This window comes from Globicephala melas, chromosome 4 (genome assembly GCF_963455315.2).
Source record: "Globicephala melas chromosome 4, mGloMel1.2, whole genome shotgun sequence".
Classification (NCBI taxonomy): domain Eukaryota; kingdom Metazoa; phylum Chordata; class Mammalia; order Artiodactyla; family Delphinidae; genus Globicephala; species Globicephala melas.
The window spans coordinates 123,860,042-123,966,068 of record NC_083317.1 but is presented as its reverse complement, the minus strand read 5'-3'; the positions used below and the strand labels follow the sequence as shown (position 1 = coordinate 123,966,068).

At 44.3% G+C, this 106,027-nt stretch overlaps 1 protein-coding gene and 2 non-coding genes across 17 annotated transcripts; all 3 read left to right on the top strand.

Moving 5' to 3' along the window:
- The first annotated feature begins 27,590 nt into the window (after positions 1 to 27,590).
- On the top strand, positions 27,591 to 103,497 carry ZBTB38 (zinc finger and BTB domain containing 38). Of its 15 annotated transcripts, none has more exons than XM_060298542.2 (6): positions 27,591 to 27,734; positions 28,939 to 29,010; positions 46,947 to 47,012; positions 54,173 to 54,290; positions 61,635 to 61,739; positions 96,933 to 103,497. In XM_060298542.2, exon 6 carries the CDS (start codon positions 96,933 to 96,935, stop codon positions 100,524 to 100,526), a length of 3,594 nt encoding a protein of 1,197 aa, XP_060154525.1. In that variant the 5' UTR covers positions 27,591 to 27,734; positions 28,939 to 29,010; positions 46,947 to 47,012; positions 54,173 to 54,290; positions 61,635 to 61,739; the 3' UTR covers positions 100,527 to 103,497. The 15 variants fall into 15 exon arrangements, with proteins under 15 accessions (XP_060154525.1, XP_030729197.1, XP_030729198.1 ...); XM_030873337.3 differs by lacking the exon at positions 54,173 to 54,290 and adding an exon at positions 47,631 to 47,961; XM_030873338.3 differs by lacking the exon at positions 54,173 to 54,290 and adding an exon at positions 47,601 to 47,961.
- Positions 71,047 to 71,118, top strand: TRNAK-UUU (transfer RNA lysine (anticodon UUU)). The gene has a single exon. It is a non-coding gene; the product is annotated as a tRNA-Lys (tRNA).
- Positions 93,430 to 93,502, top strand: TRNAD-GUC (transfer RNA aspartic acid (anticodon GUC)). Its single transcript has one exon. It is a non-coding gene; the product is annotated as a tRNA-Asp (tRNA).
- Positions 103,498 to 106,027: the final 2,530 nt, after the last annotated feature.

Sequence of the window (106,027 nt, the reverse complement as noted above, 5' to 3'; positions counted from 1 at the left end):
GGAGTGGAGAGTAAAAAAGATGGTGAAAGACTTTGCCTAAAAGACCTAAGAGGAATTCAATTGAATTCAATAAGGATTTATTAAATACCTACTGTGCTAGAGACTATGGGTGTAAAGATGATTAAGAAGCATCCAAAGACAGCCCACAGAATAGGGGAAAATATTTGCAAATTATATTTCTGAGAAGGGACTTGTATCTAGAATATGTAAGACAAATAACCCAATTGAAAAACTGGCAAATCACAGCATCTAAGACCCCAGTAGTGGGGTGAGACTCCAGTGTAATCTTGTGACCTACCTCAGAATTCCAGGGGGTCCCATCCAAGGAGCAGGGCAGCAGCATCATTGGGGAGCTTGGGGCTTGGTGTTAAGTCATAAAAGTCAGTGTGGCGGGAGCCTCAGGGAGCGGTCACAGGGCCCTTGGAGATTAGATGATGACATGAGGCCAAAACATAAGCTGACCAGGCCGCAAGGCTGGACAGCTCCCAGGAGTAGGGGAGGGAAGATGGTGGAGAAGGACTCTGAAAAGAGGGCCGAGCAGGTGGATGGCCTCTTCCTTGGTGGCCACATATGCTGGAAGATAGCACCTAAGACCACAGCATGCTTAGGCTTCTAGGCCACGCAGGATCTTCTGGTCCGTACCAGCAGAGGGTGGTATCCTAGGCCCCCTGCTGGTTGACGATTCCAGGGCAGAGCAGGTTGAAGATTCTGGGGCCACTGCAGAGAAAGAAATGGACTGACATCTTGAGCAAGCACAGTGGAGCCAGGGCCAGGCAGACTTCAAAGTATGATTCTCCTTCTGGGAAAAGCATATTCACAAACGGGCTGCCTCCAACGTGGTGTGACCTTGAGAAGGTTGCGTGGCTCAAATTCATGGCCGTTGTCTCCTTTGTCTGTATGCCCCGTGGCGTGCTCCACTGTGTGAATTCCATGAATGAGGCCAATGGATTCTCTTGTCAGTGATTCTCAAACATTTCCATCCAAGAACCTCTAACAGTAGAGGAGAGAAAACCTGGATCCTGGAAACTCTGGCAGATGTGGCTCTAAATAGTACGTCCAGAGCATAAAATCTGCTTCATGTGTTCCATTTACCTTAGGAACCTGGGTGTACCTTGTATTCTAGTAATAGCAGGACAGGAGACCTTAAACTGTGGTCATCTTTTGGCTACATTTCAGTCAGTTCTGTAATAGTTCTCCACGGTTGCTATAAAAATCACCACATACTTGGTGGCTTAAAATACATACTTATTGATAGAGGAGACAAGATGGCAGAGTAGAAGGACGTGAGCTCACCTCTTCTTACGGAAACACCCAAATCACAGCTAACTGCTGAACAATCATTGATAAAATACGTACTTATTATCTGACAGTTCTGCATGTCAGAAGTTTGACAGGGTCCCACTGGGCTAAAGTCAAGGTGTCAGCAGGGCTGTGTTTCTTTCTGGGGGCTCCAGGGAAGAACCCTTTTCCCCACCCTCCCCAGCTCTAGAAGCTGGCCCCCTTCCTTGGCTTGTGGCTCTCGTCCTCCATCTTCAAAACCAGGGATAGTGTGTCCGCATGGCCCTTCTTCCACAGTCACGCCCCCCTCTCACTGGCTCTCTGCTCTGAAGGACTCCTGTGATTACACTGTGCTCACCCAGATAATCTAGCATAATCTCCCCCTCTCAGGGTCCATGACCTTAATCACTTGTGCAAAGCCCCTTTTGCCATGTAAAGTGACATGTTCACAGGTTCTAGGGATTAGGACGTAGACATCTTCGGGGCGGGGAGCCACTGTTCTGCCTACCAGAGTTGGTAAGGCCAGAAGCCCTTCTGTCAATCCTAGGGCAGAAATAAAGTGATTTCCCATCTTCCCAAGAAGGTAGCTAGGCCTGGTATATATCTAGACACTTCTTGTCATCAAGGGTCTAGACTTCACTGAGTATTGCCAAGAGTTAGCAACTGCCTCCCCCTGCCCCAGATGGGCTTCTGACAACTTTTGCAAAAGAAAGTAGCTGGGTAAAACCGTATTTGGGTGCGTTGAAAGGACGAGGCAGCCACTCTGGATAGATGTCTGGTCTGGGAAGAAGCTCTGGTGGTTTCTGTGGGAAAGGGAGATGCAGTGCTCCTAGGAAGGCAGAACATTAAAAATATATATATATAGAGAGAGAGAGAGAGAAGGCTTTGAGAAGGCTGGTCAGAGTCAGTCCTGCGGACACAGGTGTGGTGTGACCACAGAGGTGCCCCCTGGGGATGGAAGGTCTGGGCCTGGACAGCTGGTATTGGACCACCTGTGCTGGGAAGAGGTAAACACTGGAGGTTGCAGGGATGTGAGCATTGAGGAAGGTGGAGTTCTGCTCCGGCTGCCGCTCTTCCGTCCCACAAGATCTAAAGCCAAGCAGACCTCACGGTGCGAGGATAGAGTTCTCTTTTCCCAGTCCCGTCTGCCTGCATGTGCGATCCACGGTGCTTCTGTTCATTCAACTTTGAGCTTCTTTCGTGTGAACTAATTCTCCTGCCTCATTGTGCAAGGAGAGTATTCTCCCATCTCCCCCTCGGGTTCCATCTCTGAGCTGGCATGCGTTGGCATATTACTTCTCCCTGAAGTCAGAAAATCTGTAGAAGGGTGTGGAGTGTGGGTGAGCATGCGTGCGTGCGTGCGTGCGTGCGTGTTGGGGGCCGGAGGCGTGGGATGCTGGGATCCCGCACCTCTCGCAAGTGCCCGTCCCCGTGCCCGACACGCAGTAGCTTTCCAACATTAGTTCCTTCCCCATCCCTCCCTTACTCACTCCAACCGCCTAGCTTCCTCCCCAAGCCCCAATCTTGGTGGCAACTGAAAACACCCCCGTGGAGTTCCCAAAGGCCTCTCAGGGGACGAGATCAGCCGCATGGAGAACTTGTGCTCAGAGCCCATGAGCAGAGGGCAGTGCCTGTCCTCCACAGGGGCTGGGGTGGCAGTTTCTGGCTTACTGAGGCCACTGTGTGGGAAGATATTTCCTGAAACAACCCCCGACCGGCAGCCAGTTCCCTAAATAGTGACTTGATTATTTTACCAGTGAGAGCAATCACCTCCCAAACTCCTGCCGTTCAGCCTTTGACCACGTTCTGCCCAAGGCAGGGGCTCACCTCGGAGGTTCTCAATCCTGTCTGCACGGCAGAATCACAGGGACCTTAAAGATACCGACACCTGGCTTCTCACCCCAGAGACTCTCACTTAACTGGCTTGGCTAAGGCTTCCTGTAAGGCTTCCTGGGATCAGCCGGCAGGGCTAACCAGTTACCAGGAGACTTTCTTTGTGAATAACCTTGAGGCTGGGGTGCCGGCGAGGGTAGCAGCATTGAAATAAACGTTTCCCATTAGCTGGGAAGTTTCTTTGTTAGCTCCTCCCCTTTCATTTATTCTACGCTTTCTCCTTTTCTCCCTTCGACCCATTTTTATTATAATTACTTAGAATTCATTGTACAGTTGCCTTTTGTTCATCCAAGCTGTTGTTCCTTTGCAACAAAGGGGGAGGATGAAAAAAGGCAGCACAGTCTACAGCTTCTTAGCGTTTTTATTTCCTCTTGGCTTGAAAGTCTTGCTGAAGGAGCAGAGGGGAGTTGGGGTGAGACACTCAGACTCAGGGTAAATAGGAAATGAGTCAATGTCCAGTCTGGCCCAGCCTGGTCTGTTCCATGTAGCCAACCATCGACTTTCTAGAAAGCACAGGCCAAGGGCATGTCTCAAACTCTCGGGGTTTCCTTTATGGCGTAGTGCTCAGGTCTGAAGGAGACTAAGGCTCCAGGCTCCTACACATACCCGGTAGATTTCACAGTCTCTGAACGAAGGCACTGTCTACTGTGAATGTTTTATTTTGCTGTCTGCCAGGAGGAAATTAGTGTGGGAAAACATCCAGCTCAGCACTTCCACTACTAGCTTTTATAAAGGAAGAATCAAAGAATTATCCTTCATTTTTGTTGCAAAGCCTGGGTTTCAGAATATTATTCTTTCATAGTCTCATGACATTTACCGAAGAAGCTTTTTTAAAAAAATTTATTTATTTATTTATTTATTTTTGGCTGTGTTGGGTCTTTGTTGCTGAGCGTGGGATTTTTCTAGTTGCAGCGAGCAGGGGCCCCTCTTCGTTGGGGTGCACGGGCTTCACAGTGCAGTGGCTTCTCTTGTTGCGGAGCATGGGCTGTAGGCACATGGGCTTCAGTAGTTGTGGCACGCAGGCTCAGTAGTTGTGGCTCACGGGTTCTAGAGTGCAGGCTCAGTAGTTGTGCACAGGCTTAGTTGCTCTGTGGCATGTGGGATCTTCCCGGACCAGGGATCGAGCCCGTGTCCCCTGCATTGACAGATGGATTCTTAACCATTGCGCCACCAGGGAAGCCCCAAGAATCTTAAACTTGGTGGTGCTGGTTTAGAAGTCATACGGTGTGTGCATTCTGTGTGGGTGGGCATTTATGCCATCATGGAAATTGTAGTTGTGCATCTTAGATTATATGCTCCTAGAATTAGGATTAGAGATAAAACGAGAGGAAAGAAATTGTTTCCATGTCCAAAGGCTGGTTGATATGTTTTCTGATTTAAAAAATAAAAGTGTCAATTAATTGGCAATAGTTATTATATTAGCAATAGTTTATGGCCCATTTGAACCTGATCTTAACCCATTAAGATAACTCTGGCTCGACTGGCCAAGACTATGGCTCCAATTTAATCTGAGTGCAAACAGAGCTGCAGAGATATACACATATATATTCATATTATACACAGACACATATATTTAACCTAAAGAATGTCCATACTATGTATAATGCTATGTACATGTTGCTCGCGTCATGGGCCCATTGGTTTCAGATCCATTCCTTACCTTCCCTTGCTCTGCTCTGTGTCTCAGGGGGACTGGACACTGCGGCTTTTCCAGGCTGCCAGGTCACCTGTGTTCCAGCTGGGCTCAGCCAATGAGAAACACTGGGCCGGGGGAAGGGAAAGTCCAGGGTGTTTCTCTCCCAGGAAGCCTCTGGCCCTTCTATGACATTTCTGACAGTAGCTGTAGCAAGGCTCCAGCTCCGGCCAGGAGGGCTAGCTGTGCTTCCAGCCGACATCAGTGACCCCAGTCGCTGGGCTCTGGTAACAACACCTCCTCTGATTTTCCCTCTGGCCCAAGCTTGGCAGTGACTTCCACGGTCACTAATCTAAACTTCTCAGATTGTCCATCAACTGTGTAACCAATTACCTGCATTAAATTCCCTCTGTTATAAATATGTGTGGTAATTTCTGTTGTTCTGGGTAGACCCTGACTGATAACATATGTCATGGTTAAAAGGTATTTTTAACACAACATTGTAAATCAACTATACTTCAATTAAAAAAAAGTATTTTTCTTTAACGTAAGTTAGCCACTAGCAAATTCTTTAATTAGGGTTGTGGTTACCAATGTATTATTATCTGTAATTATTTGTTTGAAGAGCAGTTCAGAATCTATTGAAGTTATTATTGCCAGTAATAAGCATTTGCCAGTAATAAGCATTTTAAAATGCTTAAGTAAATAAATGGTTGTGAATTCTACCATCTTGAGCTTCAAAGCAGTGGCCTAATTTTACTCAGTACATTCATAGGATAAATGTAATGGAAATAGTGCATCACGAGCCCACGAATGATTGTTTTTCAAAATAGAACTACCACTATTTTGTATTTTGCAAAAATAGCTCACATTCATTCTTGAGCTAATGTACATACTGACTTCCAGCAATAATATCACAGAGGAATGATCTGGTAGTAGTCACAGTAAAAGAAATACTCATAATAACTACATTGAAACTGGGAAGTAATTTATATCTCCCTCCCTAAGTGATTTACGTTTATCACTACTTGCAATATCTTTCCTGAACCTTTGCCTAAAACCCTCTCTGCTGCTGACTGCAAATTCAGATCGACTGTATCATTCCAGGAGGGGAACGCATTAGTAGACTACCTTCTAAGAGCCTTCAACTATAGCAAGTCACTTTGGCTACCACTTCCTGTCTTCCCTCCCTTCTGCCTCCTGCCCAAGTTTTTTTTGTTTGGTTGGTTTTTATAAATTTATTTATTTATTTATATTCTATTTCTGGCTGTGTTGGGTCTTCATTGCTGTGCACAGGCTTTCTCTAGTTGCAGCAAGCAGGGGCTACTCTCCGTTGCAGTGCACGGGGCTTCTCGTTGCAGTGGCTTCTCTTGTTGCGGAGCACGGGCTCTAGGCGTGCGGGCTTCAGCAGTTATGGCATGCAGGCTCAGTAGCTGTGGCTCGCAGGCTCTAGAATGCAGGCCCAGTAGTTGTGGCGCACGGGCTTAGTTGCTCGGCGGCATGTGGGACCTTCCCGGACCAGAGCTTGAGACCTTGTCCCCTGCATTGGCAGATGGATTCTTAACCACTGCGCCACCAGGGAAGTCCCTTGCCCAAGTTTAAAGGACCCTACAAGTGAAAGAAACGCATGTAAAAGAGCCAGGATTTCAAACACAGAAACTGGCACTGTATCTATCAAGAGCGAGTATGGATGTCTGATTAAAGATGGCAGATGAAGCATGCTTGATTTTATCCTCACCAAAACCCCCACTAAAATGATAATAATGACATTTAAAATAGTGATAAGTACTCAGTAATGGCAAAGGGACTCTCAGCAGATAAGAGATTTCAAAGAATTTCTGGAGGGTAGATAGTTTATAGAGGAGTGATGGCAGAAGAAAGAGAATAGGGGAAGCTAAACTTATATTATGTGAGTGGGAATTTGAAGGCAGATAGAACAGAGAAGGAAATCTTTTGCAAGACAGAACCTGGGATACTAGGCAATTCTTAAACAGCAGCTGTAAGAGTGATGGGGCTGAAACTATGGTGACTGATAAAATGGCACAAAGGAGCAGTTGGCCTCTCACCCCACTTGGCAGCCAGATAGGCTGCCCCTGACATATCCCCCCTTCCAATAAAAAACAACAACCTTGTTCTTCTCTCTACAAAATGTAATGGCCCCAGAGATAAGACCCTGACATGCTGGGATTTAGGAGTTCCCTAGCTGGGTCTTTGCCAGGTAATTATAGTAAAAGTAATAGAAGCAGTAAATAATTATATAACAGTGTGATGAATACATTACATATTAATTCATTTAATGTTCACAACAGCTCTAGGATAAACTGAAGAACAGAGTGGTTAGATAACTTGCCTAAGGTCGCACAGCAAGTAACTGGCAGAGCTAGATCACCACAATGCAAACGCGCAACTAATAAGCCCCATCCATGTGCAAAAAAAAAGTACCAATGAGCATCTTATTGCCTCATTCTGAAGTAAAGACAACTGAGGATGTTGTGAAGAGAGGTCACAACATGAAAGCTAGATGGAAATAAACACAGGAGTGATCCAGAGGAAAGAGTAAAGACACAAAACACAAAGGAAGAAAAAAACCTCTAATTAGTGTCCTCAGAGAAATCTGAAAAGATATTTCATCGTAAAAGAACAGAACACCATGAATGAAAAAGAAATAATCAGAGAAGTGTAAATAGCCCCTTCAAATTAAAAACCACATTTATATTAAAAAATTCAACAGAAGCATTAGAATATAAATTCAAAGAAATCTCCCAGAGAAAGGACAAAGGGATCGAAATCGTAAGAGAAAAAAGTCTTAGAGGCTAATCCAGGATGTCCTACATCTGACCTACAGAAATTACAGAAAGAAAAATTAGATGATGTGAAATATAAGATGTTTCCCAGAGGTGAAGGGCATGAGACTTCTAGACATATAATCATAAATTTTACACATCGAGGTTGTAGAAGAGGTCCTCTATGATGTTTATAATCTGTTCTGAGACCAAAACTAAGTCTTTCATGCTCTCTCAATAGTCTAGAAGTTGAAAATGAGTAACAGGGTCTACATTACTGTGACCGTGAAAATATTGTGTGCCATTGGGCTAGTAATCTCTCTGATTATATGTCTTTTCCTGTATAGCTTTTTGGTGTTTTCCCTCCCTGGAGTTTGTATTTGCCTTTGTGAGAATCTTTGCCATTATTTAATTCTCAAGTCTACCTAATCTCCTTACCTGATCAGGCATTCTTTCAAATCCCCTTCTTTGCTCCTGAGACACTCCTATTTGGACAGTTTGCTCTCCAGTCTCCTACACCAGAATCACTTGGTATCTTCCCTGGATTCAATTGCTTCCTGGACCCCACATCTTGTTCTTTATGGTCTTACTCCCTTGGTTTACTGAAGCAGGTCCTCAGGTAACTTCTTTAGAAAGGATGTGTAGGCAATCAATTTTCTTCCACCTTGTATTCAATTTTCACATTTAATTGATACCTTGGCTAGGAGGAGATTTTTACGTTGGAATATTTTTTCTGGGAATGTTGAAAAATTGCTCCAATGTCTTTTAGCATCCAGTGTTGCTAATGACAGGTCAGATATAATTCAAATTTTTGTTCTGTTGGTAAGCTCACTTCTCTCCTCTACTCTCACCCTCTTAAAATGGGTACATCATGCAATAGCAACACAAGCATATTGTTAAAAGATATGGAGATGTCTACCAGAAGAAATGTCTTGGAAGGTAAGAAGTGGTTGCCTCTGCAGAGTGGGACTGGGAAAGACAGAAAACCATGGCTTTTATTTTTTTCTTAACAATGTGCATGATTATTTGGACAAAGCTTTAAAAATTATAAGACATGGGTTGCAAAACTATAAAGAAAAGCAGGTGAAAGATGATCACACAAGTCAGAATTGTGTTACCTTTGGGTCAGGGAGAGAGCTGTGCCCAGGACTCAGGAAGGGGACGCTGGGGGTTCCTGCAGAGCTGACCTCACTGCCGTTTGACTTGGGGGGGGACGATTAACCAGTTGCTTGCCTTACACTTATCCTTTATAAGTATAAAGTCTTTGCTTTATATTTACACTTACATGTTTCATGAATTCTTCTGACAAATGAGTCACACTTTTTTAAAAAAAGGCATATGACATACTTTCATTCCAAAGGCCAATTTAAATACATAGTCCAAGTCCAATATACAAAACAAAACAATTAGAAAAAATTATAAATAACATCCAGCTCCCCTTTTTGTTTCTCTCAGATTCAATATCATAAACTGAAAATATTAAGTATTAAGTGTAATCTTCATCTAACCATGTATTATCTTTATCTGAGTTAAGCTGATACTTTTTGAGGGTTTTCAAAATCTCCATGGAAAAGAAAGAGAAGATGCAGTTTGAGCCTCAGGTTGCTCAAGATTTCAACACAAAGTGAAAGCCTCGTTTTATGAGGTCATATTTCAAGAAGTAGACTTCTAATTCTTTAATTCAGTTCCACATTGACTGTGTACCTGAAACTACCAGGAATTCGTATACTCCTAGGCCTGAGGTACAGACGGGGTCCTTGCCCTCACAGAGCTTACATTCTAGGGGAGCAGGGAAGACAGATATTCAGCAATTTAATAAACCAATGTATAATATATCAGGTGATAAAGCGAAATAAAGCAGGAGAATGAGCTGGGGAGTGGGCAGGAGGGCTGCTTTTCGCCCATAAGACTGGAATGCAGTGAGGGAGGAGCCATGTGGTCGTCTTGGGGAAGGAGAATCATCCCAGCACCTTGCCTGCTTCTGGGGACACACAAACGTCTATATTTCTGTCCTCGAGGTGTGTATAGGCTATGAAAGAACCAGGTGATCTTTTGACCTCTCAGAATCCAAATTTCATGGAATCCTAGGATTCAAAGTATGTTGCAGAGTGAAGATATATAGATGAGGAGAAGGTCAGTGGAAGGGCTTCGAGTTGAAAGAAAGATGAGGAAGGAAACAGAAGTGGAAGAAACATTCATCAAGGGATGGCTGGCTAGACTGAGCAGAGGGAAGGGATAAAAAAAAATGGCAGAAACAACAGTATTGGTGTGTGAGGGGCCTGGGGAAGAACTTCAAGCCATGCTGTCGTCATAAAGGTCATATCTGTAATCATTACAGGCCCACAGGCCAATGGGCTCAGACATCAAACGTGCACAGAGAACGCTGAGGAAACTTGACCACATAATTGAAGCAGGAATACCCCCAAATAAGACTAAGCTGCCTTCAGTCTTAGTACTGATTTGCAGCCCCCCAAAAACCCCCCAAACAATGGAAAAACCTTCCTCCCCACCCAAGAGCCTTGAAAAGTAGCCCAGTGCAGGCCACGGTGGGAGCACAACACAGCATAACACAGCAAAGCTTCCTCCAGAGAGACAGCAGTCCCTTCCCCCACCCTTCTGCTCACTCACCAGGACTACTCAGACGCTCTCTCTCTTCCTCTCCCCACCAAGCTCTCTGTCTCCATCACCCTCACTGTTTCTCTTCCTCCCTTCTTCCTCTCCCTCTTTTACCCAGCCCTAATCCTCTCTTCTTTCAGGGAGATCTGACCCTATTTCCCCAAGGGTGATTCCCCCTCTTCTCCAGCCTGTTCCATTTTGCATCCCTTACCTCAGCTCAGACAAACCAAAGACCCTTCCTCCAACCCACACCCCTTAGAAGGAACAGAGAAGGAAGGAATTCTAGAAACTTCTTATTGAATGTCTTCACTTATGTTACTAGACAGAAAGCAAGAGTTGACATTGGAACTCATGGAAGAAAACTGGGAACCAATCACCTACCAATACAAGAGCGATTTCAGTTTTCCAGTGGGTGGGGATGGTGAGGAAGGGAGAGGGGGAAGAAGGAAAGAGAGAACAGTGGCTCTGAGCTACCATCATTCCTGTGCATGTCTGTCTCATTCTTGGAGTCTGCACCTTCCATAGCGCCTTAGTGCATATGAATACCTGAATGAAGGAGTGCATTTGAGTGAATGAGTGAATGAGCAAGGTCACATGCAAAATCAGACAGTGCAGTGAGGTTGCTCCCAAGTGCCACTTACTCACCTTTAGCTGGCGTGGTTTCTCGGAAGCTGTGCTGGACTCCAGCAATTGTCTCCAGGGACACTCTCTTTATTCCTCCTTCAAGTGTGGTCTTGCAGAACAACATGGTCATCAGCCAACTTCCGCAGTTTCTCATGACCACATTATGAAGTTAACACTGGGGCACTTGGTCTTAGGCTAGTCCTCAGGTTTCTCCAACCCAGACCCTCCTGATTGGACTTGTTGATTTCCTAAATCAACAATCCCTTTACTCTCCTTTACTAATAGTACGGATTAAGTCACATCAAGGAATAAACCTCTTTAGAAGTTCTATGCACAACACACACAATGCTTGCGTCTCAAAGTCAACTTTTTTTTTTTTTTGAATACCAGGGGCATCATTACAAAAAAATCGCTACTAACCCAGAGAACCTCTAACACTTGGCATCTGTCATGAGAGCTGCCTGCTAATCCACCTTAAACTCTGCTTTCATCATATAATTCTCGTGCTGGAAACTTAACCACCTCATGTCTGAACTCTGCTGCCCAGCATTGAAAGCCAACCACGATCTGGTCCCACCCTCCAGATCGAACTCCCGTGTTCCCCTGTTACTCCCAACATCACCGTCTATCTCACAACCAAGCAGTGAGCATTCTCACCTCTGTCCCTTTTTCAAGTCCCTGGAAACTTCTCCTTCCCTTTCACCTCTCTCTTCCAGCCAACTGAAATCAGGAAACTGGATGGGACAAGGGTTTCCTCCCAGGACGCCTCCTCCAGGGAGACTTCCCTGACTCATCCAGTCTTTGTGGCTTCCCTGGGCTCCCTGTGTTTTACCTATCACCTCGGCCCCATTCTGCATTTCATGGCCCATAGTCTTATATCTCCAATGAGCTGGTGCTTTCTTCCTGGAAGGACCATATCTTTAACTTCTCTGTATCCGCAGAGTGCGTACCACATTGCCTTTTTGTGCAGTGAGTGTTAATTTAAAACTCTGACTCAAAGGAACTAAATCCCTTTGTGTAGGGACTAGCAGTTCATCCAGTTGTCCCCAGCTGTACCTCCTGGGCAGTGGGAGAGTTACTAGTGTCATCAAGATCTAGGTCTAGGCTGGTGTCCCCAATTCCAGACCCCATTTTCATGATTCTTCTCACTCTCTTTTTATTTTTTTTGACCACGCCGCGCAGCATGCGGGATTTTAGTTCCCGACCAGGGATAGAACCCAGGCCCCCTGCATTGGGAGCGTGGAGTCTTACCCAATGGACCACCAGGGAAGTCCCCTGCATGTTGTTTAGACAAGAGAGAATTTCTAAGAGGTGAAGATTATGATCAGAGGAAGGAGTTAAAGAAGCTCTGGTCAAAATGTAGGAGCCCCTCTCATTCCAAGGGGAAATTCCACAGATTACATTTTAGAGAGAAATGCAGGTGACAGGTAAGAATTGCTCCACCATATCCAGGTGCAAAGGATGCTACATTTTTCTATTTCTCTAAAATCAAATTCAACTTGGCTTCAAATTTCTTACTCACCAAGGTTGGGGAAGAGTCCAATATCATGGTTATTGGGTCTCCCTGTCCCTGGCTCCCAGACTCTCACAGGCCCGGGAAAGAGGGGATATCCTGATTCATAGGCCATGGAGGGCGCCATGGTTACCACTGCTTCTTCTGCAACCCCATGTGCTGGCCTTTTCTGGCTTGGAGGACCATGGAGAGGCTTCTTGTTGCTATGTTCCTCTTGCCACTGGCTACAGGTATCCATGGAAACCCCCATCCAGGTTCTCAAAGCAGGAGTGTGTGGTGTCCAGCCCCCGCTGGCTTTCAGGTAGCCTCTCACCTGAGTTCCTACAGGGATGGTGGGACACAGACCCTCCTGCCACCCTGGAAACCTGCACCCACTACCTCTACACATGCACATGCGCGCGCGCGCACACACACACACACACACACTTCTCCATCTCAGGGAAGCCACCAATAAGCCTGGGCCAAATATTCCTCCTTTCAAAACAGCAACTGTTTCCGCCATCCTGAAAAATTCTTCTTAATATGACTGGTTTCCAACCGAAGATCTGAGTGAAGGACCTTCACCTGGGACCTAGAAATATCTCTATTTAAGACTCCGAAGCACAAAGGACTATTTCTTTTCCCCTGAGGAAGACAAGCCCAGAACTTAAAACCGAAGGCTGAGATGAAAATTACCTTATCATTCTTTTTCACTGATAAGGGCACAACAGTAAAAAGGATAAGACACCGATTGACTTCTCCGTCACTCTCTGTTTCATGGGTGAACACTGAGCCTGTGGGGGGGGGCGGTGTTTGTGTGTGTGCTGGGGGGAGCGGTGAAGTGGCTAAAAGCATTAACGCAGGACATTGGGACTCCTGATGAAATCTCAAAGGGCAGCTTAGCAGGAGCAGCCAGGAAAGAAACCCAAGCCAGTGTCTGCAGCATTAACTGTAGCAGGTGCCACTGTGTCCTGTGACCATTCGAAATGAGGAAACGGCAATTTGCAAAGATTTCCTGTGCAGCCGTTGGTCTAGGGCTGGTGTGAGGAAAAGGGCTGCTAGCATAGTGGCCCGGGGATCAGGAGGGCCTGAAGACCCCCTGTGCTCCACTCACAGAGCCCTGCAGCCTGGCAGGGGGCTGTGCCTGAGGGGACACCCTTTTCTAGCTCATCAAATGTGTTACAGGACTGATAGGGCCCTATTTAGGAAGGACAGTGGGATAAAGGAATATATCAGGCTCAGGAAAAGTCGGCGTACTGGGTGGACCGTAAAGATTATAAACCTCTTTACTGAGACCCAACCTTATATTAAAGCAGGGAAACCAACAGCAGGGAAATGAAAAGCATCCATACAACTGACCCTTGGTCAAGGGAAGCCAGGCAGAAGGAAATTGGGACACAGTAGCTACCCCATCCTCTCTTCCCTCTCTTCCCCGGTCCCTCCCCCACCCTTGCCCCTCCCCACAGAGTCAGTCAGTTGGTTATGCACCATATTAAGAAGAAGCCAGGTAATATGGCTAATATCAGTTCAGGCAAACAAAGGAGAATTTTAAAATTAAATTCTCACTTAAAGAAATAGAGTAGGGCTTTTCAAAACGATTAATCCTGCCAGGGTTCCTTATTCAGTATTGTAAGCAACCTGAAAATTATCTTTAAAAGTGTACTTAGGGGCTTCCCTGGTGGCGCAGCAGTTAAGAATCCGCCTGCCGATGCAGGAGACACGGGTTCGAGCCCTGGTCCAGGAAGATCCCACATGCCGCGGAGCAGCTAAACCCATGAGCCACAACTACTGAGCCTGCGCTCTAGAGCCTTCGAGCCACAGCTGCTGAAGCCCATGCTCCTAGAGCCCGTGCTCTGCAACAAGAGAAGCCACCGCAATGAGAAGCCCGTGCACCACAATGAAGAGTAGCCCCCCCTCGCCACAACTAGAGAAAGCCCGCACACAGCAACAGAGACCAAATGCAGAAAGAAAGAAAGAAAGGGAGAAAGGAAAAAGCGTACTCAGTATAAGCCTCTTAGAATGGGGAAATTGGGATAGGAAGGATTTGAGATTTCCTTCATTAACCATCAAGAATGGTTTTTTAAAAGTTGATTTGGGAATTATGAATGTAATACCTGTTCGTGGCGGAAAATAATTAGATCCTACGAAATTGCTCTTTAAAAATTATACATATTAGGGGCTTCCCTGGTGGCGCAGTGGTTGAGAGTCCGCCTGCCGATGCAGGGGACACGGGTTCGTGCCCCGGTCCGGGAAGATCCCACATGCCGTGGAGCGGCTGGGCCCGTGAGCCACGGCCGCTGAGCCTGCACATCCGGAGCCTGTGCTCCGCAACGGGAGAGGCCACAACAGTGAGAGGCCCGCGTACCACACACACACACACACACAAAATATACATATTAAAATATATATGCAACACTACTATATGTTTGATCTTTTCCCCATATGCTTGACAGTTATGGATAGTCTCAGTCTTTTCCATGGTGGTCCATCTGACAAGCAAAAGACCTTCATTGCATTGTGTCCATTTCCCTGATGCTAACGATGTTGAGCATCTTTCACACACTGTCATTTCTGTTTTTTCTATGAATCACTTGTTCATATTCTTTGCCCTTTTTAATGTGTTGTTTTTTAGTTAGTACTGATATTCATCTTTTAATTATTATAACTCTTGAAAATATCTTCTCAGAGTCTGTCATTTGTCCTTTAACTTTGTTTATGGTATATTTTGCCATCCTGAAGGCTTAGGTTTTTATGGAGAGAAATCCTTTCACTGACTTTTTTTTCCCCCATATTTATTTATTATTTATTTATTTTATTTATTTTGACTGCGTCGGGTCTTAGATGCGGCATGCAGGATCTTCGTGGAGGCATGCCGGATCTTTCGTTGCGGCATGTGAGCTTCTCTCTAATTGTGGCCCGCAGGCTCCAGGGCACGTGGGCTCTGTAGTTGTGGCATGCGGGTTCCAGAGTGCGTGGGCTCTGTAGTTTGTGGCACGCCGGCTCTAGTTGAGGCACGCGAGCTCAGTAGTTGTGGCACACGGGCTTAGCTGCCCTGCAGCATGTGGGATCTTACTTCCCTGACCAGGGATCGAGCCCTTGTCCCCCACATTGTAAGGTGGATTCTTTACCGCTGGACCACCAGGGAAGCCCCCATCACTGACTTTCTTCATGGCACCTGGGATTTTGTGATTTATTTAGGAAGGTCTCCTCCACCATAGGATTATAAAAAATATTCTCTTTTATTTTTTTAAAGGCTTTTATAGTCTTTAAAAATGTGTGTATAATCAACCTAGCTTTTACTTATGTGGCATATAACACAGGGGTTCATTAACCACCAGACCATTCATTAACACAGACCATTCATTAAAAGCACCTAAGCCCATTTTTCCATGCATCCTGGAGAAAAAGGGAAACGAAGCTCTTTCATCCACCTGAGAGACAGTGGTGAACACTCTGCAAGGGAGGAAAGGATACATAGCACTAGTCTATGTCTGACAGAGATGGTCCGCTCTCGTGGGAAGACTATTAAGGCAACCGCGTAACTTAAACTCTCTGAAATGGTCTTGATTTGCAATATTCTTTCTTCCTGACACATTGTTACCACCCAAATTTTGATTTGGAAACTGTGGAGCTAATACAGTCAATGAGGTTGTGTGTCCATAAGCCTGTAAAAGGGACAGATAAACATGAAGTATGTTGAATTCTGTGAATTCAGAGGAGCAAGGGACAATTCTGCCTGGGAAGATGAGGGAGAACATTTGAACTGGACCTTGAAGGCAAGTTAAATTTTGAGAGACCAAGGTGGTGGGAGAGGTTCTAGGCCTCTAGGCCAAGAGAACATAGCAGCAAAGGCAGAGAAGCAGAAAAGCATGGGTTGTATTTCTGGAACCACTCATGATCTGTTTGATTGTCTGCCTTATAGGGAAGTAGTGAAGGATTAAGTTAGATGGTAGTTTGAGGCTGGAGGATGGTAAGCCTTGAATACCAAGGTAATGAATTCATGCTTTATTCTCTAGGTAATGGATGACCACTGAAGGTTTTATTTTTTTAAATAGCTTTACTGAGATATAATTCATATACCATACACTTTACCCACTTAAAGTATACAGTTCAATGTTTTTTAGTGTATTCACAAATATGTACAACCATCATCATAGTCAATTTTAGAACATTTTCATCACCTCAGAAAGAAATCTTATACCCTTTGTCTGTCGCCCTCTAACCCTCCATTCCCATCCTAGACCTAAGAAACTACTAATCTATTTTCTGTCCCTATAGATTTCCCTGTTCTGGACATTTCATATGAAAGGAGTCATATAATATGGGGTCTTCTGTAACTAGCTTCTTTTGCTTGGTATAATATTACCAGTGATGGTGTAAGCAACAGAATTCTCCAATCAAAGTGGCTCTAGAGAGAATGTTCTAGATGCAGGATGGTAGAAGGGGGCTGGAAGGCCAAGGAGAGCCATTATGAGACCATAAAAGTAAGTAGCTGTTATGGGGTCATGTGAGTGCTCCGTAAGGAAGCTTTGGGCTGCAAGTAAGAAGACACTGAACTATAAATGGCTTAAGTAACAGGGACATATTATCTTACTCACAGGAAATCTGGAGATGGGAGTTTCTAGATTTGATCCATGGCTTACCAGTGTTGCCAAGGACCCACATTCTTCCATCTTTCTATCATCTTAGTGTAGTGGCTTTTGCGCTCTGACTTTTCTCCTCATTGTTGCAAGATGCCTTGTTGCTCTTTAAGGTGTCACCTCTTCATATAGTTGCTTATAAAATATGCATCTTTGTTTTATAAGAGAGCAAACTTTTTCCCTGTAGCCCACCCAAAAGACTTTCCCTCATGGACCACTGGTCAAGACCACAGCATATACCTGTGCCTTAGCTTAGGTAGGCCGAAGATGTGCCTATGTGACATTATCATCTTCTGTGATGGGTGGTGGTCTCTGCCAGCAAGAAGGAAGGGAGATGGAGGTGCTCTTGGGTAGGCAAACAATGATGTTTGCTATAAGGGCCAAAGAAGAGTCAGGATAGACCAGCATCTTTAGTCCAACAAAGGACAGTGGAGATGGGAGTGACCAGTAGGGTCAAATGCCACAGTGAGGGCAAGAAGGATCAAACCAAGAAAAAGGTGATGGAATTGGTTAGTAGTTGGTTACTGGTAACCTTTAATTACTATCTTCCAGTAACAGGAAAGAGGAAGATAGTAAATTAGAGTTTTGAGAAGACAGGAGATAAATGGCAAAAAAGAATGGGACCTTTTAAAGAGAAAGCAGGAGAGAAATCGGGCAACACGATCAAATGAAAAGTGTTTTTAAAGATGGGAAGATTCCTGTGGATAACAAGATAACTTATTGAGACGCTAATTTGTGGTTTTTGTTCTCACTACCATAGGTCATGATCATGGAGATTTAAATAGTGGAGTAAAATAAATAATTAAAAATATATTTCCAAATTAGGAGTACATTTGTTTAACATTAAAAACAAAAGGGATCTTAGGCAAGAAATGAAACACAGAAGCCATAAAGGAAAGTGTTTGACTACATACAGATTTAAATGTGTTGTATATGTAAATATATACAACACACAAAGTCAAAAGACCAATGATAGGGCTCCCCTGGTGGCACAGTGGTTGAGAGTCCGCCTGCCGATGCAGGGGACACGGGTTCGTGCCCCGGTCCGGGAAGATCCCACATGCCGTGGAGCGGCTGGGCCCGTGAGCCACGGCCGCTGAGCCTGCGCGTCCGGAGCCTGTGCTCCGCAACGGGGAGGCCACAATAGTGAGAGGCCTGCGTACTGCAAAAAAAAAAAAAAAAAAAAGGACCAATGATAGAGAAAAGTGCATATTTGCAACACACAGCTAATATGTGCCTAAAGATACCTATATTAGGTATCAAAGAGCACCTACAAATTGATAAGAAAATGACAAACAAATCAACAGAAAAATAGGCAAAGCATATGGAAAGGCAATTCACAAAAGAGACATAAAAATGGTCAATAAACTTACTATAAGTTATTCAAACTCACCCATAATACTAACCCCTATACAGTGCTCATTATAAGCCAGACACTTTTCAGAGAGCTTTACATATATTTACTCACGTAATCCTCATAGCAACCCTGTAAGGGGGTACTTCGATTATCTCCATTTGACAGATGTGAAAAGTATCTTAAGACTCTTGATTAAGGGAATACAGCCATTAAGTGTCAATATTTGGGCTTCAGACTCTGCTTTTAACCACTATACTTAGAGTCAGGGAAATGCAAATTAAAACAAAAGCAAGATGCCAATTTTTACCCATCAGATTGGTAAAACTTAAAAAGAGTGATAATACACAGTGATGGCAAAGATGTGAGAGAATGTTCAGTCTCATATACTGCTGGTAGGAGTATGACTTGCTTCAGCTTTTTTGAAAACCATCTGGAAATATCTATAAAATTAAAAATACACACGAAAAAATTGAGTCAACAATCTCACTTTGGACAATCTATTCCGTAGGAATAAAATATGAAAGTATAAGTGCAAGGATATTTATTGCAGCGTTACTCTAATGGCAAAACAAACAAATGAACAAAAATATCTGGAAGAAAAACCTCTTTGTCTATCAGAATGAGTGAGCAACATATGATTGGCCATACCAAGAGTTAGATCACTGTTTCCCAAACTTGAAAGGAGTTATATTATCATATATATATATATATAGAGAGAGAGAGAGAGAGAGAGAGGCAGAGAGAGAGGCAGAGAGACACACAGAGAGAGAGAATTTATTATAAGGAATTGGTCACAGAATTATGGGGGCTGAGAAGTCCCATGTTCCACCATCTGCAAGGTGCAGCCCCAGGAAAGCCAGTGGTATAGTCCTGAGAACCAGGAAAGCCCACAGTATAGGTCTCAGTCCAAGGGCAGGAGAATATCGATGACCCAGCTCAAGCAGAAAGTCAGAGAGAGGCCAGATTCTCCCTGCCTCTGCCTTCGTGTACTATTCAGGCCCTCAACAGATTGTCTGATACTCACCCACACTGGGGAAGGCCATCTGCTTTACTCAGTCTACCAATTCAAATGCTAATGCTAATTTCATCCAGAAATGTTCTCACAGACACACCCAGAAATAATGTTTAGCCAGATATCTGGGCACCCTTCACCCTGTGATCCGGTGAAGCTGGCACATAAAATTGACCAGTACGTGGGAATTTGTTATGAAATGAAGTTTTTATAGCACCAGAGTCAATAGAAAACCAATATTACTTGCTGTAACTAGGAAGTATCTATAATAATTAATACAACAACAACAAAAGGATGTTATTCATTTCTAGTTAGATAGCATGGCCTACAGAAGATCTTAATGCTGAGCCCAGCTCTCTACAGAACAGTGAACTCTCAAGTGTCAGAGAGATAGTAAAGACACACACCACGTGACGCAGTGTCATTAAATGCCCTTTTATAGGCCATCTAATCTCCTTGGAGCCCACAGTAGCGAGCATCCCCACTTCTGGAAACATAGAGGAGATCCTTATCTGAAGGCTCTGAAGAGAGATTCACAATTTACTAAATTAAAAAAAAAAAAGCAAGTTGTTGTCAATTCCAGCTTTTGTACAACAAGCAAAGTTAAAAGAACCCTCCGTATATGGATTGAAGTTTGTCGTGGTAAGCACATGGAGAAGTGGATGAATATCATTTTTTTAAATATGATTTTTTAAAAGAGCTTTTATTTATTTATTTATTTTGGCCTCTCAGCATGCGGGATCTTAGTTCCCTGACCAGGGATCGAACCTGTGCCCCCTGCAGTGCCCCCTGTGCCCCTGGAGGCATGGAGTCTTAACCACCGGACCGCCAGGGAAGTCCCATGAATATCTTAAGTATTACCACAGGACCTTGCCATTTTTGTAAGTCAAAAATGATCTAAAGCTGGCATTTTAATATAGTCCCACCTAATAAACCACTAAGGATGTTAACATTGATTATGTGCAGTGATGGAAAATCTTTTATTACATTTACTTTTAATGATAAGCGTGTATTGCTTTTGAATTTTTCTCAATTCTAGTAAAAACGCTTTAAAAGGAATGAATGAGAGCACTTAGCCTGAGCTGTCAAAAGCTGTGAATAAGCTGCAAGTCTTTGTTTATGTGTCAATTATATCTCAATACAGCTGGGGCGGGGCGGTGGGTGGGGGGAGGAAAAAATGCAAGTTCTTGGGAGGGTCACACCATTTCTCTAATCCACCTCAGCACTATTGACATTTGGGGCTGGATAATTCTTTATTGGGGGTATGGGGGAGCTGTCCTGCATATTGTAGGCGTTTAGCAGCATCCCTGGCTTCTACGTATCCCTGACAGTAACATCCCCCCAGCCCCAACCAAAAAACAGCCAAAAATGTCTACAGACGTTGCCAAATGTCCCTTGGGGGCAGAATGACCCTGGATGAGAATCACTGCTCTAGTCCTCAATTTCTCATCAGTGACGGGAGATCTTGAACCAAGTGCTCTCCACGCTCCCTTGAAGCACCAGCATTCCCTGATGGCATCAACATGGATGGAATCTAGAAATGTGCTTTCCAGAAGCTGTTTTCCTCCAGAGCCACTAGGGGGAGCACTCTGCAATACAAAGGCCAAAACAGAGCCTGGGGGAACTTGTTTGCCCCTCCTCCTTGGACTTTGCTGTCGGTTCCCAACGCCCCAGCCTTTAATAAATAGCCTTTGATGTTGAGAGTGATAACCCTTAACCACGAGGCATGAAGAGCTATTTGTCTTGTGATTTGAGCCATAAAAGTCGTTGTTTTAGATATGGTGGAAGAGTGCAAAATGTTCTTTACTTTTTCAACATTCTTTGTAAGGCAGTTAGATGAATCATACCACAAAAAAGAAGCTGTGCCTCTCCATGAGGAGAGTCTGTGGAACAACGAGGCTAAAAGGTGAAAGATCTAGTTCTCTTCCTGGTCCTGCCACTTCCAGGCTGTGTGATGTTGGCCAAGTCTCTTAACCTTTCTGGTTATATATAAGAGAGCTGAGGAGATAGGCTGAGAAGTTACTTACTTAAGGTTAAATACTGAGTTAAATGGTCAAGCATGGATTTGGATCTGACCTGTCGACTTCATGGAATAGTGGTGAGAATCAAATGAGATGGAGTAGGTGAAAGAGTTCTGAAAAATAGAAACCACCATGCACGTTCAGGGTGTGGATTTGCAGATACTGTGGGAGTGAGAAGAGGTGATAGCTAAGAGATAGCCTGGTGGGGGTGGAGGATGGGGGGAGGGAACTGGGTGAAGGTAGGTCCAAACAGGTTACAGAAGATATTCCTCCATCAAAGTGTTATAAATGACAGGAAAAGGCCTCAATGTCCCCAAATCTTTTACTACTGACAGGACATAAGGTTTCAATCCCCATCAAAATGAACAGGCCACTTGGAGGGGTGTTACTTTACGCTCTTATGAGATATTTAAACACCTTAATGAAAGTGAAAAATCTATTCCAGGGGACTTCCCTGGTGGCGCAGTGGTTAAGAATCCGCCTGCCAATTCAGGGGACACGGGTTCGAGCCCTGGTCCGGGTAGATCCCACATGCCACGGAGCAACTAAGCCCACGTGCCACAACTACTGAAGCCCGCGCACCTAGAGCCCGTGCTCCACAGCAAGAGAAGCCACCACCATGAGAAGCCCACGCACCACAACAAAGAGTAGCCCCTGCTCCCTGCAACTAGGGAAAGCCCGCGCATAGCAACGAAGACCCAATGCAGCCAAAAATTACTTAATTAATTAATTAAAAAAGAAATCTACTCCAACACTGATTTTTAAACTTTGTAAAAACCCTGAACCACAGTAAGAAATAGGTTTCGCAGAGAGACCCAGCTCACACACGTTATAAAACTGAAACAGAAGTCTTACGTGTAATGCACTTGGAAATTTTCTATTCTGTTTTCTTTTATTCTGTCACTGGAAACCAATGCTCGTTTTGACACAATAGACAGTGGGTCTTGACTTCCAGTTTTAAAAGCATTGTACCAGAAGTTTTCATGGGAGAAGAGGAGGAAACATAGGGTCCTGGTGCTGGGTAAGGGAAGAAATAGAGATATGGCCCCCAAACATGACTCAGGGAGCCTCAAAGATGAACTTTTTACATTTTTCTAGGGCCTGATTCTTTGAGGAGTAAGAAAAAAGAGCAAAAATCCCAAATTCACCTAAATGAGTGAGGATGGGCCACTGAGCAGTAGCCTCCAGGCTTGATTCTCAGAGGTCCTGATCTAAACCCCATACCATTAACCTTTATTGAGCCCTTCTTATACATCAGACATTGCACTAAACACTTTATATAAGTGATGGGACAAAAATTAAGCTTGAGTTCTCCCTGATTTTCCTTTCTTCCTGCTCACTAAGAAGAGTTCTGGCTTTGCCTGTTCAGTTTGTTTTCCTGCCCCATCAGAAGAAGAACTGGACAGAAGTAGAGGGACTGGAAGAACACTGGTTAGGGCTGGAGAAAAAGCTTTGTAGGGAGCTTGGGAGAAAGAAGGGGAGGCTAATGCTGTGGGGTATAAAGGGCTTGGATATGAGGGGGAAAAGGCTGTTAAGAAGAATTGCAAGGGCCTCTGTATGATATTTGAGAAATGCAAGTATTGAATATAAGTTAACTTGAAGTTACTTTTTGGTGACTGGGCTGGATTTCTCAGACTATAACATCATCCTGACACTGGCCCAGGTGGGTCATGGACTTAATAGGGTTACATAAGCACTATCTTATTTAATCTGCATTACAAACCCATGAGGTGGTGGTGTTTTTTGGTTTTGGGTTTTTTCTTTTTTTCAGACTAGAAAAGGAGGCTGGTATAGGCTAAGTAACATTAAACTCATATAGCTAATAAATTTGGGAATATACTCCCCAAGTTGATCTATAGGTAGAACACGATCTCCATCAAAATCCTAGCTGGATTTTTTTGCAGAAATTGAAAAGATAATCCTGAAAATCATATGGAAATGCAAGGGATCCAGAATAGCCAAAATAACTGTGAAAAAGAATAAAGTTGGTAGACTCATACTTCTGAATTTCCAAACTTTTTATGAAGCTACAGTAATCAAAACAGTGTGGTGCTGGTGTAAGAACAGACATCTAGATCAGTGGAACAGAATTAAGTGTCCAGAAATAAACTAATATTTGTGGTCAGTTGAGATTTGACAAAGGGGTCAAGACAATTCGTTGGGGGAAAGAATAGACTATATTTAAATAACTTTTAAAATTCTAGATCTGTTTTAGATATACAGAATTCTTGTGAGAATAGTCTTTTCAACAAATGGTTCTGGAACAACTGGATATCCATGGGCAAAGAATGAATTTGGATCCCTACCTTACATAAAAATTAACTTCAAGTGAATCATAGACCTAAATGTAAGAACTAAAACTATAAAACTCTTAGAAAACTCAGGTGTAAATCTTTATGACCTTGGGTTAGACAACAGTTTCTCAGATGTGACACCAAAAGCACAAATGATAAAAGAGAGGATAGATAAGTTGGACTTCATCAAAGTTAAAATTTTTTTCTCCGTCAAAGACTACTATAAAGAAAATGAAATACCTAGAGACAGGGAGATGTATTTGTAAAACATATAACTGACAAAGGCTTTGTATCCAGAATATATAAAGAACCCCTACAAGTAAAAAATAAAAAGACAAATAATTTAATTAAAAAATTAATAAAGGATTTGAATTGTCTAATTCTCCAAGGAAGATATACAAATGGCCAATACGTTCATGGAAAGATACTCAACATCATTAGTCATTAGGGTAATGCAAATCGAAACCTAAATGAGATACTACATCACACCTAGTAGGATGGCTAGAATCTAAAACACAGACAATAAGATTGTTGGTGAGGATGTGAAGAAATCAGAGCTCTCACACATCACTGATGGGAATGTGAAATGGTACAGCTCTTTGGAAAACAGTTTGACAGTTTTTCAAAATGTTAAACATAGAGTTACCTTATGACCCAGCAATTCCACTCCTTGGTATCCACCCAAGAGACATGAAAGCATATGTCCACTTGTACTCAAATGGTCATGGAAACACTATTTGTAACAGCCAAAAATGAAAATAATGTGTTCATCAGCTGATGTATGGATAAACAAAATGTGGTTATAGCTACACAATGGAATATTATTTAGGCATAAAAAGGAATGAAGTACTGATATACTCTACAACATGGGCAAACCTTAAGAACATTATGCTGAATGAAAGAAGCCAGACACAAAAGGCCACATACTGCATGATTCCATTTATACGAAGTGTCCAGAAGAGGCAAATCTACAGAGACAGAGAGAAGATTAATGTTTGCCCAGGACTGCTGGGAGGTGTAGGCAAATGAGGAATGACTGCTGGTGGGCACAAGGGTTCTTTCTGGGGTGATAAAAATGTTCCAACATGAAGTTATGGATCACACGCTTCTACAAATAGACTAAAATCCATTGACTTGTACACTGTAAGTAGGTGAACTTTAGGGCATATAAATTATACCATAATAATAAATTGTTTTTTAAAAAGTGATTGAGATGAGAAAAATTGGAGGCAGCAAATACAGACAAGTCTTCTAAGTTTTTCTTGTTTTTTAACGTGCCAGTATATAACTGCATTTGTTGTACCAAAGAGGAGGGTTCTCCAGATGGCGTAGAGGTTAGGGGTGTCACTGCACTTACATCTCTGTGTCCTCGAATAGATGTTTTGCCCAGTTCTCTGATTTTATCCTCACTGTTAGAATCAACCCCAGAGCATACAGTGCAAGGAGCTGCATCTCACTTAAGCTTATTCGTCATTTCTCCTTTGCTTTATCTTTCTCCTCACATTATCCTGGTCCCACAAGGTAGACTGAAAAAGAATCAGACTCCATTGGTCTAATGAGAGAAATAAATCCCCGTGTATATGAAGCAAGCAAGGCCATGGAGCCTTTGGGGAAACAGCAGGGAGGTGCCCAGGGGCATTTTCTGCAGAGAGAAGAAAAGCATCAAAAAGCCTTTGCCAGAAATGCCTGGAACTTAAAGCGCTCTCCTCAGCCCAAGGTCAGGCTCTGTGCGGACATTGACAGTGACCCGGGTTGCTGCTGCCCTGATCCAAAGCACGTGGCTTTCTCTCTTCTGAAAGTCACCTCTGCTAATTCCTCCTGCCTGGGGAGTCAGACCCCACAGCACAAGTGTAAGTCCTCAGAGCGGCAACTGGCAGCAGTTCCAGGAACAAAGTAACGGCGTCCCCAATGATCAGAGGGATTGATTTCCTGAGCCCAGGAGAGGGATCCCGTGACCAGACACCCTGCCCCACAGCGGAAAGGAGAGCCGCGGAGTGGCATCATTGAGGAGGCCAGAACCTCTCTGCCCACTGCCACAAGGAGCTGGAAAGTCCTGGCTTTTATCTTCCTCTTGGAATCATGGAAAAGTACAAACCACAGAATCATGAACCACAGGGGGAGAAGGTACCTCCAAGGTCATTCTTATCCAGGGCCCAGATACCCCCATAAATGGATGTTCTCTTGCTGCCAGCCCTCCTCGCCTTGGCTTGAGTACAGCCACTGATGGGACTCTCACTCCGTCCCAGAAAGGCAGCTGATTCTTGGTAGGGCGGCGCTCAGGGCAGTGACTGCTGTTGTCAGGTCCAGCTCCGTTTCCTGTCACTTCCAGCCCCTCCTGGTGCTTTGAAACCACGTGGCAGTTCCAGCTCTTTCTCCAAGTCTCGGGGTCTTTGAGAACGCTCTCGTGTCTTTCTTCCCCGTTGTCTTCATGTCTGCCGCAGGCTTGTACCTTTAGCTGCACTCACCCTCCCACCCACACTCCTGAGGCCAGGGGGCAATAAAGACAAGTCTGGGCCTGGCTCCTCTGAGCTTCTCTGTCCACTGTGCTCTCAGACACTGCATCCACCACGCACCACCGGACCTCCCTAGCTTTGTCTTCTGGTTCTAGCTCCTGACCGCCGCTTGAATCCGACCAGACCTGCCCGCCCCCTGCCCCATCCCCCTGGCCACTCTGAGTTATCCAAGCTTCAGACATCGTATTGACCCATCAAAAGAGCTTGAGGCCTACTACCCTAAACAGATCATCCCTAATTGCTCCGCTATTTCCTCATAGGATTTGGTTTCAAGCCCCATCATTACCCTCATTTCCCCTCACCTGGACAGGCTACTTCTGGTCAATATTCATTCGTTTGCTCAGCCACTCAGCATCATGGTTGAGAACACAGGATTTGAGATCAGATGATGCAGACTCCGCCACTAACTAGCTATGAGACTTTAGAGAAGTGTCTTAATCTCTCTGAGCACCTCATCTGTAGAACTAGGAATAATAAAAGTACCTCCTTCATAGCTTTGTCATGATAAAAATAAACGAAATAATCTCTAAAGCACTTAGCACAGAGGCTCTAACATTCACTGCAAGTATTCGATACATGTTCTTTACTATTTTATTTTAAAATGATCATTCACTTATACATCATGTGTTTACTGTGCCCCGTGGCAGGCACTGGGATATAAATCCCCCTCTTAAAGAGAGGGCCCCCCCTTCAATCCAGGATGTACAAGCTCACACTGCTAGCCAGGGAGCAGAGCGCGGAGGCCCAGGGTCATGGTGCGAAGGCAGAGAATAGACAGTGAGCTCTGCTTGCTGCCTAGGGTGGGTGACAAGAGCACTCGCTACCTTTCCAGGTCTCTCTGAGTACCACGGCAACTCCCTGCGTAAGGTGGTACCACAGGGAAGCGGGGTGGGGGGGGATGCTGGAGGGTGAGGTGAGAAATCCCCAGAGAAATACCCTCCCCTGCTTCTTCTTTGGCAGAGAGCGGCCATGCCTCTGCCATGCAGGAGGGCGATGTCCCCTGGGGAGGCCTTGCTGAATCTGCCTGGGATGGTTCCGGAAGTAGGAAGGGCGGCCGGGGGTGGGGAGGCGGCAGGAATGTTCTGGCCTGCTGCACGTCCAGGCGAGTGTCCCGAGAGGAGGGCCTCTGGACATCAAAGATTCCTTTTGTCCCCTTCCGAGTGGCAGGGCAAACCGGCCACTGGAGATGACTCAGGCCTGGCCCTGACGTCACCCACACCCGGCCACTGGCCTCCCTCTGCAGCCAGGAAACTGGCTGGGGAGTGGCACTCGCAGGCTGCAGCAAATCTCAAAATAAGGAGGCAACTGCCTCTCTCCTCCTCCTCTCCATCGCCCCACAGCACACCTTTCTTTTCTTTTCTGCTGCTGCTTTTTTTTTTTTTTTTTTGAAGCCTCACGGAAGGTTTTACTTATAGATCAACTTTCAAAATGTAGGAAGTCAGAATGGGTGACATCATCAGAAAGATATGTGGAGCTGATCTCGACAAGAAGTGAAGAACCCAGAGCAAGAAGGCGGTTATAACTCCTGAGTCCAGGCAGTTGGCAGCGTCTGGGTTTCAGAGGAGCCAGCGCCTCCGAGTAAGTGAAGGCCACCCCCAGACCCCCTCACTCAGCACCCTTCACTGTGGGGCGCCATCTTGTTCCCTGACACCTGTGTCTGGCAGGCCCCAGCCCGGAGGGGGGGATGAGGGCTGCATCTGGGAGACCCTCCAAATACGGCACCAAAGGGATCTCTCTGATCTTTTTCTTCTCCACAGGACCAGACAAGAATGCGTTTCCTCTCAGAAGAAAAAAAAAAAAACATATATATATATATACACACACACACACACACATATATATAAATCTGTGTGTGTGTGTATCTGTGTACACACACACACACACACACACACACACTAAGGCTGAATTCTGGGGAAAATGGCCCACGTCGTGCCTCCCACCCCGTCACTGCTCTTGTTTTGTTTCCTCTTCCTCCTTCTGCCCTAGTGCTCTGTTTTGGACAGCCAGAATGTTTGTTCAGTTCTGAACTATTTGCTTCCTGGATCTTATACCAAGTAATCCGACACAAAAATAAACCCTGTTCTAGGCAAATACGTGCCCTATGCCGTCAAATGGTATTTTCGCACCTAACCTGTTAAAAGATGGCAGCTCTGGTAAGAAAACGACCACAAGCAGCTGCCTTTACCCAGCGTGTTTCTGGTTGCCTGTGGTTGTTCTGGTGTGTACACCTCCACTGTCTCACTGCCCCGTTTACAGAGAGCTTATTTTCATTTCTACGTGTGCCATCGCATCTGGGATGATATTAAGCACAAAGACAGATTATATTGTATCTTTGGTGTCTGTTTTAATTTCACCTAAAGAAATCTTAAGTTTTTGCATAGCCTATAATTTTACAAGCTCTGGAAGTTTCTACCCAGGAGAGTTAAATTCCCGAGAGAAAAGTTTTAACGTGTACATAAGAACTGCAGAGCACACAGAGATAGAAATCATGCCCAGTTCTGGCTTCCAAAGTCATCTCCTGAGTCATTATCTAGTCTTTGTACAGCTTACTTAGCAGAGGAGAATTGTTCTTTATAAATTCAGTTTTATAATGATGGGGTGGGAGGGTATTTTAAAATGTATCTTATGTTATGAATGCAATAGGGAAGCTCGTTGCTTACTGAAAAAGAGTGGCAGATTCCTTTACAAACTGAAAACACTCTTTGGAAATGAACCACGGCACACCAATATACCTGTTTTGTAGGTCTTACATTTTACTTTTTGTTTTATTTTCGTATATCAGGTTGTCTTGAAGTGAGGCTCTGCTAAACCACTCTTCTGGCTGTAAGAGCTGAATGCTGTGACCATTAATTTGGTGAGTGTCATTTGTCCCTAATGGCTGCTTAGTTTACTAAATCTATTCTTTTGCTTTGCAGTAAGGTTTAAGGAAAGGGGAGAAGGCACAGGGACTTCTGCACACAGTGATAACAGCTGTATCAAAGAGGGTAATAGGAATAGTTAAGATAGGCTAATTGCTGTAATAGACCGAAAAATGTATAATGACTCAAACATAATAGTTTATTTCTTGGCCTTGTAACAGTAGAGGTTAGTGGGGCAACTCTCTTTCATGCATTCATTCAGAGACATGGGTTGAGAGAGGCTCCACCTTCTGCAGTATGTGGTTTCCAAGGTCACCTGGGACTGTTTCCACTTCCCAGTGGAGGAAGAAAAAAAGAGTGTGAAAAGGTGCACATGGAGACTTTCATGGCCCCTGCCTAGAAGTGGTGCACAACACTTCTACTCATACTCTATTGGCTAAAATGCCAGTCACATGACCACATCAGACTGCAAAGAGGTCTGGGAAATGTAGTCCCTGGGGTGGGGAGCAGCCCCTTGCCAGTGACAGCTCAGGAGAACTTCTGGAGAAAAGAGGTAGTCCTCTCTGGCAGAGCATAATAAGGAACTTAGAGATGCTCAAGGATAGGACAGCAGAATGAAGCAGTGGGAGAAATAAACAGTGATCAGGTATTTAGAATTCTCTAACAGACACTCTTAGGTAAAGAGTGGGCAAGGAGCAGTGGGTGAGATTTTTCAAGATGCCTCGGTCCATTCTGACCCTAAGCATTTACATGAGCACCATCAGGCCACCAGTGGCCAGTGAACCACGAAGGACATTCTTCCCCCCTTTTCCCCCCCACAAGGTCCTCTTAGTCTAGGACCATTCTGGCTCAGTTTCCTGGTCCTGGGTCTAGTCATGGTTGTTTGAATTGTCCAACAGAATTCTGTTCCACCAGTGGTCACTAGGAAAGCTCATGGTTTCTTTAACTCATGGTTCTGTCTGCTCTTGGGGGTGTTGGGAAGCTACCCTCCTCCAGATCTTGGCATGCTTTTTAATATTGGGAGGTAGTGGAGGGAATTCCTGACAAGATGGGATCTTCAACTCAAGTTATTAGAGAAACATGTAAAAGCAGAAATGGCTCTGGCTGGGGAGATTAATGCTCCCCAAAGGATTTGATATATAATTCTAGCTTTTTCTTTTCAGGAAAAGTTGCAAAACATTTACTGAAATAATGAGTGGTAAGGTTATAAGCCCTGTCTGAAGAGCCCTGAACTAATTTGATATTTTATGTAGCCTTTCACCACTGTTGGTCTTAGTGCAATATCCCCCTCACTGGTAAATATCAGAAACCATATGGTGGTGCCTTTATGATGTTCCCAAGGCATCATAAAGACCTCCAATAAAAATAGACTATATGAGCTCACTTCAACAGCACACACAGTGTAAAAATGGACTCCAGTCCTTGCCTGAGCTGCCTGGTACCTACTTCTCTAGTTTTGTTGTCAATATCTGACTGGACAGTCCGGTTTCTGATTATATTTTACCCCTGGACTTGACATTTCTGGCACTCACACCCACACCCTGAAGAATATACATTGTCCATTGTGCGGGAAGACCAGCTACTGGCTGGTTTAACACAGCTCTCAGGCTCTCATGCAGCCTAACGTCTGGCCTCATCTCCTATTACTGCTGCCTCGCCTCCGCCCAGCCCCCTCACATCTGGAGCAGGCTAAGGAGGAGTGGAATAGAAAAACAAGTTACGTATTGCAAAAGTGCTTCAACCTTTGAAAGTCCATTTTCTTGGTTTGGTGGGTCCCAGAAGTGTCTACTGAGCAGAGAGAGCTGGCTGGGCTAGCGGAGTAAACTAAAGATAAGACCAGCTTGAACGGGAGAGTACAGTGCCTGTAACAAGGGAGCAGCCAGGAGGAGTAAGTTGAGAACAAGTACCAGGTTTCAAAAGCTGGAGCCAAGTGGGGACGATCTGTTGCTGCATGTACAAGCCTAAAGGAGTCTGCTAGGAAGGGCAGGGCCAAAGGCCATGGTCAAGGAGGAAAAGGAGTCGGGTCCATTCACTGGGGAGACTCTTTAGTCATCGCTTGTTAATTTCAACTGCCATGTGATAATGACTCCTCAAAGCACTAAGTATGCAGGAATTGACAAACAACCTGCTGATTTTTAATGTCTAGCTGCCTAGCATGGCAGAGAGAGGAGTGCGGCCGCCAAATCAAAATTTCACTGCCGCCAACACGAACCCTCCACAGGGAACTGGTACAGCACACTGGGTGACACCACGGACCCACCAGCAAGGCAGGGGTAACAAATACACACTTTGTAAATATTTTGATCTTTGACATTTTCAAAAAAGCGTCAAAGTAGACATTATGGGGAAAGTTAGACTTTCTTGAGCTTCCTTAACTTATAATTTTATATTTTATTTTATTAAAAAATATTTTTGTTGAAGTATAATTAATTTACAGTGTTGGGTTAGTTTCTGGTGTATAGAAAAGTGATTCAGTTTTATCTATATAAAAATTTTTTTTTTTCCGTTCTTAATTCCATAGGAGGGGTAGAATTCAAATCTGGGGTCATAGTCTTTTAGGAGCTTAGGTCATCCCTGTTGATTTGTCATACGCAGATGTGGTCTGGGCACAACTGGCTGACGTAGGCAGTGCCTGGACCAGTTGGTTATTTTTAACCCCAGAGGTTTTATACTTTTCATGGCACAGAAGTACAAGCTCCCCTCTTGCTCTGGGTCAGCATTATGAATGTCCTGTTACTCCCTTTGGAGGATTTTGCAATCAGGCCACGTCACAGACACCAAAGCGAAGAATTCACGGTAATGGGGCTTCGTAATTTCTCATGCTGAAATCCCCTGACTTCTTGTCAAGAACGCAGTTGGAAAACACCACACTGAAGACTTCAGGGTTTTGTTTTTAACTCAAGCCTCTGGTTTTCATCAGAACTTTACAGCTTCCTCCCGCTTCCGAAATGGTATTTTTAAAAAATGTAAAACTGAGATTCTGTCAGAATAAGTAAGGTAATATATGTGAAATGGTTTGGGCAACTTAGGAAAATGTGTGGCAAGTCAAGATGTTGATGAAAACAAGTACCATAGTATGGTCAGCATTGGCGTTTGGCTTTTGATATTGCTATTAATATTGTAAGTATCATCATTTTTATTTATTTCTTTTTTTGGTCTCTCTAAATTGACTTTCATCTGAAATCCTTAGCACCACTTCCTTTATATATATATATATATATATATATATATATATGTTATTTATTTATGTTTGGCTGTGTTGGGTCTTCGTTGCTGCACGCGGGCTTTCTCTAGTTGCGGTGAGCGGGGGCTACTCTTCGTTGCGGTGTGTGGGCTTCTCATTGCGGTGGCTTCTCTTGTTGCGGAGCACGGGCTCTAGGCGCGCGGGATTCAGTAGTTGTGGCACACGGGCTCAGCAACTGTGGCTCACAGGCTCTAGAGCGCAGTCTCAGTAATTGTGGCGCACGGGCTTAGTTGCTCCACGGCATGTGGGATCTTCCCAGACCAGGGACCAAACCCATGTCCCTGCACTGGCAGGCAGATTCGGATTCTTAACCACTGCACCACCAGGGAAGTCCCCACACCACTTCCTAACTAGCCAAAGCATGTGGTGTAAAAATTTCAAGGACATTTGAAAAGCTTTGACTCTAGGCCAGAGGCCTAACCGCGAAGCTTCTAATCTTATTCAGAGACATTTGACCTGGGACTCACTAAGATCCATGAGGGAGGGTAGATTTGAGCCATCTCTCTGCCAAAAAAAAGATGCTTCCTGGCATTCGATGGGGCTCCCAGTGCATTGGCCAGAGGAGATTTTGAAAGCACTCCACAGAAGCACTGGCCCTGGGTGGCATCTCCCAAGCCGGAATAGAGCCCATCATCTGTCCAGAAGCCCCTAAGCAGAGTGCAGTCTCTCTGCTTGGTGTTCTGGGTAGGGGCCAGGGGGATTACACACAGAGGCAACAAGCATGAGGTCAACCCAAGAGCAGTAAAGATGTTGTGGAAACTGAATTCCCTTCCACATTCCAGTTCCTATAGTCTGTTATCTTCAAATGCAGCAGGAAAGTAGTATCTAGTGAAAAGGACTTTCTCATTGACCCAAATTCCTTGGCATCGACTATATCAAGGTACTTTGCAAAAGAGAATGTAGCTTAAAATTCACCCCAGCACCGGACTCAGTCTATCTGTCTTCCAAGTCCTCTTGCAGCAGCGAGGCCATGGCTGGGCTGGGCTCCCAAGAGGCCTCTCTTCCCTCTCTTTTCACTCTACATGAGGTAAATTCCTTTTCTTTACTTTAAAAAATTTGTAAAAAGACCCATAACATAGTCACTATACAAAATCTAAATCTGGAAAATACAGAAAAATATCAAGAAGCAACCAACAATCTCTAGTAATCCAACAACCAAGCAACAATTCAATATTAACATGTCAATGTATTTCTTTTCAATTTTTCATATATATTCTTTTCTTCTTTTAAACATTTCTGAAATGGTATTTTATATGCTTTTTTTCACCCCACTTAACGTTATGTTGTAAACATTTTTTCAAGTCACTAAATGATTTTGAAAATTCGATTTTTTTTTTTCTCGGTACACAGGCCTCTCACTGTTGTGGCCTCTCCTGTTGCAGAGCACAGGCTCCGGACGTGCAGGCTCAGAGGCCATGGCTCATGGGCCCAGCTGCTCCGCAGCATGTGGGATCTTCCCGGACTGGGGCACGAACCCGTGTCCCCTGCTTTGGCAGGCAGACTCTCAACCACTGCGCCACCAGGGAAGCCCGAAAATTTCATTTTTAATGGCTGTGTTTCCATTGCATGGATATATCTTAATTTATCCATTCTTTTTTTATGTACATTTTTATTGCCTCTAGTGTTCTGCTATTATAAACACAAAAACATTCTTGTAGATAAATCTTGGTGGACACCTTAGGCAAAATTCCGAGAATTGAATCAGTAGGTCAAATGACCTATTTTTAAAGTTCCTAATGCATGTTGATAAATTAGCCTCTAAAAAATTACCGAAGTCTATTTCAAAACCTAAGTCCCCTTCAGTTTCTCATATTAAAATGCATGCTCCTAGGCCCCAGTGGCATCAAAAGCTCCGAGGAGGCGGCCTAGGAATATGCATTTTAATATACCCTCCCAATCCTTATGCACATTAAGGCCTGAGAATTATTGTTAATGCTGCATTCAATTCAATAAACATTCATTTTCAGCAACACTTATTAGACAGAAAATAGATAACCCTACCTAAGCTAATATATCTAAACCAGAATTTAACTTAAAGGCTCTTTTTGGCTTCTGAATTTTAATTTCTCCTTAATCGTGGTTTGGTATAGTTGAAAGATTATCAGCTAGGGAGTTAGGAAACCTTACCGTAAATATGAGGTAACTGAGCCCCAGAATGGTTAATTTACTCACTTATGGTTGTTACCCAAAGATTTAGTGGCAAAGGTAGAACTAGAACTTGAATAAACAAAGGGCCCGGATCCACCCAACCTCTGGGTAGTGTTACCAAGTCCAAGCTCAGTAGTAGTAGCAGTAGCTCGCCACACGACAGGCCAGTAAATCGAGAGACGAGGTGCTGGGGCAAAGGGATAGTGACTTTATTCAGAAAGCCAGCAGACTGAGAAGATGGTGGACTAGTGTCCCAAACAACCAGCCTACCAGAGTTAGAATTCAGGCATCTGTTATACTAAAAGGGGAGGAGATGTGGCTAGTTGTTGCAAACTTCTTGGTGCCGCAATCCTTTGGTCCTGCAGCTGTCCACGTAGGTCTGGTCACAATGTTCCCATAAACCTCCAACAAGACAAATGTTATTCTCTGTTCTGCAACTTTTTATCTCTATGTGAATGGAGAAGTGTTATACCTTTAAAGGTCAGAGCCTTGAGAATGGGCTATCACATATATTTCAGGCTATCGGCAACATTGTTTTACAAAAGGTGCAGAGCCAGCATGACTAAGCACAGGCCACAGAGCACAAAGGTTAGAGCTAAAGGAATAGATCCACTATGGAGTCAGGTTTGTTCTTCTCTGTTACAATAGTGGAGACAAGGCGCCGAGAGAAGACTGACTCCTGAAGTGAGCACCTGCTTCCACCAGGGAATTTTTATCTGCCTTCTGATAGGCAGGGCATACCTCCGGACATGTGTGGGCAGCCCAGACCCTGCAAGGGTCACCTCATGAGACCACTCTGGGCCCTGAACCCTGAGGTGGTAACACTTAGACCAAGGAGGACATAGGATAGCCACACGGATCCAGACCATGAGGGCTGAGTAGGAGGTCGGGTCCAGAATCAGAAGCCAAGAGAACAGAGCAGGGGCAGGCAAGGGCAAGACTCATACTGTGGCAAAAGTTAGGTCGCAGCAGCGTGAGTTGAAAAGACCAAGCCAGAGCTGGGGGGAGCTGCCGTGCGTTCAGCCTGGAGGATGGAGTCTCATTACCCAACTTCACAGTCAGGCAAGGTACTGCCCCAGTCTGCGCCTGCCTCATTATATCCGAAAGGTGCTGTGGGCTGGGCTGCCTTCTGACAGCATATAAGTAGGGGCACCTGGGTGAACGAGGACAATGGGCCACAGAAGAGGTACCCAAGAATGGAAACTTGGAAAATTCTCTGTTACACCAGAGAACATAGTGAACAAACAAAAACCAAATTTGAAAATTCTCACCACCTTCGGAGAGGAAGTGTGACTATCCACCCTGTCTGTATATCTCTGCTCAAAGCCATCAGACCATACCCACTGGTCACCTGATGGTATCTGGCTGCCCTTCCACTTGTTTTATCAATACTACGTCAACTTCTGGAGGGCCACTATCGTATCGTTTGACTTTTGGGTTCAGCCTCCACAGTCTGCTCAGCCCCCAACAGTCCCCAGTTCACGGGCAGGTTCTATATATCACCATTTAGGTTCTTCCATGCCCAAGTTCACGTCCACGTCCTGTGAATGCACCAGGTAAAGCACAAGAGACAAAAGCCAAAGGAGAACCTTCGTTCACTGCACCCACCCTGCACACAGAAGCATGAAGGAATTTGCCTAGGATCACAGAGCTTCCCTGCCTCTGTGCGTGATCTCCATGATCTCTTGGCTGTCCCCATGCAGGACCACTGCCCACCTGATTCTTGGCCTCCTGGTCCAAACCTGTGGAGCCTAGGTCATGACGGGTATGGATTCTGGGAAGGTCCACAGCCTCCCTTGAATCCGGGGTACAGCAGATGGAAGGTGACTTTCCAGACATGGCTGGGCCAACTCGAGTCATCACAATGACGTTGGCCCTTCACAAAGCCCATTTCCCTGGTGTCCTGAACAACTTCCCTGGCTGAGACACCTTCTGCTATGCACACAGAATTCTAATTGCTGGCAGGACCTGGATCCCTAGGCTAGGAAGATCCATGGGGTGGTGACAGCAGTGCCTGCAGATCTAACTCCCAGGAGGTGGAAGTCAGATTTCCATGACATCCTGACAAAGTGTCCACATGCTGCTGGAGAGTCTTGAGTGGTCAACAGAGTAGGAGGTCCAAGGGCAAGAAGTGTTCAGTGTGGCCTGTGACATCTGACAAGTGCCACTGGTGGTCCCATCCTTACCTGTCTGTGCTAACTCCATGTCCCCCCCGGCCAGCCGGAACAAACACACATGCTGCTAATAAGTTACCAACTTTAGGAATAAAAAGCACTTATACAGTCTCTGGCCAAAGCTGCAGGAGGACGCCAGCCCAGGCAAAGTCTGTCACTGCCCCTTGACTGTCATATCATGGCCTTATTACCCCATGGGAGCGAGTATCACTGATCTCAAGTCTGCCTGCTGGACCAAGAGGTACTGCCTCAAAGAAGCCCAGCATTCCCAGATGGCAATGTCCCACCACTGCCGTCAAGAGGAACCAGACAAACCTGAAACCTCACCCCATATCAAGAGCCCCATTTTCCATCATCGCAATGCCAGACAGTCCACATTGCTGGCATCGAAATGCCAGACAGCCCACCATCAAAAGGAGCCCCTGTGCCTCTGTCAGGATGGCTAACATAAAACATACTGATGTTACCAAATGCTGGCGAGGATGTAGAGAAACCGGATTGCACATACACTGCCGGTGGGAGTATAAATGGTTCAGCCACTCTGGAAAACAGTTTGATCGTTTTTAATAAAGTTACACATACACTTACCATACATTCCCACTCCTGGGTATTTACAGACGAGAAATGAAAGCTTAGGTTCACACAAAAACCTGTACATGAATATTCATAGCTGTTTTATCTGTTATAGCTTAAAACTGGACACCTATCAAGTGTCCTTCAGTGGATAACAAACTGTGGTACCTCCATACCATGGATTGCTATTCAGCAGTAAAAAGGCACATCCAACATGGATGGATCATAAGGGCATTCTGCTGGGTGAAAGCAAGCCAGTTCCTAAGGGTTACAGACTGCATGATTGCACTTACATAACATTCTTAAAGGGACCAAATTACAGTGTTGGAGAACAGATCAGTGCCAGGGGTTAGGGCTGGTGGAAGGTGTGACTATGGTGGGGTAGCACAGGGGTTTCTTTGTGGTGATGGAATATCTTGATTGTGTTGATGGCTTCCCTAATCTCCACATGTGATAAAATTTCATAGAGCTCTAGACACACAGACACACACACACACAGCATGCATGTAAAAACTGGTGAAATCTGAAGTAGTAGTCTGTACCTGAGTTAACTGTGTCGTACCAATATTACTTTCTTGGTTTAGAGAATGTACTACAGCAGTATAAGATAATACCATTCTGGGAAGACAGATGACATCATACAGTTACTGTACTATTTTTGCAACTTCTTGTGAATCTTCAACTCTTTCCCCAAAAATTATTCAAAGCAACTTTTTAAAAGTTTTATTTTAGGTTTAAAAAAAGGGGGAGGTTGTTCCTCACCCCAAGGAAGGGGGATTCAGCCACTCCACTGGCTTCTCTTTCATGAGCAACTCCTATTGTTTACTTTGCCGCTTTCTAATTTATGGTTAGGCGTCTACGGCGGCATCCTGGTGGCTTTGGCCTCACCCTCTGCTTCTCAGAGTTAATCAGAGTCAGCCCATCTCAGACCCAATCACAGCTCGTCTTCCAGCACTGAGTGTGAATGTTCTCCCCTCCTCCACCCTGAGACTGTAACTTCAAAGACTCAGATCTAAGAAATGGTCTCACGGTGAAAAATCTAGGACAAATCATCATTCTCACCCTTGCACGGTAATTTCTTTTCTGGAATGGCTCTTTGTCTTCCCTGCTCTTCATACCGATTATTCTCTTCACCTTCACCAAATGGCCCCTCCTCTAATGGAAGGAGATTAACCCTTCTCTGCCCCCTCTCAATCTCATTCCGCTGAGGGCTTTCTCTCTCCAGCTCTGCTCTCTCCGGGCCCCATGCCGCAGCTGAACGCTCCAATGTGAGACGGCTGCCTTCCCTTTGAAGCATTTAGGCCTCTGTCAAACACCTTTTTGCCAGACTTGGCCCTGGGAAGACAGTTTTGAAATTAAACTTATCGTGAGCCCCCTGGGTTTGCAGTATGGAATTGCACAAGGCCCTGGGCATTTAGGTCGAGGGGTACCCGCTGTGCTCGCTACCTTCAGGACCTCATCCTAGTGAAATTCTAGCATTATTTATTCCCTTGTTTTGTGGAGGGGTCCCTAGTACCACCTAAGATTGAGGCTGTGCGTATGGGGCTGATGTCTATGCGGCATCCTGTCCGGATATGACAAGACACACACACACAAGCCACTGTCTCCCAGGACTGGCCTCAGTCCCTAATTTCCTGCCGTGCCTTATTCATTAGGGGCAGCCATCTCAAGAGACCATGGTGAGAGGGACATAGGTGTATGTGTCTTAGGCCTGGTTGTGAGCTGTCATCAGGTTGCTGCGCCAGAAAGGGGACTATTCGAATTGTTGATCTTCAGTGGGCGTTGGTGAATCTCCTAGTTTTGCACCTTCTGGTTTCAAAACCATACTGAACAACAGAAAATGAAACCTGCAACTTATTTTTAGCTGCTTATGCTAACTCATGAGATTTTTCTTTGCAAACCAAATAGGATAAAAGCCTACTTCAGCCGGCTGAACTTAATCTGATTGACTTAATATAGCAATCAAGCCTATCACGTCTGATACCTCTCAAATAACACTTGGTCCCAGGTGATATGTTGCTTAATGTTTACTATTTTGCTAAAAATTATATTTTTAAAAAATTAAGTATTCTATAACATTTTCTTCTGAGAGGAACTGGGCAAGAAGTTATAAACCCTCTATACTGGAATCTATTCATTAGTTCACTTATTCTATAACCATTTGTCAGGCACCTATTTAGGTGAAAAGTGGATTTTTGTTTTTTAATTGAGCCAGTGTGTTGAATCCCAAAGAGCAGAATACTAGGAATTAAGGAATACGGCTTTTATCCTGGTTGCTGAGGTCTTCAGATATCACACTCTCTTTGAATCTGATGTTCTCCTCCCTCAGAGAAAGGGTTCAGGGGCTTCCCTGGTGGCGCAGTGGTTAAGAATCCACCTGCCAACGCAGGGGACACGGGTTCGAGCACTGGTCCGGGAAGAAGATCCCACATGCCGCGGAGCAACTAAGCCCATGCGCCACAACTACTGAGCCTGTGCTCTAGAGCGTGCAAGCCACAACTACTGAAGCCCACGCGCCTAGAGCCCGTGCTCTGCAACAAGAGAAGCCACCGCAATGAGAAGCCCGTGCACCGCAACGAAGAGTAGCCCCCGCTCACCGCAACTAGAGGAAGCCTGCGCGCAGCAATGAAGACCCAACGCGGCCAAAAATAAATAAATAAATAAATGAAATTTATTTTTAAAAAGAAAAAGAAAGAAGGGGTTCAGATGGCATCATCTGAAGCGCCTTGCCTATCCTATAATACTGTGAAATGGGCTATGCCATTGAGAGCCCGAGGAGACGTTGAGGCACATTTTGGAGGCAGTGGTGTGGTCGTCGAGCCACCCTTATTTCTGTGTCCCCTTTCCCTGTTCTAGGAGGGACAGATGTAAACAAAGCCTGTGGTCTGCTGGCCAGACAACTTGTCCCCCCACCCCACCCCCCCGACTTGGTAAACAAGTGATTAAGAACTTGAAAGACTTCCATAGGTATTTTTAGTCTCCAGATCCGTTCCTTAACTCATGGAACAAGTTCTCTAATTTTAGGAAGTGGTTTCAAAGGACAAAGCTGAAGATTCCACTGGTAGTGGTGGGAGCAGAGAAAGGACCCCTAATCTGGCATTGGTTAATCAAGATCCTACCCATATAAGCCCCTCCATTGCACCTGGCAATGCTCTAGGTGCTGTGGGAGATACAGAGATCTCACAGGATGCCAGCCAGAGACGTGAGTAAAGGCAGGTAATTCAACACGACAAAAACATATTGTGCTTTTGTCTTTAGTCCAAAGGAAGTGGAGATTCACTGAGGTTTGTTAGGCTGCTCTGGTGAGAAGAGGTTCATGGTTGTGACCTTTCCGAACTACAAATTCATTCATCCGAGAGAAGAGAAAGCAAATGAATTTGTTCCCAGGTTGTCTTGGAATATCTGCTGCCCAGGATGAAGAAAGATATGAGGAGAGGATTATGTTCTCACATGGGGTAGATTTTACCCATCTGTAAGAATTCTTCCTTCTCCACTTTCATTGACGTCACCACCTTCCCTCTTCAACCTAGTTGCCTGCTAATCTCTCTAGAAAGAAGAAACTCAGCCTTCTTGCTGAATGTCTTTTGCCAGTTCAGGATCTAGAAGACCCTGCTGTTTCATTTGCTCTCCATCTGGGGAGTGGCAAACAGTGATGGCTGCAAATGAACGTGTGACTAGAGATGCAGGAATGCTCTTGATCTCCCTGGGCACGCAAGGTCTTTATTAGTGCCATATTTCCAATGCACTGCAAAATGAAAGCAGGGGCTATTCTGCTGCTAAAGCTGAGGTAGTGACATCGAAAATGGTGGTGAGCCATGCTGAGGACGTTCCCATGGGAGAGTCTGAGCTGAATTAGCTTGGGGTGGGATGTTGTCTACCACAGTCTCCCGGGCAACCCTAAGTCACATACCACTTTTTCTCGGTTGAAAACCACATGGTTCACATTTCCCTTCTCCCTCCAACTCTTTCCTCGAGGGTAACCTCAGTTTGGTCCCCAAGGCTTGCTGCCTGGCCCTTGCCGTCAAGTGTGTACTGCTTGCCCTCATCTTACACAAGTGCTAATGGATGGAAGTGAGAAACCTCATGTCTAAGAATTGGAGCAGGCTTCCTGGAGCTCAAACTCCTCACCCATGATCATTCACCCAAGCCTTTGTTCTACTGCCTCAGGACCACCGAGAGAGATAATCCTCCTCTCATATTCTGAGCAGGGTGGAGCTGATGGAGTTGATTTGAAAGCCCCCTTTGCAAGCCATCTGGCTGGCATTTAAAATTACTGCCAATGAGCGAGACAGTCATCTGGTCACCTAGCCAGGAGGCAGGAGACTTGGAGTCCAGCTCTTGGCCTAACCAACCTAGAAAGCAAGCAAGTGGGGCTGGATTGTTTAGAATCACAAACCTTCAGAGCTGGAAGGGATCTTAAATGGGGGCAGAATGTACAGATGTTCACATAGAGAGGCAATCATTAAAATGATGCATTTGAAACACTAAGCTTGGAAAATCTCTTACTCAAAAGTTAGGCTTTTCAAAAGTCCATTTTTAAAATATGTTGGGGAAGGAACTCATCATATGGACTTAAGTTGTCTGTTCAGGACAGAAACACTATTTGTGAGTAGAAACCAGGTCAGTCTTTTTTTTTTTAATTTATTTTTTTAACATCTTTATTGGAGTATAATTGCTTTACAATGGTGTGTTAGTTTCTGCTTTATAACAAAGTGAATCAGCTATACATATACATATATCCCCATATCTCCTCCCTCATGCGTCTCCCTCCCACCCTCCCTATCCCACCCCTCTAGGTGGCCACAAAGCACCCAGCTGATCTCCCTGTGCCATGCGGCTGCTTCCCACTAGCTATCGATTTTACATTTGGTAGTGTATATATGTCCATGCCACTCTCTCACTTTGTCCCAGCTTACCCTTCCCCCTCCCCGTGTCCTCAAGTCCATTCTCTAGTAGGTCTGCGTCTTTATTCCCGTCCTGCCCCCAGTTTCTTCATGGCCATTTTTTTTTTTAGATTCCATATATATGTTAGCATACAGTACTTGAAACCAGGTCAGTCTTGATTGTTATACTGAGTTTTCTTTGATTATTTATTTATTTATTTGTTTGTTTGTTTATTTATTTTTTGGCCGCACGGCATGTAGGATCTTAGTTCCCCGACCAGGTATCAAACCTGTGCCCCCTGAAATAGTAGCTCAGAGTCTTAACCACTGGACCACCAGGGAAATCCCTCTTTGATAATTTAGATTAGAATAATCTAACAACTGGATAACAAATTTATCCACAAATGCAGGCTTGTAGAAGAGTTTTAATACAGCAAATGGGTAAACTCACTAAGTGTGTGATCTTGGGCAAATATCTAGATCTCTCATGGTCTCAAGTTTCCTCATCTGTACCATGAAAAGACTGGACTTCATTAGGTGAAGTAGTTTGCTCAGATGGATGTGTAAGCTTTTCCACTTATTTCGCCTGATAAAACATTTCCAAATTATGACAAATCTCTGACCAAAACTGTTATCCTCTTTTCTATCCTTAACTTTCCAACATGGTCTAGTTAATTCCTCTTCTCTTATTCTTTTCCACCTGCTGGTCCAAACTGTCTCCAGTTGGTACCCACAATTCCCAGGGCTTGGAGAGTTGAGGCTGGTTCATCTAAACAGGGGTAGTCTTGGCTCCAGGGAGTAGGGGTCCCCTCTACCAGGAGTCTGCACAATCAGAAGATTCCTATCGATACATCAGGACAATGTGGATGGAGGAGGTTTTATCCTTTTAGGATTGGTGGAAAGACCCAGACTTTGGAATCAATTGGACTGGGTTTGAATCCTAGCTCTGCTATGTGTGACTGGTAATCTCAGTTAGTTCCTCACCTAAAGTTGATGATAACTAATACCCACCTTGCAGGATTATTGGGTTAGAATTAAATAATATAGCTAAAATATTGAGTCCATAGTAGGTTTTCAATAAATGGTAGCTACTATAGACTTAGCTCTGATCAAAGTAGAAAGCAGAAGCCCCTGCCCTGATATCTAGGCAAAATGTAGATGTTCAAAGTAGCATTGGACTTTCCTAAAACTTTAGGCTAAAATATCATTCAGAGGCATTTTTAGTCATTGATAAATTAAGTCACCATATTGTTTCCATGAATATCCTGCAAACAAATGTAATAACCAACCTCATAAAAATGTTTAAACTTTTTAAATTCTAAGAACTTAAACAAAAATGTTACATCTGGTAAACATTTTATTTTTAAAAGTCGAGATTAGGAAAAAAAAAAATCAAGATTATAGTAGCCGAACCTGATAACAAATTTTACCCACAAATGTTGAATATCTGTATTAGGTATAAACGGAAACCAGCTGTAGTTTTTAATGCAGTGAATGGAGCAAAGAAATGTGCAAACCAATCCAAATGTTTATAAACCAAGGACTCCTCGGGGACTCAGTGCCCTGACTTTATGTTTTTTTTAAACAGAGAGTCAAGCTTTGTTCATACTTGAATTATGTACTTTGCATAAGTCATGCAATTTAACTTTAACCCACAGGACTGAAAAGAGAATGAGCTCAGACTGACTGCAGAAGGAGACTGTAAGCAAGTAAGGGCATTAATCAAAGTGAAAGAGGCAGCCCTTACTGCTAGCTCTGTCCTTCTCCAGGCTGCTCCTGCCGATTATTTTGGGTTCCTTGTGCTTGACTCATCAAAGAGGCAAAAACAGGTTAAAATTTTCATCACAGAAAAGGGATTTGTCTGTTAAATGCACGTTTGTGCCTATGCCCTGAGGAGGTTGATGAGCACACAATTTTTAAAAATCATAAGTGAGTGCATACCCTTGCCACTTGTAATCATGACAAAGCTTAAGTAATTCAGGCATGACCATGGTTTGTTTTTTTTTTTTATGTGCAAAACAGGATTTACTAGTCGAGAATGTCTGTCTAAACAAGTTCATCCATGTAAATGCTTTCAGCTACAGCTCAAATTTGTTTAATACAAGCAGGTTCGGTAAACAAGCCACATTTGCTTGTTGAATGTTTTGGAACATCACAAAATAAACCGATAACGTGGCTTTTAGGCTCGATTTGACAGACGGTAGACAGAGAACCCCACTGGGAGGTTTGGAAACCACTTGCCCTGGCATCCGGCTTACAAGCACCAGTAAGGGACCTGACCGCATTCACCATCCTGCCCCTGCAAAGCGGACATAACACTCTTCACTCATTCTGTGGGAGCCTGATCTGGATTACTGTCCTTGTCACTGTCATTTATTATCTCAGGCAGAGGAGGCAGCGACTTCATTCTATGTGGTCAGAGTAGATTCCGTATCGTGTATATTTAGCTTGCATGATAATAATTTGTGAGTATTTTAATGTGAATGTCTAACTTTCAAGTGTTACTAATGAGGACTATCTGGACAGACACCAAGGGCATCAAATGTCTGTGTTCACCTCAACCTCCTCCAGCCCCGCTTTAAGGACCCTGCTTTATAGATGACCATATATTAAATTGGTACCTTGCAACTGAGCGTTATAGGCTCACTAATTCTCAACCTCCATGGTGAAGGAGGAATTAGCCTAGGGATACTCCATCCTAATTTTCCGTCGCTGTCAATGCTAACCAGAGCTCATAGAGCAATGATGGTGGGGGCGGGGAAGATGGGTCCACCATCGGGGTTAGACCAGGAGCTACTGTTTCCGTTAAAGCCACGTTTATTTCTGGAATAGTTGTGGGAGAGAGATGTGCTCCAAAGCGAAGAGGGCTCGGAGTGGTTCAGGTATGACCGACCATCTGGACAACCCAGCTCAGAGACTCTAAAGTGTACGGGATAGAGGTGGGCTGGATACTTTCCACACATTGAGCTAAAAAATCACTTGGGTTCGGTGGAAGGAGACAGAATGAGAGCTAGAAACAAAAGATCCGGCTGTGAAACCTAGTACTTAAGTTCAGATGTTCAAATACATTTTCTCCTTTAAAAATATTCTGGGCAACTTAAATGTTTTGCTAACCTGATTATTTGCAGCCAGTTCTTATAGAAGAGAGAGACAACCCCAGAAAAGATTAATTCATTTTTGCACGTGTTAAAATTAATTAACATTAGCATATTTAGTGATGCAATAGGCAATTAAAGACTTTTGGAGAAATAAGAAGAAGAAAAACGTACGTATTATATATTCAAAATCAGTCTCATAACATTTTCTAAAAATGTTGGCTTATGTCCAGGATCTAAGGCTGGGGGTGGGTATGGTTTCTTTGTAGCTGAAGAAAGAGTAGAAAAGAATCTGTTCCATTTCCTTAAAAATAAAAGACTTCATGTTTTATACAGCATGGTAAATGAAATGCTTTTCTGATTTTTACCTGCCGGCAGGATCTGGAGGAAATTTTGCTAGCAGGCTATTCTGTTTTCCTCTCTTTGGCAACATGGTGACACTGGTTTTGTAGCAAAACAGTCTTTGCTTATTAGGCATTTCTTCAAAATCCTGAATAAGCAGCTCTTTCCACATTTTTTTGTTCCACATGTTAAACATTTCATTGCAATTTGAGCTTCGTCTGTGTGTGTGTGTGCATGTGTGTGCGTGTGTGTGTGTGTGTGTGTGTGTTGATAGGAAAGATTGAAAGGGGATGTATAAGAATTCTTGAAGGTTTTTTGTTTAAAAAATTAATTCCTACGATTATGTATTGGAGTCTCTACAGAAGGTGATTCCAATTTATTACATACAGCCAAAGTAAAGCCCATCAATCCTGAGCAGCGGCAGTAGGGAGGGGATATTGAAGAAGACATGAAATTCGGTGTTTGAGTAGATGAGATTTAATTTTCGGAAAACATTTCACTCATAAAACAGATAGCACCCCAGTGTCAGCCCTGACCTCCGTGATGTCAATGTCATCGTGGGAGCGTAGCTAAGCCTCAAAGTAAAACAAAGAAACATTGCATGTCAGCTCAACACCATTTCTTCCCTTACACTATGTACAATATATATACACAAAGCCTTTTGGTATTCCTGTTAACGGCTTGTTACTTTACGTTCTAGCTTTTGGAGGGGGAGGAAGGAGAAAAATCATTTTGCATTTCCTAGGTTCTGAGCAAGTACAGTATGCTGTTGCAAGACTTAACATTATTTAGGTCAGCGTCGTAAGGACAGCTTTTATTTTATCGTTCGTGATGGTCAGCTATACATCGAAAGGAACTCAGCATCAGTTTATTTTTCTGTAAGTGCTTTTATTCTGCTTTTAAGTTTAAGCAAATTCATTCACATTTTAATACCATTCCGACTGGGGAGGTATCTGCCGTTCTGTACAGCAGATACATTTAGCAGAATACATTTACATGGCTTGTGGTTAGAGGTTATAGCACGGATACAGACAGCTGATCATGCATTCTTCTACAAGCCTGCCGGCACCATTTAGGATTCTGAAAAATAATCTAGAAATGCTACACCCTTTATAATATTATTCTTTACTTTGCAGTAGCTTAAAAGGTTTGTGTTTGTCATTGTTGCTAGCCATTCTATGAAATTAGCAGTCTATAAAATGCATCCCGAACCAGATACATACTGTATTGAAAGCTTTCTTCAAGAAGAAGATGTGACAGTATTCGTTCCAGCTTATTTTCTTCCTTAGCAAAAGGATTGTCTGATTCTTAGAAGCAGAAGGGAACATTCATTGTGCAGCAGCTCTGCTGAACTGTATGAAATGCCTTCTACTGTCTGGTTGCAGAATTTGGAGTTTGCTAAACAGTGTTTAGTGATTGGGCTCATCTTGCATCACCAGTTGATGACATTTTTCTTTGTTCCCTCCTACCCAGTTGAACCAAGACTCTGAGGCTGATATGCAATGTCACTTACAACATTAATCAGACACTGCATTTAAGGTGAGCTGTCCTTTGCCTCCTCCTTCCCCAGTGCTCGTGTGCTGCCTGCAGTGCGTATCTTGCTTCTGCAAGCCTAAGATGGCAGGCAGGATTAGCCGTGCTTGTGCTGTGTGTGTGCATGCTGTGTATAGAATTCATTACACGTTGCCTAGTATTTCAGATGTGAGTATGTAAATGCTCGGGATGCCATATCATCTGGTAGCGAAGACTTGTTTTTGCCTCATTACAGCCTTAGCTATTTCAGCATCACCTTTCAGCTCCGATTCATTTGCTTCCGGATGTTTGCTTTTCATCACATTCAAAATAGAATTTTACCTTTTTTTTTTTTTTAACAAAGGCAAAAAAAAAAAACCCACTAAAAACAAAAACAACAACAAAACTCTGCTACCAGATGGTGTCTCCCCTTTCTTCTTGCATTTGCTGTCTTTTAAATAATGTATGTTGTATTGTTAATTAATGTGAATATCAAATTAAACACTTGAAACTTACATGTTTATTATGCGGGTAGGAGGCAAGGTGGAATCTATTTTTAACTCTTATGTACTCCATGGTGTACAAACAACTTGGTTCTCAAATTTGTATTTTCAGTACTGGTATCAGTGGTTTGATTTTCAGCAGATGTGACAGTGGCCTTTGCAGTGGTCAGCTCCAGGCTTTGAACTCTCAGAGGAGGAAGGGAAAAAAATTCAACACGCTACTTCCTTGGTTGCAGCCTCAGAGAAACCTTGGATGAGAAACTTCTTTTTTCAAACCTGTTTTCCTGTTGATAAATTCAGTTCTCGTGATCACAGTACATTCAAGCTGTTCTGCGTATGGTTTTGTGTGTGTGTGACAATTGCATCTAAAACTTGAGAGCAAGAAGACGGAGAAATCAGTTGGTCTCCATCGCTTTACATAAAAATGGCTGAATGTCTTGTGATGCTAACACTGCATTAAGTGATACATACAGGTAGGTTGAAATTTGCATGTTTTATAGATTTTTTTTTGAGCCATGTAGCAAGAACATTAAATAGATTAAAATATGACTTTTAAAACAAATTAAATAAGACAGTTGTAATTGGGAGGGGAGGGTATTCAGTTGGATGGCCTTTCCTATTCAGATACTATACAAATATATAGCTTTTATAAACTTGTAAAATGATTCTGCTATAAAAGTGAGATGATTCCTCCTAAAAAATCATATATATGATAGGTGTGGCGCCATTAGACCACAAAAGAATTTTTTGAAAAGTCTGTGGATTCAGCTCCATTTTAGCTTGAAACTAAAAATAAATGGGCTTCTGGAGATAATTTTGAACAGCGCAAATAAGCTTAATAAGAAACATTTAAAATATTTAAATTTTAAGAAGCGGTCTTTAAACGTGTTATATGAGAGATGAAAATAAAAACTTAGAGGCTTCCAAAATCAATTTTAGATAATGTACAAGAATAAATGTATTATTTGTATATCTATTATTTGGGAAGATGAGGAATCACAATTTTAAAGGGGGAACTATTAAATATAGATGGCTCTGTTAGAAGAAAAATAGCCTCACTGAATGAAAGAGTCCCTAGAATGGTTCATTGCAAACCATACAGCTGTGGTTCTGTAAGCACCAAATTCTAGCACTTTTCAAAATAAATTCATGGGTTCTTTCCTTTGAGCTCAACTTCTCAAATAGATTTTAGTTTCAAATTAACACTGGGCCAGAACCTGTTTCTTTAGTAACCACATCTTATTTTAAAATGCAGTAACAGATATGCAAAAGATAGTCTTTAAAAAAAAATGTTTCATGAAAATTTTGCAGTTCTTTTTCCTCTTGTGTAGAGTCTGAACTGGTTTTAGACATTTATAAATGCGGTCTTCAAGCCTTAAAAATTAAGCCATATTTCTATACATAGAAACCTTGCACAGTAAGAGCTTTTTCTTTTCCCCTTTGTGCTCAGCACTTTCAAAATTCAGGTTTTCTTTGTCATGTGCTCCAGAATGCTGGTCAAGGCTTGTTGTGCAAAGGTGTAGTTTCATTATCACGAGTTCAGCAGCGCCACTGAAACAATAGATATCTCAGAAATTCTGAGAATCAGAAAATGCTTATGCCATTGTTTTTGCCTGATCCCTCCATTGGTAACCTCCGAGCTCTCAGTAGAGAAGGACCCAAACCCAAGCCCACCCCAGCCCCAACTATAAGTGCACATGGAGCCTCTGTGCAACCATCTTTGTAGGTGTGTTAGGAGGGAGATGCTGCCAAACCCAAAACCTCCCTGAGGTTTGCTCCAGTATGTAGAACATTGAGCTGCAGAACCATCTGTGTAAATAGTTGCTTTATCTTAGCAGTCTGTCTAATATTCCAAAGCACTGTCTATCAAATCAAACCTCTAATGGGCTAAAGATTTGTTGTTGTTGTTGTATTGTTGTTTTGAGGCCAACTTAAATATTTTGCTTGGAGTTTTTTCTCTGGTTCAATATATTAGAACATGATTCATCTCACGGTGATTTTGTTCTCTGGGCTTGCCATGAAATATCCTTCCTGCAATACCTTTTTTTTTTTTTTTTTTTGCTGTTTGGGAGCCATTTTCCTTCTTGCCTGTGACTTAAAAAGACTAAGTACATTTTGCATATAGCATCAATCAGAGGATCGTAAACTGAAGGGAAATGTCGGAACCCTGATTCAGCATTGCCTGTTTATTTCAGTATCAGTAGCATTAACAGTTGCAGTAGGATCAAGCTAATTGTCACTCGTTCTTGAGCAAATAATGAGCCCAGCATTTGTAATTAAAACACTGTTGCTGTTCGGAAAGATTACAACTCAATGTCTTCTATTTTGATAGGCCGGTACAAATTAATCATTTTGAACCCATTTGAATCTTAATCACAAGATTAGATGGATTCAATGGAATTGTTTTACCCTACAATTGAATGCCTGAGAGATTCAACAGTGTATTTCTTCTCTGTAAAATGTCGATCCTTTTGTTTTTAACTCAAGTGTGGTTGTGTTACCTTATAGGTTTTCATACCTCATGATTTTTTGTGGCATTATTCATTTATGTTGCTCTTGGCCTCTCCTAAAAGAATTTTAAACACACGTCAAGGAGCTTGAAAGCCAAATAAGACTGTTGGGAAGTATACTGTACCACTGTCATTGTAATTCATAGACCAGTGAAAGGAAGAAGAATTATCATTTATTACGTTGTTGTGTTTCGCCTTAATGCTTTGCCTTCATATTTCACCAGGCACAAAGCTTTTCTAAACTTACCCATTTACAATTATCATTGGATTTCCTGCCGGTTGTAGAGGATGGCACTTATCCCTTCTCATTGTTGGAAAGGCAGTGCTTGACCCATTTGTACTTTTTGGCTAAGGTGTTTACACTGGGCAGGCCAGAGCAGGTGCGACAGGAAGAACGTGCAAACAACTGCCTTGTTCCCACCAAAACAAAATGGGCAAATCTGTGGTTTTCTGCCTGAATGATTGGTAGTCTAAAATTCTCAACTCTTTTTTCGGAGAATAGGGATTGTTTTTCCGAGCCTTAACACAGTGAGATTACCAAGATGGCATCTCTTGCTACTAGAGGGATGTTGATCTACCTCAGCGATTTCCATGGATCCCCCATAGAGGAGATGGGTACCCAGACCACATCTTAGGGCTGGTTGATATGGGGAGATGGATCTAGAAAGACGATCTTCTCTTTAATACGCTAAGCCTTTGAGTTCCTTGGTACCATATGGTTCATTCTAGCAGCTCCCTTCCAAGGGAAATGCTGTTCTTAATGTCTTTCTTGGTAATTAAACATTCAACAAATATATTGAGTACGTACTACATACCAGGCATATTCCAGAGGCTAGAAATATAGTAATGAGCAGGAGAGACCAGGGCCTGCCTCTCATAGACCCACCCCTAGTGTGGTGGAGTGGTAGGGGCCAGGGGCACAAAAATAAATATGTAAACAATTAATTGGAGAAGACAAGTGCAAAGGAGAAAGAGAAGATAAAATTTAAAAAAACAAGGGTGTGTTGTTGGGAGGCGAAGAGCCACTTTATTTTATTTTATTTTTTTTGCGGTACGCGGGCCTCTCACCGCTGTGGCCTCTCCCGTTGCGGAGCACAGGCTCCGGACGCGCAGGCTCAGCGGCCATGGCTCACGGGCCCAGCCGCTCCGCGGCACGTGGGATCTTCGCGGACCGGGCACGAACCCGCGTCCCTTTTATCTGCAGGCGGACTCTCAACCACTGCGCCACCAGGGAAGCCCGAAGAGCAACTTTAGAATGGTTGGCCAGGGAACTCCTTCCGGAGGAGTGGTATTTAGGTGGAGACCTGGATGGTGACATGGATGCAGACAGGGGAAGGGCTGATGGAGAGCGTTACCAGGAAGCGGGGTGCTCATGCTCAGACCACAAAACTCCTTTCTACGAGTAACTGCCGTTATATCGGAGCCAGCTCTGAGGACTTGGTGCGTTGAGCCTGACTTAGGTAAGCTGCCCCCGAAGCGAGACGGTGGGCCAGGCCCGCATGGCTGGTTTTAGTCAGATTCCCAGGACTCAGTGCCAGCAGAGTCATTGCCTTTGACCCAGACCCACCGCAACACGGCCTCAGAAGGTGCAGTGAAGTTCTGGACTTTGCAGTCCTAGGTGGTATTGAAATTTGGGCACAGATTCAGTGCTAGCTCAAGAAATCCACGGAAGAAAGGAATCCCGGAGCAAGGAAATTTCTGGGAAGCCTGTTGCTTTATTTTTCTTAAGAACTCCAGAACTTCAATTTGTGGCAAAACATTGAGAGAGCCACTTCCTTTAATTTTTGTTTTCAAAGGCAAGAGGTGGAAGGGTCTGTCCCACCTTGCCAGTAAATTGTCTTTGACCTCTGACACCTCCAACGCTTCAGTTTCTGCAGAACTCTGTTGGTGGCTTTCTAAAGACCTCACTGCTTGGAGTGTTCTTTTGCTATTTGAACAAATAATACTAAGGAAATTCTTCGGAACCAGAACTCTTTCATGCCTTTTAGGTTCGTCTGCTCATGAAGCTCCAAGAACAAAGGGATAGGTTTGCTCTACACCTTAGAAACCATAAGACCCTTCAGAGTCTTCTCAATGTTTCAGAAGCACCTTCTAACCCTGATTCACAATTTAGTGGGCTTTGCTTATCACAAGTTAGAAGTGGCCTGGCTGACTCCCTACACTTTGTTTGGTTTTGACTAGCCATAAAACATTCCACTGCATGAAGAATGTTCTAGTTCTTTGTAGTAGAATATTGCCCATCAGTGGGGAGGGGCTTCAACTGTTCAGTTCACTTCTTCAAATATTTGTTGAGCATCTGCTGTGTGACAAGCACCACTACAACCCAGGCAGAATGGAAATGTGACACGAAATTCCCTGTGAAGCTCATGTCCACTTTCACAAGGCTAGGGACAGGTACAATTGTATATCCTCTCTGTTCCAGAAAGAGATGAATGGCATGCTGCTCTCTTCGTGGCCTTTTATACTGTTTCCTGAAGGCTAGCCTTCAGTTTGGGGGCATCTCAACCAATGGAAAAGATGGTTCTTCCCTGGGACTCTGTGTCTCATCCTCAATCACCTTCCCAAAATGTCCTGGTTCTAATAAGCCACCGTATGTCTGGCTGCCCTTCTCCAAGCTGGTCTGCCTGGCCTAGCAGGTGACCTCCATAACGGTTGCCACTCTTTCGCGTTCATGAGCAGATGTTAAGTTGAGAAGGCCTTGAATGCAAAAATGTGAATTCGTGATGCAGGCAAGACGCTTCTGCTTTTTCACCTTCCCTGACAGACAGTGGGGGTCTCCCTGCTGGCTGTTCTGCTTCTGTGGGAAGCAGGTAAATCAAAGACCAATTGCCAAAGCCCTTGTCTTTGTTAGGTGATCCCAGCATGGCACTGCCATGGCCCAAACATCTCATTGACCAGAAAATGGCTCTTTTGATCTTGTCATTCATTTTGCATCTTTTCCTTTAATGACTTTCTTGCTTCTGCAGCTATTCCTGTTCAGGGCTTGAGACTAGCATTTGGCTCTGCAGTCACTATATTTGGCCTGTGGAGGAAGTTTGTTTTCTGGTTCGGTTTTGTTTTTAAAATGCCAGTATAAATATTTTTTCTGCGTTCATAGAATGCTGTGAAGACTTTCATGATTTTTTTTTTATGTGATTAAACAAACCTCTTACTTTACCCCGTGGTTATTGCCGCCAAATAGATATTTTGAAATTCTTTTTTTTTTTTTTCCTGCTCAAATCTTCTACCCTGTCTGAGGCCTTACTCTAATTAAGGCCTCACAGTCCTGCCCATCTTCCCCAGCACTGAGCATGACGTAGAGTCCCTGCCCCGAGGGCCTTACAAGTCAGTGAGACGAGAAAACAAAAGCCACCAGCTGAGAATGTGGTTAAATCCCAGAAGGGCAGTGCCCTTGTAATGTTTTCCCCTTTTCTCTTGTTTCTTGAGCTGTGGAAGGGAAGCGGGGGGACCTTTAGTAGGGAAAGAGAGGGGCATCACTGAAAGATCAGAAAATGCAGGATATTCGGGAAACACTGTGGAAGGGCCATCTAGGAGGCAAAGTGGGGAGAGGGCAGCAAGGAGGCGGGGAGGGGTGTGTGGAAAATCAGAAGGAGGGAACAAAGCGGGCAGTCAGGAGGCAGGCTGCTGTGCTGCACCCTGAAGATGGGGGCGTGGGGTACATGGGAGGAGTGGGAGGGGTTGCAACGAGTAAAAGGAGGCTGGGAGAGCCCCCGAGATGCAGGCTGCGGGCCTGCTGTGTAGGGACTGGGTGCTCTCATGTTCTGTCTGGTTCGTCGGCAATGTTGGCCTTAGGGCTTAACTGTCCCACGTTGACTGTTATGAAAAGCCCGCAGATTGGCATCCTTAAGGGTGATTTATCCCAGAAGCTTATGAAGTTTCTATCCCAAGGCTCCTATTCTACATGCTGAGGATGCCAGAGACCACCCCCCAGCCCTGCTGCCGTCACTTGACCAGAGCTGAGTTAAACTTTAAATGAGCAGATTTTTACATGGGTTGTGACCAAATGCTTTTGGTTTTCCACAAAGCTCAGCCTGGAGATAGACCCCAAATACCCATTTTTAGCAGCAGACTTTAGAAACTCTTTTGCCCAAAGTCACGTTGCCCTCACAGGTGTGCTGCTCTGCTTTTGGAGCCCCCAAAGCCTGTCTTCCTTGCTCTTCACCCACCTTTCCAGGCCCTGGTCTGAGTGCCCGGTAAACCATAACCAGTGGATATTCTGATTGTTTGAATTCCTTGGTCTCCAGGAGCACCGCCCCTGCTGGCACACCAGCGCGTAATGCCGCCATCATCCGGTACTTCTTTTTTTTTTTACATCTTTATTGGAGTATAATTGCTTTACAATGGTGTGTTAGTTTCTGCTTTATAACAAAGTGAACCAGTTATACATATACATATGTTCCCATATCGCCTCCGTCTTGCATCTCCCTCACTCCCACCCTCCCTATCCCACCCCTCTGGTGGTCACAAAGCACCAAGCTGATCTCCCCATGCCAGGCGGCTGCTTCCCACTAGCTATCTATTTTACGTTTGGTAGTGTATATATGTCCATGCCACTCTCTCACTTTGTGCCAGCTGACCCTTCCCCCTGCCCGTATCCTCAAGTCCATTCTCTACTAGGTCTGTGTCTTTATTCCCGTCTTACCCCTAGGTTCTTCATGACCTTTTTCTTTTCTTTCTTAGATTCCATATATTTGTGTTAGCATACGGTGTTTGTTTTTCTCTTTCTGACTTACTTCACTCTGTATGACAGACTCTAGGTCCATCCACCTCACTACAAATAACTCAGTTTCGTTTCTTTTTATGGCTGAGTCACATATATACAATGGAATATTACTCAGCCGGTACTTCTTGCTTAGCTCTTACGGGAACGTGAAGCACAGACTTCAGTTGCTGTGTGAAACTTAGACTCACTTTATTCTGTCATTGAGGGAACTGTGGCCTGGAGAAGTTCTGATTTCTCCAGGTCACTCAGAGAGTTAAGTGGCCACGCCTAACTTCCAGTCCAGTGCACTTTCTGCTAAACCAAGGTGCTTTTAGGTCACGTGGGAAGCCCAGTTCTAAGCCAGAGGTTGGCAGGCTTTTTCCGTAAAGGGCCAGATAGTAAATATTTTAGGCTCTGTGGATCAAGGCAAAAGTGAGGATGATATGTAGGTATTTATATAACAACAAAGAAAATAAATTTCTATGAACTCTTTATTGATGAAATTAAAAACATACTAATATATAATATGAAGTATAATAATAATTATATATATTTTATATATATACACACATAGTGCCATAGATACAGAAATGATTGGCTGTGCCTGTGTCCCAGTAAAATTTCACTTATGGACAATGAAATTTGAATTTCATTTAATTTTCATGTCATGAAATATTATTTTACTATTGGTTTATTTTTTCAGTCATTTAAAGATGTCAAAACCATCCTCATCTTGAAGGTTGTACAAAAACAGGTGACAAGCAAAATTGGCCTGTAGGACGTAGTTTGCGGACCCATTTTCTAAGACAAAAGCTGCAAACTGGGGGCCCATTGGTCAGTCCAACCCATATATGTACTTTGTTTGACTTCTAACAAGAATTTTAATTGAATCCATTGCCAACTTTCTGTTTTCTATTTTTTGAATTGTATTTTTTACTTCTAATTATAAAAGTAATATATATCTACTTTGAATTAATTCGGAATGTTAACATTTTGGCGTGCATTCCTTCAGTCCTTTATCTATGCCTGGCGATTTTTTTAATAGTTGAGATAATATAGACAATTTTGTATCTTCTTTTTATTTACTTAATATCATATCATAAGCATTTTATATCATTTTAAAGTCTCTCATTAACATAATCTTTTAAAACTTTATCGTGAAAATCTTAAACACGCGTACAATATGAAAAAGCTAGTTTAATGAACCCCTGTACAGTCCTCGCCCAGCTTCAACAGTTCTCAATGGCTGGCCAATCTTGTTTCATGTAAATCCTCTCCTGTATTATTTTAAAGCAAATCCCAGATCCTATCGCTTTATTGCTAAATATTTTAGTATGATTCTCTAAAAGACAAGGATACTAAGAGAAGACGCTTTTTTTTTTTTTTGAGGAAATAAATGCTAAAGTATTTAGGTGTGGAAGAGAATGTTTGCAACTTACAAATGATTCAAGAATAAAAATAGCTAAAAAGATATGATTGGAGTGTATATAGTTTTTTGGTACTATTCTTGCAACTCTTCTATAACTTTGAAATAGTTCTAAATAAAAAGTTTTAAAAATATGGAATCCTAAAAAAAATATTGATTAGTAAGAAAGAAAAATAACCACATGATATTGCTTTACAAATGAACTTATTTACAAAACAGAAACAGACTCACAGAGAACTTACAGTTACCAGGGAGGAAGGGTTGGGGTAGGGAGAGTTACGGAGTTTGGGATTGACATGTACACACTTGCTATATAAAAAAAAAAAAAAAAGGAAGAAAAAGAAAAAGAACCACAGCATCATTATCACACCAAAAAATAACAGTAATTCTTAAATAACTTCAAATATCATAGTCAGCATTCAGATTTGTCCAGTTAGGTCATTTAAAAAAAAAACAAACAAAAAAACTTGTTCAAAGCACAATTCCAAATGAGGTCCATACAGTCCAATTAATGTTCCCTTAAATTTCACTTAATCTATAGGTTTCCTTCCCTCTCTTTCTTTCATCCTTGCTATTGTCATAAAAATTTTGTTGAAGAAACAATTTGACTCATAGAGTTTCCCGAAATCGGAAATTTCAGATTACATTCCTTGGTGCTGTTTTTTGTTGTTTTTAAATTTAATTTTATTTGTTTATTTTTTATACAGCAGGTTCTTATTAGTTATCTATTTTATACATATTAGTGTATATATGTCAATCCCAATCTCCCATTTCATCCCACCACCCGTCCCCCAACTGCTTTACATGTTCCTCTGTCTCAGAGACTTTCTGTAAAATGGTCATTACAGCTAGAGACCTGATCAAGACACAGAATATATTTTATATAAAAATCCTGATTTGGGCTTCATTGGAAAATTCTGCAGATCTGGCATTACCACCTGGCAACAATTGGTCTGGGGCTGGGTAGTGACAACCCCATTCCCCATTTAGGTGGGACATGAATGATCCTGTAGGCCCCAGTTCCTACTGCTTCCTGCCTGGCTCCCAGGGGCGGGAAGCTGCCACCTGCATTCTACACACTGCCTCTGCAAGGCCCTTGGTAGACTTCTCAACACGACATCACAGGACGCTTTTCAGGAATGTAGTGGAGATTAGAGAAGATGATTTGGACAGGGACTTTCTTAAAATGCTTAAAGGGAAAGAGAGAAGCAGCCATATAAGAGGGAGCCAAGCGACAGAACTTGGTGAGTACCCAGGATGAGGGGAAGAGAGAAGTAAAACAATAAATTAAATTAATAGTGCGTGAAGAATGGGAGGCAGAACGAGTTACAGATTCCTAACCCATGGTGGGAAACAAAGGAAGCAAGTGGGTTTCAAAGGGACACACTTTAGATTTTTTCCTATGTAATGATAACATTGAAACCTTAAAAAAGAGAAAGAAGGGGGGCAGTAAATAAATTGGCCAAGAGTCTTAAATCAGAAAGCTGAAACAGGCAGTTGTAACATAACAGAAATCATGTGGGGATTAAGTGAAATGAGGTACAAATCAAGGACAGCTTCCTAGAAAAGGCCGCTAGAAAAGGATCAGGGGCCATGCTGTGGAGATGTTGAAGAACTAGTAGAAATTTAAGAGAGGAGAGAATCTTAAAAGTCTTAGGATATTTTTTTCTTATTTGCAAATGCATTGAAATGACAAATATTATAAGGATATAAAAATATATCACATTTAGTTGTTTTGAAAGGAATACATTTTTACAGAAAAGAATAAAATTATGACAAGTTGGGACGTTCTTGGAAATTTCCAGATAATTCCCCATACTAAGAAGAATGATTAAGAGAGAGAATCTGTGACCGGTTATGAGGAAGGGTGGAAAATTTTGAAGGACAGTCTGATTATGTAAGTTTTAGGCTGTGGTGTTTAAAACTGTTGCCGTGATATTTTAGTTATTAATAACAATTTAGGGGAAATCTACTCACTTTTGGAGAAACATTTGGCCCTAGTGAGAAAGAAATGCTACTGTTTATGAATTCCAAAGTGGATGTAAGGAGCCATTCACTTGCTAAGCCTCTTAGGAAAGCCAGAGCCGATTTCACCCTTAGCAAGCTGTTGACAGCATCTGATCAAGGTATCACCTGAAACATGTTAGCAGCACAGAAAGTGAAGTCAGACCTATATTTAAAATCCCTTTATGTCATTCCCCATGTGACCCTGGCAGCCTATCCATGGAAAATTTCCATGGTATAAAAGTTGCTTTACATATGGGAACTACGATTCTTACTGGTTGGATGGTAGGAACTTTGAATACTTGACCTCAAGCACCGACAGCCGTATGCAGATGCTTCACGCGTGTTATCCCATTTAACTGTCAAAAAGCCCTATGAGGTAAGCGTAATATGAAAATCAGCCCCATTTTACAGATGAGCAAGCCAAGGCTCAGGGAGGTTAAATAATTTGCCTAAAGTCACACAGTGAGTAGCTTTGTAATTGACAAAGCTGGGCTTTAAACCCAGGCAGGCAGAATCCAAAGGCCAAATTGCCTCACTCTTCCACCTCCCACCTTCCAACCGCTGGGCAGCACAGAGAACAGCACCTCATACTGGCACTTCCCAACTAGAAGTTCCTAATCCCTATGCCTTAGTTTTCCCAAAAGCCTCAGTGGAAACACATCAACTTGCAATCAGACCACAGATTTCCTTAGTTTGGAATCCATGATTAACAACGTGTTCGCTCAGGTTTTGTAGCTGATTGGCAATTACGTATACAAAAACATTGCAGGATTGTTGGGTTTTTTTAAGTGCGAAGATGAATCCTCAGTTAATAAATGCAGTTTAGTGGAATAGCTCTTTCTGAACGTGACCCACGGAGAAAGAATAAAGGGCACTGGATTTGAGGAGGTTGCGACCTGCTAGTGTACGTGTGTGTGCAGGTTGCCCAGTCTATCAACCTTCAAAACCCTGTCTTTATTTTTAAATTACATGATGCTTTAATTTGACTTTAAGTCAGTATATTTCTCTGTGATTATTAAAATGTTTTAACCGCTTTGTATGCAATATTGGAATCTCCTTTATTCATCAGAATGATCACAATCTTAAAACGTGATCAGGAACTAGGATGCAGAATTGTGTACGCTGTATTCCAAGCTAAAAACAGGATGTAAGGCGTGCAAAGAACCTACTTCTTATCCTTGATAAATTGTAACCTGGGAATGAATCTTTTCAAAAGAAACTTTTAAAATAAGACTCATACTACCAAAAGGCAGGGAACATGGATGGTTTTGTAGAAAACAAACAAAACCTGTACATTAGAGCACTAGGCTGTTAGCTCCTCCGCAGGGCGAGTTTGTGGCAGGCCTCAGTAAATACTTTCTCAATGAGCAGTCCCTGAATCTTGGACGAGAGATCCTAGCAGGCAGTCAGTGCGCTTTATTTCAGGCAGAGGCCCGGGTCTTTTGCGTGAACTAGCTTTTATAGCACGTTAGGAAAATCAATCTAGGCCTCTCCTGTCAGCCGTGGGAAAGCGCAGGTGACACTCGATTCCTGAGAATTTAAATTAAAACTGCAGTTGACTTCTCTGAAGCCTGACTCTTAAATGTGCAAAGGTTAGATGTTCTCTGGAATCTGGTTGCAGAACCCAGGGACCCCTCTGCGGACCCAGGCCTGGTTCTGATGGTGACTAGGCTCTGTGGCCGTAAAGCCCCTAACGCGGCTGCCCTCGCGGCAGGTTCTGAATTGTGTTCTCCCCCATGAGAGGGAGGCGGAGGCCGCTGCTCCCTTCCTGGCGTTTGGGGCCGTCGTGGGTTCCCCCCACCCCGCCCCGGCCTGAGGCCTCGCGGGGTCGTAGTACGTCCCGAGGCCGGGTCCTGGGCGCGTTGACGCTCCGACATCCGGCCCGCGGCTAAGGCCGGGGAGCCCTCTTCCCGGCCAGGCTGCGTCCCCAACCCCACGCCGGGGGCGGGCCGGGCCGGCCGAGCCGAGCCGCCGGCGTCCATTTTCTGGGCGGTGCTGCGAGACGCCGCGGCCTGACTCGCGGGTCCGGAAGCGCCATGGACCCCCGGGGAACGCGCTCGCGGGGCAGCGGCCGAGCCCTGTAAGTGCCACCGCAGGGGCCGTATGCGGGGCGGGTGGGCGAGACGCGGCCGGCCCGCCCCCTCTTCTCTCAGGAGGGAGCCTCGAAACCCGGCAGGGGAACGCTGGCGCAGGGCTGGGAGCTCCGCGGACGTCGGAGACCCGAGCTGCTACGGCGACCCGGCGCCCGCAGGTGCCGGGACGCCCGGGCCCGCGCCCTGGGGGAGGGGGTCTAGCCGCAGGGTCGGGCACGTTACGCCGCAGCGAGTGGCCCATCTGCGCGGCTGTGCTGGAAGGTGGGGGGCCGGGGACAAATGCGCACCCAAGGGCTGGGGACGTGACGGGCGCCAGTCCAGCAGGCTTGGGAACTGCGCTAACAGCCGCATCTCCCCTCTCCGGGACTGCGACTCGGACCCCGGTCCTGACCCATCGGGAACCTGAGCATTTCCTTGGTCGAACACCAGAGCCCCTGGAATTGAAGGGGACGTGCAAAGGCAGGGCCCTGCCCCCAGGGGCTTGCAATCTCAGCTTTCTACTTCGGCAGTAGTTAAGTCTCTTCTATTGGTACAACATGACCGCCCGCTGTTAGCCACTTCTTTGCAGGGTATATTATAAATCACCTGAGATTTTAGTCTGTCCGCGGTGCCACTTTATAACTCCTCTGCTATAGGTAAGTGACTAATTCCATTCTGGACTTTGGCCCAAATTGAATATCTCTTCTCAGGATCCATTATGGATGATACGTATTACGGTGCTTTATACATATTTTAAAGGTTAAAGAGTTTTCTCCTAATTATCAAGCTCAACTGTTCGGTCAGGTTCTCATGGTTAAAAAGCGTAGGATTAAGTCCGCGGTTTCAGAGAAACTTCTGGTGAGGTACTATCTCTGAGTGTAGTGTTTTTCCAACAAGAGTAGAGACCCATTAGAAGATTGCGAAATCAGTTTAGTGGGTTACTACCGGATTTTTTTGAAGATATAGAATATATAATGCAATATAAAAAATAATAGAGTAGACTAGAAAATATCAGAGTGCATTGCACATAATAAGAGTAAGCATTGTTTTTTAGGCTTTGGGGTTTCATTTTATATAATATGATTTTTAAAAATGGTGGGTCACTGTCAAAGTTTCTAAACCCTGACTAACAGGTTAATAACCCAGGGTTTGGAATCAGTTGAACCTGCATTTAAGTCCCAGGTCTAACATAAACTAGCTCTGTGACCTTGAATAGATTCCGTGACCTTTCAGAGCCTCTTTATGTAGCTGTAAAAATGGGGGAATGTCTCCTGTGAGGACTATATGAAGTCGCATGTGTCAGTCACTTTGCTCAGTGCTTTACTTACAGTAGGTGTTCAGTGCACAGGCTAATTGCAATCACTTTTGTTGCTGATATATTCAGTCCTGGCACCCAGTTATGGGACACTGCTTTTTTTCTTCTTTTTAGATCTCGATGCGGTGGAGATGGAAGACTCAGAACCAAGGATTTCCAAGTGATTTCTTCCAAAGCACGAGAAACTAACTCTGTTAAGCCTGCTCTGTTCTAACTGAGGTAACTGAATTTACATCTCTCCGTACTCTACGTGAAATAGGAAATGTTTTTTCTGAGGGACTGAACCACTCCCAAGGAGCTTATGATTTGCTGCCAGCGATCCACCAGGTTTGGGGATTACAAAGTGACAATGACATTTAGGCGAGCTGTTGTTAAGGAGACATGAAGGGGGAACTAAGGGCTTCTCATTCCAGTTCTGTCAGTGACTGTCGTGGGAGGTTCTGTAGGTCTCTTCTTCAGGCCGGAAGGACCCACAGACGTCACTGAGGCCCAGAGAGGTTAAATGACTTTTCAGAGAGACCCAGTGGGCTGGGTGGGGAAAGGCCTGGGGCTCGCATCTCGATCGCTCAGTCATACAGTCAGCTTCTGGGCCTGCTGCAGGGTGACCACCGTGCTAGGCGCTGAGGATACAAGCGTGAAGAGCCCGTCCCCAGGACACACACTGTTTGCATAGATGAGTATTGACAGCCCAGAACACTAAACTTCACCTTTGAGGCATAGACAGGGCCCCAGATAGTGATAATAACAACTATCATTTATCAAGCACTTTTGTGTGTGAGTGCAAGGCAGTGTGTTAAGGGCTTTAAGTGCTGTGTTTTTACTCACTCCTCACAATAACCCTGTGAAGTAAGGAAGAAGAGATGTGAAGGCTTGAAATGTGAAAATGCAGGCAGGTCGTAGAGGGCTTTGCGTCTCAGACCACACTTAGGATGCACATTCGGTATGTAAAGCACAATGCTAGCGCCGTGAAGTTCAAGGGAAAGTGCTTGCCCTCTAGGACCTTATAACCTTAACTCCAGAGAGGTGGAGTCAGGTGGGCAATGCCTGACATTAGCTTCTCCCCCCTTCACCTGCTTCCCCGGCAGTCAGTTGGAGCGGATCCGGAAGAGACCAGAGTAGTTGATACATCATACTTCTGGCCCTTCAATGCAAGTTTTCATTTTATTCAAATGTAACATACCTTTCCATCCACTTGTGAATACATACGCTTTTAATTTATAAACAATAGTAAGGGCTTCTCTGAATTCATTTGTTTATTTGTTCATGCAACAAATGTTTATTGAGCTCCTACAAGGCACTTACTTGGGTATTCAAGACCAAACATATGACTGTGTTTTTACAGTCATGATAACGGTCATGCGCATTCTCTTAGCAAGGAATTATCGTTCAACTATTAGAATTTTCCTGTTAACATGCTAGAATATTGGCTGCAAGGATGTTGGAGATTAACCCATAAATAGGATTCCAACTGGATAAGTAGGAAAATCTTTTTTAAAATCTTAAAATCTTCAGAAAGGAATTTCTTTTAATTTTTTGATTCTGCTGTTACTGTCACCTTTACATAGAGGCCTTTTCTTTGTCCACTTAACCTATCGGCAGAGGAAAAAGCAGTTTGGCGAGGGGGCTTTCCTTGACTTGAAATGCTCTCCTCTTTTAGCTTGTAGGCCGCACAAGACACTGAATGTTCAGAAGTAAAGCAATTTAAGAGCTACTTTAATTTACAAGGTACAAAGTTAGAGGTAGCTCCAGTGATTGCATTAAGTAACAGAAATCAGGCTGTAAGCCTTGAATGCTACTTGTAATAAACTTAAGCTTCAAGTGGAAAACGTTTGAAACTCCAAAAGGAGATGTTGAGTATGAATGTGCTTTGCAAACTTCTAGGAGTTCTATAAATGTTACAGCGAATACTTATCGAGTACCTACTATGAGATTGGAAGGAAAGGCAGAAACCAGAGACAGGGAGACCAGTTAAGACAAGGACCACAGTCCACCAAGGAAAAGGCAGGGTTGGGGGGAACTCAGGGAAGACCGGAAATGGGTGATAGCCGTGAAACAGGAAAGGAACAGACACGAAGGGAAAAATTGACACAATCTGTTATCTGATTTCCAATCTACTCAATTGGAAATCTTGAGTAGAGAAGAAATAGCTAAAGTTGACACTGAGATATCCAAAGCAGCGGCACCCATGAAGATACTTGGAGGGAGGTGAGGGGCTGCATTTTAGAGGGGCTGAGTTTGAAGTGTTGAGGTATGATGTCCCCCAGACGATCAGCGACTTTGTACCCCGGAGGAAGGCCAGGGCTAGTTTGGGAGACACTGGGTTGTGAGAAAAAGTCGAGAGGTGAGAGAGGAGATTTTTCCGGTGGGAGACTCTAGGGAAGCAAAGCTTGAGGGTGGAGCCTTATGAGAAAAGAAGGACCCAGGGAGGACCTAGAGAAAAGTCAGGCAAGAGAGTGAGGAAGAAGGGCTTCCCTGGTGGCGCAGTGGTTGAGAGTCCGCCTGCCGATGCAGGGGACACCGTTTCGTGCCCCGATCCGGGAAGGTCCCACCTGCCGCGGAGCGGCTGGGCCTGTGAGCCGTGGCCGCTGAGCCTGCGCGTCCGGAGCCTGTGCTCTGCCACGGGAGAGGCCACAGCAGTGAGAGGCCCGCATACCGCAAAAAAAAAGAGAGTGAGGAAGAACAAGAGAACAGGGCTCCAGAAGCCAGAGCAGGGTGTTTCCCAGAGGAGGGAGCCTGGAGTGTTAGACGCAGGAGGAGGAGGGTTGAGGCCCAGGAGGGCCACTGGTTTGACAAGCGCTAGATCACATGTTTGTTGGTGTTCTCCTTTCCTTTGTTGGTGTTTTCCTTGCAGAATGAATATCAAGTGGTTTCATTTGCAAAAAATTCGTAGCTTGCGCAAATGAAGAGTCACTGTTAAATTTGATCCTCGCAAGCCCCAAAACACATTTCTGATTACTAAAATTCAGGCTGTTAAATGTGGTTTTAATGGTAGTCATCCACTTTATTCTGTTGTCAACAGATTGACCAAAGACGATCCGTTGATAGAAAGCTTTTTAAAAACTACATTTCTGTTGACGCAAAGGTTTCTAACAGTAATTAAATTTGTATTTTGCCTTTTACCATATGGCTGTTGTATGACATGAGAGAGAGAGAGAGAGAGAGAGAGAGGGAGAGAGAGAGAGAGTGTGTGTGTGTGTGTGTGTGTGTGTGTGTGTGTAAGTGAGAGTGTGTGTGTGTTTTCATGGGCATATGAGCTTAGTACAATGGAATGAGAAGGCTGGGGTCAGATAAATCTAGTTTCACAACCTAGCTGGGCCATTTTCCAGGGTTGTGACTTCAGAAAAGTTACTCTCTAAGCCTAACTTTTTCCATCCATAACTCAAATAGGATTATTTTGAAGATTGAGTAATATATAATTTGCTCAGGATCTATACTATAGTAGGCAATTAATAAATGCTGATTCCCTTCCCCTTAAAACTTTTTTTAGGTATATATATTTTTGCATAATATTCATCTATACACAAAGCCTTAGTTTTGTCATGGAAAGAGCATACCTCCCACGATAGCTAACCTATCCTGTGAGAGTTCAAGTGACCAGTAGTTTAGTACGGATAAGAATCCACTTGGGGAATTTATTAAAATGTAGGTTCCCAGGTCCCTAGCACAGAGATTCGAATTCAGTAAATTTCAGGTGGGACCCCTGAGAATCTTCATTTTAAACAAGCACTGCTGTGATGAAGGTTAACAAATGCCAGTTTCTAGGAAGCAGAGGAAGGGTGTAAACCTGAGACTTGATAGGCTGATTTCAATTCCATGAAGATATGCCTGTGCTCGAAATTCTTACATTTGTGTTATTCATGTTTACGGATTATATTTGCAATGAGATAAAAACACATGGATCCCAGATGTGAAGGAACGGTGGTCTTATCGCACCTCACTATCGCCATCCACGGTATATCCACGGCAGTACTGGGTGACATACAGCCCCCAAATCATCTTCTTTTCCCTGCAGAGTAAGTGGTGACACCCTGTCGCTATGCCCAGAGTTTGCAAAACCAGCGTAACTTTAAATGTTGTTACCAATAATATATTTAATGGCAGTAACGGTGCACAATCACGCCATTAAAATATTTTGATGCATTTGTCTATCTGACTCTGTGTCTTCTGGTTGATAAACATCTGTGTCATTATATATCCTTTGTTCTCCGCATCTTGGAATCATATAATTTTTAGTTCACATTGTTCCCGACCTCATTTTATAGATGAGAGAAAAATTTATCCTTTTTTCCCCTCCTAGTCCCAGCTCTCTTCTTTGCTTATTCACAGGAAAGGATTGAGACATATAAACATGCTTGGTGTTAAGCTATGTATGGAGAATATAAAACATATTTGACTTGTGTATATTAAATTGCACTTTACGTTCCTTGTACGTAATTTACAAATCAGATGACTCAGTGGGGATATGTTTATTAAAAAACAATACTGAGTCATTTTATAACTGTTGTTGGCATTCCATTGATGGTTTGCTTCTTTTGGAACAGGATGCCAATGTCCTGGAGCCTTGCCTAGAATCAGGGTTTCTCCGTCTATACCCATAGCCCTTGAGGAGAGAAGAGAGAACAGAATTTCATGAAGTCCATTCTATACCTTACGTGCATTATCTCAGCCATCTTATTAGAATCTCCACATAACCCGGTGTGGTAGAAATTGAGGCAAAGAGGTTCAGTAATGCGGCAGATGTTGTAGAGATGAGATTTTCGCGCCCTGGGCTCTTATCTGGCTCCAAAGTCCAGCCTCCTCTCTCCACACCCCGCGTAGTTTCCCCAGCCACATAGTGAGACTATGAAATAGATCATTGTTCCTGATTGTGGCTTAGAGACCCTTGTCCCTGGTATTACAGTAACCTCAGAATTTTTGACAAGAAGCAAATGGACGAAGGTAATGTGCAAACTTGAGTTAGTTCAACAAATATAAACTATGTGCCAGGTACCAGATCAGGACTCCACCCTCGTGGGCCCTATCTTTGTCACCTATTCTTATCTACCATCCAAGTGCTGCTGCAGGCTTTTCTTTTAGAGTGAAAACACCAATGGATTTCTGCACTGATAAGATCAAGATTTGTGTCTTGCTATAGCTGTGCAGGTCCTTGTGTGGGGCTAAGTGTTCCCAGAGTCGCTCTGTCACTTCGAAAGTTTAAAACAGTTCCTTAGGGGATTGCCCGGAGGTGCACAATAAGTGTTGTTGATTACCCTCTGAGACCCTGAGGAAGTCTACAGGGGGCCAGGGAAGGAGCCTAGAGCCCTGCAGAGGGGGTCTGGGGAGAGGTCAAAAGACCACCGTGTATGAGACAGGACTGGAGGCTTGGCAGTTCTTCCCGTGACCCACTGTGCAACCTTGGGAAAGAAAGTCACGTAACTTTGCAGGCTTGATTTCCTCAGCTGTAACTGGAGAAGGTTTGGCTCAGTGATGGCAAAGGCCCCTAAACAGAGGTGCTGAAGCGAGCATATGGCAACTTCACGTCTGAGGCATGCCAGGGGTCCCGGATTGCAGAGCTTCCTCCGACTGTCCACGAAGGGATACTAGTACTGGCCAGACCTCAGGTTCTGCCTTTACCCCATACGCTTTTGAGGAAAGTGCATGAATTTAAGAGTGAGAGAGATTGTCTGCTTTGGAGGAAATAAGGATTTTTACTGGCTGGCAATCAATCAAAAGGTGACAAAATGGGAGGTAGGGAATCACGGTTTGAAATTTTATGGCTAGGAAGAACCTTAGAAACTAGCCCAACCTCTTTGCATTCCAGATAAGGGAACGGAAGTGCAGGGAAGTCATAGGATTTGCTCAGGGTCACACCGCTAGTGGCAAACTGGGAACAGAAGCCAGTGTCCCTTGCCCGTCCAGTACGCTGTCTGCAGAAACAGGTAGGTCCTGTCCTAAGGCAGATTATCAGGAGAGCAGGAGGTGGCAGTCAGTAAGCAAAGCCTAAGGAGGCACTGGCACTCCACAACTATTCTGTTGGGGAGAGCAGCCTATCATGCCTGCTGGGCTTCTCACAGACATTGCTAAAAGGACACTACGGTGCACACTTTCTGACCCATCGAAGCCCTGGGCTTCTTGTCAACTAAGATAATGAAGAACATTTCTTTTTAATCTGGGAGAGGCAGAAGGCTGTCTCCTGTTTTTTAAAGCACTTTCCCTCTCTTATGTAAATGAAAATTACTAAGGTCTACAATAATGTAGTTTCAAGAGGAATGAAACATTTTCTCAGGGAGTATGAAGAGGAAGACCCAGCTCACACACCCCACGTTGCTGGCCACGCCTACGTGCGTGTTCATCACAGGGTGCCCCGTTGTCACGAGAAATCCAGTGGCTGTACAAATGCTACAGGGACATCCTGGGGTTATTTCAGTAACCCCTGAAGGCCGGCTTTGTGCCAGGTGAGATAGATAGGAGCTGCCACTTCCTGCTTTGTGAGTTGGATGTTGTTTCTAGGTCCCGTTTTGTTTGTGTTAGTTTTCCTGTTCGTGTGTTAGAACAACTTCTGACTATTTGCAGAGTTGATTACCACTAGATAATAAGACCAGCGATTCAGTAAAAACAAAGCTGAATTTATTATCTTCCCAGACAAGAGAGACTGGCGTTCAGAGTCAGTCTCCCCAAACGTATAAGCGTTTTTCATGCAAGCATGGAGATTTCTGATTAGTTCTGATGGAATGCTGATTCGCTTCTAGACCAAAGTGAGGATTTTCTGTTTCCAAAACCTACTCGGCATTCTGGTCTGTCCCTGCGTAGGCCTATTTATTCTGGTCTTGTGGTCCTTGACCCGAACTCGGAGAGCAGGGGTGCCGGGGTCTCGGGTGGCCCTTGGTGCTCATGGGGGTAGGCAGTAGCCAGTCGTAGCAGCTGCGTCCCGGGTGCCTGCTGCCGATTCCTCCTGTTGTGTGTTCTGCCCTTTCCTTTGCACTAATGCACGTTCCACCTTTGCTTTAAAACGGGAAGGGGTGGGAGGACCACTTTGAGGAAGCAGAAGGCGCTGGGATACATGGAAAAAGGGATGACGTGGCAGTGAAATGAAGCCCCGAATGGGGTTTTTCTCAGATGTTAGAGAACTGGCCTACCCCGGGTGCTGTGCTAAATCAGGTTTTAAAAAAAAAAAAAAAAGAAAAAGCCTGACCTTTAAAGTTTTTCCTGTCAAGGTCTAGCAATTCTGGAGTTCCTTTAGCCCCTGTACCCTGCAAGTTGACTTTTTGCACAGAAAAAGAGTGAAATGTTCTCTCAGAAATTGCCTGGGAGAACGTGTTTTTCTCTAAATGAATATGCACTGCAAAGTGAGTTCTTACCTTGTTTTGTTGTCTATTTAATATTCTTAATGTTCATCTTTGTTTTTTGACGTTTTTCAGGAAACCACTCAGGAGCTTTGTACCATGTTCGAATGATCTGTGTTAAGACTTTCTTTTCTATTTAATGATAGGCATTTCCAATATGATTTGCGCGTCTCTCTATTTTAGGAAATACTTTTCGAGGCCTTTAATTGTTTCTCTTTTATGAATCTTAAACGGGAGTCTTACATCCAATCCTAGCAGCTACCTTCCATTAAACATGACCTATTTTTCCCCCCATGAGGTTTCCTGACTCAGGGAGGAAAATAAAAGTCGGGTGATTAGTCATTGTGGCGTTCAGCAAACAAATACTTTGGAGGCCATGATTTATGTTGCTGGTCGGAAAAAGAGGCTATATCTGCCTTTAGACAATGACTCTTGTGAAAGGTAAGTGCCCTGTGTTCCCAGAAGGTCCCCAGAGTGCCCCTGTTTGTTGCGTTCAGGTTTCTAAAACCCGGTGGCCATTTTCTGTGAGTTTGAATCCCTGTGTTAAACTCCTCCCCCTGTGGAGTCTATGAGCATTTGTTTTCTAAAATGAAAGCACAGGCAGAAACTCGAGCTGTTCTACAGAACAGCCTGTTCTTTAGATGTTTTTTTTTTTTTTTAGATCAGTGTATCTAAAGCATAATTTTTCTAAACAGTCTATTGTGGGTTTTTATCTACAGTGGGTTTGTGTTTGTTCGGGGAATTTTACTTTTTTTTAAATGCAGACAACATATTTATTGATGTAATTGCTCCCTGTTCCCCTCACCCCCAGATAATTTCACTCTGAAACAGGTGAGCAGGGGAACTATTTGGATATCTACTGCCAGAAACCTTCATTTAGTTTTAATCAAATTTCTTTGGGGGTAAAATTGGCAAAAGTCAACTGGAACTTAGTTCCTTTCGTACTCTTCCCTGCCCCCCCCCCGCCCCCCATCCCCGCCCAGCAGTTTTCCCCAGTCAGTTTCTTTTGTCTAAACCATCGTGCATCCATTTGTGTGTCTGGCCAGAGTCTTTGTAGCATTCCCGCAGTACAGAAAAGCTTCTTTGCCTCTGATTGTACGTCAGACTGGCCGGTGGGCTTGCCTGAGGGCCCTGCCGGTCACCTGCATCTCCTGAATCCTAGTTTGCGGTGACTTTCACAATCCCATGCTGCCTCAGAGATCTGTGCTGTCATGGCTGGCCTCTTTCCAGAGATTGTGGTATTGCCAGCAGTGGCTTCAAACTGGAAAAGTGGGAGGTGGAAGAGAAGTGATGGAAAACATGAGAGGAAGGATTGTGGAAAACAGAAGAGAAGGAAATGTGTGTGCAAGGAAAGTATGTACATGGACTCAACTAAATATCTGGGAGCCCAGGTCTATAAAAGTGGTCTCTGTGCCTTGGCATTTTGTGTCTGGATCCAGGTGGGGAACCACTGTGAATGTGGGGCTGTCTGTTGATGGTGGGGAAGAGGCATGGCAGAGCTGGGCAAGAACACCAGAGGCTCGGGACCTCCCTGGCGGTCCAGTGGTTAAGACTCCTTGCTTCCACTGCAGGGGGCGTGGGTGGGATCCCTGGTCTGGGAACTGAAATCCTGCATGCCGCGTGGCGTGGCCAAGAAGGAAATAAAATAAAAGAATAAAGTATAGCTTTAAAAAAAAAAAAGCATCAGCAGCTCTTCTCCAGGAGGTCCCCCCAGCATGACAGATGCTTAGACCGCTCCCCAGACCAAGTGGGTCGGCTCTGCACCAGCCCCCTCGATGTCCCTAGAGCGGAGTTTGCTTCCTGGGCGTGACCGCCATTGTCCCATGGAATGCTTCTCTGAGATTCCCCGAGGACACTTGTGATCTTGCTGGGTATGCTCTATTGTGTTGACCCCATTATTTGACCTCCAGGCTCCATTTCTGTGATCTAGTTTCTAGACTTCTTGTTGTCTCTGTGACGCTGTGATGGGGCATGATATCAATTCAGAATACCCTGACCCGCTAAGCCGCTATGCATTCTCAGCAGTTATTGCTTCCCTTATTACATCACCTGCGTACGATGACTATGGAACCGAACGCTCTATTAAAATGGAGAGCTGGGTGCCTCTGAGAGTGAGAGTCTGATTCTGTAGAGGGCTGATTAGGAGTTATCATCTCCTTCTCGAAGCCTGAGCAGACTGTATCATTAAAATGATTTTAGGGAATTCCCTGGTGGTCCAGTGGTTAGGACTCGGTGCTTTTACTGCCAGGGCCCAGGTTCAATCCCTGGTCAGGAACTAAGATCCTGCAAGCCGTGCGGCACAGCCAAAAAAACAAATAAATATTTTTTTAAAATTTGACTTTGAAGCAAAGTGGAGAGTTTGATACCTGCCCCTTTGTCCCCCAGGACGCAGTAGGAAATTTCCCACATGGGAATGAACAAACTGGAGGGATCCTGAAGAAATATTATGTGACCCAAATGTATTCCGTGTTAAGGCTTCTCACCACCCCTTCTTCATGAAGATGGAGTACTTTGGTAGTTTTGAAAGCTTGAATACTGATATCTCACCATTTAAATTTTAGGAGGGCTGGGAATCACTGTATGGAGGTTGATATATTACAGGCTTAAGTGATCTATCCTTATGTTATAGTTTAGGGTCTAAAATTCAGATACATCCAGGGACAGGAGGGTAATATAAATGTTCGACGTGGGCTGGGTATAGGAAGATAAGAATGGTTAGATCATGGCAAACTGGAGGGCATTAAAACATTTTAAAATACTCTGGGGTTGAATGAAACGGGTCTGCAGGCCGAGTTCAGCTTCTGGACTGCTGCTCTGCACGGCAGTTATAGAGCTACACCATCTGACTCCATCCACCGGGCTGGGTTTCCTCAATGGCAGCTTGCCCAGTCTTCCTGCAGAGCATTGGGCGTGGAGCTCTCCGAGACCCAGCCCAAGAAAAATTCATGGCTGTTGAACCTTCTCCACGTCACAGCAAATAAAGGAGCTACTCTGGATATGAAGTGTGTCCATGTCATACAGGCAAAGTGATTTGCAGCAGCAGAACACAGCTTGTATGTCGGAGGACATCTGGAGAGGCATCAGACAGAGCAGCCTTGACTAAGCTGCCCAGCGCTCAGTGTGCCCATTTCAGGACGGAACAGAAAGGACCCACCAGTGGAAGCCCCGCCTTACCCGGCCATGTCACTCCCAGGGCAGCTGAATGGAGCCAGGCCTGCAGAGGCTAACCTGGATGGCACTGGGCCATGGGGTGACAGCAGAGGACAGCGGGCATATCTTGATATACCTGGTCTCTGATATTGACCTCTTGGCCCAAGGATGCTTTCTGAAATATCAGGCAGTTAGCAACTTCCTAACTCGTCCTGGGCTGGGACAATGTGAGAATTGTCCTCTCTCTCTGTTGACACTCTGTTGACCTTCCGCACATCCTGGAATTTATAACGTCTTCCCTTTTTTTTAACAGCTTTTAATCACTCTCGTTTTCGTCAGCTCTCTTGGCGCTAAGTGAGTCATAATGCCTGCAAAGCACTTAGCACAGGGCCTGGCATGTAGAAAGTGCTCAGTAAACATTAGCTTTTATTGTCACTGGCATCATCTCCGCCATTATAACTCTTGTCATTTCCCCAGTGGATACGGAAACTTGGTTTCCTTAAACCTTAGACTTGGTTGTGTACCTCTGCCACCAGCACCCTGACATAAAGGAAGATGGACCACACATACATAACCCACTGTGTCAGAAAATGCACTTCCCATGATCCCCAGCTCACTCCTGTGCACTGATGTTTGGGGAGCACTGCTCTAGACACCGTGGTGAAGTACAGACACAGGCTTGCATAGAGATTGGTCCCTGTGGACTTGCTAACTAGGCGGTACTTTGGGACAGTCTTAGGGGTGGACGCTGGGGAGGGATGTGCCTTTGACATTATACAGTAGGGATGTATGACGGGGTGGTTTTGACCACACTAAGAATCTGATTCTGAAGGCTTCAGTCCCCTGGCTGTGACCTTAACCTCAACAAAGTACCTGATTCCTCCCCCAACCCTGTTGACCTTCTGGCCATGCAAACCCTGTTGCCAAGAAGGGAAATTCCTATATTAGAGGACAGACAACCTTTGTGCATCAGGGAGCCGACACAAATAGAAAAATGTAGAACTTTAAAGGTAGAACATATATCGGTGTAAAAATGAGGGGCAAGCCAGTCTCAGTGAAGATTTTGGGACCCTGGTAGGTGATGAGAAGGGAGGTATAGCTGAACGTTTTTTTGTTTGTTTGTTTGTTTTTTTGCGGTACGCGGGCCTCTCACTGCTGTGGCCTCTCCCGTTGCGGAGCACTGGCTCCGGATGCGCAGGCTCAGCGGCCATGGCTCACGGGCCCAGCCGCTCCGCGGCATGTGGGATCTTCCCGGACGGGGGCACGAACCTGTGTCCCCTGCATCGGCAGGTGGACTCTCAACCACTGCGCCGCCAGGGAAGCCCACTGAACGTTTTTTAATGTTGGTGACCGAGAGTATTGCCTGCTTCTAAGAAACATTTTGAAAAGTAGAAATGACCGATCCCATGCTGCCATGGTGGCATATTGTTTGGACCGGAAACTACTAAGGTGGTGAGGAGAAAATGGCCACAGTACCTTAGAGATGAAATCCTAGCTTCATATCAAATTCATTTAGTTTAGGAAGTGAATTAACTAAAAGCCTTTTCAGCCCCTCAAAGCTCTCGCCTGTATTTTGAGGGTAATGTGGTCTAGTATTTTGTTAATTTATGATTGTGGTGATTTTTTTCCTTTCTGTACTGTACTTTCAGATGGCCTGAGGCACTGGACACTTAGTGGCCTGGGCTCCTTAGGACTACATGAGACTCGGAAGTGGAACTGTATACTTAGCAGTTCCTGAAATGGCTCTCTCTTTCTTTCTTCCACCTCTTCCTGCCACTGTTGGGGAACTTAGCTTGGAGATCTGGCCCCCAGTCCCCTCTCCCATCCACCCAGATGAGTTATTGCTGTGGCGTCTGGTAGCCTCCCAGAAGCTATGTCTAAATCCCCAAAGCTACGTCTAAATACCCAAAGCTACATCTAAATCCCCAAAGCTGTGAATGTGACCTTTCTTGAAATAAAAGGTCTTTGCAGATGGAAATTTTTTAAGGCTCTTGAGATGAGTTCATCCTGGGTTATCAGGTGGGCCCTGAATCCAATGACAAGTGTCCTTATAAGAGACACACAGAAGAGGGACACATAAAGAGGAGAGGGCCATGTGAAGATGAAGGTAGAGATTGGAGTTATGCAGCCACAAGCCAAGGAACCCTGGAACCATCATAAGCTGGAAGAGTCAAGGAAGGACTCTCCTCCCTGGAGCCTTCAGAGAGAGCTCAGCCCTGCCAACACCTTGATTTTGGACCTCTGGCCTCCAGAACTGTGAGAGAATAAATTTCTCTTGTGTTAAGTCCCCAGGTTTGTGGTAGTTTGTTACGGCAGTGTTTGGAAATGGATACAGTGTCAAGCCTAGCCTTGATTCAGAAGTGCCTGGGAACTTGTGAAAAATCAGTTCCTCGGGTCTTACCCTGTGGCTGTTCCGATGCAGTCAGTCTGGGGTGGCACCAGGAAACTGAATTTTTAGTAAGATCCTCCAGGTGATCTGATAGATCCATTTACCCTCTCAGTATTGGTAGTCCTCGAGTTCCTCCTTTTGCCCTATTTCCCTTTTACCCGCTTTCCTTGGGCATTGTCCATGCTTGTGTGTGCAGCCACCTCCTGTGTGTCAGTGCACTGCACAGCTGAACCTTCAGCCCAGCTTCCTTTCATCATCAAAGTCCGTCATGGAGGCCCGTTGTTGGAGAGTGCCAGCTGCGTCTTCCACAGGCTCCTCAGAGGGAACACAGACCTCATCCTCTTTCCAAACCAGCTCTTTGGTCTGGTTCCTTACCTGTTAATGGCACGTGTAGGCAACAGAGCCGGTGTGTCAACCTTCATTCTTCCCTCTTTCTTTCTCCTCCAAGGTCCAACTAGTTGATGCTTCCATCCAAATAGCTTTCACTTCTTTCTCTCCTTGTCATCCCCACCTGTCTCCTTACCTTCTTTCTAGATCCCCTCCAGGCATCCTTCTCATCAAACTCTTCCCAGAATGACGTGTCTGCAAATGTGTCAAATGATTCTTGCTTCACATCTCGTAAATGACTCGCCGTTGTGCAGGCTGCACGTTAGAATCACCTGGAGAGTTGTTTGTTTCTCTTTTTAATCCCAATACCTAGCATCCACCCAAGACCAAACAAACCAGAATCTCGAGTTGGAGCCCAACTGTTGGTATGTTTTCAGGTTCCCATAGGTGATTCCAATGTGCAGGTAAGGGTTGAGACCTACTGGGCTAGAGGATCAGGTCCAAAGTCAATGCTTTCTTCACGACTGGGTCCCTGCCAGTCTCTCGCCCTCCATCTCCCACCCAGCCCTGCCCACACACCCCATGCCACAGACATCCCACCTCCTTGCCCTTCCCCAGATGCGTCATTCCATTTCCTGTTTCTTTGCCGTTGCTTGACCTTTCCCTAGAATAGAATGCCTTTTTCCCTCTTGGATTCCAAAAAAATGCTCCATATCTCTCAAGACTCAGTTCCACCTCACCCTCCCTGACTCGCCTTCCGCAAACCCAGCCTAAGGCTGCCTGCTCCAGAACCCTGGGTGTGCTCACTAGAGCACTGCCATCATCATGGAGGAGCTGTTGGTCTGCATGTCTTGTCTCCTCCATTGGACTGTGGGCTCCAGGAGGCTGCTGAAAAGGGAAAGAAAGAAAGGATTAAACAAGGCCGAGGAGACAAAATCATTTTTCTGTTTCTCTGAATCATTGTATCCACGCTGCCTTCTGGTTCATCAGGCACTTTTTAGAAAACAAAACTACTTGGTTTTAATGAACGTAATGAAGTTGTAGCAGTAGTGGTGGTAGTAGTAGTATGTAATACCATTAAGTGAACACTTGCTAGCCGAGGTCTCTGTAGTCATTGCCTCGTTTAACTCTCATGGTAATCATCTCAGGTATCATTCCCACTTTACAGAATGAATTAAACAAGATGCTGTGTGGTCAGGTAATGCAGAATGGCAGAGAATATGAAGGGGAAGGTGTAGATGACCACTTGGTCAGCAGTATGTCTGGTATATCGACTGATCAGGAAAAACTGGTTTTATTGGCAAAAATAGCTAATGTGTAGTTTTTTGAGTGGCAAGTACACATTCGATGCTGAATTTGGCATAGAAAAGACACAACCACTAAACGTATCAATCATAAATGAGATGGTGGTTTATGTTTACTAACATTTGGAATCGTATAAATATAGTCTTCCTTTTAAGTGTGCTGGAAGGAAGTTGTGACCCAGAGTCACAAGATCAGGGTTGAAAACCCAGCCTTGCCAGTTACAGGCCACGTGGTGTTGGGATTTTGGCTTAATTTTTCTGAGCATTAGCATCTTCATCTTTGAAATGGAAATATTATTTCACAGCCCACAGGGGTGTTATGAGAAAGGAGAGGAGATGGTGTGTATGAAAGTGATTTGTAAATGATACAGGGCTAAACAGGACTAAGGGGAGGAGTTCTTGTCTCTGTGCTGCGTTTGGGTCCAGAAAGTTGGCGTTTGGGAACAGTCAGGACAGGGAAGGCGGTGTTTTTCTGGGTGAGCGGATATGGGCACTGGAACAGCTGCGGGCTGGCTGAATTCCCTGGTGCGGCAGGGTCTGAGGATGCTGGGATGGGTAAAAACAAGTGGCCCAGGCTAGTTAGGGAGAATGTGGAAGGAGAAGGATGGTTGGAAATTAGAGTCTTGCTGTGCTTATTGATACAATGGAGCTGAGAGAATGTAATGGTCAGGGTTTTGCGTTGGGTCACCTGTAACCAAGGACCAACCCAGAGACCACAGATCAGCTCCAGGGGCTTGATGTCTTGTTCTTTTACTCGTAGGTTATTCCCAGCAATTTCAACCCCAGCAGCTCTGAGGTTTTCTGGGTCTCAGAGCAAAAGCTCACCTACCCTGAGGTCCTAGCATCTCCATTCCAAACATATTAATGTATTAAGACGCCGGAGTTTCTCTTCACAGGGTCAAGGTGACTTCGTGACTGTGTGGCTTCAACCTCCTTCCTCTTTAAAGATGAAGCCGCGGCTTTATCTCTTTTATTCTAATAGACTGAAGAATATTTTCTAAGTCGTCATCGGTATAACAGTTCTGAACTTGAATCCCATTCTGCCACTCTCCAGAGGAGAGCATAGCAAACAGCTTTTTTGTCACAGACGTCACCACCCTAAACTTATCTGAAAGTTCCTGGAGCGGGAGTCAGCATATCATTTTTCAGGAATCAGTAGGTATATTTTAAGATGGAACTGTTCTAAAATATTCCAACAGATTAGAGATAATGGACCAAGTGAACACCATTAAATTTGACCCGAATAAGTGAGTTTTTGGGTATCAGTTAAAAAAATTCAGTCCTGGAAGTTGGCAAGCCAAAGAGGAAGAACACGAGGACAGAAAGAAGAACTCCATGCCCCAAAAAATTCTGTATATTATAAATAAAATCAGTTATCGCGCACGTGCCATTTGCTGTTCACTTGCACTGACTGGGTGTTCCTATACTCGTTGAATCCCCCCAGCACCCCAGGAGGTGTGTATGATTTGCTCCATTTTATATGTGAAGAGACTGAGGCTTAGGGAGGTCAGGTGCTTTGTAAGGTCCTGCTGTCAGTGAGCGGGTCCCAGCAGCTGCCAGTTGAGGAGTATGGTGCATTTTAAGGCGTGCGGAGCCAGAAGTGTGGAAACCTGTTTTGGTCACACCAGGAGACCTTAGGCAAGTCATTCTACCTCTCCGTCCCTCCATTTTCTCACATCTAAAATAGGAGCGTTGGACTAAACAATCTAAAGTTCCTCATCTTATAAAATTCTCTTTGCTAGGGCATAGTTGAAGGAATGGGAGATGCTTAGCCCAGGAAAGGGACATGCAAACCTTCCAAGGGCTGTCGCGTGGCAGAGTTGACAGCTGAGGGCTCCCCGTGAGGACTGCTCCCCTAAGGAGGAAATTCCCACACTGGGTGGAGTGGTCCTTACCCCTGGTCTGCAGAATCTCTAGAATCCATCTGTGGCAAATTAGGAAGGAGTTGGAAGGCACGCTCCACTAAGAAGCTTGCTCCCTTTGCTTTTTGTTATCCAGAACACCCAAGGTCTGTTTATTTTGAAGGGAGGCTCCCTCATCTGACATTTTGAGAAAGGTTTGGGGGACTAGATTCCCAGTTACTCAAGACCCAAGAGCATCTCTTTGTGTGGACTCAGCACCATCTTGTGGACATGGTTCTGTGAACTGGGAATGGACTCTGGTCATCAAATGTAAAGGAACCTCAGGACACAGTCCTGAAAGAGTTGCTGCCTGGGAAAGGCTCTGTCTAGGGATCATGTTTTGAACAGGGGCTGCCTGCTTTCAGAGGTAGGATCTTCCTTGGGGAATTTACTTTTATGACTCTAACCCTATTATTATGCCCATGACACCTGGGAGAGCAGAGTGGATAGGCTCAGTGACACAGTAAGCCGGACCTTCCCAGAGTTGTGGTACAGTACAGCCAGGGTCCTGTTTCCGGGGCAGGGGATAGAGGGCATCAGTACAGAGGCCTCCTCAAGAGGGAGCCCCGAGCCGCTTCCCCTCTGGCCTCCTTCCCCTTGTATCCTGCATCCGGCCTCACGTCTCCAGGTCTAGGACTCTGCCCTGCCCCCTCTCCTTCTTGCTGGTACTGATTGCCACTCAGAGCATAACTTACCTTATAGTGCTTCCAGGCCCCCTTCCCCAAGCGGTGAGGATGGAACAGATTGAAGGTGTGAAGGGAACAGAGCACTCGGGCTGAAAAATGCTTTGCCTTCCCCCACCCTGTCTCCTAATGCTGGTGAGGCTAGCCACATCCATGTTCTTGCTATTTCTGTGTGGGAAGAAACTGAGTAATAATCTCATCCAGGGCTAAGATGACGGTCGAGGGCAGCCTTGCTCAGTGCCTTTACCAGACTGGAAAGAGCAACCTGTGGCCCTAGAGAGGCCGCTCGAGGGTAGAAGCTCTCTCTGGATGTTCAGAACCCCAGCCTCTTCTTTTCTGCTTATCCTTCACAGTGGGGTTGGTAGGGGGTTGGGGGAATATGTGTAAAGGCATGCAGGGCTCCCCCAAATAATAAGAGTCCCCGATTTTGCATTTGTTAACGCACAGTTTTTGGCTCTGTTGACACTCTGTTACATCGTGATGCACGTACCTGTTCTTTAAAAGTGAGGTATTTGTTCTTTCAATTACATTTCTGTACCCATATTAACATATTCTCCCAAGACCTTAGTACAGGAATGCTTAATGAATTACCCACAGTCCCTTATTTTGCTAAATATTTATTTTTGCACTTACCTTCCATGATTATGTTCTTCTAACTTCCCTCCTTTTGGGGTCAGCCTGGCCTGAGCCCCACAGCTCCTAACCGTCCAGCCTGCCCAGAGCTAAGTTGCCCGGGCTCCCTGGAAGCCCTGGAAGCCGGGGACTCTCCAGGCCACTCATCTCTCCACTTCATCCCCAGGGAAATCCCCACTTACAAAATGATCCCTGCTTCCAACATCCTTTCAACCAACAAGCGTTAAATTGGTTGCTATTATCATAATGAGGTGGGCCAGAGAAAAGGGTTGTAGGAATTGTTTTGTTTTCTGGAATTTTCATGGGAAATTATCAGGGCGAAAAAGAGCAATAGAATGAGATACTACATTTTATCTGGACTGTCTCTTCTAATCCTATTAAGAATTAAGTTGCACTATTATATCCATTTTATAGATTTAAAAAAAACAAGTCTTGAGATGCTAATTAACTTGTTAAAATTCATACAGCTACTAAGTGGCAGAACTGGAGTTTGAACCCAGGAGTATGTAAGCAGGGGCCCTGCTCTACCCTCTGAGGATAAAGATGTCTCTATATCTTTAGGGGGAGAAAGGATGGCCCCCGGGAACAGGAAGGGGAAAGCTCGGAACAATTGACTACCTCTGACAGTTGTCAAAAATTTTCATCAGGGACTTCAGTGGAAGCTTGAACCAGAATCCAAAATCAGCACATAAATGTGCAAAACCCCAGACTGAACCCAAATTAAAAACATTTTTTTTTTTACTGAATCAGCCACAACCTAATGAATCCATTAAACTGAGACATAAACTAAAAAGACTTTTAAATCAAAAAACTGAAACATCAGAATGTTCTCTAAAATAAATCATAACCAAACTGACCTATCATTAGGTTCCTAGTTTAAAAGAAGAGAGAGGAGGTCTCAAGACTTCATCCCCGCAAAACCTTGGTGTGAGGGCAAAGGAGCAAATGTGGTCTGCCAGGAGTCTAAAGAGACAGGAGAGGTGACGAAGCAGATCCCAGGGGAGGCTTTCTTGTGAAATAAAAGAATATCGCCATCGAAAATAGGAACGTGACCCCACAAGCAGCCAGCGCCTGGCCGTGTTTATATAGCCAGATTTGAGTGACCTTCTGACCTGAAAGGACAAGTGCACAGACTGGAAATGTATAGATGATTTAAGTATTTGTGTTAAATATTATTTTAGTTTCTTTCTATCAAGCTTTTTACTGGAATTGCTAATAAGTTGCCAATAGCCAACATGAATCATTTCTATTTAAAATTTTAATGCCTTCTTCCATAGGCTTAGAAGAAGTGCTAACAGATGATGCAACTGAAAAAAGCAAATCATTTCAATGATACTTGTAACTAAATGCCCACATATGAGCTAAGGCTCAGATGTAATAACTGCTCTCTGCATTAAAGAAGAATGATAAGTTAATGAGCCCCTCTGGGTATTAAACTCTAGGGTGGGGACTGGGGAACCCTGGGTGCACAGTGAAATAGAATACTTGTCCCTGCCATTGAGGAATTTCATGTGCCCTAGATTTGGGGCCTGGGGGCCAAGACTTGGTAGTATTTGCTCCGGCTGACATTTACCGCTAATAATAATTAATTGGTAATGGTAATACTAATAATAGCTAATGTTTATTAAGCTTGATTTCGTGTCAGACATAAAGCCAAGCACTTTATAGGTATTATCATTTAATCCTCACGTTAACCTGGTAGATTCTATTATTAGCTCCATTTTGCAGATGAAGAAGCTGAGGTGCAGAGTTTAAGAAACTTGCCCAAGGTCACAGCCAGAATGTGACGAGAGCCACTTGACACCAGAGTTCAGGCTCTTAGCCGTGGTGCCAGACTGGACATGGGCTGCCTTGTCCCAGATTATCCTTCGGGGGAGCCCTGTTTCAGGAGTGGACTAATACAGTGCTCTGGGGTCCCTCAGCTCTCTTAGTTCAGTAGCTTTAATCTCCCCCCTCTGCCCCTTCTGTGCCCACTTCTCGTGGTAGCCCCTGTGTTACACTCAATAACGGGTGGGTGGTAAGGCATTCGATAAATATTACCTTCAAATGGAAGTGGAGCAAAATGATAATATTTATGAGTGCCAGCTATTACTTTGAAGTTTACTTTTCTTGAGAAAATAAAAGTAGAAATTTATGGAAAATTCTGAATTTCCCTGAAGTGTTCACCCCAGGGCCATCTGGTGGTCCATATGGAGTCTTTGTGCATATCGGGGAAATGGCTTCTCCTGGCAGGGGGATGCAGCCCTCACCCAGGTTACATGCCTGGCCAAGCAGAGCGCGGACTGGCTCTCAGCCCCGCCCTTTACCCTCACAATGTACCACAGGACATGACCTGTCCCCCTGCACATGGCAGCCCTGCTCAAGTCCAGGCTACCGATTGCCAAAGCACTCACACACCGGTAGGTAGGCTGGGGTCGTGAGCATAGGAGCCTTTGATACCGAGAAAGAGCTGGAAAAGCTAAGTGTTTTCTTTCTTGGTGCTCCTGAATCCGCAGTGAAGAGTGTGGTTTGGGGGGCATCCTGCCCGGATTTTAATCCCAACTCTACCACTCACTGGCTAAATAACCTTGGTCGAGTTACAAGGTCTCTCTGAGTCTCCGTTTTCTCATCTGCAAAATAAGGTTGCTGTGAGGTTTCATCGGGATGGTGTATACGGAGTGTGTAGAGCAGTGCCGGGCACAGGGATGCGCTCGTCTGGTGTTGGGGGCATGGCACGTGGCTGGCGTATTTAGGTGAACTTCTTCCTTCACAGAATGAGTCGAGTTGGGGATGTTGGCTCATTTGTGGCGGGATGTTGATGTCACTTTAAAGCAGCCCTCAGGAAGGCTGCCCAGAGGGGCTCCAACACAAGCAGGGGACACAGTGACCTGATTCTTCAAAATGTAATTAGAAGTCGTGGACCAGCTCGTGTGCATAACATACCTGGGTAATTTTCAGCAGAATGCAACAAGCCTGCCTGCCCAGACCCTGTTCCCGAAACTGATTCAGTGTCAACAGTGTCACCTGGCACGTATTCTTCTTGAGGTTCCACAGGTGAGCCTGAGGTGCAGCTCCACCGAGACCCACCATATAAGCTCACATTATGATGCCTTTTCCATCTTACTGTTGGTTGCCTGATGGGGGAAGAGGGCTTGTGTATGCCTTTGGAGTGGGTCACAGACTGGTGTACCAGGAAGCACAATCATCCACAGTTTGGGGACCCAGAAGCAGGCCACAAGCCCAGCTGTGCTTCCCTTAGCCCAGAACCTTCTCCAGATCAGCTTCTCATGAGAGGAAGCTGAGTGAGGGAAACATCGGAAGGAACTGAAAAGTGGTTACAGCGAGTGGACACCTCTGGGAGTGCTTGAAGGGAGGACAGATACAGAAACAGGGTCCTTACAAACACCCAGCACCAGGGCCTTATGCTATACCCACATATTGACAACTTTAAATTTTTAGTATTTAAAAAAACAGTTAACTTTTTAAAGGTTTGTTGCTAATTCCGTCCAAGCACTCAGTAGACAAAAGGCCAAATCCCTGGAGCTTAAAGGCAAAAGAACAAAATTCAACCGAGTACATTTTAAAGATCTTACTGGCTTTATATTTAGTGATTCATGAGTCAGGCAGCAGGCAGTCTAGCAGATAGAATGGAGCTCCAAAGAGCTGTACAAGGTGAGAGATTTTACTGGAGGAAGGGAACAGAACAAGGAAATTATACTAGGCAAAAAGGTGGGTTGGTTATGGCAAGGTTCCTTTCCTTATAGGGGATGACAGGGGTTGTCAGGCAGATTACCTAACTAGTACTGATCAGTCTATTCCTGATTTAAGCTGACACCTAGTTTAGGGTTGTTTTGCCGGAAGAGCCAAAACTTTAAGTTTCCGTTTGGTGACATGGGGCTTAGCATAAGCAACTCCATTTTGGGCCTGTTGTTTTGTCTTTAACAGAACAAAGCATATCATTAGAGCTTAAAGGAGTGTTCTTTTCCTGTCTTTGAGCCAAAGTAATAATAGTAAGCAATTTCAGTGTTTCAAAGCTATGTTTCATTGTTTTAACTTGTGTGAGCAGTAAATACTTTGTGGCAGTGGATGGCCCTGGCTTGTCTTATCCAGCCCAGCTTTAGGCCAGCAGGGTTGATATGTGTGTGTGTGTGGTTTTTTTTCTTTTTTCCTTTTACAATGTCAGAACAGACTTTTCGATTTTTTTAATGTTCAACAAAGGTGTTTCTCCCTTCTAGCATAGGTGACAAATAGTAGGGAAGTTCGCGTTGACCTAATGCTGGATCCAGAAAGCTTGGTAATAGTGCCAGGTGTGGTGGGCTCTAGAGAGCTTACTGTTTGGGCGGTTTGCTGTTTTTGCATTTATTTCATAAAGGTTTATCAGCACTGTTATGTGCCAAGTGTGGTGCTAGGAGCTAGGGGGGAGACTGTGGTAAACAGCCTCACAGCCCTCACAGAATTTATACTCTTGCGGTAAAGCACACATTTGTCAAATAATACTTAATTACAATAGTAGTAAGGACTGTGAAAGAAGAGTATGCTGAGAGTCTAGGACAGATGAACCTGATTGAGGGGGAAGGGATTGTTGGATAGAGATCAGGATAGGCTGCTGCCTAGGCTGCAGAGGCATTCTAGGCTTCAGAAGCAGCATGTGCAAACGCCCTGAGGTGGGAAGATCCTCACACATTTAAGGAACAGAAGGGAGGCCGGTGTGGGTTGGAGTGGCAGGAAGTGAGGTCAAATCACAGAGGACCTTCTGTGCCTCAGTAAAGATACTGGAATTTGGGCTTAGGGTTTTAATGAGCCTCACTGGCCATGTCTCAGCTCCGTGTCGGCCAGGAGACTCTTTTCTCTGTCATGGAGAAGGCTCGCTCCCAAAGCTGGCCCCACCCTGGAGATTTTCTTCCTCTAGAACTGCCCTGATGCTTCATACCCACTGGTCTCATGCTTTATCCTGCCTGACAAGTCCCCAGCATGAGCCTTATGATCCCTGAGACCGTATCATCCCCAGGCCCATAATGAAAGGATTAAATCTAAGTACTCGCGGTGGGTGAGTACCCAAATGAAATGAAAGTGAAAGCTCATCTTCCTGATGCATTCGCTTCAGATTAGTAAATCCTGGCAGTGCACATCCTTGGCTTTTGTCTCTCGAGTGCTTGGACTGAATTGGCAACAAACTTTTAAAAATCATATTTTTTTTAATACTACAGATTTTAAGTTGGCAACGTGTGAGTATAGCGTAAAGGCCTTGGCGTTGGGTGTTTAGCACATTCTGGGCTGTGGGGCAAACACCACGGCTGACTCCGTGTTCGTCTGGCACCTTGAAAACGCCTTTTTCCCCGTCACTGTACACCCGGCCGGCCGTGATGGGCCCCAAGCCCCTGGCGCGTCATCTGCCTATGCTCAGGTTGCCCCGGGAACCTGCCGCCCATGGCCAGGAGTCTGATTGCCTGAACTCTGATCCTCAGCTGCCCTTTTTGGGGACCCCTCTGGCAGATTCTGCTTCATGTCAGGCAACATTTCCCAGTGGCTTCTCGGCACGGGACCCAGGCAGGCTGCCCCCGATGGCCTTAGCTCTTAAATCTCACCTGGGCCTGTTCCCGGCCACGGGCTTCTGCAGTGGTGATCCTGTACCACCGGCCTGCAGCCTGAACTTGGGGCAGAGCCATTGTGTGCTGGAGACAGCGAGTCAGCTGTTCTGACTTCCCTCCTGCTATGTGTGTGCGCACGCTCCTGACGCAGCAGAGTGCAGGAGGCCGGGCACGGTGCCGCCCTCAGAAATTACAACTCTGCTGTAAGCGAGGCACTCCTCCGGGTTCAGTTTCCACATCTATACCGTGGGCATGAGAGTAACAGCTTCCATATGGTGAGCCCTGACTCTGTTAATTCATTTAACCCTGTGAGTTCGTCGTAGTGTCTCCATTTTCTGCGCCTTCCTCGCAGGATTATGGAGGGGATTAAGTTAACGTGAAGTGCTTTGCAACGTGAAATGTATCAGATGAAAGTAATTTTATTCAAAATGGATTGGGGCAGTTCACACAGATGAAAATTGTAATTCGCAGTACTCACAGTGCCTGTCCGTCTATAGTGCTGATTCACAAACGTGTATCTGTTTCTAGTACAGGTCGTTCATTTAGTACATGAATATGTACTGAGGGCCTGCGATGTATCAGGCACTGTTCTAGGTGCTTAATATACGTCAGTACAGAAAATCAAAGATTGCTGCCCTCGTGATGCTTAAGTTCTAGCAGGCAGATGGATAATGAATAATGAGCACATTGTGTAGTGTATGGGGATGTTATGAGTGCTGTGCACGAGAAACAGGCAGAACAGATAAGGGGGGCCAGGAGTGCAGGTCGCTTTTCTCATCAGGGTGAGTCTCTCTGCTTTCAAATATTTCCCGAGTGCCTGCCGTGCCCTGTGGCCTGGAGACACAGCAGTGAATGGGACGAATAAGGTCCTTTCCGTCCTGGAGTTTACTTTCTGGCAGGTACAGTGGACAGTTAACAAGCAGACAAGTACATGTGATAATTGCAGGTTGAGGTGTGTGACATGAAGGAAATAAACCAGGTGATGCGAGAGCAAGTAAAGCCGGGAGCAAATAGAGAGATGGGGTGGGCCTCTGAGTTGACATTTGAGCTGGGCCTGAAGTATGAGTGAGCCAGCCCCGGGGCGGGACCGGAACCAGGGCCAGGAGAGACTCGGAAGGTGGAGTCAGCCCAGGGAGGCCTGAGTGTGAGCACAGAGAGCGGGGCAGAAGGACCGGTGAGTATGGGGAGAGTGGCTGGGACCCGTGGGCAGTGCAGGGCCTCGCAGGCCACAGCGAAGGGTCTGGATTCTACCCTAACATCTGGGGATGGCCACTGAAGGGCTCTAAGTAGGGCCTGACTTGGATCTCCTTTGTGCTGTTAAAAGGCCGCCCTGCGCACTGTGTGCCTAAGCAGTCCTCCCCGTAGTCACACGTGAGGAGGACACAGTCAGTTCTCACGCTGATTCCCGCCCACATTCATCAAACCCCTGCTGTGTGCCAAGCATTGTGTGTGGTGCTTTTCATGGGCATTTCTTGGTTCACTCCTCTCTGCCCAATTTCTGATTTGTCCAGAAAGAGTCCATGCAAACTGTGATTCATTGTCTTGCAGGAGTCCCCCAAAAGCTGGGGTGCAGGGGGACCCTGGGGTGGAGAACAAGGGTGCAATGGCAGGTGGATTTAGGTGGTTTAACACCAAAGCAGCAGTTGGTCTCTGTCCTTTTTTAGGATAACCCATCCTGTGACCCGCAGGAGGTTCATTGTTGTTCAGAAGCCAGAATGTACAACAGTTCTTCCCTCCACCCTCCCTGACAGGTAGAGGTCAACTGAGAGGAACAGGCCCATTCAGTCAGCTGGCCCTTTAAGAAAATGGTATTTGGCTTTTGAAACCAACTCTAGATGATAAGCTCACCCCTAAAATGAGAAGTTCCAGGGGATAAGACCCCTGTCCCGGTCGTTCTGGTAACTCAGTTCGCACAGCATTCCAATTTAAAATGCCTTTTCACATTAGCATCTCTAAATGTCAGTGGAATTTGGTGGAGACAAGAAATGGACGCAGCACTTCAGGGCCTCAGAGATAGACTCTCTAAGCCCATTTGCCAGCTTCCTTAAGCAAGCAGGTGTCCAGGCAAGGTTGATGGTGAGATGACCCCAAGGGCTACCCTAAACATTGCTGTGTTTCAAAAAGAAAAAAAGAAAGCACCTTTTCCCCCTTTCACCTTCCAAACTAGCAACTGGAAATATTTAACTGGGCACATTGCATCACCTGCGAATCTGATAATACTCGTTCTCACAGTCTGTGTGCACGCAACGGCAAGTCTGGAGACCAAACATTTACCTATTCAAAATAAGGTATTCAGTAAAGGTGTTTCAAGTCAATCCCCCTCTCTGTTGGATGGACTCTAGTAGCTTCCTGAAGTTAGTCTTTCCAACCACCTGAATTTCAGATGAAAAACAAACCTCCTTTGTTATACTACACCTTCTTGAATCTGATAGCTTAAATGCATGAAAGTCTGATAAATGCAGCTCTTCTCTTCTCCTTTTGGGCTGCATTTAGAAGGCAAATCAAGAGGATTTTCCTTTTCTTAGACGTAGCTGAACTCTATAAAGGGCTTCTGTTTTGTAATCTGTTTTCGAGATCTGATGCGTGTGTTTCTAACACCCCATCACGTGAGGAGGTCTGACGTAGCCACCCAACATGACTATGAGAAAATGCACTGCAAAGATGTGTGTGGGATGGTGGAGCCAGATCACTGAAGCAGTGTCCTTTGTCAGAGAACACTTTCTGCAGAGAATAGCAGATCCATGCAGTAGATTCCACTTCAGTATGGGGCCTGCGCTGGCCCAAAATGGACTGTGAGTTTGACTTTTGCAGGATTCCAGGTCAGTATCCTAATATAGCGTGTTTTTTTTTAGTTGGGTTTTATTTCTAAGTGTCTTTTTATAGAAGACTTGTAGTAGAAAGAGGAGAAAGTTGCTCTGTTGATTTAGTTTCGTTATTATGTACGTTAGGAATTGAGCGGCCAAGGTGCTGCAAGAGGGCTCTTGGCTTTTTCTCTGATCAGAAGATACAGAAAAGTGGGAATCAGTCTGGCCCTGGAGAGTGGCCTTGAATAAGTGACTTCGAATTCTCACTAAGAATGCAGACTGGACAGGGTTACTTCACTTTCCATCTGTCATGTCTTGAAGATTTGCTAATAAAAGTACACCAGATTTCATTAACAAGGTCTATAAAGTTCTATATAATAGTTACACTGGTTAAACAACTTGAGGTTTATCAATTTTTTTTTTTTTTTGGTTGACATTGTGAGAGTTAAAATTTTTATGGAAACTATCATTTTTAAGTTTTTTGACTTCTCTGTATTTCAGTAAAATTGCCTTGTCAAATTTGGGGAGAGAAGATTTAATTAAGGTGGAAATACTGGAATTTGTTGGTTGGATCATTGTCAGGAATTGTTTCCTTTGATTTCAAGTTCAAAACCAGGAAGAGTATCCAGGATATAATGGGGAGGGGCTCATTTAGTAGATGAATGGATAGAATTGTAAGGGCAAACGGAATGCTGTGACCAAGCTAACCTTTGAGATTCGGAAGGCAAGGATTCAAGCAATGATAGATTGTGCAAACAGAATCTAGGCAGCAGCCCTGCGTACCAAGGAACAATTTTCACCTGAGTGTGTAGTGGGGAAGGCCCACACTAGGCAAATTGGTCCACCTGTTTTTCAGCCCTGTTCAAACTCAAGTGATAGATAGCAATCGCTTCACGCTTGGAAAATTAAAGACAGCTGTAGAGGGTGTGTATCTGTGTGACTGTAGGTGTGTCTGTTTCTCTATCCCTTGGATTTTCCTTCTGTCTCCTGGGCGTTTCTGCTTTGTATTTCAACACACTTTCATTTATTTTGTCTTTAGTTCCTTTAGGCTTATAGATGATTCATTTTATTGAGTAAAATAATTTCTAAATAGTTTCTTTAAAAATGATTTTGAGCATTGTCTTATAGGTTAGAGAAGTGGTTCTCAAACTTTTTATTCCCAGGACCCCCTTACACTCTTATAAATCTTTAAGGACCCAAAGAGCTTTTGTTTATCTGAATTATATCTATCAATATTTATCATATTCAAAAATTTAAATGAGAATTTTAAAACTATTAACTTATGAAAATTAACTGTGATAAACCCAGTTACATGATAAAATGATGTATTTTAAAATATGTATTTTAAAATGTATTTTAAAAATAACTATTTTCTAAAGCAAAAAATATAGTGAGAGACTTCCCTGGCGGTCCAGTGGTTAAGACTTCACCTTCCAGTGCAGGGGGTGTGGGTTTGATCCCTGGTCAGGGAACTAAGATCCCACATGCCTCTTGGCCAAAAAACCAAAACATAAAAAACAGAAGCGATATTGTAACAAATTCAATAAAGACTTCAAAAATGGTCCACATGAAAAATATCTTATATATATATCTGTATATAGTGAGAAGAATGGTATTGTTTTATGTTTTTGCAAATACAGTTGACGCTTGAACAGCACAGGGGTTAGGGGCGCAGACCTTCCATGTGGTCGAAAATTCGCAGTCTCCCTTCCTTCATATCCACAGTTCTGCATCTGTGGATTCAGCCAATCGCGGATCGTGTAGTACTATAGTACGTACTTAGTGAAAACCATTAGCATATAAGTGGATCTGAGTGGTTCAAACCTGTATTGTTCAAGGGTACACTGTATCTTTAATATCTGACTTCAGAGAAAGACGGTTGGATTTTCACATCTGCTTCTGGATTCAGCTGCAACGTGTTGTTTTAGTTGAGTTATACGAAGAAAATCCAGCCTCACCCAACTAGGTAATTGGAAAAGGGAGAAGTTTTTTAATAATCTTTTCAGTTAATGGTGGATATTCTTTGATACTACACCAGAACTTACCAGTGGGAATTTCTTAAAGGTTAATTGCAACATGGAATCCATATCAATGAACTTTCTATACTTTGTTACATTTAAATCCACTGCTCTCTCTCACACCTTTTAGCCCCTGCATGATTTTTTTGGTAATATGCATTGGTCATTTGGAAAATGTCGGTTCACTGAGCCATGCATAGTATCCAGAAACCACTTTCATTACATCACCACCAACATCATCAGAAAAATCATTATGTACTGAGGAGTGTTGAGCTCATTGTGGTAGATGCAGGTTTTCCAAAATTCTGTTTCTGCTTCAGAGTCTTTTGTTACTGGCAACAAAATGGCTACTTGAAATGACAGACTCACTTAGTTCATTTTCAAGGAAGTGTTTGCCCAAATACCCGTATTTGAATAGCCATGGTTTGTCTTATCATTTTTTTCAAGTAAAAATGGTGTTCCATGAAAAAAAAAAAAAAGGGCTAGTTCAACTCAGAACTCAAAGAAACACCCAAGTACTTTTTCTCAAGGCAGTGTGTACCTCCCATTTTATCACACAACAGTAAGAAGACGTACAGTCAAGGGTCAAGATTTAATAAAATGAATAATTTTTACTCCTTAATCCAAGTGTTACTGGCTTGATGTTTGTTAAGTTGCCGGAAGTTTTCCCCATCTTTGCTTTTGCACCATTAATGCACATGTCAGCATGATAAAAAAGATGAATGACATCTTAGTGTTGTCATGAAAATAGTTTTTTTTTAATGTCTTTATTGGAGTATAATTGCTCTACAGTGGTGTGTTAGTTTCTGCTTTATAACAGAGCGAATCAGCTATACATATACACATATCTCCATATCTCCTCCCTCTTGTATCTCCCTCCCTCCCACCCTCCCTATCCCACCCCTCTAGGTGGTCACAAAGCACCAAGCTGATCTCCCTGTGCTATGCGGCTGCTTCCCACTAGCTATCGATTTTACGTTTGGTAGTGTATATATGTCCATGCCACTCTCTCACTTGGTCCCAGCTTACCCTTCCCCCTCCCCGTGTCCACAAGTCCATTCTATACATCTGCGTCTTTATTCCTGTCCTGCCCCTATGAAAACAGTTTTGACCTCAAGAGCTTGCCGATAGGGTCTTGGGAGACCCAGAGGTCCATGAAACATACTTTGAGAACCGCCAGGTTAGAAGGAAGCTGGGGGGGTGGGGGGAAGAACAGGAATTTATTTTTATTTTCCTGGTAATTTTGCTTTCTCTAGAGTAGCATTTGGGTTCACCTAGGTCTAATTTTTAAAGCTTTAAACCAGAAAGCTTTCTAAGCACAGTATGTTATTTAAGGCATTTGCTGCCCGGGGTCTGAGGAGCCACTGCGTTTCTGCTCACTGTCGACATCAACAGTGTGTTGTACCCGCCCTGCGGGCGCAGAGGATACCAAGATGAGCTCGGTTGTCCCTGCGCTCAAGGAGCAAACAGGGAAAGATAGAGATATGGACAGACGCACAGCATTACATGCGACTATGAAGGTAGGAACCCCAAATTAGGAATCCGTGAGGAAGGAGGCTGACCAGAGGAGGTGTCATCTGAGATGAGTGAATGATAGGAATTGCCCGGCAGCGGAGCTAGGGGCGAGGATAGAAGAAGAACCTCAAGAAGAAATACAGTTTTTCTTCTAAAGCTTCATACAGAGCGTAGAAATCCTCCCGAGTGATGAGGAAAGGACCCGTATAGGGAGTCCCTGTGCTGCCTGTGCTGTGGGTATACTGAGGAGGCTGGCGTGGGGAGGGGGCCTTCTGCCTTGTACCTTAATCCACCTCTCTACTGTTGGCATATTTTACCATCAGCATAGATTTATTTTACTTTTCTAAAACGTTAATTCTACAAGTAAGTGAAGAAAAGTCATTTTAGTCATCAAAAGCATCTTATTTAAGTGCCCACCTTTGCATGAGATGAATGTGTATTGTATAAGGCTGGAATATGGCAGGAGACAAAAGCAGCAGCAGATTCTAAATATGCTAATTAAGTAGAATTTCCCAGTGGCATTTATATGAAGTATAATTATAAAGTATGTTTATCATATATGTATAAAATTCTTAAAAGCATTTACATATTTATAAAGTATACTTTATGTAAATGTACATATATGTAATTATAACTTTAGAATTTTATATTTAATCTATATAGAGATACATATTTTGTTTATATATTTATGTATATGGAAACAGGATGATCATTCATCCTCACTTCTCAGGGCACAGTCCCAATGTATACCTGTTGCCCTGGCATGGTTATTAGTTGCACCCCCTTTCTCTCGCAAGTATCCGGTTTTTTATTTTTTCTTCTTTTAAATTTATTTATTTTATTTTTGGCTGCATTGGGTCTTCGTTGCTGCACACGGGCTTTCTCAAGTTGCGGCGAGCGGGGGCTCCTCTTCGTTGCGGTGCACAGGCTTCTCATTGCGGTGGCTTCTCTTGTTGTGGAGCACGGGCTCTAGGCGCACAGGCTTCAGTAGTTGTGGCACGCGGGCTCAGTAGTTGTGGCGCACAGGCTTAGTTGCTCCTCAACATGTGGGATCTTCCCAGGCCAGGGCTCGAACCTGTGTCCCCTGCGTTGGCAGGCGGATTCTTAACCACTGCGCCACCAGGGAAGTCCAAGTATCCTGTTTTTTAGATGCTGAATTAAAAGTTCATCCTGTTTGATGTGCTTATAAAATATATTTACATACAGCATATGTTCATATAGTTATATAGTCATAGATTTATTGGTATGTGCACATGGATATATATGTATGTGTATTTATGTGTTTAGAAGGTGTATGTTAAAAGCTATTACAGCTAAAATACCAACTCAGGGAAATAGTAACATAAGTCAGATGACCACAGTTACCTAATTACAAATTAGTTTATTTTTTTTAAATATTGGCTTACCAAAATGTTTGCATCTACATCATTTTTGTTAGCCTTTTTCGTGCTTATTTATTCCATCTCAGCAGTACTACTGAAAATAATAAATATACTGCACGAAACTTGCTTTTTTGAACACGTTTTAGAAAATTACGTGTAAATTGAATTTCATCTGCTTTCCAACTTCTGTTTCTTTTTCTGAAGTCTGTTGTGGGCTTTCCATTGGCAGGAACTCCTGAGACTTCTGTTTTCATTTACTCTCAATGAAGAAATATAACAGAGAAGATCACTTTAATTTTTCTTAAGTCAAAGAATACTATTTTTGGTGAGAATGACTGCCTCCCCCCACGAGCTCATTTATGTCTTAATTCTAATTTTAGGGATATCATTAAGTATGTCTGTTCAGAACTGTGGGTGCAAAGTGATTCTGCTTAATGTTCTTATCAGTTGCACAAACCAAACTGCCTGAAGGGGCCAGGCTGGGCTTTTTACTGAGAGAAGCCGCTTGGCGGTAAGTACTTGGACAGGTAGCACGTGCGTGCAGGTGACAGTGACACAGGGACACAGCCACGCGGTTGCCAGGCAGCCAACACCCCCTTCGCTGTCCAGTCTTCCTGTTTTTCAAGAAAAGATATGTTGATTTTTACGTTAAATCTTACTGGTTTTCAACGTGAGCTCAGTTTTTCAAAACCATGGTTCCAAAAACCATGGGAGTCAAACATAGCGTGTGGGGACCAGGTGTGCTTGTGGCCTACGATGGGTCCCCTCTGGCCTACAGACTTCTAACTTATTTCTTTGTTGCATGTTGGACAGGCAGAATATGGCTTGGAATTGCATCTTCAACAACTTTCACCGCTTTTTCACTTCGCATTTGCGGATTTGGATTCTTTGTCCTAAACTGTTACACTGGGAATTCCCTGGTGGTCCAGTGGTTAGGACTCCACGCTGTCACTGCTGAGGGCCCAGGTTCAATACCTGGTCGGGGAGCTAAGATTCCGCAAGCCGCATGGTGTGGCAAACAACAAAAAGCAAACAACAGCAACAACAAAATAAAAATAAAGTGTTACACCGACTCCTAGATCACAAGCTTCTTGAGGGCGTAAAACTCTCGACTGTGCCTTTTTCTGACTGAAATTCCTTTTCCTCAGCTTTGTCCATATCTGCAAGGTTTTGCTGGGCTCACACCCGTTCCCAAGCCCCTCTCCCCCCGACCCCTGAAACCTTCTCCCAGCGCTCTTGACCCTTCACCTTCCCTGGGAATCTGTGTTTTACGGCTTTTCATGAGCACATCTTATTTTCCCTGCTGTACCACAGACCTTTGGGGGCAGTATTTTTGTTCCTCTAGCGGCCCTGGCTTTTAGTGTCAGCCCCCAGGCCTGCTTCTGCCTGGTTGATATAAAACCACCTGAAGAGCCTCTGAGACAATGTGGGAAGGAGGCTTGTCAGTGTTTACTCGGTGTGCCTTTCCAACTTGTTATCATATGAATGTATTACTTATTCACGAAATAAGGTACAAAAGTACATACGGATTCCGGGGTCTCACCCCAGCTGTTCCAAACCAGAATCTCTGCAGGGGCGGAGTAGGGGGAATCTGTAAACCTGTACTGTTTTAAAGCTTCCCAGCTGATTTTGATGCCTAGCCAGGTTTGGGAACTACTGTCCCAAAGCATGAAGTAGGTATTCAGTAAACATCTGTTCAACGGAGAGATGAACTATTATCTTCCTGTAGCACTTAGCCTGATGCCTTGTACTTAGCAGTTGCTCAATAAATATTGGTCGAGGGAATTAAAAGTAAATTTTGAGTTCAGATACTAACTCCCCCGGCCTCACTTTCTTAGGTGTGGGTGGAGCCATCACTCCTTCCCAGGTTCCCGCTCTGTCTGGGGTGGATGGATTAATTCTTACCTGGACCACTAGGACGGCCTCGCTAGCTGGTTTGCAACCAGCTGGCCTCCCTCGGATCCTTTCCACACACTGCAGCCTAAGTGGTCCTGAGTGATTTTTTTTTTTTAACTCAAATCTGATGATAACTTTTAATGATAACTAGTACTGGCAATACAAAACTTGCTGTGGGGAGTCCTCTAGAGCCCATTATGGTCTGGTCTGACCCTTCCAAACAGGAGAAGGTACGAGTCAGGAGAGAAAGTAGATCCTACAGGGGCCCGGAACAGAGAGACCTCAAGGAAGGCCAAACAAGCACCAGCCAAGTATGTTATTGATCTGTAAGCCAGTGAAGGGTAGACTGCTGCTATCCATTCAGGGTGAACCTTTCTCCCTTCAGGGCACAGAGGAAGCCATAAAGATCCCCTTTTTTTTAAGTTTATATTCTTTATTTTTTTGGCTGCATTGGGTCTTAGTTGTGGTATGCGACATCTTCATTGCGGCACTCGGGCTTCTCTCTAGTTGTGGCGTGCAGGCTTCTCTCAAGTTGTGGCATGCGGGTTTTCTCTTCTCTAGTTATGGCATGCAGGCTCCAGGGTGGGTGGGCTCTGTAGTTGTGGCACGTGGACTCCAGAGCACGGGGGCTCTGTACTCTAATTGAGACGTGTGAGCTCAGTATTTGTGGCGCTCGGGCTTAGTTGCCCCGTGGCATGTGGAATCTTAGTTCCCCGACCAGGGATCGAACCCGAGTCCCCTACATTGGAAGTTGGATTCTTTGCCCCTGGACCACCGGGGAAGTCCCAGAGATCCCTTTTCATTTAATTTTATTTAAAGATTTAATCCCCCACATCCCTAGAAAAGATTCATGGAAGGTTCCACTTAAAGGCAGGGAAAACAAGAGTAAAAGAGCTCTCACTAAATCAAGAAAGTGAGACAGTAGTCACATCAGAAACCCAGGCTCACAGTGGCTACAACAGTCAATGGTAAACGTTAGTTCTAAGCATCCTCGTCTCGAGAATTAAGAGAGAATAAACGTGGTGAGTACATTGTTCTCATTATCTGAATAATGAAGAATTTGTTAGTAGAAATGCTCTTTTTCCAATGGCTGAATGAGATAAAAAGAAGTTATCGAATGGATTCTTGTATAAAGGACTGTCTAAATAACATAATGGGCAGAGCTTATAATCCTTACAAAAAGGTGAAAAGAGATCCTTTATGTGGCCATCTGGTCTTTTCCAATTGAATAAATGCCGTGGGCTAAACATTATACTCCAGTGCTAGGAATACATTGCCACTGGGAGTTAAAGAAATAGCAGCAAGGTACATGGCTTTCTGGACATCATGTGATTAGAGGTGGACTTGATGAATAGCTGGGTAGTATATCCTTTAGACCAAAGCGGGTATTTGGGGGGGGTACAGATTAAGTGCAGGAGTGATCCATTAATGTGTAGTGGAATTAGTTTGGTGAGTTGCTGTTAGCGTTTTTTAAGTGAAGGAGAATAGGACAGAACAGACTGCATCACACATAGTAAGGGTAAGTTTTAGTTTCATTTCTGTCTTAAGTCACTGTGTACCATGTATTTTTTACTGTGGCTAACTATGAAAGCCACTGCTTTGGATTGTCCCTCACTAGAATATTAGTGGGTTGGCTCTGGCCATTCTAGGCTCATTATAGAACATAGAGGATAACAAGACCTGAGCTCTGGGAACAATGGAGGTAGCATCCTCAGACCAGAACAAGAGCCATAGTGCCTTTAAATTGTGCTAATTTAGGAACCTGTGACTAGACACGGTATTGTAAACTCAGAAATATACTTTACTTGTTTTGTTTTGTTTCCTTTTTGATTGAACACCCCAGTCTACTTTGGCTGTGATAAAAGCGAAATCAGAAGGAACGGGATGGGTCCCCACAAGGAAGGGCCAGAGGGCAGAGTGCCCCTAGTGGTCAGACTTGGTCATGCAGACTGAGACTACACTGAGAAACCCTTCGGAGCCACAAATCAGGAATGGCTCCTCCAGTTCTTGCTTCTTTCCCGAGCAGCCAATGCCTTTACTCACAGGTACTGCTTACTTAGGGAAAACTTTTAAAAAATCATTTTCCTGCTTCATGAATTACGTTTGGATCAGATCATCAGGGCCATCTTCTGAAATAGATAAGGAGGCTTGTGGTAGGACCATGGCATTGCCCGACTCTAAGAGTTCAGTGCAGCAGCCCTGCGTGATGATGAGACCTTTAACATTTGGCCGGGGAACCTTTCTCCAAGCTACAACTTTGGAGAAAGAAGGAGAAAAAGTTCTGGGAGGATTTCCAACTATAACAACTATTAGCAGTGGTATGAGGAACAGGCTGGGGCAAGATAAAGATTAAACTTCTAAGGTTGACTGCAAGTCTTGGGAGCAGCAACAGAATGAGATTTTTAAAAAAAAAACAATTATTTTCATACAAAAAACGTTTTTCAAAGAAATTGAAAACGGCCTACAAATAAAGGAGCTCCTTGTGGCAGCGTCTCTGACCATTTCTCTCCTCTTGTTTCAGATGACAGTCATGTCCCTTTCCAGGGACCTCAAGGACGACTTTCACAGCGACACAGTGCTCTCAATCTTGAATGAGCAGCGCATTCGGGGCATTTTATGTGATGTCACTATCATTGTGGAAGACACCAAATTTAAAGCCCACAGCAATGTCCTGGCTGCTTCAAGCCTTTATTTCAAAAATATCTTTTGGAGTCACACCATCTGTATTTCCAGCCACGTCCTGGAGCTGGATGATCTCAAAGCCGAAGTGTTTACAGAAATCCTTAATTATATCTACAGCTCCACAGTCGTCGTCAAGAGACAAGAAACAGTCACTGATCTTGCAGCTGCAGGAAAAAAGCTGGGAATATCCTTCTTGGAAGATCTTACCGATCGCAACTTTTCAAATTCCCCAGGTCCTTATGTATTCTGCATTACCGAAAAGGGAGTGGTTAAAGAAGAAAAAAATGAAAAAAGGCATGAAGAACCAGCCATCACTAATGGGCCAAGGATCACAAATGCATTTTCCATCATCGAAACGGAAAATAGTAATAACATGTTTTCTCCACTGGACTTGAGGGCAAGTTTCAAAAAGGTCTCCGACTCCATGAGAACCACCAGCCTTTGCCTGGAGAGGACTGACGTCTGCCACGAGGTGGAGCCCGTGCACACCCTCGCCGAGCACTCCTACGCCGTGTCTTCCGTGACTGAGGCTTACAGAAGTCTGCCTGTACGGGAACGGGACAGCAGTTCACCTGGGAAAACAGGTAAAGAAAACTGCGAAGCGGTTGCAGCAAAACCGAAAACATGCCGAAAGCCAAAGACAATCTCCGCACCCCAGGATTCGGATTCACCTCCAGAAAATATACCCCCCCCTCCAGCAACCAACTTGGAAATGAATCAAGAAGGAAGTCCACAGCCAGCTGCAATTCTTTCCCTTTCAAAATCTCCCAGCAACAACGAAGGAGAGGTCCATTTTCCCAGGGCAGAGGAAAATAAATCCTCCGATGCCCCCACACTGCCAGCCACAGAGGTGCCGCCTCTCATTTACAATTGTAGCTGTTGTTCCAAATCCTTCGACAGCAGCACTTTGCTCAGCGCCCACATGCAGCTTCACAAGCCAACCCAGGAGCCCTTGGTGTGCAAGCATTGCAACAAACAGTTTAGCACCCTCAACAGACTGGATCGGCACGAGCAGATCTGCATGAGGTCAAGCCACATGCCCGTTCCTGGAGGGAATCAGCGCTTCTTAGAAAACTATCCCACCATTGGGCAGAATGGAGGTGCGTTCACAGGTCCAGAGCCTTTATTATCTGAGAATAGGATTGGTGAATTTTCCAGTCCCGGAAGTACCTTGCCAGAAACAGAACACATGGTTAAATTTGTTAACGGGCAAATGCTCTACAGCTGCGTAGTATGCAAACGTAGTTATGTGACTTTATCCAGCCTCCGAAGACATGCCAATGTTCACTCGTGGAGAAGAACGTATCCTTGCCATTACTGCAACAAAGTATTTGCATTGGCTGAGTATAGGACAAGACATGAGATTTGGCACACGGGAGAAAGGCGGTATCAGTGCATTTTCTGCCTGGAAACGTTCATGACCTACTATATACTCAAAAACCACCAGAAGTCTTTCCATGCCATCGATCATAGACTTTCCATCAGTAAAAAAACAGCAAACGGGGGCTTGAAGCCTAGTGTCTATCCATATAAGCTTTATAGGCTCCTGCCCATGAAATGCAAGAGGGCTCCTTACAAGAGCTACCGACATTCTTCCTATGAAAATACTCGAGAAAACAGTCAGATGAACGAGTCTGCACCTGGTCCCTATGTTATTCAGAATCCACACGGCTCTGAATTGCCTACTCTGAATTTCCAAAACAGTGTAAACACCTTGACCAGCAGTCCAGCCATCCCACTGGAAACACCAGCACGTCAGGATGTACCCACTTCCACCAGTGCACAAAACGCAGAGGGTACCAAATGGGGAGAGAGGGGAGAGTTGAAAGTTGATCTGGACAGTAACTTTTATTCAACAGAGGTGTCAGTTTCTTCTGCTGAAAATGCCGTCAGTTCGGGCCTCCGGGCGGGGGACGCGCCCGTTTTGTCTGTGAGTAACGGCAGTGAGAACTCCACCTCTGTGATCAGCTACAGTGGCTCAGCCCCCTCGGTCATCGTGCACAGCAGCCAGTTTTCATCGGTGATAATGCACAGCAATGCCGTTGCTGCCACAAGCAGCCACAACCCCGCAGCCCCTTCAGACCTGGCTGGCAGTCAGAGCCCGAAAGACGATGGCAAACCCGAGCCAGACAAAGTGGGGAGGGTTGTCAGCAGACCCAAGAGCATGAAGGAGAAAAAGAAAACCATCCTGTGTAACAGGGGAGAAGTACCAGAGGAGTCCAGATACATTGCTGATCCTGGAGGGTCATTGAGCAAAACCACAAATATCATTAAAGAAACTAGTAAAATTGAAACTTACATCGCAAAGCCTGCTCTCCCGGGAACCTCCACAAACAGCAACGTCGCGCCCCTTTGCCAGATAACGGTGAAAATCGGGAACGAAGCCATCGTGAAAAGGCACATCCTAGGATCTAAATTGTTCTATAAAAGAGGGAGGAGGCCCAAGTACCAAATGCAGGAGGAGACTCCGCCACGAGAGAGTGAACAGGAAACCAACAGAGACAGCCCGATCGGGCTCTGCCAGTCCGAGTGCGTGGAGATGAGTGAGATGTTTGACGATGCCAGTGACCAGGATTCCACGGATAAACCGTGGCGCCCTTACTACAACTACAAACCCAAAAAGAAATCCAGACAGTTGAGAAAAATGAGGAAAGCCAACTGGAGGAAGGAGCATGAAAACAGGAGCCCGAGCAGCAAATGTAAATACCCGGCCGAACTGGACTGCGCAGTGGGGAAGGCCCCCCAGGAGAAGGCCTTCGAGGAAGAAGAAAATAAAGAGATGCCCAAGTTGCAGTGTGAACTCTGTGACGGAGACAAAGCCTCGGGGGCCGGGAATCAAGGGAGGCCCCACCGGCATCTCACGGCCAGGCCTTATGCGTGTGAGCTCTGCTCCAAGCAGTTCCAGAGCCCCTCCACCCTGAAGATGCACATGAGGTGTCACACGGGAGAGAAGCCGTACCAGTGCAAGACCTGCGGACGGTGCTTCTCGGTGCAAGGCAACCTACAGAAACACGAGCGCATCCACCTGGGCGTGAAGGAGTTCGTCTGTCAGTATTGCAACAAGGCCTTCACGTTGAATGAGACCCTCAAAATCCACGAAAGAATCCACACTGGCGAAAAGCGATACCACTGTCAGTTCTGCTTTCAGAGTTTTTTGTATCTCTCCACGAAAAGGAATCATGAGCAGAGGCATATCCGAGAGCATAATGGGAAGGGCTATGCCTGCTTCCAGTGCCCCAAAATTTGCAAAACAGCTGCTGCCCTTGGAATGCACCAGAAGAAACACTTATTCAAAAGCCCAAGTCAGCGGGAGAAAACAGAAGGTGACACGGGCCACGAGAACTCAAATCCCCTGGAGAATCCACATTTCATTGATTCAGAAGACAGTGACCAAAAGGATAATGGACAAACCGTTGTTGATAATGTCCTTTGAATGGTGATACTTGGAAAAATCTTCGAAACTATAAGTTGGTGGGTTTGGGTTTTTCTTTTTGTTTTTTTTTTTAAGTTAGCCGTTTTCTTTTGTTTCTGTTTAATTTTGTTCACATAACAGTCATGAAGGAGTGAAATGTAACAAAGAAAATCTCATTTGTGAAAATTCCAGGAAAAGGATCCTAATATCTGCTTTGGGTTTTAGCATTAACTTCATGCAAAGTACACAAAAACAAAGTACCTGAATCTTCCAGTATCCCAAGCGACCTGTGAAAGTTTGTGAAGTTCTCAGCTATGATATTTCTGCCAGTCGGGGGAAAGAAAAGAGTTTAATTTTAGCGTAATTTAAAACTTTCTAATAAGTGCTAATAGGAACTGGCTGCTGAACTGTCTTTAGTCACTGGAGAAAATAAGGGTCAGATGTCATGAAAATGTCATCTTCATAAATAAGTTCAAAGGTAAATGAGCTATGACAGTCATTATTCCCAACCAGCTTCTATTAAAATTGTTTAAATTAATGGATACCTACGAAATAATATAGTTGAAAATACGTGTGAAATGAGTAACCCGAGTAGGACATTCATACATTATCTAGAAGTACTTTTCTGCAACACAAACCTTGTAAAATACATATATAAATCACTCTAACTTTTAACTGTCCATGTCCCCTGTAGTGAATTATAATGATGAGCAATAGATCTGCAAATAATGAGGACTGATGTAAAAATCAGTAGAAAGCATTTTGAATATTACTTAAGAGCATGTGTATGCTTTTAGATGGAATGCTGTTCTCTTGAAGTTATGGCTGAGCTGTTATTAGAACTGGTCTACTCAAGTCACAGAAAACATAGGTCATGCCTTATCCATGGGGGAGAGCCTTCCCAGAAGTTACCTGTGGTTACCTGTGCTGTGCTGTATATTACTTTTTAGTGGCCTCACTTCAGAAAATGAAGAAAGGTCAGATTCTTCTGAAACTCCCTGCAGTCTTCCATCCATCACAAGGCCATGGACATGGAGGTCTTTCCAGGTAGATTTAACCAGTCTCAAGGGTTCAAGTGAAACCTGACGCCTTCCGTGCCACTGAAGGAGTGTCCAGGAAATGTAGCGCAAAGCATGTGTACGGTGGTGAATTCCCAGGCGCTTGAAAGTGACAGAAAGCCCAGTCCCTACAATTGTTAGCCTTCTTGGAGATCATGCAGCCCACAAGCACATACTATTTAAAAAAAAAAAAAAGGACAAGAGAAACACACACCCCCGCCCCACCCATTAATGACTTGAGGGGGCAGAGGGAGTGATGATCTTCCTTGCCTCGAACAGAGCTTTGTCTTTGGGGGGTGGGGAGATAGAATGTGGAGTGACAAGGTTCCGTCACTTACTGATATGACTCAGAAATACATCCACAAACCAGATGCCTTGTCTTAATGTTTGCAGACATCTAGCCCGCTTGCTAAAAACCACTTCCGTTTTTAATGTTCTTTTATGCTGACCCACACCATCAGCACTGCCCTCAAAATCTAACTGCCCTATAGGCTATTCCGTCATGTGGACTAGGTTCCTGGGAGGCTGGAAGTCATGAGTCTTACTTTTTAAACTGCCAGAATAGGAGAGAGAGAGAGAAAACGTTCTTACCCTTTGATGACCAGTATGAGCAGAATCTGGGACCCGGTTCAAGGATGACCTGCGGCCATTCATGTTCACGGGATGTGATAGCTGGAAACCCAAGATGACCCAAGGTTGCAAGGTTACCATTGTGAAGAAGTAGCTCAAAGGACTCCAGATCCTCTCTCCAAGCGTTGTGATACCTCCATGAAGAAGACTTAATAAGGATTGGGGTGGGCAAGAAAGCATTTAAACACCCAGAAAAGGACATGATCAAAGCTGACCTTTTTATACTGTAGTACTTTGCTGTTAAATAACCCCAGTATTGTATTTGCATTTATCTTTTGTTCATCTGCTTTCACTTACAAACAGTATTATGTAATAGAGGAAAATGGAAAAATGCAAACGAGTCCAACTTTATTTTATACATTGTATATATGTATACCTGCACTATTCATTTGGGTTTTGTTAAAAAGATAGTTGCAAAGGGCCTAAGAAATTTTGAATTGATGATTAGAAAATTGAATAAGCAATCCTGTGATCTACTAATTTGTTTTATCTCAATTAGGCTTATGGATCAAGGAGAATTACTGTGTGTTTCAGTCACTTTGATTTGAGGTAACTCCAAATACAAAATGATTACATGTACTGATGTCTCCCAGCCCTTCCATGTGGATACTTTTTAAGTGGACTTGTATGCTGATAATTCTAGACCAAAGTAAATATGGCAGAATATTTATACATGAAAAAAATAATTTTGCAAATATTTTCTATAATTGTATTATTCGTTGAAAATGTTGATAGCTTGTGTTAGTTTCAGGGAGGGGTGTATATTTTGATAAAAAAAATACTTGACTTTGTAATCCTGTATATTCTATACAATTTATAGCAGAGCCGTTTTAAGACAGCCTTGTCGCATTTTTTGTTAATTGTGAAAATTTTATTCTAAGTGATGTTTATGCATTGAGTACATAACGACCAACTAGAATTAAAGTAAGTGTGAACAGTGAACATACTGTATGCTGTACAAGATATATTGTAATTTGCTGTTTTAGCATCTGTATTTTGGTTAGAAGATATTATTAAATACAGATGTTAAGGGTTGGAAAAGTCTAATTTTATTTTTAGAACTAATTGATATAAATTTGTTTTTGCTTGATTAAAATAGCTTATTCCTATGTTGTCTCTTCTTAAACGTTTTAGTGTTAATTATTTTGTGCAGCCAAGCAGCTATTTCATCTGTGTGAGTCACAGCATTGTTTCACATATGAGTCATTCAATATATTTCTGTTTCCTTTCTTGTTTACATTCCATGGTACCTGCTTACATGCTTAGGACTCAAATGGAATATGACATTAAAAAAAGCAGAATAAAAGAGACTGAACTCTTGTTATCATTTAGTGCTTTGGATAGGCCGATCTTACGATAAATCAGAGCGTTGGAAGTATTCTGCTCTGGACATCCACAGAAAACAAATTACACTTATTAACTATCAGGTATTCGGCAGCGTTCTTTCCGTGGGCTATTTCATTCAGTCCTTTCCCGACAACCTTAGGAAGTAGACCTCATTATCTGCACTTTATAGTGACATTGAGCAGATCCCACAGCCAGACAGTGCCAGGATCGCAACCCAGGGCTGCCTGACTCCAGAGCCCATGTTTTTGTTCCTTCTCAGCATCTTAGAGGGAAATGCTTAACGTAAACTCAACGGAGAGTGAGGAAAAGAGCTTGTGATGCAGCTTGTGATGGTAGTTGTCACAATGACAGCTGTAAAGAGGCTCAGCCTCCCTGGACTCAACTCTCATTTGCTCACTGAGGCCTCAGTACTTCGGGCGTTTGGTTTCTCTGATATTTGAGGATATTGCCCTATGAACTCAGTTTGTAAGAGTTTGTCCACTTTTTTTTTTTGAATACAGGGTGAAATTATAATGCTATTATAAACTAGTCATTTTTCACATAAAGAAAAAATCTGTCCCGTCATCACTTGCAACCTTAGCTAATTATCTGCAAATACAGGCAGTCACAATGGGTGATGTGACAGGAGGGCCAGTGGCTCAGGCAGCACAACCCATCAGCAGCACAGGGAAAATAACTCAAATTTCCAGCCCTAATGGCTGGCCCATAGCATCAATTTTGTATTTGAAGAGCAACCCAAACTGAATTCTCCAAAAATTCTCTTAACTCCTCTCTGCTAAAAGGAACTTAATTATCTATCAAAACAACAGAATTAATATTGAAAGAATTCGTAACAGTTGGGAAACAACTGGATTAAAAGCATAAAAACATCACGCAAAGCGGTCCTATTTGTACATATTCTTTGAATGATTTCAGGTCTTCTCGTTCCTATCGCTCACCTTCCTCTTTCTTCATCCCCTATTGACTGATTTGGTTCCACTTCCTGTCTCTTATCAGTTCCTTTTTGCAGGGGCAGCTCTTCTTCCATTTCAAGTCCCTCCTTACCTAAGAACTCACCTCCCACACCCCATCCTGGACATCTGTTAATCAAGCTTCTTTGACCCCTCCCTCCCTCCCCAGTTTGCATCCTTTGACCCTGATTCTTCAAGCAAGATGGTCAAGGGAGCAGGCAGGTTGACTCGGTGTGCAATTTTTAAAACCTTAGAACTCAGCACTCCAAATTTAGACAACTAAAGAAGAACCGTTTATAACAGAAACGTGATTACATTTTTATTATTTCATTCTTGACATCTGAGATATCAAGTAATTCTATTTAGAATATTATACTGAGAAGTCAGAAGCATGTTTTTCAATCATCTTTGATGACTTCTGTGTAATGATGAGTATTTTGTTCCTGTTCCAAGAAACTTTGGTACGTATATTTAAAAGATGTAACATGCTAACTTACAAAGAATTTTATTCATTTACTCAAAATGTGCTGAATTTTAAGTGTCGGGCATTTTGTCAAGCCTACAGAGATAGAAGAGGTAGCCTGTGACTTCAAGGAACTTGAGTCCGGGGAAGGAGGCAATAGATGATTACAAGATAAGCCCTGAGCTCCTAGGGGCTCAGAACCAAAGCTCCTAGCTGGGGCTGATGGAACCTGGGCTTCCCAGTCAGGACAGGTCCAGGTAGCTGTGACTAAAACAAAGAAACCACAAGTGAGTGTAGACCCCGCAAGCCTGGGGTGTGGGGTGGTGAGACAGGAGAGGCGTGTTAAGGACACATCACCAGGGCCTCGGGGGCGTGCTCTCTAGCCTGAGAATAGAAGGACCATAGCAGGGGTTGGGGGGAGAGCATGAGGGGCTGAGTGCCAGGAGATGAGGTTAGAGAGGTGTGCCACAGGTCCAAGCAAGATGAGCCATTGTAGGGCTTAAGCAGAGAGGAAACCATCTGATGTGTTTAAAGAATCTCGCTCACTGCAGTGTAGAGACCACAGGACGAGGCAAGGGTGGGTGGGGAGATCAGATGGGAGGCTGGGACCGTACAGGTGAGAGATGACAGTGGTTTGGTTAAGAGTGGGTGTAACGAAAGCGATAAGACTAGGTCACGTTCTGGATAGATGATTTTTAAGTCTTTAAAGAAATTCAAACATGCAAAAGTAGAATAGTACGATGGACCCCAGTGAACCCGTCATCCAACTTCAACAATCAACCATTCACAGCCAATTTTGTTTTATCTGTACCCTCACCTGCTTCCTCTGTACTGTGTTATTTTGAAGTAGATCTCAGACATCATACCGTTTCGTCTGTAAATACGTTCATATTTCAGAATGTACCTTTGTTAAAAAGTAAGCGTTTTCGGGCTTCCCTGGTGGCGCAGTGGTTGAGAGTCCGCCTGCCGATGCAGGGGACGCGGGTTCGTGCCCCGGTCCGGGAAGATCCCACATGCCGCGGTGCGGCTGGGCCCGTGAGCCACGGCCGCTGAGCCTTCGCGTCCGGAGCCTGT

What these genes read in the sequence shown, in the direction of transcription:
- ZBTB38 (XM_030873336.3), top strand. Translation starts at nt 96,933, where the DNA reads ATGACAGTCATGTCCCTTTCCAGGGACCTCAAGGACGACTTTCACAGC.